The sequence below is a fragment of the Corvus moneduloides genome, chromosome 1 (genome assembly GCF_009650955.1).
Source record: "Corvus moneduloides isolate bCorMon1 chromosome 1, bCorMon1.pri, whole genome shotgun sequence".
NCBI classification, from domain to species: domain Eukaryota; kingdom Metazoa; phylum Chordata; class Aves; order Passeriformes; family Corvidae; genus Corvus; species Corvus moneduloides.
Window position 1 is genome coordinate 116,288,887 of NC_045476.1, and position 144,179 is coordinate 116,433,065.

At 43.0% G+C, this 144,179-nt stretch overlaps 1 protein-coding gene and 1 long non-coding RNA gene across 5 annotated transcripts; one reads left to right on the plus strand and one right to left on the minus strand.

Moving 5' to 3' along the window:
* Nucleotides 1-380: 380 nt before the first annotated feature.
* Nucleotides 381-69,759, minus strand: KCTD1 (potassium channel tetramerization domain containing 1). 4 transcript variants are annotated; one of them, XM_032123936.1, is made up of 5 exons: nt 69,396-69,759; nt 34,957-35,135; nt 7,949-8,093; nt 5,338-5,643; nt 381-2,475 (listed from the first exon to the last, which is right to left on the minus strand). In XM_032123936.1, exons 1-5 carry the CDS (start codon nt 69,459-69,461, stop codon nt 2,317-2,319), a joined length of 855 nt encoding a protein of 284 aa, XP_031979827.1. In that variant the 5' UTR covers nt 69,462-69,759; the 3' UTR covers nt 381-2,316. The 4 variants fall into 4 exon arrangements, with proteins under 4 accessions (XP_031979827.1, XP_031979818.1, XP_031979809.1 ...); XM_032123927.1 differs by lacking the exon at nt 69,396-69,759 and adding an exon at nt 68,913-69,028; XM_032123918.1 differs by lacking the exon at nt 69,396-69,759 and adding an exon at nt 66,825-68,711.
* A 156-nt stretch (nt 69,760-69,915) lies between these two features.
* Nucleotides 69,916-73,322, plus strand: LOC116450992. The gene is made up of 2 exons (XR_004243039.1): nt 69,916-71,250; nt 72,874-73,322. It is a non-coding gene; the product is annotated as an uncharacterized LOC116450992 (long non-coding RNA).
* The last annotated feature ends 70,857 nt before the right edge of the window (nt 73,323-144,179 follow it).

Here is a 144,179-nt window from a genome sequence, read left to right on the forward strand (position 1 = left end):
AGGAGCTGCACCTCCACCCAGCTCCAGCCTGCACTGAAGCGTAAGCCCACATGCACAGATGGAGGCCAGCAGGGCAGGTCTGGATGTGGGAGTACCTTTGGGCAGAACAGAGCGTGTAGACACATCCCCGGGAACACTGCGGAGGCCCCAGAAAGTGCAGCTCCACCCGGATGCCCAGGGAGGATTTGTGCAGCAGTCTCTGAAGAATCCCATCACCTTGCACTGGCACCCACATACTCTCAAACCCATGGGGACTGGCATCTTTTTGGACATCACAACTTTCATCACTTCTGACGGTTTGAAGATCTGCTAAAAATATTTATTTCCCTGGGTTTTAGCTTTCCGACTTTCATGCAGACTAACAACCAAATTGTGGGCAGTAAGAGCAAGCATTTGTTTATTTTGTAAGAGGACTTCTTGCTGCTAATTGAAAACAAGCATTTTCAATGAGGCAGCTGTTTCAGTACTGTGAATAGACAGATCAGCATCACATTGAAGATCTAATAACCCGCTAATGAACCTCAATTTTTGGAGCCCCCTCCCTCACTCATTTTTATATTTCAGTAATTCCAAACCATTGATATGTGCTGCCAGTTATTTAATTATATCCTCTGACGTCTTTTAATACAATCCAGAAAAAATGTAACTTGCTTTGTTTAGTTATCAGACTATTAAAAACCTTGTTACATGTATCTAACAGTTTCTTTTTTTCTTTTCTTAAATAAATAGCAAAGTGAATGGAATGCCAGCACCATTGTGTTCATAGAAATTTCCATACTAGGATGATCACACAGTCATATTCTGTAACAGTGCATAAAAAGACACCTTGGAGGAAAGGTGGTGGTTGCTGGTGCATCAACCTGTGAGCGGTCCGTGCATCGGCAGCGGGATGTGGTGCCTCTGCAAAATCTCACAGGCCTGGAGCCGGTGCCTGCTGAGGTGGCCTCAGTGTGACTCTGCAAGAGAGCAGCTCGCAGGACATCTAACGCAGGGCGCGGATTTCCTGCCTGCCACCAAGGGCCACACAGCCGGCGGGTAACCCAAGGGGCTGGCCATGTCTCTCTCTAGGCAGAAGAACAATGGCTTGAAACGAGGGAAATGAGCAACATGAAAACCAAACAGGCTGACTAATGCTCAGCAAGGCAGGGGCTTGGAGAGTCAAAGCTGCCAACTCCTTAATCAAGAGGGAATTATGCAAGTTACAGTGAAGGTTACAGAACCAGCTGTCATTTTTTGATGGGTTTCCCTGGGCTGAGCTGGTGTTATTTTCACATCTGACCAACAGCTTCTCTTCCAGCTGGGACAAAGCTTAAAAGGGACAGTGCTGAAGGAATAGCAGCTATATGCACCACACCAGAAGATTCCTCAACAGCCTCTGCTGCCTTTAACTCACTCCACTCTGTGCAGGCAGAGTGCCCCAGTGCTCTCTTTGCCCCTCCATACACTGGAGTGCAGTGCAATCCCACCTCTCTGCTTCTGTTAGCTTAAACCAGACCCTTGTTATTTTAAACAGGAGTTTATTGTATTTAATACATTATAAAATTTGAAAAAATTGTAGGAAAGCAGCAGATTCAAACCAGAGCATCTCTACCAAATATTAATTATTCTGCCCCCTTTGAAAAACACAAAACAAAACAACAAAAAAACTCATTCAAAAGAAAAGTTAACCTTTCACATCTGTGAGGGCAGACAAAAAGTGTGCGACTTCTGTACAAACTACATTTAAAATTTCAGCTTTCCAATGCAATGGATGGTCGTCTCCTGAACACCTGCCCATCCACCTCTAAAAAAGACAGACATAAACCTCCATATGCAAATAAAATTGAGTCAAGGTGTGTACACATTAAAAAGTGGATGGCTGTTTGGCAGTGGAAAATGGGTGAAGAGTAGCCTATGAATCCCCCCCTGGCAATGGCTTGTACACCGTTAAGTGGGCCCGGGAAGGGCCTAGGACACTTAATGGCCATCACAGCGCCAACCTCATCTACCACATTTTGTCATTGCATTTCCTACCCTTTGACATATACATACATATATATATGTACAGACATACATATACATACATATTTTTTTATGTGTGTGTGTGTTTTCTTTATACCTTGAGGTTACTATTATTCTCACTACTATTCCAAGTGTTCCCATATGAATTCAGGTGTGGTCTCTATATTTGATATAAATGTGTCTTTTATTCAATTTTAGTTCCAGGACTTGTTTGGAGTCCAAACTGCACATGAAATGTCCCCTTTTTTCTTTCCTCTTTTTTTTTTCCTTTTTTTTTTTTTTTTTTTTTTTTTTGCATAAAGAAACATGTCCATTTTAGTCCAGAGGCTCTTGCTTTATTCGAATGACAGAGGGTGCACGAGATGTCCTTCTGAGTTCTCGTCTCAGTACGTATTCACTGAATTGGGAAGAGTCCACCCCACCTCCACATGAGCCAACAATCTCAAACCCTCTTTGCTGTAACCTCTCAAGTACCTGCAAAAAAGAGGAAACAAACATCAATGTATAAGTAAATAAACAGATGATTTGCTGTCCAATGATAATAGCTGCTGTTTTCAAATGGATTCAGCCAGGGGAAAAAAAAAGTGGTTACATAGATTAACTGTACTAGATTGATTTCTGCTGACTATGGCCACTGAGCAGTGAAAGAGAAAAAAATGAAGAAAAATTTATTTTATTTTTTTAGTACTGCCAACAAATCCAGTCTTTCTCTGGCCACAGAAGCATTTCTAGAAAAACACATTCTCTGCTTCATAGAATTTACAATACAAAAGGGCAAATACAGGATTGCACAACAGATGCTGAGGAAACACCTCAACTAAATGGTGACAATGTAGATAACACAGTCATAATTTCAGAAAACCTACCATGATATTTACTAGAGACTTAAAAACCAACTCTTTGTTACTTTTATCATCATCTTCATCTGTTCTGGGCTTCCTTTGCCTCACCTGTGAAGGAGACTCTTCCTGGGATTTACCAGGGTCAGCCTGACAGGCACCAGCCCCAAGGAAGGGGCTGATGCTCCTGGACCCCAGAGGATGTGGGACCCTGCATTCAGCATGACCAGACCTCACAAGGGTTGTGCTGGAATCAGGTCCCTACCAAAGCTTTCCCTGCTATTTCACCAGTTGTCAAATTGGCTTGCATGGGTGCTGGGACAACACTGGCAAGTAGCACAGCAGAAGGCTGCAAAGAACTAGGGTGGGAGGAGAAGTAAGCTGAGGTTTAAAAATGCTTCAAAGAAGATATGCCATGTCTCTACGTAAAATGCTTCAGGTTGGCAAATGTCTTTCCAAAGTTCCTGAGCATGGCTAATTGCACTTCAGACATATCAAAAAGGAAGGGGTAGGAAAAGAGACTTGGAAACAGCGATCAAAACACACGTGCAATTTTTGTTTACCCTGACCTTTAGCTTTTAACTATATGCCAAAATCCCCTGCCCCTGCCCAAATGTGTTGGTGCAACTTGCTGAAAAACAGAACAGGAGAACTTGGGTCCTGAGAAAAATGTGGTGGAGTCAGCTCTGGAAACGCTCAGCCCTGAACAAACCATTTGGTCTGTACGTCACTCTTCAGGTCTATGGGTAGTCCTTGTCCTGTCTCCCATTTTTGTTAGTACTGGGAGATGCTTATGTCTTCCTGTTATCAGTGTGGGATCATTACCACTCTTGAAGCCTGTACATATTTTGCCACTCTGACTCAGGTTTTTCACATCAGTAAACATGCTTTGTAATTCTTATTTATGCAACAAAAATGTAAGCATCAGAATAAGTGACAAAGTGCTGAAGGATGCAACTGCCTTGATAACTATCACATGATGTGGCTAAAGAGCCGTCCTTGAAGCTCCTTTTCAGTTGTAATCTGACATCTAAGGCTGTCCTAAATTTGCATTAATCTCTATGACAAAACAATTTTGATGTTTCAGCATGAGAGTCAAGGCTGGTAAGGGACAATTGTCCAAGCATAACATGGGTTAGATAGGTCTAGATATGTCTGTCTAGACCCTTGTGTTAAGTGCTAGCACAAGTGAAGTGCCTGGCCAGCCTTCAGTGCATGCCCCAGTGCTCAGCTTGCTTCATCTGGAGAAAAAGAGGCTCAGGGGTGACCTACAACTACCTGAAAGGAGGCTGAAGCAAGGTGGGTGATGGGCTCTTCTACCAGGAAACCAGCGACAGGACAAGAGGAAATGGCTTCAAGATGCACCAGGGGATATTCAGGTTGGACATCAGAAAGAATTTCTTCACTATGAGGGTGGTTAAGCATTGGAATGGACTACCCAGGGCAGTGGTGGAGTCAGCATCCCTGGAAATGTTCAAGAAATGACTGGATGTGCACTTAGTGCTGTGGTTTAGTTGATGTGGCGGTGTCTGATCAGAGGCTGAACTCGGTGATCTTGGAGATCTTTTCCGGCCTTAATGACTCTGTGATTCTCTGCCTGGACAGTGGGACCTGGCAGATGAAGAGATGCCAAGCTCAGCTTGCTGTTCTGTGTAAGAATTCACTCATGAGTCTGCAGCATGTAGGAGGTATGTTTAAACCAAACAGCATCAATTGTGCTATTGATGATTCCAGATGGCAAGTGCTGGCTATGCAGGATGTGCTAACTATGTGCAGGCAGGTGTCTGAGGTTGGTTGCTTTTAACCAACAAAGGATAAAACATATAACACTAACACTGAAGTTTATTATAATTATTCCAGGAACTACCTGCATTTGTCTCCTGGATTTTTTCTTATCCATTTCATAACAGCTACTGATTTTAGACATTGCTACATTGAATCATGGAATACTTTGGGTTGAAAGGGACCTTTAAAGATCATCTAGTTCAACCCTCCTGCAGTGGGCAGGGACATCTTTCACTAAATCAGGCTGCTCAGAGCCCTGTCCAGCCTGACCCTTGAATATTCCATGGATGGGGCATCCACCACCTCTCTGGGCAACCTGTTCCAGTGTTTCACCACCCTCACTGAAAAATTTTCCTCCTTTTATCTAGTACAAATCTGCCCTATTTTCGTTTAAAATCATTACTCCTTGTCCTATCGATCGCAACAGGCCTCTACTATGCCCCAAAAAGTTAGGAAAAAATATTGAAAGTGAAAGTGAAGGGTCTTCCCTGAGACCACAGAAAATTCTAACACTACTGTAGCTTGTTTGCAAAGAGATTTGGTGATACGTGAATTAAATGGAGAAAGACAACTTGACGCGCAGAAGTAAATCACTTGCTTAAAGCCTCCAGCTGATTCTGCTCACCAAAACGCTCCAGTGACATGGAAGAGGGGCACCCACTGGCACGTGGCCAGCAGCTCCCTTTCAAAAAATGCACATGTGACTTCCTACCTGAACTGAGTTGAGGTGACAGTATCCGTTCAGCGGAAATCGGATGACGTGTGTAGAGTCGTGGTTCCAGCCGGCGTTGACAGAGTTACACATCACATCACCGATCTCTGGGAACACTTCCTCTATCAATGACTTATCTCCACTCAGGGTAATCCTCTCGCCTAGATCTGGGGCAACTCGCACCACCAGGCACTCGCAGGACTTTGAGAAGCGGCCACTCTCCCGGTCCTGTTTCCACCGTTCCATCTCTCCTAGCATGGGCTGAAGCTGAAAATACTTTGCTTCTTCATATAACAAGCTGTAGTCCTGAAAGACACATACATTACTGTGCACAATTAAGAGAGGCATTGCTAATGTGGTGCTTAAGGTATATGGTTATTCAGGCCAACGCTGCTCTAGGTCTGGAACCCTTCAGACAGCGCTCCTAATTACTGTGTAGGAAGGTGTAATAAAATAACAGTACAAGCAAAAAATAACCATCAGCCACTTGAAACAGACTGAGTATAGCAGCAATTTTAAGAGTAGAGAAAGGCTATGCTTGCTCAATTCCCTGCTTGCTCGATTCTCTTCTGAAAAAAAACCCCCACTTTTCCCCATATTTTATCCCCACAGTGATGTCATATAATAATGATCTCATTGAACAGATGGAACAGAATTCAATCAGGATTCAGAAAATTCATCACTAGGATCCATTGCATCTTACAGCAATACTAGCAGGCATTGTAACAGGTATAAGAATGTAAATGAGGGAGCCTGCAATGGTTGTTAGTGTAAAATGATTCAGATATTTGCATAATGTTTGCACATATTAGTGCATTTTAAAAATTAAGTATTTTTTAATACTTCCCTATTTTGCCACTAGTATTGTTTACTACATCATCTCAAATGCCAGAGCACAGGGAATGCATTTCTAGGCATAGCCACTGCAGAAGTAATTTAGAACTGATGATGTGGAGTCTGCCTACTGCCATTTTTTAAATTTCAAAAAACATTAAAAAAAAATCTTGTTTTTCTAGGTATAAGAGCATAAAACCATTTGGAAAGTATTTATACAGAGAAAAGAGATACATGAGAATTAGGGAAGAGAGAGAAACAGAATGACAACAAGAGAAGCCTGCTAACAGTCAGTATGGTCCTGAATTTGAACTAGAAACCAAATACTTGATGAGGACACCTAAATCATGGTAAAAATACTGTTTACATTTCTTGTGTAACAAAAAAGTAATGTAATCTATGTATTTCTAAGAAACAAGAAAAACTGTGCATTTTAATCACTGTTTTTTTGTACACCTTTAAGCATAACTGGGGAGGACACCCCTTTGAACATCACAGTTGGGTGAACTTGCCAGGAGTTACATTTTTAATTTCAGCACAGCTACAGTATATTTATGTGTTTAAAAGGCTCTACATATGTAATTTCTTAATATTGCATGAAAGGTGGCTTTTCCTTTTCCTGTATTTCTGATTACCTGCAGGACAAGTGCTGAGAGCAGCACAAAGCCATGCTACGGCTTCAAAAGCAGGAAATGATGCTTATCTGCTAGCTCCAAACTCCCACATTATTCAGGGAGATCTACCCTTGTCACGTATGGAGCAGCAAGGATGTGTCTACCGCAGATGATTCAAAGGTTGCTGAAATAAAGCTCTCGAACAAAACCTCACAGCTATTATGCCCCAAGTGCCTGAAAAACTGTCTCAGCTACGAGAGGCAAAGGACTGCATACCAGTGTGAACTGCTCCATGCCTGCTCAAATGCTCCATGCCTGCCTCATCACCCATCACCTCTCCTGTTCAATCCCAGTTGCTCATCTCCTGCAGTGAACCAGGTGCACTGACGCGTGATCATTAAGCACAGATAAGGATCTGTTCTGATTGCAGACACCACATATACACCCTCATACCTACTAGTGGATAAACACCACATGGATTCTGAAGCTCTGCCTCTGTAGGCTTTGTCTGACAGTGAACTACCACTAATTCAATTTGTTACTAAAAACTAAACTAAAAAAAAAAAAAATAGCAGGCTCTTTATTAAAGTTTGAATAATAAACATAGAACTGTTCATTCCTGACTTCTCCAAAACTCCAAAATTAAACTTGCAGCATGCATTCAAGAGTCTGAGGGAGAAAAGATTCTATGACTTAATGCCCAAATATTACTATGTGTGCAGTTTATTTTGTCAATATTGTGATTCACACACCATTTTCTGAATTTCAGTGTGGGAGTGGAAACAGGAGCTGCTGCAATCACTAGGGAAGCATAAAAACGGATGAGAGGACAAGTAATCAGCAAAGTTCATGAGCAGTGAGTTGCAGATTGTAACATCACTTCTGTTTCCATCAGTATCCTACACTATTTAATTTCCCTAGGTCAAACCTGGCAAGGTTGCTTCATTACTGCTATAGCCAGGAGGAGAAAGTTTAATATTGATGCCACTCTAGGAAAGGAAGACACCACTTTAGCAACCCCGTTCTTACTTTTGTCATGTACCTGAAATCAAACACCATACCCTGCAAGTCCCCATTCCCTGTCCAGGCCTCTGTTTTGACTACACATCAGATTTTTGCTTTATCAAGATACATGCAAAATTCCAAGTGCCTTGAAATCTCACCTTGAAATCATCAGGAATGAGGAGTTTTGATGTCCTTAAGAAATTCAAGATATATCTGAACATCTGCCCATCTCTGTCGATGAAATAATGCTGCTTGAGACTGTCGAGGACAATGGGCTCCGTGCCATCGAAAAGCCGGCCAATTCTGGAAAGGAAACAAGAGACAAGGAGCAGAGTCAGACCAAGCTCACCTCAAGAGCTGCTCAAATGGCCCAATGCTACAAAACCCTCCTGTGCAAACTTCACTGAAGCAGCTCTGTGGCTTTGTTCCATAAGAAAAGGGATGGTTTCAAACCACTGTGTAAGCCATATATTTTCCGGCATGGCTTCATTTACTTCCAAACAGCACAGCTGGGCAGGTAGAAGGGAAGAAGCCAGGGCAGCAGCCTCTCCCACCCACCTCACTGCCCTAATCTGTATCTCATAAGATGACAAATTCTCAATTATTTTGGACACATCTTTTGATAGTCCCCTTCAGCACACCCCATCCCTTCTAGATGCTCCTACACCCTGAACTGACTCATTCTGCTTTCCAGAGCAATGCATAGGGAACTTGATTTAGTTTGGATACTAAATCTGGGTACCTGACGAATAGTTTGGTTTGGTTCTTTGCTTGGTTTTCACTTGTTTTTTAAACCCAGGTCACTTTTTGGATACCATTTACTGCAACCAACACTAGGGCAGGCACAGCTGAGGTGAGGGCAGCACATTGAGGTAATATAAAGAGGGGGGTATAGAGTTGATAACATTGCAATGTGAGGTAATGCTTTAATGTAAAAGTTAAGTGCTTGTGGCAGGTATCAATCAGAACACTCAAATACTATAGAAAAATGTCTCAAGTTTTAGACACCACTCACTGACCACCAGAACCATGCAGCCACCTAGAGAGCCTCCCTCTGCTTGCCAACAGGTCTTGCAACATAAACCACTGGGAGCACATACATTTCTGGATGTGGGTCCCACAAACCAGCTTCAGTTAGAGCAATAGGAAGGGCTGAAAACTCCAAACAAAACTCTCAGAGTAACATGAAATAAATGTTTTGTTTCTGCACTGGGGCATTTGCAAAACACTCCTGAATCACAGGTGGTTTCCCAATAAAATGAGCAGGAGTGACTGGTAGGTCTGATTCTGTGTGCCTGTCCATATGTCTGTACATGCAATGTGGAAGTACTTTTTGACAACAAACAGTCATGGCACACTATTTTTGCTTTGTTTTAAAAGAAGTGAATGAACAATGAACACCCACCACCAGCAATAAAAAAAAGCCACCAAATACTCAGAGGTGATCAGCCCTCCTGGCTGCATGAAGCACCCCAGGCTGAGAGATGCCCCATCTATTGGCCAGCAGAAAGGGAAGTCCAGAAGGGGTTCAAGAAGCAAAAGACAGAGGTGGCTCCCAGAGGGGGAGGCAGCAGGGCTTGCAGCAGGCTCTCAGGGAACTGCACAGGGGCAGGGTTCCAGGTGACCATACACTGTGTTGCATCAACAGCCAAATATCCTCCCTTTGAAAATGGCACAGGCAACCCAAATTGAGTTTGGAATGATGTCTGTGCCTGGAGCAGGTGTATATATGTATATATATAAGTTGTGAACAGAATACAAATCTCATCTATAGTTTCTCACCAGCTGGGAGGAGAGCAGGAAAGAAACAAAACTCCATTAACCCCAGCTGGCCATTTACAGTTCTGTAGTAAATGCCTGAATTAATTCAAGTTGCATGAAGTCTGTAGCATATAAGGAATTAAATGTATTTTGCATCATGATCAGGTACAGAACTTTTTTTTTTCCAAGCCATCCCTTGAACTATTCAAGCTTTCTTCCTTGTCTCGGTTTTGGAGACAAAACTTCAGGAGGAAACACTCCAGAATAAGTGCCTCCTCCAAAGGGAAAAGGGCCTCCCCTTTTCCTCCACCAATAAGACAAGTGGGTCACAGCAGGTGAAAGTGGAAAAAAACCAAACAGTTTATTAACACCAAACAAAACAGGGTAGGACAGGATTAAAAAAACCCTCAAAATACAACAAATGCCTGGAGAAAGAACAGACACGCGGGCTCAAACCAGCTGGGGCCACCCCGCAGGCTCCCCGGACCGGCGAGCAGGGAAGGGAGGCAGTGAGGCAAGAGGAAGGAAAGGGAAAAAAGAACAAGAAAACAACCCAACAGAACCTTTTCCCAGCTATCCGGAGCACAAAGGAAACCCAGAAAAGCAGCACAGCGCTCCCTCCCGAGCCCTCCCGAGCCCAGAGCCCCTGGGCTGAGCCGTCCCACCGCCCCCTCGGGTCCGTGGCTCCGGCCCCGCCCCCGGGTCCATCCCAAAGGCGCAGCGTCCTTGGGCATCGAGCGGCCGGTTAAGGAATAAAGCGGCTTCATAACATCACCCCAGGACATTCCTCAAGGACTTGTTACTGCCTGCCCCGCTGCTCAAAATTTAAGCTGCCACAGCCCATATAATACAGGCTCCTGTTCACTTGGTGGATGAGCCACATTTTATGTCTAATATGGAAGTATTCAGCATTTAGAATTAATTTTCCCTTATACTCAAGCATGTCATCTTCAAATTTATCATGGAATTCACACACAAAACATGTATTTGGCCAAGTCAGTCATTACTGAAATGTATAATTGTAATTGGTTTCTGCAGCATTTTCCTAGTTCTAAATTACTTATATAATTACATATTTTAAACCTCTAGGCTTTTTGTCTCCATTTTATTAATTGTTTAGAGAAGAGCAAGATAGTATCAGAGGATGGAGCCTTCTGACAAAACCATAATGCTGAGGAGAGTGCTCAGCCACTGGGAGTGCTACCTGGGATCTGAAAGGCTTTGGGAATGGGCTGGAAGTGTTAACAGACGGCACTGCCTTCGTGCTCTGCTGCCCTGCAGCAGCAGCAGCAGCAGCAACAGCAGCAAAATCCCAGGAACTGCAAAGTCCCAATTCCCTCCTGACTGCCCCCAAGGATCACTTTGCAATACACAACTGCTCTTTCACATATTAAAACAACATTGGAAGGGTAGAACCCTGGCAGAGAGACTTCTGTAAACAAAATTAAAACTTTTTTCCTTTTCAGATGGAAAAAATTTTGATTCCAGCTTCCTTCATATGGCCTTCAGGGAAAAACTTAAGATTCTATGAAATCCAACTCTGGTGACACGGTCCTGCTCCTAATCTGCATTTGCTACACCCATCAGGAGAGGAGACTGGGCTATGCCAGGATCTGAGGAACAAGCAGCATCCTCACCTTTGCACTTTTGGGTTCCCGGGGGCACAGTGGGAAGCTCTCTCTCATGCCTCACTTGTCACCTCCTCTGTACAATACAACTTGATAACCATCCTCCCTGCCACCCATAGCTCTGCTGGCATTCCCACTTGGTCCTACACTGGGATTATGATGCTTAAGAGACACCAGTTTGGTGGCATAAGAAGGGACTGGTAAGTCAATATAATTCACTTCCCAAGAAAACCTGAAAGATGTTTATCCCTGTCTCCTTCTTGACAATGTTGGCTGATGATTGGCAAAGATACCTTTTTTTTTAAAATGACAAATACATAAGAGCTGAATGGAGTTTCGAAACAGGAAAGCGCTTTGAAGGAGGCTTGTAAAATAAGATGATAATTATATGCAGAATTAGCCAAATACCAAGGGTAAAGGATAAGAAACTGTAGTCCATTTACAAGAAAATGTGCTTCTGAAATATTTAATTAAAACTAACAGGCTGGAATTTTCCATATATCAGGAAAATTAATGTCCCATGGGTTGAAAGTGCGACCTCCAATGGGTAATAATTAATGTCTGTGGCTTTAAGTATCATATTCCACTGTCAGAAATTGAATGCTTTGAGGGCTGAAAATATAACCAGCGGAAAACCCTGCTTCCATCAGAGAACTTGGTTTTACTTTAAGGACACAAACCAGGTATAGCTACAAGTTCTTGTTTACTGGAGAGCAAACAAGAGGGAATGGAAAAGATCATTGTTTTAAATCCACAAAATACTATAGGGATGGATCTTTCTTCCCACAGATCAGCATTCCCATAACAGTATTTCTAGACCAAAAAGCTAGCACAGGAAGATGACACTGTTTGCAGGATTTCTCAAATTCTTCAGAAAAAAGTCCTGCTTGTGAAGTATAAAAATATACTCAATCTGCAGCAAAACTGTATATATAGTCTGTTTATAACCTTGCTCTTACATTGTATAAATATTTATATATATTGTTATTATACACATAAAGAGAAAGGACTTCACTTTAGTATATTCTGCCTCAGCTGAGAATGTGGGAAAGCAGCAATAATTAGGAACAAGATGGCCAATACTAATTAAACAAGTCAACTGTTGCAAAACTCTCTTAATGCCAAGAAAAATGACGGAGTTCTGCAGATTATTTTAATGGCTTCACTGGATAGAGCTAAAATTCTTCCCTTCTGTAACCAAAAGGATACAGGGAACATGGAAAAGCTTTGAAAGCCTTGATGTTTGGAAACATGGAGAATATTACATCACTTTCAAACTAAGGTAGAAATAAACCTTTTACTTGTCTGAGAAAATGCAGGTTTCTAGCAATTGAATATATTCAGTATGTTATTCCTCATATTAACGTCTTTATCAGAGGACACTACAAACTCAAAACTAACTGAAAATCTTTTGCAATAAACTACTTTCAACAGTTCTGAGCTCTCAGATTTCCCTTTTCCCCATGTTTTTCACAAAATAACAAAAAGAGCAGAAAACTGGTGTGAAGTCCTTTTCTTAACCCATCAGAGGGGACTGTGCAGCAGGAGGAGCATCAGTGATGCCCTGGAACCTGCAATCCCACACCGATGGCAAGGCAAGTAACTGCCTGGATTTCACTGACGGCGGATATTCAGCAGCTGGCGAAGAGCAAAATACTCATGAAAATATATCTCTCTCCCTCCAGTTATAAAACACATGGCAAAGGAAAGGTATTTTATTTGAAATCTTACTCATCTGGTTGGATCCACTGTTTCAAAGTGATTAGGGGCTTGGTCCTTAAAAGTAAAGTGCGAGTTTTATTATCACATCATTATATTTATGTGGCTAATGGGAATGCTTATTTAACACTCTGGAGTGTGTGGAGATTGAGCTGGAACAGGCTTTTACTTTTTTTTTTTCTCTGCAACTTTTAGTCCGAGCTGTCCTTATTAATTTCTTTTCATTTTCTTTCACTGAGTGCTCAAAGGCAATTTGCATAAGAGCCCATTATAAATTAGATCTGTTTAATGGTATGCTCATCTCATGGCTATTTAATTTTACTTCCTCGTATGTCTAAATTATATAGTTTTGCACTGTCCCCTAGCAGCTAGCACAGTTGAAGAGGTGTCCATACCAGCGAGAAATGTTATCCCACCCAAGTGGAGAATGATGAGGTTTCTATTCTTTTTTTCCAGAGGATCATTTTGACAATATCAACCTGCTTTTCTTTTTTGAATAACTTACATCATTTGAATCCATAGAGACTGAATACATAGCAACCTTTATAACTCTGCATAACAAAAGTTGGCTTATAAACATAACAGAATACATTTGCAATTTTCAGGAACATATATTACGAAAACCGCATTTTAACCAAATACCCAGTTGTAATCTCTTGCTCTCAGTGCTATTATAATTTGTTCTTATCTTTTTCTTCTTACATTTAATTTAAGGTTTCATGTCAGTGAGTCTCAGGAATTCCTTAGCACATACAGTTCCTACATTATGAGAAGGTGCATGAATACAATGATTTTAAAGCAAAGGTAACAGGGGAAAAATGCATTAAAACCTAAAATCTCATTAAACCTTCTATAGAAAAAGTATTTATATAAGAGCCAAAATGACAGAGAAGAAGAATGTACAGGAGGAGGTATTGAAACACCAGTTCTTACAAGGTTTAAAAAAAAAAAGTTACATGGCATTTTAAAGAACAGATAAATGCCAAATACTGAGTAAAAGGATGTCAAACCTTTGTGGAAATATTTGCTAAAGATTAAGGAACTGAATCATTTACATGGAGAAGATTTCAAACATCTTAAGATTGTTACTTCAGCATGACAGTGAAAGAAAAGGTAGGGGCAAGCTCAGAGGGCTCATAAAGCATTTAGAAGGAAGTGAGATGGATAAAAAGTGGTGAATAATCTTAAAGGCAGAGCAAAGCATGTGAGGAGCAGATGGGAAGGATCTGAAATGATGAGTGACATGGTACCATCAGGGAATGCATCAGAGACAAAAAAAAAAAAAAAAAGAAAGAAAGAAGAGAGAGAAGAGAGAGAAACATGGGATTTGCTACAACCTGCCTGATCAGAGGCAGCATCAGGAGCAGAGATGAAAGCAAATCAGGCATATTACAAAATGAACTAATAGTCATTGGCTCTAATCCAGGGGGACAAACTGACACATTAACTGGAAAAGTATAAATTGCACAACATCGTGTAGTCATGTTGCAGGAATGCTACTGACATGAGAGCAAACTACGTCTTTCTACGCCACAGATGAGCGTGAAGAATGCGAGACGTGTATCGAAATGACAGCGGAACAAACGTGGATACATGGGTCACAGGGTGCATGAAAAAATGGATGGCCAAGGCTGCACAAGTCAGTAGAAGCACCCCTACCTCTGTTTGCCTGAAAAGGAAGCTTTTCCAAAATAAAATAAAACCTGTGTTTCCCCTGCCCAACAGTTGACCTAGCTACCTAGGAGATGCACACCAGAACTAATGATTACACCATGAAATTGAGCTAAGACACCAACTCCCCTGGTGTACAGAACGTACTGGTTGACAGTCAGTCACCCTGGTGGGTGCAGGGTGCCTGGATGTTCGACAGAAGCCAGTCCAAAAATGTAGTCTCTGTCCCAGCCTTCTCCTGGGATGTTCAAACCCTCATTCCCAAACTCAGGACCATCATCTACCCAGACACAACTGGCACTTGTAGAAATGCTGACATTTTAGAGTAGAAAGGAATAAATAGCTGGGATGGGATGTTGAGAGCTGCTGACTCATGACCAGAGAACTGTATATGCAGGTAGATGGAAACGATCTCCCACATTGCACGATGGCAACAAGGGTGAGGCCAGGAGTGCACTACCCCAGACCGTGGATGGGCCAGGGAGTTTCTGTTTACCATATTCCTTCTGTCTCTGCTCTGGTATACCAGAGAGATGCAGACTGATAAGAAGAACAGGCTGAAACCCTAATCTGCATTTTTTCACACGAGGCTGGGCAGGTAAGTGTTTTAAAAGCAATTGCAATACCATGTCAGCCAAACCTCCTGAATCTCTAGGTTGCATTACAGGCTTCAGATGTGGCTGAGAGGGGTCTATCCTCTGCTCACCAGCTGGTGTCCCACTCCAAACCAGGATCTTTATCCCCACAAATCCCATCACTTTTCAGAAAGTGACGTTCCTCCATCTGACAGACACTGAAGAGCTGGACTCAATGATCCTTGTGGATCTCTTCCATCTCAGAGTATTCTGTGACTGAATACATCCTTGACCCTCAGTTTTGCTTGTCTTCAGATACCAAACACACCCTCAAGCCCTTTTGCTACCACACAGATATGTTTCCAGAAACCTTAAGCCTTGCAATCCCCAAATAGGTTGTTCCTTCAGCCAACCTACTGTCTACAGACCAGTGCCACAGCCCCTCTCTTTCTCTAGCACTTTGAGACACCTCTGGGACCAGCCAGCACCCTGACTGACCCACCTGCCAAATCATGGAGACTCAGAGCAGGGCAGGAGGGTGCATATACCTGCCATCATCCCTCTCATCACAGGGGGCAATTTGCTCTAGGTATTTGTGAGGACATCAGGCAATAAGGAACTACACATGGCCTTCCCTGCACACCTTGGTGGTCCATAGCCACACCTTGACCACCAGTATTTTAGTCCTTAAAATGCCGTCTCTGCTCTTCTTTCTTTTCAGGCTTGTGCATGCACTGGATATACTGAAGAACAGTCTACAAGCCTTTAAGCCCCACATCTCCTACAGTGTTTGGTATCTTGCAAGTAAAAAAACTTTAAAAACTTTCTAGTTTTCCAGAGCATATCAAAACCACTTTTCCTAAAATCACTTAAACCAATGAAATGTTAAATCAATTATTCATGCAAATACTTTTGCCATCTCTGTTTTTTGTAACCAAGTTTTCTTGGCAATGATAACATTTCACAGAAAAATTAACAAATACTCTCTTTGCTTGCCAAGATAATTTTACTAAGCTTGAATCCGATTCCATTGAGGTATGTTATTTGTTTTATCTTGAGGGAAGCTGCCTATTAAGTTAGTAGCAACCGTGTCCTTTTGCTTGTGATATGGTTATTACCGAGCTATCAGGAGTACCTTTAAGTTATTAGGGTGCAATGGCAAATTAAGTACTTTGCGTCATAATTAGCTAATGACTTTTGAATTATATTTTAATCATGTTTAAGATGGTCAGGTTGGCTGTGAGTACAGATAATGGAGGATAGGAGCAGAAGAGGAGTGTTTATCATTCAATACCAAAAGCCAGAAAGTAGGTAAACCGGTGGATGCACAACATCCCAAAGGCCATGATAATCTATATATTCAGAACACGGAACTCCTTCACAGGCAGCAATGTGAAAAAGTGGAACTTGTGTCTTAGGATCACATTTGAGTAAAAAGCAAAAATATATTCGTTTCAACTCAGTCTCCTTTGAGCCTGTCAACTTTTTTTTTTTTTTTTAAATAAAAAGATTGTTAACAATACCCATCTTCAAATCCCTGTTGATAAACCTCTTCATGTGGATTCCACAAAGAGAGGACACTGTTAAAGCAGCTTGGTAAAAGCTACCAGAACCATTTCCCTTTCAAAACTCATGATGTTCAAAAAAACCCCAAACAACCAAAAAAAAACCTTCTCAGAATGGGGAAAATCCTTTGATGTATTCCTTTGTATATCAAGTTTGCCCCTCAGCTTTCACGAATTTCATTCAAACCTCTATTAGCTCTCACTACTTCTTCTGTATCCTTGAGAAGACTCAGCATCAAAATTCCACATACGAATCACTGGAAATTAGGAAACACTCTGAGACTCTCCATGAAATGCCTTCAAAAAGTAGCAGCAAAACAAGTTCTGGATCCAAACCCAACAGAGACCCCACTTCAGCCGTTTGTGCTTTGTAGAAGCCCTAAGGTGTTGCTAATTCTGCCCCTTTCCAGGATGTTACATTGAGAACCAGGCATCACACTTCATATGCCTGGAACCTCTTTCCCTATGAATGACAAACATGGCAATGAAACCGTAATGAATTAAGCTTTCCATTATCTTCACAACTTTCACTACTCAGCCAGAAATCACTTCTATGTTGTTTTGTTAACTGCTGCCTTCTCTAAGAGAAGGGACAACACGTTTCCATAGACAGGACAAGAACACACTTGCCTTTCCCTTCACAAGAGTTGCACAAGTTCCTCCTGCATTGCAGCCCATAAAGCAGGAGACAGCACAATTAACCTCTGTGTGCTCTATGGGGGATCCACAGGGACTGCTTCCTGAGAGAAAGAGGCCACCACTACATTAAAGCCTAAGTAAAAGCTTTCCATTAATGAATAAAATTCAGAGGGACAAAGTGCTTCTAAAACTTTTAGATGTTAACTATGTCTGTGCCTGTGTCCCCAGAAAACACCACCCCTCAGAGCCCAGAATGAAGTATTCCCAAACATCCTTGCTCTTCTGCTTTCAATAAATACCCATGAAAATCACATACAAACTTTGTAACATCCTTCTTAAGTGCAGTTCATGCAGAGGACAACAATTTGCTGCTGTTAGCTTGTGCAGCAGAAGCCTGTAAAACAGATTACCAGGTCTCAACCCTGCTGCTGAATTTGGGCTTGGACTGTCAGAAGGCAAATTTGATAGGGAAGGTGGAAAAGATGTTCCCTCTGCTTTTTAAAATCCCTACAAAAATAGACAAAGGAGAAAAAAATACACATACAAAGAATACTATTAAGGTAGTCAAAACTAGCTTAACGAATTAAGATATGTGAGATATTAGAGATGCTCCTGCAACTCACATTTGCAAACCTCCCTCTGTGTGGAAGATTTTAGACTATGTCTTTAATGATCTAATGAAGCAAGAAGGTATCAGACTAAGGAACGTTGTAAAGAAAGCATGCAAGAATGAATCTTCAGAACAGGGCTCGAAGAATACGCACAAAATGCAGCCCAAGGGTCGCATGCTGAACTGAGGAGGAGCAGGAGATGCTGATGACATGTTTAGTAAATAAGCAACACATCTCTATGCATAGAGGCAGGCAAATGTATTGGAGATGGTATTATTACACACATACCATGAAACTACAAAGAAAGGTCACCCAAATAATGTTCTTTTCCTATGAAGCTTACTTTAATTGTAATGAGAGAAGCTGGAATGCCAGCTATCCAATAGCACACTTATACTTCTCTCAAATATTTGTGTTTTCCTTTACTACTTAGCACACCTGCTCAGAGATTCCTCTACCTAGACTGAAAGCAGTACTTTCAAGCTAACATCCTAGATTTCGAATTCTTCTAGAAGGGCAATCCATGTAGCATGGAGCATACAAAACAGAGGCAAGGAAGAGATGCGTGTTACGAGCACAGAATTTAGTATGAGAAACACAGGACCGTACGCTGCTCTTTTTTTGATTAACTCTAACTCACATAAAATACAATTACATTGCTGTGATTCCTGGTGTGGATACCCACAAGTGCCTATATAAAGAAACGTGTTTATACCCGTATAACTCATTCCCAGATATTTACATGTTTAATCACTTCCATGCTAGAGGTTGAAACGATTTATGCACTTCAGTAACTAGAAAAATCACACCATTAACCAAATCAGTTCATACAAAACCTGTGCGCTAATCAGTTAAGAGGACAGGAAAGTCCACCTAAAACATCGTAGACAGTGGCTCTGAGCAATAAATAATGCTCATTGCACAGGTTAGAAATGCCAAAGCCACACCTGAACATTTTGCTGGTGGTGGGGTGATAAAAAAACACACAGATAACATTATTTCCATTGACAGACTTTACATATACAAAACAGTGGCTTTATTGTTTATTAAATTAGATGCTGCCATGGTGTAATCATCCCTGCAGCCAAACCAAGCCTAACAGCAGGTCAAATGCAATCCTGTGGAGGAGGTAGCGAGAGGAGAAGGGAAGAGAACTGAGACTCAGCATAGAAGTAATACAGCCCCATAAACTAGTGGTGCAAGCAATAATTAATCCATGGATGTGAAAACAGACACCATAACTGTAGAGAGCAAAACCTACAAAAACACCACATGACAAAAGTAAATGTTACAACATGGTTCCTTTAATAAACAACATCCAGGATGTGATTCAGCTGCCTGTTACCACTTCAGATACTCTAGGGCATCCCAAAATGCTGGGTGATGGCACAAGGACACTACTGCAGGCTTGTGCCCTGCTGGAGCAGCCACAGAGTCTGGGCAGGAACTGCATGCAGGCATTAGCTTCCCATGTCAAGGTGAGTGTAAACCACTCACAAAAATGACCAGAAACTAACTGTACCAAAATTCATATATTAAACAAAATCCAACACAATTTTTCCTGGGCACTAATTTCACTAAAAAAAAAAAAAATCAGGGTCTATTAAATAAAAAAATCTGCAGATTTATATGATATTAAATCCAAAGCAATAGTTTGTAGTGCTCTTAAATTGTGTAGGAATTGGTACCATTTTTAATTTAAGAGCTCTTTTACCCTGTAACTCATGTTACTCTCACACAGAGGAGCTGACTGGTCTTAGCTTCTTCCTGAGCTACAGCTCAGGAAATCAGAAGCGTGACATCCAAAGTCATATTACACTGCAAAGTGTGTTAGGAGCCCTGCTTCCTAAGTGCAGGCAGTCAGCCTCAAGTATTCTAGCAGGATGTTGAAGTGGGCTGACTGCAGGATCAAGCTACAGCCCATGGGCAGAGAGAGACTGCCACGAAGGGCAGCCCACCCACACGGGGCTGGGTCTTGTTCCACGCACACCTTGTGCACCACTGCAGCAGCGATCAGGCACCGAAAGATTGTGACAGCTCTGCCACTCAGCAACTCATAAATCCTGAATGCAGGCAGACAGGTGGGAAATGATCTGTGGAGAAACACTCAGACAAGCATAACTCCATCAGTCTGGAGGATTTACAACAGTGAGGATGTATGTCTTACATCCATTGTGATCTTTCCTGGTGGAAACCAGCACAAGCCAACAGTCACAATCTTCCTGTGGTGATTTCAGGCCCTTAATAAACAAGAAGATGCCTACCAAGCTGAGCACTGCTTTTAAACTAGTAGAAATGTGCTGATGATGAAGCAAACTATGGCTTGAGTTTGTAGGTTTTCATTATTTCGTTCACTTAACTGTGAAGCTTCTCTCTAAAAAGAGCAAAATATAACTACACTTGGATAAATAGAAGGGAAAAAAGCACATTTCCTAAGGGTCTCTCCATACCGCATCTGCCCTTTTCCTCAGATGCTGGTAACACCACACAACCCTCATATCAATAAATTAAATTGCAGCTTGCACTAATACTGAAAAAAAACCTGATCAAGAACCAACACAGGTACATGTGCCAAAAGACAAGGATTCCCTTAACAACAAGAGAAAAAAAAAAAAAAAAAAGCTAAGAATTTACAGAGAAAAATACTGAATTTCAAACCTACAGTTTTTTAGAACAATGCAAGTTCCGATACAGACATTTTTGGGGACAGAACACTGTTTCAAAAAGTTCTCCTCCTCTCTGTTGAAAATAAAACACATTACAACCACCTTGCATTATTCCCTTCACTTGTGTACTTAGTTAATACCAATGCTTTTTGCACTATGTGAATGTAATGAAATTTTAATTTAGCAGAAATGTAGGTGTTTTGGTAGATTTCTGATTTTTTTCTTGCATCACCCCAAGGCATAGATATAAATTGTTTTCTGCTATCTTTACAGGAGATCTATGGAACCACACTATTGAAAGGTGCAGAAGACTGAAAATAGTTTAGGGTAATCAGGAGCTGCACTGTTTCATCAAAGCCCCATCTCTCCAGGAGCCACCAGTGTTTCAACAAAGAGTTTGGGGCTATAGTTTGATTTTGATTATTTTCCATTGCCTTCCTAAAATCCTCCTCTTTTAGTGGCAAGCAGAAGCAAATTAACACCATGAAAGGAAGAAGTCTGGAGAAAGATAATGTGTTAAAACAATCAACTTTGACTAGGAAGTGAGACCACCAAATTATATATTGCTAACCACCCTACACACAAAAGTCTGTATTTATTTGTTTTAACCTCACAGTCCCGTGACAGAAACCTATGGTGCAGTTCTTGGCCCTTCACTTTTGCACATCTTTTCTTCCCTCAATGTATACCACAAGACAACTACCCACAAGTAATGACAGGAGCCAAAATGGACCTGGGCTGCCCAGCTGTCCAGCAGAAGGCAGAACCTGCTGCTGAGCACCAGCTTCATGATGGGTTTTAACAGGAGGGAGAAGCCACCTGAGGTCAGACTGGGCTGTGTTATATTACCACTGATACTGCAGCAGCGCAGTCAACAAAAGCAGCGAGACAACAGGTCTCGTTTGCTTGTAGTTGCCCCTCAGATGAGATGTTTGCCCCAAGCCCTACTGCTCAGCAGTGTGCCTATACCATCTCTGAATCCTGCAGCCCACCCAGAGCTCCAGCCACAGTGGGTACAGGCACATAAGCCATCTTTGCTGCCTCTAATTGCACCAACCACCATCCCTGTGCTTTGATGTTAGAAGACCTCCGGCAGAGATCTGCCCCAGGGATTTACACTGCAGTAAAGAACGAGTCTGCCATATTCACACTGGTAACACAAAGGCAGCAACAGGTTTGCAGGGATCCTGGAGAAGTGTTTACCAAGAATTGAGCCTCACAACAGATGACAAAAGGAAGGGGTATTTCTCCACTCTGCTTCAAGGGTTGGTTGATCTTTGAGAAAAATCCTCTGCTAAACAAATACTGAGGGGCACAGAAACAGCCAGCATATGGCTGTGGACAGCAGCTCAGGCTACTTTGCAGGATCAAAGTCAGACAAAGCATGTTTGCTCCTCAGTCTGTGAACACAGGCAAAATTAAATTCCGCATCTAATTTTGGGAGAAAAATCACTGACTTATTATTTATTATAACTAGCGCTCAGCAAGACAAAGAAGGAGTTTCACCTCAACTCTGAAGCAGGGAAAGCTGACAGGAACACATTCTTGCTGGCAAGCATGTGGAGCCGCTTCTGACCAGGGGCATCAGCACCCCCCACATTACCTGCCCTACCATCCCCAATGTTTTGTTACTACGGCAGAATAGTATTAGGACAGCAGTGCGGAAAATAAACTCTCTCTTATGATGGATGTGCATTTAGTCAGCAACATGCTACAACAAACTTGACCTTTATCAGGACTAGATTTCACTGACTGCATTTTTTCGGACCTCACCCCATTTATTTTGTTCTGTCTACAGCCACTGCAATTTACAACCGATAAAGCTTTCATCACTGCTCACCTTTCCCAGTGGAAGCTCACTGCACAGAAGAATATTCTGGCATGAAAGGTCAAGGGACAGAGCCCTTTCTGTGGTCCTTCATAGCAACAGAAAGGGCTCCTGGAAGAAATACTCACTGAAGAGCCGCAGATGAGCTGTCCCCATGTGAAACAGCCTGGCATAGCCCAGCAGAGTTTCTGCAGGTTCAGGTTTGCAGAGCAACATGACTAATTTTTCTTCTCTGAATAAGAACTGCACTACAGGTTTATGTTTTTCACACGGCACCAAACTTGTTATGCATTCTTCATCACTCCCAGGACCACTCATGTTTATCACGTTTCCAGGATTTCATTAATAAACAGAAGGAAGAAGGGCTTATGCCTCTGATTGAACTACTTTGCATTTTAATAGGAAATAATAAACTGACCTGCATGGAAGCTAAACACAATTGAAAGTTGCACCCATACCAGATGTTTCTATTTTCAAACCAGTGCTTTATGCCTTGTAATGATAGCAGACAGCAGCATCTTTTTCATCCTTCATTTTGTTGAGCCTACCCAAGAGAGAAGCATGAAACATACCTGATTAGGGCTTTTATTTCTACTTCCCAAGAGGGGAATTAAATGCTCACCTAGAATCAGACCTCTGTGGTCTGGAGAGCAGCATCCATTCGGTTTCGGAGAGCTACACCATTAATCCAAAGTGGAAGCAGGAAGGTGCAATTGTAGCTCTGCTGATGAGTTTATCGAGGTTAGCTACTAAGCAAGGGAAGGCCAGCATGAGAGGCATGGCCCAAGGCCCAGCTTTATGAGACAGCAATATTAGAAACTGGGAAAATGAGAATTCCTGATGAAAAGTGGAGCCTCTAAATATGCTTTAGCTACAGAAAAGGAGCAGTTTTTCTCCTTTCCCTTTCCCATAAGGTCTTCCAAAGGGGAAATAAGCAGGCAGATATCCTACCTGCCACTGTTTTGCCAGCTTTATCTCCCTAGAATAACATTTGCCACCACTTCCCTTCTCATGCATCTCCTTTGCACCACAAAGATGGACACTGGCCTTTTCTCTGTGGCAGCACGATGGAACCAGTGTGGTTCCCCTATGGCATTACTGCAGCAGAGCTGGAAGCTGCCATGAGCAGGAGTTTGGAGCACAGCCTTCATCAGGTTTTGAAAGGCCAGAGGGAAGATTATCACTCAGGGGAGCTTATACACAGGAGAAGCTAGTAAAGCAAAATTAAACCTTAATATTCTGCAAAGGATAAGGACATTGTTTTTGAAAATGTTAGCAAGGCATGACAGAAACATTTAAAAGTCAGCCACTGGCACATCAGGAGTCAATTGTGCTGGGCAGCAAAATATTCAGAAAAAATATAAGATGAACATAAATAGAGTTTTAAAACATAAAACTATGTTTTAAAATTACACATTCTAACTGCTTTTCACATGCTTGATGGCAACTTCAGTCCTGTGCAGCTATAACCACAGCACTTGGAGAAAAAGCAAAACATCTCATTGTTTCCCACAAACATGAGCAGTTTCATGTGACAAGCTCCAAGTATAAAATGAAAAAAATATTCCTAAAACTCCCACATTATGCTGCTAGTAAACTAGAATTTCATAGCAAAAGTGAATAAACAATAGCTTTTGAGGCTGGAGAAATTACCATCATGGTGTTATCTAATCTCTCCCCAGAAGTCAAGAATTATGACTAAACCCTTCCAACATAGATATAGCCTGAAATTCTATGTCAGAAGTATGTCCAATTGCATTTGGCAATCCTTAGCCAAGAGAGAGGCTGACTATAATTGGATGAATATTTGAAGTGCTTCATTATTCATGTAGGAAGGCTAGGTAAAAAGTGTTTTGTAGTCCCAAGACACTGGAGGGTGTGTGTTATTGGGTAATAACCAATTAGGAATGTTGACAGCACTCTGCCTTTGGGATCACCCTGGCCAACGAAGCACCTGGGTGTATGTTGTTGTGCAAAGGCACACACCCACTGCCTACTGCTCAGTTTATTTAAGCAAGGCTTTCACCAAAGGAAATGGAGGACACCCTAAAGGATGTGTGCTTGACAGCTCAGTTACATTCCGAAATAGTGCCTCTCTGTTGTTCTCACTGTCTTCCAAAAATACACCTTTTTCCAATAGTATTTCTCAATTACTGGTGCTACTGGTTATTGAAAACAAATTCAAGCTCTTCCATTTTACTGCTTATAATCTACCAAAAGAGCAACATGCTTACTATTTCCAGTAAGAAAGATCAGCTCCTAACCCCATAATCTGGTAAAAAACTCCACAGTCACATTGTAAATACTGCAAACTCAGAACAACAGAAATCAGTGATTTTCCTTTTGTGCTAGTCTAAGAAAAACATATGAATCATTAGTACAGGTATGCAAAAGATTTTAATAACTGCAGCATTTAAAAACTAACAATTCTGACTCTTGCTCATAAGAACAAGATATTCAGCACCAATTCAGCTCATGACAGAGCAGGTCAACCCTTTCACTACCTCCCACAACAAAGGTAGCATGTATTGATGGTACAAACACTGATTTTTATTTCCTACCTTATTTTCTTTATTATTGTAATGAAAAAACAAATCTGCAGATTTTTATTCTGATTGAAAGCAAAGCAATTATTGTACAAGATGCCCAACAGGACTTTCATAGCTATGAAAGAAACACTCAAAACTTTTCCTGAATGATTTGCTTGTTTGAAACATGCAAAACTCAATATGTTATACGGAGGAACATACCAGTTTTTCTGCAGCTCTCATTTTCTGGCTTGTATCATATTTAGCCTGTCCTGTGGCACTGTGGCACTGAGAGTGCTGCAGCATTTTCTCTGAGATCCCCTGAACACCCCCTCATCCTCTCCCTCATGTATCACCAAGACGATGATGTTTTGATGAAGCATCAAGCACGGGCCCTCGAGATAATGGATTCAATGGGATACACTTAAAGGATCATTTTTCTCTTTTGTATTGACTGCTTGCACTTCTCTAAGACAGGAAGGGCTTTCATTTCTTATGTAAGCTGCAAGACCCCGAGGGTTCTCTAAACTGTTTAAGAGGGATCAATTTTCAGGTGGGTAGGAGGCGCCCAGCAGACCATCACGGTTTGGAGCGCCTTCTTCTCTTCCCCTCGTATCACCGACACGTTCGGGCGAACCTAAAACCAGCTCCCAGCCGAGCCCCTCTCTGGCATGGCAGCACTTCCTACTGTGTGGATTTGTGGTTAGCACTCCAACAGAGCTATAATTTATAGTATGCATGCAGGGAACAAAATACAAAAAAAAGTTTCACAGAAGCAAAATAATCACTAGGGCTGACGGAGATAAACAGCAGTAGGGCTGCTAAGCAAAGCAGTGCTTGGCACTGCTGTAGTGGCAGGAAACCATTACCCCATGACACGGGTATAATGCACTGACATTGTTGCAATTACACCCAGGCAACCTAACAAAACAAATTCATAGTATAGCACAAAATATTTCCAATTCAACATTGCAACATTTATTTTTTAATTACAGCACAAATAACAACTTTTGGGGTGTGGAAGGACATAATCCATCATTTGCTCTGAAGTGACACACTTATGGCAAATGCTGTATACTATAACTTTCTATGCCACAATAAGCAACTACAAGCAATTTCTTAGGCAAGGAATGCAAAGGGTTTGGGTGTGGTCCTGGGAGATGCTGCTTATCCCTCCATCTCCCTCTGTGTCAGCAAGGAGCCGAAGGCAAGCCACATGTTGCTGCACTGGGACTTCAGTCACCCGTTTCACATGTGTCACACAGCTTGTGACAGCCTTTCACCTGCAACACGCCTCATATGGAAAGAGTTTTTACTGTTCCAATATGGCCTGTATGAGAACGTAAATACAATTTTTAATTAAATGGAATGGTATGTTAATAGGTCACTTAAAGAACAATTAAGTCTACCATTTGATTGACAGGCTTCTCACATTTCACCATGAAAACCCCGTTGTGGTCTAGGAGGTAGAATTTATCTTATAAATTGCTGCATTTAAAACTACTTTGCTCAACTATCTCATCTGATGAACAAAACTCTTGCATCTTCCTATTACTCTCCCCTTTTACCTCTTTTAATCCTTTGCAAACAGAAAGTTTTTGATTCACGGAAATTGAATTGCCAGTGTTGCTCTCTTCACCGAATGCCTGCTCTGCAAAATGCAGCAGTGTGAAGAAATAGGAAAGATAGGTCTTCAGTAATTAGCTTGGGTACCAGACGTGGCACAGCTGAGTTTGCTGGAAGCAGGAAAAACGAGTCCAGGCGGAGCGTTGTGCTATATTGCTTTGAGCACCTGAGCTACCCAAGTGTCTACACACACGGTGCTGCACAGTGGAAGGACTGGATAGGAAAGTGACTGTGAGCCCACTGCTTTCCTAAAGGCATGTCCCTGCAAAGCAATCCACAAGTAGCAGCTACAAGCTCAGCTTAAATGCTTTCAAACGGTCGCAGAAGCATGTTGGTTCTCTGAAGCAGGCAGAAAGTGCCTTGAAAGTGCCTCGAAAATTGTCCACATGAGGTGCAGAGACAACTGTGCTGGAAGAGTCCTACAGACACAAGCTGATGTACACGGGGCTAGAAACAATTTATTTGATTACTGACTCAAAGACTCAATGAAAGAGATCAATGCAAATGAGTCTCAGAGCATCCCTCAACTGATGGCACCAAGAGCAAAAGCAGCATCTGAGATATCAATAAAATACGCTGCTTACCTACTCAAAGAAAGCTCACTACTAACAAGAGCCAGAAAACCAAGCATGTGTGAGGGGAAAAGGACAAGCAAGCAAGCAATGTGCTTTGATCTGGTCAGGTAAAGATCACTTGTGACCTCTGTGAGCTCTGACTCCTTCCAACAGAGATAGAAAAGTGTGTACGAAAAAGAAATGAAGACGAAGCAATGAGGGACTTTAGTTGACAGAAGTAGGGCCAATGCTCAGAGCAGAACAGGGACAGAAAAAAAGATACTGAAAGGCAAGAGTCAAAGAGACAGCAACATCTTGCAAGTCGCAGACTAAGGTGAAAGAAAGATTGACAAAGAGAGAAATAAAGCTTGCCAGATGACACTTGTCTGGTTCTGATATTTGAATAAACTGCAGACTGGTTAAGTTAGAGGAAAAGTTCACATAACAGGAACTGGTGATATTCCCTTGGCCAACACAGCATTTGTGTCTCATTTGCATTAAAATGACTGCAGATAACCATTGAGTCCTAAGCAGTTTTCACCATTTCTATGCAACCTCTGCAAATACATCCCCAAATGGCAAGCATACTCATCTACATGAAACCCAGCCAGAAGGTTGATCATCACCAGAAAGAAGCAAGCCAGAAGTTGGAATCTATATCCTAAAGCTTCAAACACACCCAAGAGGTGGCCGGGTGTTGACGGCAAAACTGGAAGCCAAATGTTTGCTTCTGCAATTATGTATGTACTAGATGCCAATTTGCTTAGCAACGACATTGCAATTTATGAAAGACCAATGAAGTACAAACAGTTTATGTGGGAGCAGAATGAGAACCTTGTGCTCACGTACTCCTTGCAATCAGGAACCTCTGTAAGTACAGCAAAAGGCAAAACAAACCACTGAACCTCACCACTATGGTTCAAACCTGGGCCCTATCAGAAATGACCAATAAGCAGAATACTTCAGTGCCACCTCAGTTTCTAACGGGATTTTTCTTACTAGGTCAAGTGAGACCCACAGACTCAGCATATTGTTTTATCTTCCCAGGTGTTGGTCAGGCAGAGTGAGAAATACTGCTTGGGTGCCTTCAGTCTAGCTTATGAAACCACACTATTGGGTAGAAAAATGCAAACATTGTAAGGTTCTCATCCACAAATTTCCATTCACTGAGGATATCAAGCAGCCTTCGCAATCAAATGATTTCTCAGAGCACAGACCCTTAAACTGGTTATTGACAACCTCCTCTCTCCTGGACTTCCACGGTGATCCAACCCCTACAGACTCACATGAGCCAGCTGGCAAAGGAATCTATACACTGATGATACAGCTATGGATTTTCTTCTTTCCCCTCAAGAAAAGTGATTGTTACTTCTGAGGATTACTAGCCTCAGAAATAACGATCTGAAGCCTTTAGCTTTCTAACACTCCTGAATGTAGATACTTATTCCTCTGAACATATTTCCTTATACACTGCCATAGCCAGGCAGCCAGAGACAAGCATGGCAGGAACCCCTGTAGCATCAAGTCTTCTCATCTGTTTTCTCTGGGTCTGCATATGTGCAAAGAGCACTCCAACAATCCACTATCTCGATTGTACTGTCGTTTTACACATTTGAGTGCAAAAGCATTGAACAACTACAGGACACTGCTTTTTACCCTCCAAGTAAATAATACATAAGCCCACTTTTACTGACATTTAGAACAGGAAGACAGACATCAATTTTGTGGCCCCTTTCAGAGATGACTCACCACCAGTTACTGACCACATAACATGAGAACCTGCTAATCTGATGGTGCTATTTCTTTCACCAGTCACCAGCCACAAGCAACAGCAGCAACTTGCTGACCTTGCAAGTTAAATATATTACAGGGCTACAATTTGAAAAATATTTACTTCTACTGAGGCAACAGTGATGACTGACCTGTGGTGATCATTAATTGAGGCAAAATGAGGTCAATATATACCCTAAGTTCAATACACATACCTAGAGCTACAATTAATCTTGGTTCAGCCAGGACCAGAAAATACCCCCCTGAGCTCTTTATCGACAGATGTGTGTTGCAAGAGAGTTCTCTTTAAAATATCAGTCATGTAAACTCCCTGAATTTATTTAAATAAGCATGAAGTATATTATCATTCACAGTTCTGTTTCTATTTTCTTTCCTGGTTCGTATATGTGGTTACACCAACCAACACAACTGTACTGCCTGTGTTGAGTCCGGCCCTCATGAATCAACATTTCATTTTTTACTAGTACATGTTACTGATGATACCAATATCATCAACCTCTATCTCAGTTACTGGATCTATAAATATTTATGCTTAGAGATAGTAATCTTCTACACTTTCAGTCATCATCCCAAAGCACTCTACAAATTGCTTTTTTGTTAACCTTGGTAGGAAGCAACTGAAGTTCAAAGTTAAATCAGTTATCTTGGGTCACAGAACAGGTCAGTGAGAGTCTGTGTATTTCCCTAACCCAAGCCCTCCCTTTTCCTTGCCACAAGACCATGCAGCAATCAAATGATGAAATATAAAAGGTGAATAATGAGATGAGTAAGACAGGATAGATAACAAAGATTGAACTGACCATCTGCCAACTTCTTCTGCCTATTCCCTCCTGCCAGGAATGTTACAAAATATTAAAAAGCTGTGACCTGGACCATTCATGCTAATAGAGCAGACAAAGCTGATTACAGCAAGACTGAAAACTTTCACAGAAGCTTGTTCTTTAGAACTTAAAACACAATATTTGCTCTCAAAAAGTACAAGTCTTGCTACTGCAGTATCACATTGATTTATGAACTACTACCTCACCAGACTTTGATGTTGCTATTCTAGAAAGATACAGATAGAGATGTACCTCTTGGGAAGAAAAATCCAAATACAGAGGGTGGAAATAAAGATGCAGTATCATCCACTCTCTCAATATTTCCTTAAAAAACCCAAATCACCAAATGCTCATTCGTTAGAAAATTTTGTATTTCTTTAAGTTTAGCATAACTTAGAGCAGTTTGAGAGGTACTCTCCAAGGTGAGTGGAAAAGCTGTGACAGGGCTGCTTTCATGGAGGTATTACAGAGTGAGGCCTATGCAAAGTGCAGACCACCCTCACCTCAGCAGATCTCCTACCAAGACAGAAGTCTCCAGCATGGTGCTGCAATTTGCAGGAGTTTGAACTAAGGGCCATGTCAGTTTGTTTTGGACCTGTGGACTGATAACAGAAACTGCCAGAGCTCTGAAACAGGCAAGCAGTGCTGCCTGATTCATAGCACGTCCTTGGAAGTCTACCCACACAACTTGTGAAGGATAAGTCTTTCTTGTAAACCGTCAAAAAAGGCCAAGGACAGTCTGGGCATTCTCCTAAGTAATTCTGTGCTCTTGATGCAAAAGAAACCCTTACCAATCAAAAAAGAAAAGAAAAAGCCAGTGTCCTAACTGGATCCAAGTGTGCGAAATTTAATTTCCCTGAGGGCTGAGAGTGAAGATTGGGTAAGAAAACTGGGACACGAATGGATTGGTTCATATGAAAACCTGAAATAGCCCTGGGCAGAAATTTGGAAGGATTGCAAAATACTGTATAAGAAGAATCCATCTTCATATGCAGGGAGTAACTCAAGATGGGAGATGTAGCAACCCAACGAGATACTCCAAAAGGTTCTACAAAGTTACGTACAAGGTTTTAAGTGAATTTTTCCCATTCTGTGGTGGGAATATAGGATGTGGCAATCCAATGCCATGGTGCTATGCAAATATTTGTACAAGATGACTTGGACAGAACTAATTAAAAGTTCAGATGCTTTGAACATACGAGATAGACAACGCTGCTGATATTGCTGATATCAGAGATATCAGACAGCTGATGCTTGTATGATCAAAGTTACACATCTTCCCATTGAGCTCCCATAGTCAGTTGAGGTTGTCTTAGCCTGATACACAATAACTTTTGGTAGATGCCGTACAGACAGCATTAAGGCTGCGAGATGTAGGAATGCCGACTCCAAGCAAAGGGTTCGATCCTACTGCAAGATGATAATGCACTGGAAGGAGAGTCGGCTGCTTGGCTTAAAGTATCAGAGCTAACTGGCCAGTACTTTCTCTCCTCATAATCATAAATCCTAACACCTCAGCCTGTTCTCAGACTCTCTGGTGACCACAGGGAACAATGGCACAGCATGCATGTGCCTTAGCTCTTGGGAGAGAAAGGCTCCTTTAGCAGAACCTCATCTTGGATCCACCTTTCCTGATTTTTTTTTTCCCCTTGGCAGTGGAAAGAAAACAATTTATTAAAAAAACCTTTAGTTGCAAAAAACAAACAATTAAAAAAAAAATTTGTGTACATCCAAATCTTTAACAGATAGCTCTGTGTTGCCAGACACCAACCTGAAGATGTGGTAACTTCAAGTAAACCAAAGGTTGTACAGTCTGTACAGGGGTGAATGCACCAAGGTCTGCATTTGGTGGAGAGAGCTACACAGAAAGACACCTGCTCCCTCCTCAGACTTTAAAGGAAAATTACTATTTCAGCAGAGAGACCTTACCTTAGGTCTTGGTAGATATGCTGATTCAAACTGCCTCTTCCTGAAGCCTAAGTCTGGCAAATTGTATTATCGACCTTCATGAGACCATGTTTGAGGCATGATCTCACTGGTTTCTTGGGAGAACCTGAAGCCTGGTGATGAGCCAAAGTATTCGTAGGGGATTTGCCTTGTGAACACAATAGGTTCTCCCTAGTCTGGGTTATAACTGGGCTCTTTGAAATTATATGTTACTAGATTTTAAAATTAATTTTGAGGGCTTTTTAAAGCATTATTTTAGCTTCAGAATTTATAATTCTAGGATTACTCAATTCAAACCATCTATTAGATAAGCTGCTTGTTTGTCGGCTTGCTTCACTGAGTCAGCTTTTGCCCAAAACACAGATTGGTTCTGATTCCTTGGGTTCTTCAATCACAAGAGCATTTGAGAGAAGCCCACAATGGTCTTTCCAAAGCAAAGGGGAGGGATCCAGCAACAGCAGCAAGACACTTTTACAGTCACACCAGGATTTCTTTGGAGGAATGAATGGATATCTGTCAGTAGGCATTTTACATGTCAAGGCACAAACCAGGTTGGGGAACCTAACAGAAGAATTACGGAAAATGATCCCTTCAAGCTACAAGTCTTTGCCTGATATCATTTAAGGAACTCTTTCTTAAAGTACTCTTTCTAATTCATACTCTACTGTCCAGGAAGAAGAAAATAGAGAGGTACAAGATGAGATGCTATCGAGCCCAAAAAGAGAAGGAAGAGTACACTTGCTCCAAAGCAGAGAGTGCTCTATCAGAATAGGTCTCCCTCACACCAGCAAGTCAGAGTCACTCCAAAGCTGCTGGTTTGAATATCTCCTTTTCAATCTCACAAAGAAAGATGACTCTGGTACCTGGCCCACAGATGAAAGGTTCATTTTAGGCTTCTGGCCCTTAGACTACATGTAATACGAGTCAGAAACCTAATGACTTTCATGTCTCAACCTGTTACATGCTGGAGCCTGCAACCGATGCTTTGACTCATCCCTGGAGCAGTGCTCTTTCAGGCAAGATAATCAAGACCTTATTTTTCATAGACAATACTTCATATGACAGTAAGTCTCAGGAGGTTTCAACTGGACCAAAAATATCTATGAGACCTTCCTTAGTTTTGATATAATTCACACATGTGATATTGGCAGAAAAAGAAACATATAAGAAGTGTTGACAAAATCCTTGTGCTAAACTTGAGTAACAAAGTTAGAGTCTAGCTAGATATAAACTGACCAGGTCAGGCTCCAAGAAACAATTTGTATTAATGTCCAAATATTACTGGATAATTTTTACCTAGCATTCACTCTATATAAATATGTATAGATACATATATACATATACATGCATCCCAACCTTCCACTGGAAAAAAAACTGATGGCACAGTCTCAGATAAAACCCAAACAACTGTATCATGACTACTGGCATATTGCTTCATGCCATTGTCTTGACATTCAAACAAATTTAATAATTGCTCTTTTGAAGCCGCTAATGTTAAAAAAACCTCCCAAGCTCTGGAAGTGGCTCGGAATTCCAGGTTCTAACAGCTATGCTGGAAATATTCACTCATCAAGAGGTTCAAAAGACACTGTCAGAACTGAAACACAAACACATGTCAGAACGACTTGAAGCAGAATGACTATAACTCAGAGTTTGGGTTTTCTTTAAATTATGTTTGAAGAGCTTTTAAAATGTTTAATTTATTAAACTGGCTTTGATACTACAGGCATAGCTTTCACTTTCAAGTGCTACAATGGCTCAATTGAGCACAGAATACATTAAGTTTAAATTCCACTGCCACCATACACATTTTTGAATGACATTTTAGTGTTTCTTCACTTGAACTAATATACCCTCTCTGTGAATTTGACAAGAAAACAGAAGCAGCAGCCTCTCATTCTGCATACACAACAGTGTCAGACACCATCACTGTTCCAACTACCAAAAAACCCACTCAGTAATCACAACTACTAGGAGCTGAACAAAAGCAGCTCCTAAAAAATCCCCAAAACAACAGATTTGGTTTTCGAAGAACAGTTCAAGTTTTCCCAGACATTACTTCAATCTCTCCTGGCAGACCCAGGCTTTGGCATGGCTTCTTTTACTCCCCTCTGCCAGGCCTTCCTTGAGGAGGCTGTCACAAGAAAGGCCGTGTGCCTCGCTGTATGTACTGTTCTCTTCCTCCAGCCCTGACAGCTCCTTGTGCCAGGAGCACTACTTCAGTCCACACAATACTACGAGCTGAAGCTGCAGAGGCAGTAGTAGCAAGTGAAACCCCGGCTTTGAATGAAGTCACATCCCATGAAGTGTGCTTTGTGCCCTATGGAAAGGCAAGTCAGAGCTGTGGGATCAAGAAACTGAAAATCTGCCCCCTCAGACCGGAGAGAACACAATGGTAACACTGCTTTCCCTCTAGAGCAGGGTCGGGCGGCGAAGGGCAAGGTACAGATGAATACAGTGGACACAATGAACACCTGCTGTCCGATAACCAGCCCTTAGAGTTACAGCACCACGACACTGCCTGTCTGCCATCGCCACCAGGTAATACCCACACACACTGTTAAATGCACTCCTGTTTTCTTAGAGATGCACTCTTGTTTTATCTACTCTACATGCACCGTTTGCTCACACATGCAGCAGTTTTCTGACTGCTTAATACCAGTGAACTACCAGAGCCACAAATACTTCATTCAAAAGGTACATGAGAGTTAAGAGCCTAATTGTTTGAAAAGTCCTAAGGTTCTATAAAAAGTATCCAGTTAATACTGTCCTATAGTTTATTTCATTCAGCCTTGCCTTTGCCTCAAGTGACACATCGGAGATGGCATGTTGACAGTACAGGAGAGTGGTTGCTGTTCCAAAAGAAACAAAACAAATACCCCAACACCCCCACCTTTGGGCTTAAATGCAGTATCACTACAGTTTTTGAATGTAACAAACCACAGCATGGGTGCCCTGGCATAAACCCAGAATCCTAGGTAGTAGAAAGTAAGTGCTCTTTGCTATCAGCTCTGTTTTAGTACACACACATCAGATTTGCAGAAGTGCCATTTGTCAGGAACACACTGGAGCAGGGAAAGAAAAGTCTCTAACTGCCTACTAACAAAGAAAGCTAATTTAATTTTGAAACAAAAGGAACTAAATTCATCATTCTGAGACAGCCCCAGGACGTCCAAGCACGAAATGGAAGAAAAGGAGTTTGCCAAAGACATGCAGAAGAAGCTTTTTAAAGTTACCTGGAATCGGGGTATTTTGTAAGCGTGGCCAAGCTGCTGGTATACATGTGCCCACCCACATCAATGTGAACTGGTGCGTTGGATTTTGTGAGCTGTGCTGGAGTGGGGATGCCTTGATTGTTCAATGGAGATGCAGGGGATCTAGTGATCAGAGGTCTTGACATATTGGGCCGACTGTCCTGTGAAAAGATAGACCTGGGTTAATGATCTCCTTAAAAACGTCACAGAAACCCACAGTCTCGAATCAATAGGACTGCCTCATAGTCTCAGATTATGAGTTTTATGTTAGTAAAGCACAGACAAATATTCAGCAGTTTTTTAAATGAATCCAGCTCCAGGAGTCTTAAATGGCTACATTTTAAATAAGTGGGGCAAAATGCACTGATAAAACCCACAAGGCAGAAAACACATTCAATAAAACAAGTTTTTCCTGAATACTACTCGTAGCAGTCAATCCATACCAACAAAAAGGGTCATTCTCATTTTTAAGAGTTGATAAAGGCATTGACAGAAAGAGATGCAGACGAAAAGACCGAGAACAATATTTTCCTTAATTAAGAAGACCCCGGGTAGACGTTCTGCTCCTTCCCAAGCCCTCCGTCACTGCTGTACCACCAGAACAGAAATACAAACCCTCAACTCCTCCATCCTGCACACTCTTCTCTCGAATTCCCAATTCACATAGCACAGGAACAGAAGCAGAAACACCTGGACTAGTCAACTGCTCATGGACTGCAGACCACTGGACATCGACAGCCTTTGAGAAAGACATTTTCCATTTAAAAGTTATACGTATGGCAACAGCTGCCCCCGCGTGCCCCACATAGGCTGCAGGTCTGAGCGGCTTCCCGAGGCCGGCGAGCTCTGAGCGCGGAGCGGGAGGCGATGCTTTGCTGATGAAACCAACTTTTAGTCACAAAGGCAGCGCTGCACCGCCAGCACGGAGCAGCGGCCGCCTGCGCGCAGCGGGTGGGGCAGGGCAGGGCGGTGAGCTGGAGCCAGGAAGGCAGGCGGCAGGCAAAGTTGGGGATTAAAATAGAAATGCATTCGAGAGCGGTTTTGAGACAACCCCGCTTTCGACTGAAGGACAGCTCCACACGGGGTGGAATCTTATAGGGATGCCCTGAGAACTAAAAGCCCTTGCAAATGACTAAGTTTTACATTTAAAAGGTAAGCAAAGCAGCGAGAAGTCAGATACACTTCATCACAAAACTCCCTTTGTTCTTTCAACACTGTCTTTCAGCTGCACAAAGTAATGGATTCCTTGTAAACATCTCCTCCGAGCCAGGCAGCAAACCTCGCCAAAGCGGAGCGCGGCCGTGAGAGAGAGTTACGGGGCACTCGGACCAGCAGAGTCCGCCGCCGCCAAAAACATCATTTCTCCATTTTTCATGGCTGTTAAGAGACTCAAACCATAAAGGCAACATGAGCCAGGTAAATGTCTGGCTGAAATGATTTACAGGCCCATGTTGCACAATAAATTCGAGTAATATGTAACAAAAGGCATCTATAAACCACAAGGTACTTAACTAATTTTCTTCCATACACAAAAGCAAGCTTAGGTCTAATACTGATAAAAACGAAGGGAATGAAGAAAAACATCTAGTTTAGATGTTGGGGGGGGGGGGTGGGGAAAGGGTTGGGTTTCTTCTCTTTCTTTATAAGCAGAAGTTAATATAAATCTGCAGAAATACCAGGCTTAATCACTACAATTGCTGGAGGAGGTGCCTGCAGCGTAAAGAAGACAAGTCCAGACAAAATAAGGTACACACGCTATGCAAAACTAATGTCTGCTACAAATGCTATGTGGTACAACCACCACCCAAGATGCTACTGATCTGCAGAGCAGTATTTAGTAAAATAACGAAGAAAAAATTAAAAACAACAACTACAAAGGTGAAAGTAAGACGTCAAGGACTGATACAAACTGGGGGTGGGGGGAGCACGCCTTAGACGATTAGCAGGAGGAAAGCAGCAGGTCTGAGTAAAACATTTCAGTGCTTAAAAGTAGACAAATAACTTGGCTGAAATAGAGACAAAATCATCAATGAAAGTTGAGACTGAAATGAGAAACAAATTCTGTAACTTGTGTGAGACAGACACCACCATGTCCCTTCACAGGATCCTCTCTGGCAGAAAAAACACAGCTCTCTTGCAATTTAGCACAGTGCAGCACACCAAGTCTGTGATAGTTTTTCAATTGGACACATTCTCCTGTATACCCTGCCTGGGGCTGCTCGAGAGAAAATGAACAGATTTGCAGGGTTAATACTGTAGTTAGGCTGGAACCTCATTCAGCTTAGCTGTGATAGCACTGGCTGCACAAAACAGTAGAAGAATGTGTAGTATAAGCATCACTGCCAGGATGGGAAATAGGTTGGAGGACCGTGGGCATTTTAAAAGGCAAAAGAACCCACAAAACATAAGAAAAGGGAATCAGTTTCCAAACCCAAGTCCTAAGCAAGCTGCCATTTACACAGTTTACCTACTAAAACTCCCAAGAAATAAAAATGCTTTATAATAAAACCTTTTGTTCTCTTATTTCACCCTCCTCCTTTTCAACATTTCCTCTTCAAGTTACCTGTGTTTATTGTGTCTCATGAAACAAAGTCCTTCTTCTCAATGGCTGATATTAAGCACAATAATGCTAACCTTGCTCCAATCTTAGCCCACAAAGCACATTTCCCTGCATAAAAACAGTCCACTACCATTTTGGAGACACTTTGAAACTAGGCAATCATATTTCTACTGCATTTGCCTCAGAGAAATTAAGGCAGAAATGTGATTCAAAGAAGCAGGTACTTAAAAAAAACCCCATTTCTTTTTAATGTGGCACAACTCAATAGCACTGTCAGAGCACAGAAGACCACCATCCAATGGGTACAGCATTTAATAGCTCAGAGATATATCACTGCATTAGTTAAATCACTGTATTAGTTCAGCTATGGAAAGGATAACACAGGGCAAACAGTCTCTGAAGAAATACATGGCTTGCGTTGGATTATTGCAAATGCGGAAGTGAACAAGCTTTGGTAAAGAGTAGCTAAACCAAGGCACTGCTGGTAAGCTAAGCTTCTACCACCTAATGTGATTACAAATATAATTCCTTAGCAAGAATTACAGGTGGAGAGAAGGGAGTCAGAGAAACTGAACTCAACGGGCTCCAGCAAGCTATCTGGAACAGCTGACAACAAAAAGAATCAAAAAGCTCTTCAGAAGCTTTCTTGGTGTCAGGCAGGTGAGACGTGAACCCAGGAACGGGTTCAGAGCTCAGCCACGGCTGTTCCCACACAGGAGATCACAGAGGTTGCTGTCTGCCTCAGGAACTGCACCAGCTTTGTTCCTGAGAGGGGCACAAAGCATGGCTACCACCTGCACTGGCTGGACAGGCAGCGACCTTCCTGACCTGTCAACAGTCTGTCACTTCATAGCTTTCCTTCTCAAACATTTTATTATTTATCCTACAAAAAAATTAAGTAAGAACAGAAAATCCAGTTTTATAACAGTTCCCATGAACCAAAATACTTCAAATACCCTGTAAAGCATTTATCATTATTAATATTCAGATGATTCTCCCCCTCCAACAACTTTTCATAAAAATTAGCTCACATTTTCACTCAGAATGAATGTATTACTGAAACCATGTAATCAAAAATGCCAAAATCTGTGCACTAGGCAGGCTAAAGGCATTTAGGTTGTATAAAACTTTTCAGTTTTGGTTCATCACATAAAAGCACTGCTCTATTAGAGCAGTTTGGGGCTCCTCCACTTCCATGCTGATATTTGAAGGAGTCTTTCCACAAGAAGCAGTTCATAGGCATAGGTCTTTTGAGTATATCTGAACCTGCTTCACATTTTTTGCTTAGGCAAGCCCTCCTGTAGCCTCAACAAAAGCAAAAGCAGCCCTGCCTTAACTGCTCCTCCTGGGATTTACAAAAATCTGTATGATTTAGAAGTCTTCCTACCAAAGGGGGCCATGGATCATAGAGCAGAGCTTTCAAATCCCTTCTCCTCTCCCTGCCTTTTCTTCTATACCATCTTCTCCTGTTCAAAAGTATTGTTAAATAATAAGCCTTTACACCTGGGTTGGAAAAAACACAGTAGCTGCAGGGCTGAGATGTGCACTCGTGCAACTGGTCTACCAAACAACAGCAACACAGGAACCTTGTCAATGTTCTGGTAGCAAGTGGAAGGAATAAGAGATATCTGAAGAACATGAGTCATTACAATGTGCTAAGTGTACAAAAATCAAAGAGGCTTACTTGTCCCCTCAAAATATTAGCACTGGTGACCTAAGTGTTATTTACACTCTGTGGTCTTGAGTAAAGTCATCCCGGTTCCCTTCTTAAGACAGAAACCTTGACAAAACCCATGCCACTTCAAGACAACCCGAGCTCAGGCACAGAAGGACCGACATTCAAGTACAAACTATCTGCTTGACTCACTGGACTGTAAGGATCATTTTAGTTTGCAGGTTAAGACACTGCTGGCTGGAGTTATTATAGCCAACATCTTCTCTGTGAGCCAGCCCAGCTCAAGCAGGAATATATATCCTACTCAGTAGCATATATATTCCCTGTCAAAACCCCAGCAATTATTACTGCTGAGGAACTCAAATTTACACATTTCTAACTCCCTTGCATGTTTTGGAGGGGAGGTGAGGGCAAGCTTGTCTTAGCTATTCTAGACATTAGAAAGAATAATCATGCAGTAGTTTATTCTAAAGTATCAAATCAGTCTGTGTTCATTATCCTTTTTTCTCAACAGAGAGACGTGAGAGAGATGCTTCTCCTCACAAAAGCTTGGTGCCCAGGAACAACTGGAAACAGCAGTTAACACATCCACATCAGCCACCTCCAGCAGAAGAGTCACCTCTGAACCCATACATCCCTCTGTATGGGGAATGAATCCTAACAGCAAACAAACTTCAGAAGCTGGCATCAAACCCCTTTTCCTCCAGTACAGAGCAGAAATCACTCAAGTGACAGGGACATCTGTGTACCTGCACTCTGAAATAAACAGCAGGCTGATGCTCAGGGGTGCCTGTGGGATGGGGGAAAGCGCAGCTCAAGAACCTCATCCAAACCGGGAACATTAGGACTGCTCTCAGATTTGGCTCCTGCACAAGTGTCCCCATTTTGAAGATGCACTTTTTCAAAACAAACATTTCATTAAAGATTAAAAAAATAATCATGATCGTGTCTCACCACAATGCTTAAACAAGTACCCCCCCCACTTTTTTGAATTCAGCAAAAAAAGTTGCCACAACAAAGAGGCTGGAGAAAGCATTTATTCAACATAAACAATGTCAGTACAGTACAAACAGCACTTCTGGAAATTGTAGCAAGCAGGCAGAGATACAAAGCTACATGTCCAAGAAACCCATGAGCTTGTCCTGCTGGAAGGGGAAAATCCCACCCTGGGCACCTGTATGGGCTGGTGATGTCCTCACACCAAATTCTCTGGCTGTGGCTCTGGTACTCAGCACCCACAGATGACACAAATCTGTGCTGGCCCCTCAGAGCCCTGCAAGGTGGTCAAAGATGACCATGTGCACCACACAGAGCATGCAAACTGCATTTTGATCTCAAGGTGTGCATGCCATCATGGTGCTTCCTCTTCACCTTCATTCTGAAGAGCCCAGAAGCACAAAGAAATTGCTCAGATCTTTGTCAAAAAGTCTTTACATGTAAGCACATCCATTGTTTTCTTCTGCTTCTTCACCCTGACACCAATGGTCGGTAGCTCCCTGAGGACACGGTTGGGCTTTACTGCTGCCACTGGGTCTGCAAAACAAAGAAACAGCCCATTGTTTTCCCCAGCGAAAATATGCCAATTGCACTGTCATGTTTTGCCTTTCATCAGTATCATCCAACTGCCCTTTCTCTCACAGCTGCAAGGTTTAGGACTGCTGACTCTGAACATCAGGAATTATGTTTATAAGGCAAAACTCCAGAACAATTGTGTTTGAGTGTCACACGAGAAATGGGCCCAAAATACAATCAGCTGCAATTCAATGCCCCAGCAAGCTAAGACACCAGGTCTGCTGAGACTCAATAGTAGCATTAGATTTATTATTCTAAATCTCTCTAAAGCTTCATTTTAAATCCTGAATGCCTGTCAACATATGACAGAAGGTCAAATTATCCTATGCAAGACAGTCAAATACAATGGAGAGCTTGAGAAGCAGGAAGGTTTTCTGGATATGCTGAGGCAGTGAAGTACAGAAGATCCACTATGCCAAGCAGCTGCTCACTCCTCCCACCACAAGTGCCATGCTTGGGGCACTCAGTATTATTTTCAGAAACATACACAGCAATGCAATTTAGAGAGGTGGGTGTCACAAGGCCACTGAGAGAGGGAACAGAGATACCCAGAAGGGTCCATCATAGCCAGGGTGTAAGGTACAGCTCATCAGGAAACAAAACCCTTGGCCAAAACTCTTTCCTGAAGGTGCCAGGGACAATGTTAGGCTGTCCTCTCTGTATCCTAGAATAGTCCAAATGCAGATCAAGCCTACAAAGGTGACAAATGCACCTGTGGTTACAGCAGAGTGGCTACAGCAGTGGTGACTGGAGCGCTTACCTGATGGGACAATTTTAACTGGTACATTGTCCTTGTCCCAGAGTCACCAGCCCCGGGGTGGAGCGCTGATCTGGCCCCTCAAGATGGGGGTCCCTTGCTGCACATCCCAAATGCTGGCTGCTTACAGCCTTCTCCTCCTTGAGATGCTGGCACTGCTGAGCACATACACATGCTAAGTGCTGCGAGCGCTGGAGAGATGTGGTGACATTTCCTTGGCAAAATGAGCCTTGCTGGGATTTCAGAGCTGACCAGGACCTAGAATAAATGATACAGGTGCAGAGAACCAAATGCAAGGCAAAGGGCTGAAGGAAGCGAGGTATTTGTTTGTTCTGGGTGGAGAAAGCTGCCTACCTGGAGATGCAGGACAGTTAAAAACCACCCCTGGACAAGAGCTTGGAGGCACTTTGATAATTCCAGAGCCCAGGAGCCAAGTCTATAGCACACAACTAGCTCGAGCAGAACAGCTCTAATCACACTTTCATCAGAAACCTGTCACTGAGACCTTAAGAAAAATCTTTAAGTGAAGGAAAAGAATTCATGGATAATGACAGATGTTAAATGAGGGCCTGTGCTTACACCAGTACAGCAGTAAAGGTGAGTCCAAAAACCTGGAAAAGTTTACAGACAGGATGTATCTTCTCAAGTACTTATAAAATTCTCTGAAAACCTCCCTAAGCCTCGAAACTGCAGACAAAAGTTTTATACCTCCCTCAAAATATTTTACAAGTTTGCACTCTCTATGGAAGATTAACTCAGCCCCTTGCTTGTTTGGGTGAGTAGTGCTGAGGTCAGCCCAAAGGTTGTCATTTATTACATCCGTGCTCTTCTGCACTGCCTACCCTTTTCTTCCTTGGGTCAAGCATAACTCTTCTGCTGGAGGTGGCTGCTGTGCACACTTTCTGTGCTTGGGTCAAGCCAGTGGCAAACACAGCCAGCACAGAACTTGGCTGAAACCCGTAACACAAGCAGGATCTTTGGAATACATCCAACCCACTGTACTAAAAAATCAAACCAAACTTGGGGGTCCAGCCCAGATTCACTACCCCCAAACACAAACAGTTTGGCTTTCACTATGGAAGGAGAACTTCTACAGCCTTTAGAGGTGTCGATTCGATTCTCACTCACTGAAAGCGTCCATTTAATTTACAAGCAAAACCGGATTTGAAAGCTGCTCCCAATTAGCTCACAGCACACCACTGCCCACCTGACATTGTTAATCACAGGGTGCTCACCCCAGGCTACAGCAGGCAAAAACATCCCCTAACCATGCTGGAGGACACAGTGCTTAGATGCAGGAGGACATTGGACCAAAGGAAGCAGACCTGCCATGATGCTGCTAATGGTGTCCTATGATAGGGGCACACTGGACAGCTGGCATTTCAGGTCACTCGCTCCACCAAGGGCTTGTCTGTTCTGCACCAGTATCTACTCAAATTAGCAATGAAACCGAGTTAGGAGTGACCAAACAAAAGTGTGGCTCCCCAGCCTGAGCTGGACATGACCAGTTCAAGATATTTCATGAGGTATACAATGCAGTCCTTCAGTCACCTTCACTCAGACTTCTTAATTCCCATGTGCAAGAGGGGACCAGTATCCCGTCAGATACTGCAGAAACAAGCCAGTAAATACCAAGCAATCCCTTGGTCTGAGCAGGGAAAGAGTGCAGTCATTGTGGACACCCAAAAGAAAAAAAAAAAAGGAGGAAGCGCTATTAAAAGATGAGCAGTCCCTGGGAAAGGCTTCCAGGTCTGAAGAGCCTTTAGCAGCCTGGCAGCCCTGCCCACAACACTACAGCTTGATACAAAAGTCTTTGCTTCTGCTGCCCCGAGGACAGTTTCATTTACTTTCCTTTAAACCTGGAAAATAGGTTGCTTTTCTTCTTGCACCTCTATCAAACCTCAGGTAGCACAGACAACACAAATTTACTTGTACTTCATAGAAAAGCAAGCACACACACAGGGAGTTTCACCTTTTGCAAAGGGCAGAGATGACAGACTACTTCCCCACCATACAAGGCTTCTCATTCCAGTGAAAAGCATCGATCCAAGTATCTTGGACCACTTCATCCCTGCTGCAAGAGGTTTGGCCTGCCAGGTACTTTGCAGATAGCATACCTTAATACTCTGGGGCTCCATTCAGAGTCTACACCCCCTCCCTAAAAGAGGCAGCCACTCAGTCAGCTCTCCCCAGTCCCATGGAATAGCCCAGCACAGAGCAGTCAACAGCTCCCACTGCCTCTGTGAGGGATGGAGAATCTCCCAGCTCATCTCCTGCACCAGTGAAGGCAGAAACGTGACAGCCACCTTCACCACATGTACATGGGGTTTGGGCCAAGAACAGCTATGGGAAGGAACAGGGGAACTCTGAACACTGGAATCCATCTTTCAACTGTTCCCAAGTAGACTACTTGTAGGCTAAGATTTATTAATAATGTAATTTTTAGTCAGATTTTTTCAAGTGCTGTTGCCTTTTATCCACTTCTAGCAGGCAATCTACACATATTTTGTAAGAGTCTTCACATAAGGACAAAGGAAAAACAACAACAAACACTCCCTCCTGGGTTTAGCAGGAAAGGACTTCTCTTCCCCAGAACCATGCTGGTATATCTGAATGCCAACTCAAACAAATCCTTACAAATGGTGTCAAGATTTTAGTGGGAAAGAAACCAACTGGTTACATTCTTCTTGGACCAAATTTGCAATTTTTCCAATAATCTTCTGGTGAGAATTAACACTAAAAAACAAGCATTGTTAAAATCTGTTTTGTTTGCAAGGTAAGATCCTATCAGCAGTACATGAATAAAGATTAATGTCTTGAATTGCAGTTGTATCTGAAGATTTTAAAGACCCATAAAAATGTAGACTTCAGTGGGATAACTGGAAGATTGTCACGAACTGCCAGAATTTGAGAAATGGGTTTTTCTTCTTTAGATTTGACTCACAAACTGAACAAAAATAAGACTGTACTGTCTTATTTGAAGTCAGTTTACACTCCAGTTTGAATAGCACCTGCCCTTGGGTATGTTCCAGAAGAACATCTACCTTTCCACAAAGGGAGGCTAACACCCATTGTAAAACTTCCAGAGGCACATTAGATGTCTGTTCTCCCCCCAGCAATTTCACCCTTAGAAGTAGAAGGAACGCTGCCAGTTACAGCCTGTGCTGAGGAAACATGAGTTATAATTTTACCCTGGGAAAATTGCTGAACTGGGAGCTTCTGGTGTGGCATAGGTCTTGCCTTCGCAATCCAATGGTTCTTTTGATTCAGAGAGGCTTTGAAAGGGTGGTGATGAAAAACATAGCCTCTCCCTTTGAATCAGCCAGCCGCCTGCTTTCCTTTGCACTTTTAAATTTGGTTTATTAATTTACCTGGGAGCAGAAAGAAATAACACTGACCCATCTAGAGAAGATACGTCCAAAAACGTATCAACAGAACATTATCTACTCCAGACTGAACATGAAAACAAAAAGACACCCCCACCTGTGGACTGTCTGAAGAATTTTGTACCTAGAATCACCTTACCAGGCTTAAGAAAAATACAGGAAAGTCTTTATTAGTTCTCCTGGCCATATGAAGAGGAAAAAGGTAAGGGACAATATATAGAAGGATCTGATAAAACCACATCTTTGAAATGTTGTAAGACACAAGAGCTCAAAGCACTCTCCAGATGTTTCTTGAAGGAACCAATAATAGAATATTCTCAGCTGGAATCGCAATTTTGAAGACACTGAGTCCACTTGGTAATTATGGCAGTAGCCAATAAAACAGACAGCTTCATCTATAACCTGACTGCAGGAAAAAGGCATGAAAGTGCTTTGAAGGCACACATTTGTAATTATCTAATTTATGATAAAGATGTAAACAGAACCACAATTTTGAAAGTCACAGCTCAGTCTGGTAGAGAATTAGAAATAGGGTGTGAAATTGTAGTCTTAAATTATACATTCCTCACTCCAGTATCGATGAAACACCACGGGCAAAAAGAATTGACCTTTAGGACCCCTGTGTCACTCAGTTTTCTTTCTTTCCATCTCATCTATTCCCCTTCCAACAAGTCTCTGAAGCTGAGCTTAGCAAAGCAACATCCCAGTCTCACAAAAATGATAATCTATCAAAACCCCACTAGAGGGACAGAGACTGCCAGGAGGGAGAACACTGCAAGGAAAGGGTAAGAGTTGAACTTACTGAGATGACAGGCTTTTTGGAAGTCCTTGTCAAGACGGACTGCAATAGGGAGCATTTACCTGCCTCTTCCATGATCCCGTGCATTTCCAGGGCTAGCTGGGACTTTTTCCTCTCCTCTTGTAACTCCCATTAAAATTATCAGCCTACAGATTTCATAACAGGCAGGAGAATGAAAAAACCCAAACATTATCATGAGAGAAATCGTATTATGATTAACTATTTCAAAATGCCTGTGGGTTACTTAATACCTTGGGACAGGCAGCATAACACCACAGAGGTGTCACTGTATGGGGACAGGAAACAGCCCCCTGCTAAAAATACACACGAGGCAGCACTCAGCAGTGGGGCCTCTCCACTCCTCTCCATAGCTCTGGAAGTGGGCTATGCATGTGGCACATGGAACCTGCACTCCAACCCATCAGTGACCCAGATACTTCCCCACCCCTGCCCTACTCTAAAATCTGTCCATCTTTGGATTTTAAATCCCTTAGAGAAGCAGGTGTGGTTTTGGGTGGTTGGTAGGAAGGGGCTGAAGTTCTGAATTAAGCTAAATACTTAAATTTAGCTGTGGCTAAATTCAAAAGTCTCTTTCAATACAATAGTGCATGAAGGTTTTTTACTTCATTTTGCCTCTTTTCTGGTGTTTGGAGTTTTCTTAAATGCTGGAAATGTATCTAGGGATGAACGGAAAGTCATATACTCACCATTCCCTATGCAAGCTAAGCAGCAATTTTTTTTTGTTAGTGTGAAGGGCAGGATTCAAGGAAAGGAGAACACAGGAGTCTGCTCTGGCAGGCAAAAAGGGTGCTTGGCAAGGCAAAGACCATATGGCATACAAACAAAGCATATTTTACATTTGGTTCATTTGATTCCATTACATGTAAAAGATACTCTAAGATCCAGGGCTAAGAAATACAGTCTTGGTTATTGTTTTCAGACCTGTAGGGATTTCTCCAAGTAGTCCTCGCAGCTCATATGATAAAAACATCCATTTGGCAGCTAATTTTAGCATTTTTTTATGCACAGGGGTGATTAACCCTGAATCTATATAACCCTGTGCTATATGCTAACAGAAGCCATCCTCATGAAGCAGCAATCCACTATTTAGTTGTGGACAGCCTCTGCCATCTAGCTCAGCAAACTCTTTTAATTTTATATTAAAAGGCTTTTACTTGATCTAGCATCAAATCAGACCACACATATAACCTTAGAAGAGTGGATGAAATGTACATTATATACAATATGCACTTTGGATGGCATGGCCTGCTTCTAAGTCTGTGGTAATACTTCTCTGGTCATTACTAAAATACAAAACATCAGTGGTTGGGCAACAAAAGGGCCTGAAAATGTTTAAAGAAGCAGAAAAATCTATACCTACCAGAGATAAATGCCTGTCTCACTTTCTCTAGCTACTGGCTTTTATTGCCTCTAATGTACAACACATTTCAATAAAATTGAAAATAAAAATACATTGGCGTAAACCAATAGCTGATATATCCATCTCATGGCACAGAGAAGAATCACATCCTCAGATGATTCCAAGGGACAGCTCAAATTTAAAACAGCAAAGAGCAGCTTCATCAAGAAGATAAAAGATAAACATAATGAAGGTACATTATTTTCAAAATGCACAGAAGTTGAATGAGACAACCCTGGACATCAGCCACCAAGGGGTAACAAGCACTTAGCTATGAAATAAATATCTCTTCTGTCAGGCTGTTTTGTATTGGAGAAGCTGACCACGGCCAGAAGGCTCAGCTCACTTGAGCTGCTATTGAGGCAGTAAGCTGTAGATGAACTTACCCCCGTTCAGAATAATACTCGAAGAAATCTTTTGTTGGGTTTATAGGGAAGGAAGGGAAGAGTTCATTTAACCAAAGCTAGAGGAAACAAACTCACTGAATATCTTGAGTGGTAATAACCAGTAAGACCATGCTGCTCAGGGCCCTCTCTAGGCCCAAACTGAGTTTTGAACCTGTCTTCTGCAATAGAGTAAAAACAACTTTAAAGAAGGATAAACACCACAAGATTAGGGGAAAAAAGATTTTTAAAAAAATCATTAAAAGAATAGATTTGAGTATCAAAAGTATGAGAAAGTGTCAGGTATAGACAACCACCAACTATGATGAAATATTTTTTTAAAACCATATGCAAGAAACCCACCATATTCCAACAGAGACCCGAAAAATGGAAGAAACATTCGCAAGAGGATGAGTTGACAGGGACAATTGTATATGGTGACACATCCAGAGTGTTTAAAAGACCAATCTCAGATAAAGTATGGGAGATAACTGCAAGGGACTTTATCTGGAACCAGGTAAGTTTGAAGGAAACATCAGGAAGGCCTCCACAGCTTGTGTCTCACTTCATGCTTGCCTCCCACTCAGGAGCAGTGGAGGAAACCATCAGCTCCCTCCCTGGTGTGGAAAAGGAGGAAAGCAGAGGCTGAAGCACTAGCATTCCTGAAAAGGGCAAGGACAGGGGGCAACAGCAACACGAGCGCATGTCAGGAGCGGGAAGCCAAAGTATCCCCTTTTGAAACAACAAACCCTGCAAGGAAAAGGAAAGAGCAGATAGAAGGAGGAGGAGGCATTAAATTGCTAAGAGTGGGGAAAAAAGCCAAAACTGAAAGCAAAAGCAAACTCCCCCAAAATGCCAGACATTTCAGTTGATAGGTCTCTCGTCCAGAAAAAAAATTTGAGAAGCCTGGCTTCAAGAACAGAAGATTTGTAATGTCAGAAATAAAGGTGCATTTGAAACAAACAGCAAGGGTTTCAGGAGTCTTGTGGTGATCACCCAACAGAGTGTAAGAGAATTTAACTTCAGTAACAATCCCTAAGTTGGAGATTGTCTCAGCTATCTTCCATCCCATTACAAACACAGTCACCTAAACACTTGATTTCTGATGAACACCAACTTAGAGTTGAAGAAGCAAAAGGGAATAGCTTGGGGAGAGGTTTATCTGTGGGGAAAGGGAGTAGAGTAGAAGGATAAATGGATTTTGTTTTTCAGCAGAAAAACCGGACCTCATGATTTCTACCCACACTGCCTTGCACAACGAACAGAACTTCAATCCAGAAATCAACAGTGGGTGAGGGTATGTGTGTGCCTTATACCACATATTTTAACAAGCAGCATGGAATGAGGTGTGGCAAGTGGAATTCCTAACTCCAGCTCTAGCCAGGAAAGATGGCTGGATGCCAAGCACGCCGTGAAGGTCTTGTCATCTAAAATTCCAGTAAGGTCCTGAGGTGCCCAACACATTCTCTGAGGTGTGCCACAGATACAGAAAAAATTTATATTAGACTCACAGAGTTTGATAGCCACAGGAGTCTTGCCTGCCACATGCTTGCTTCAACAAAACCTCTTAACCCATCTCGCAGTGATGAGTCTTACAAAGCGCTCAGCATCAAGTAGCTTCACTGAGAGTGACACACTCCTGCCAGCAGCAGTCTCACTTGACCAGAAGCAAGGCTGGAAGTTTCTAGGATGCTGATGCTGTGGAATCCAGTAATAATGACGGAGGTTCACCTTGTGAGGGCACAGTGAAGTGCCAGGAGAATGAACCAGGAGGTTCATCTAGGACTAAGAAACACAGGAGAAATCTGAATGCATGGCTGAGCTTGAGCAGTAGCAATTACATTAAAAATGGTTTTAAACATAAAAAGGGAACAGAAGACAAGCAGATAAACTCTAATACTCATATGTAAATTAGAATCAATGATAATGATTGATTTCTATAAAGGGTCTAATGGTACAATGCCAACTAATTCCTCCCACCTGGAGCCTGGCACCAGTTAATGTATATTTCATTCAAAAACCCCCTGAGTATGGTTTTTTCCCCCTCCCCTTCTTCCGGCTCTTTTTCCATGCTGACGCTTGTTTGCATTACATCTATTTTGAGCTAAATTAAATAGGAGATGCAGAGTTTTGTTTCAGTAGTAGCAATAAATGGGGTTAGCCTGGCATTGATCTGTGTAAAGGGGCCAAAGCTAGGACTGCCAGAAGCAAAACATGGTCAGTGAACTCTACAGCACAAAGAGTGACCCTGCAGCTGAATTCCTAGCCCTGATTACAACAGAAAGAGACTTGCTTTCCTGAACAAAGAGTATTTCAGGCAGCAGATTAGCAAGAGAAAGTCTACTTGCAATGGCAGACGGAGGAAACTGACCAAAGTAAGAACCACAGCAGACTTTGGAGGATTTTAAAAAGCCTCTGAACAGTGCAAAACAAATGCCTGCCTTCCTCTGTGTTTCTTGTGTAGCATCAAGTCCAATGCTGAAGAAACAGTATTTTTCTTTTGCATCTCAGTTAAATAGCTTTAAGTTAGTAAAGTGTGCAGCAGAGAAGATAGCCATGTTAAGGATTGCATGCCTAAAAAGTTCCCTTGAAGACTAAGAACATTTATCTTGCAGCCCTACAGAAAGGGCAATCACATTTACTCTAAGAGGAAAGGCCCTTTTTATAAATCATGCTTCAAATTCAGCCAGCAAATTTGTACAGGAGAATTTCACAATCCTTAGGAAACACGGATCAAATTTGCTCGCTCTCTGGGTGTTTGCGCCATTGTGCAATGCAAAACAGGGAGAGCACAGCAGTAAATCTGGCCTCATGACTACCACGTTTAATCACAGTGGATCTACGATGGAGAACAAAGTGCCTCCTATTCCCACTGCACTGAGATCCCACTGGATCTCAAGCAAAGCAGGGTCGGTTCAGGCCAGCTTGTGGCTAGAGGGTGGCAGAGCACTGGAATCAGCTGTTCCGAGGTTGAAGCAAGCTCACGTCTCACTTCCAGTGAGGCCACTTCACACAGGAGAAGCACACGAGGTGTTGGGTCCTCAGCCACCCCTATCAGTACCTTCAGCCACTGCTCCCAATGCTTTGGAAGGTCCACTGGCTCTTCACAGGTCCTGCATGCAGTGAGAAGCACAGCCCTGCCAAAGCAATCCAAGCCTGCTGAGCAGCAATGCTTCTCATCCTCATTTTTTAACTCAGGCCATTTGGGTGACATGGTGCTGTGTGCCCAGACCTCACCCTTGCTGCAAATCCTGAGCCAGGGCCGACGCCCAGCAGTGCAGCCCCACTCCTCATGCTGGCTTCACCAGGAGCAGTGGGGACCTCAGGCCCCAGGGCAGCGAGAAAAACAGAGGAGTACTCATTATCACTGCTTTGACTTTTAACCCATTTCTTTTCCATATGTTACATGAGCAGTTCCTTAAAAACAAGGATCACAAAATACTGAGCCATGTCAAATCCTTATGTATGAGCTATCAGAGGTCTTCAACCCATTTTCCCTGCACAAAGTCCTGTATGCAATTTTTGCTTGCTTCTTTACCAAGCAGAAAGAGGCAACATGGAGACCCACAGAGGAAAGGGAGGAAGATTTAAAGAGCCTGTTGGCATACTGAGAGCCTGCAAAAAATTAAGTCAGAAATCTGCAAGACAGCACCTTGGGTTTATAATGCTACTCGTTTGGCTTGCCGCTTTTATTAGGGGTTGATTACATCCTTCTCTTGAGTTTTGCGGTGGCTGCAATGTCGGAGTATGGGACGTGGTTGTCATGACTGGGAACATGATGACTGATTTACGAGAACTTACAAACGCACAGAACCAGAAGATTTTTACTACTCGCTTACATTCTGAATGTTCCTTTCACCTTTCATTGAATAGATCTTGAGAAAGTGAAGATTTATTTCTAGTTCAAAATTCAGTTTCCCTTTTGCAGAAGGGTGCCTAAGCATAATATACCTTTGCTATGGAAATCACCCCACAATATCCCTCTGAACAGCTTGAGGTCAATATACCTACATGGGTAACAGCATCTTAAAACTAAGTTGTCATTTTAACTGTTTAATGGGCATTGAGCCATCTCAAATAGATCAGTTCATTATTAAAAGCGGCAATTATTGTAAATTATACTCTTCATAAGAGCAGCTACCTAAGCTTTAAATATGTTGTGATACCTCCCTGACCATTCAATTTAAACGAGGATAGCTGAGGGCACAGACATCATCATGCAGCAAATAGCTGTACAATTTCGGACTACTCTTTTTTAACCACTCCTCTCCCCAGGGCTACCACCCCCATAGCAGAGCTGGCAAAATAGACTACATGCCCCTGCTTCCTCTGTTCCAGTCCACAGACTAAACATGGCAATTCAATTTGCTGCTGACAATGACAGCACCCAAAAAATACTAATCTCTTGACCAAGGTTTGTTGTAGCTGCTAAAGTGCAGGCATACAGTTCCTTTTGCTGACTCCACAAGGGAGCAAAAGCCTTCCACAAAGGAGGAGGGCAGCCGAGGGCAGTAGCATCAAGCTAAGATTTGCCAGGGCTTGTCTGTCAGAGGACAAAGTTTTTCATTTTAACCACTTTTGGCACATTCCACATTCGGTATTTTCAGGAGCTTTCTAGGATGTTTATGAAACAACTGCAAGGAAGGCAACCAAATTGATGGCGGCACAAGGAATGCCTTCCCACATTCTTCTCCCATGCTCTTACCATTGAAATAAATGAAGATGTAGTTTATACTTCTGTAATTACAGTTTGTTAAAAGGAGAACAGGTTAAGTTATGGTAAGGAGCCCATGAGCCTGTCCTCTGCTTTGAATACCACAGAGATGTAGATTTTACCGAATAAAAAAATCAGTCAAAACATTACTCAGAGAGAATCCACACTCTGATGCCATCCAGCATAAAACGACCTACTTCTGAACTAGTCACGCTAATCAAACCAATCAATTGGAAATTGTTCTTATGAGAGCTATTTTAACATAGGTGAACACTGTCATGTTTCAGTCATTTAGTATTTACTGAAAGGATACTACTACACATTTGCTTTATGACATTTCTGTACCATGCATCATCAGCTGTTTGCTTTTAATCCTGCATTTCCCCCATTAAATACTTACAGTATTTATACAGCCTCGTAAAACTCCAGTACAAAGGAATAAGCCACCAGAACTTTTCCCCATACATTACTTACCAACTTAACTATGTAACGCAACGTGAAAGGTTTATGCACACCAGCTGGATCTCATTACAGCTAAGTTTCTGTCTTTTTAAAGTGTACTTTATCTGGAATATTGAAGTCCCTTAGAATTTCACTTAAAAATACTGAGCTGACACACACAACTTTCTACTGCAGGATGTTAACTCAGTAAATAGGTTCATAAATCAAACTTGAGGACACTAATTTCTGGAGTTTAAAATGCATCAGCTTCAATTCAAATATCTGAAGCCAACTGAACACCTCAGCCTAATTCAGTCTTCCCTTCCTAACCATCACAATAACTAGAGATGCTACTCCTTGTACAGTAAGAAAATCAGCCAGAAAAGTAAGAAAGGAAGAGTTTCAAGTTAGCATTGGTATCACCTCCCTACTGACTGGTGCTAGGGCTCTGAGGTACACCAGCTTTATATAGCAAGATACATCTGAAAAACAGGAATCTGAGCTGTGATGAATTCAGAAGGAAGACCAAAGAGTTTACTAAATACCCAGATGAACCGAAGAAAGTTGTCAAACACTTTGTTATTACCAGTTGATAGATTCCTGTTCAATCATGAGGCAAGAATTGCGGTTTAATAAAAGCATAGAACAAAACCAAGCATAAAAAAAAATCATGTGCAGTGATTTTATTTTTGTTGTATATTTGACTGTAATTACTGTCTTAAGTACTTTAATTGCCTGGCATCTCCTCAAGTGCCTTGCCCGTGGGGAGGGGAGGCAGGGCAGTTTACAGTTTGTTATTAATGAATGAAGTACAAACAAGTTTACCTTGTCTTTAATCAACATTCCCATCAAAACAGTTTGAGAGGAAGATGTAAAGGGGTCCATTCATCCCACAGACCCAATGTGGCTCTGTTAATATCTGCTTTTCAACGATTAATGTGCTTCTCACACATCACTTACACCTCAGAGGGGGAAGTGGCAAACGTCTTTATAACACCCACATGAGAAGCAACAGCTATCTCTCCATTTCTGTTCTCTTCTACAGACATCTGCTCTTGGCCACTGATGTGGGGATGGGGTATGGGGACAGACCCCATATGACCTTCCTTGCATGCATTCTAGGTGAGAAAATGGGGTATGCAAGCAAATCTGTAGGGTCACTTACAATAGCTCTGGAATGACACACATCCAGCCCTTCTCTGGAAATAATTTTTGCCTGGAGTGGAAATGGAGTGGAGGGAAACAAGAATAAATGATGAGAAGCAGCTCATACAGGATAAAATAAAATTGTCTGCTTCATTAAGAAATTATTAGAGACAAGAAGCCATAAGTAAAAGTCAGTGAGTTATATGAAGAAGATAGTGAAGCCAGGAGGATGGAGAAGCCAACTGCTATTTTTCACAATTAGTGAAAGACACAGAGTGTAGAAATTTGGCCATTAGTCTTGTTTTTCCACTTAAATTGGTACAGGAGTCTGCTGCTTTAAGGTAACATCACATCCACAGCCCAGCAGACCATCCAGGCAGCAAGTGCACCACTGGCAGAGCGAGCTTTCTCTTGTGGCCGTCACCCTGTCCTGCTGGTCAGGATCTCACCTCTGGGGCAAGAGCAGCTCTTCACCACCCAGGCTGCCAACAGCAGAGACAACCAGCATGAGTTCTGGTAGCCTCCAATGCAAGGATACTTGCCCACTAAGATCCAGACTGAGACTGCTAATTTCTGATGAGCCACCAAAAAATGCACTTTAAGGACAGCTAACAAGCTTTCCGTTTTTACAGTTGGGGGCCTTTCTCCCCACCCCCTTTTTTTGACTCTTTCACTAGTGCAGCCAGAGTAACATCTCTGCCATGTATCCTGTATCCTGTTTATAGTCTTCCATTAGCTGGTACAGCATCTCCAACATTGTCATCTCCTATGTCTTGAAACATAGGAGATGCCAACTTTTGTGGCACTGTCCCACTGGCATGCAGGCAGCACACTTGTTACCCAGAGAGGCTCTGTGTTGTGGTGGCCACTTTTCTGCACAGTTAAACACAATTTTCAAGTCACAACAAAGCCAGCATATTTGACAGTTTCACACTCCTACTGCTTATACAACAGTGCTCAAAGCATCCTCCTATCGTTGTTAAAAAAGCAGATACTGCTGATCAGATGAACACTTCCCCTTGAATAAGTTTCTTATAAAATGCATAACCATGTATCTTGATATAGCTGCATATATAAAACATGAAAGCAGACCCTGTAAATATTGATTTGAGCCTCCTACTCAAGAAGATGCACAGGCAGAAACTTGATAGAAGAGATCATAAAAGTTTAAAATATCTTTATGAAAAAAGTCAACTACAGTATGATAGCAGCTTAACTTCTTCTCAAGAACGGGTTGCTGAAAGCTAGCACCCAGCCATCTACCTACCAACAAAAAATTCCTGACTTCTCAGAGCTATGACACGATGTGTTTCCTTAAGGAAAGGGAAAGAAAAAAAAAAGTGTTTTGATCAAGCACACCACCGAGGCATTTAAGGTTGTCATGTAACATGAACTGACTACACAAGAGAAATTCAGGCATTAACATACACAGAATAGACTAGCATGCACAAGTCATTTTGGATGCAGACAGCTACTCATGCAAATAATTCAACAATCCTAGTATTCCAGTAGGAAACTGTGAGTCAGGTAAACATGGGAAAAACAAGACACTCCAACTGTGCCCCCTCGACCCTGTACACATTCTGTGTGCCCTCCCACTACACAGTGGGGCTGCTCTCTGTGTTTGGCATGCAGGTGGGATGAAGCTGTCTTTGAAAGCAGGAACCCACTAGGGTTCTTCTCAGCAATTTTATGAAGTAACTTAAGGATTAAGAGAGTATACAAATAGTTTCTACAGCACTTTGATCAAAACCATGTTTTCCCAACTTCCTCAGTGAGTTTTAATAAGATGTGAATGAGAAATTGATCTGGACACTTTAGTTTACAAGGAGTATTTCAAGTAGCTTGAGGAAACTACTTTATTGTCCATTAGGCGTAAAACCAAATACGATGCTTACAGGCCATTTTACCACGGTGCTGACAGCAGATTTCTTTCAGAACACATACCCAAGAACCAATGCTTACTCCAACACAAAACTCTACAGGAAACCACTGTTTTAAATTTCATATTTTTTAAGGTTAAGGAAAAAAAACCCTTTAGATTTTAGTTCCCCTAAGAGGCAATAATACAATGCACTTAGTTTAAGTCCCACTCACTTCTTTTTAAACACTCTAAAGTTGAAGCAAACCCAGACTTCCCTCCCTGCCCCTTAACTGTTCTTCTATATTTTCCTCTAGCTTTTCTACTTTAAAGAAAAAAAAAGCATAGTTCTTCTTTGCCCTCCCTCTGGGTCTGTCTTTTCCTTGATCAAATTCTGTTTCAGTGCACCTACTACATTTGTTATTTAGCATTAGGAAAGAAGGATTTTTTCCCCCTTAATTTCTTCCTCCAATTTTAGCCCCTCTCCAAACAGAGATGCTATTTTTTGCTCCTTGAATCCATTAAACTGATCCAGCAGAATCACTCTGGTATACAGAAGTTAATCTAGTTCCCAAACTGATACACTGTGACAAGATAGTTGGTAAGGTATTCTCACCCTGCTTTTCCTCTCCTTCTTACTTTCCATTTCAGTTTATTACTTCCATCTCTTTCTTCTCACAAAGTAATCATGCTCTGCCTTCAAAATCCTGCTAGCTCAGTTATTTAACCCTCTCTGGCCTCCAGATAGGCTGGAAAGCTCATATCTGCTCCTTTCCCCTCCTAAAAATCTAGTCCCTTCAGATAAAGTAAGTAACAGCTATTTCAGACCACTATCATTAATGTTAAAGACAAAAGTTTTCAGGTTGGGTCTTTTTTTGGAGCCTTTTGATTTTATAAAGATTGGGGCTGGGGGGAAGACATTTTGTTTTCTTTATAGCATCATTTCCCTTTTTGGGAGGAGAGCCTGAGAAGGGCTGCAGGACCCTGAGCCGTGGGCTGGCAGCAGTGTCCACCATCCCAGGGCTGCATGGTCACTGCTCCAGTGGCAGCGCTCCTGTGGCTGGAGCCTGAACCAACTCCCTGCAGGAGGGACAGGGTGACAGAGGGCACTGCCACCCCCTGTGCCAGGCAAGGGGCAGCTGCTGTGAGGGTCAGGGTAGCTGGGTAGCTGTTGCAGCTCTGTTACTGGTAATCTCAGAACAATGCCAGAACACCGCGGCACCAGAGCATTTCACAGCAACGAACGCTGGTAAGATCATAACCCTGTAGCAAAAGAAGTGTCCAGTCAAATCAGTCCAGCACTTTACAGAAATAAAAAAGCCTTTATAAGCTAGAATAGCCAGCTGAGTTACCAAGCAGAAGGAGGAGTGTGTTTTGCTGTTTTAGCAAAAATTTGGACATGGGCCTTGTGAAATCTAAATTTCTAAAAATTCTCATCTATTATATTTTTTCCTTGAAAGATACAGATTTGACCTGATCCCTTTGTATCTCTCAACAACTAAAACAACATACACAAGCTTCTGAAAGTTTTATATGACAGTCACAGTTACTACCACATCATTATCCTGTGCTGCAAATCTAGCCTACTGTTACATTCATGATCCTGAATATATCCACTGGCAGTTTGGAAGTGAATATACTGTACTGAGAAAAACTGCCTGGTTAAAATTCTACTTCAGCACAAGAATGAGAAATCTTTTCTTAATAAATTACCACAGTAAACTTTGAAGCGTTGAATTATCCTGCTCTGTGCCATGGGGATAATTTTACCAGTTACATAGTAGTGTAGTGCTACTCCCATACATCAATACAATGCATTAGCAACTCAGCTAATACTATATTTAGTACTGAGTCACTGCATATTCTACATGCAATGACCATTTTGACACATTTATACTTCCTAGTTACAATAAACCTAATTTTCGTTTTGTTTTTTGGGGTTTTTTTTTGGTTTGTTTTTTTTCAATTCCTTACTTTTGATACTTTTCAGGGCCTAAAACTGAAGGGAACAACTTGTATCTAGAGTACTTTCAGTGGAAACATTTGTATTCAAGTGCATCTCAAAAGTAACACACTAAAAGTCTCCCGAAAAAGGTAACTTACAAAGACTTCTAAGAGAGAAAACCAGTAATAAGGTTGCTTTGGAAGTGTGTCAAATACCCCTCAAAAGAAGGCAAAACTACAGAGTTCTGAAAGGACATTAAAGTTGTTTCTACTGTACACAAATCAAACTGTAACTGTGTTACACATACTGCTTTGGATTGGCAGCAGCTTCAGAAAGCCGATTTTGCAGCAGTTTGAGGCTGACACCAAAACCACGTTAGTCCCACTCCGTCTATTTCATTTTCAAACGGTACTTGGGGGCAAAAAAACAGATTCAAAGGCTGAGGGATTTCACACTGCCATCCCTGCAAAGGAATATAACTTTTTCAAGTGTTTGTGCTGGGAAAAAAAAAAATCATATTCTTACCAGCATCAGTAAGTTCTAGAGCACTTAAGTTTTCTTCACATGGTTTCATGGACCACATAGCTTTGCCTTATCTGTTCTTCCTCAAAGAACAATTACTTCTCCACTCCCAAGTTTATCAGTCACTGATCAGTGTGTGTTTGCAGAGAAAGTGGTTTTTTTTTTTTTCAGGGAAACTCTATTTTTGAAGAGATAACCAGCAAGATACATACTTCAGCATTACTAAATTAAGAGAAAAGAGAAAATGAACTGAAAAGCTAAACAGTTCTTTCTGAACTGCTGACTAGCCAAACCCCACAAGCTTAGAGCATCTTATTATTTCCCCCATCCCTTAAAAAGTATTTTAAAAACTTAAACAAAATGTGAACCTGGTCTTGCAATAGTCTGGGGAGAGCTTCCAGAAACTACGGTATGATGACAAGAAAGACACGACATTTTCTAAACCCAAGATGGAAACTAGCACTGACCAACTTGATAAAAGCCTGCAAAAAGCATTACCACAAACAGCCAGTTTTGGTGGTGTCACTGTCATATCTAAGATAAGGAGGAATAGCAAGCAAGCTTTTTTTGTGACTAGCCACTGCTGCTAGTTATAAAATCATTAGAAACATGGGGAAACCCTCAAAAAGGCAATCAACTGAAGCAGGCTCCCTCTTCATCTGAATTTCAAACACAGTTTGTACTACAGCCATAGGATTCTGTTACGACATCTGTGCTCCCATTTACACTTTCCAACTTGTCAACCCAACTCTCAGCTAGGTCCTCCCAATTTGGCATCAAAACTAGATGGGTTAATTACAGCACTTCAGATGACTCGAATTCTTCTGAATGGGGCGATTTCAACGCAAGGGAAGGAATTTATCAGGCATGTCACAGGTAAAGCAGCCAGCCCTTGTAAGAAGGAAGGAAGGAAGCTATTTAAGTTCACTTCATCTTCCTTGCTTCTCCTCTTCCCTGCATTTCAGGCACAAGGTCAAAAAGAGTCTCAAGCCACCCCAAGTAGAAATGAAGCGAGGAGGACAAGGCGAGCAGGTTTCCCCTTCTCTCTCCTGCTAAACCCACACACCCGTGCTCCCACCCCCCACCCCGGCCAGACACACCACACGCTTCCGCTGCTGCTTCTCCAGGGGAGCTTTCAGCCACAGGATGCTCGGTAATTAACCACTGGTGCTATCGAGCTCAAGAGTTTCAATGCTGTTCCTTTGTGGGCACTGCAGACACCTCACCCATGAAACAAGAGCTCTCACCAGTAAGGTGAGGACAAGCTTCCCCTCCAGTGACCCTGGATCAGAGTAAGAGCTCAGTATGACTACACTGGATTTCAATAACTCAAAGCCAAGGCATCAGGCACTGCCCTTACTGCAGCCCAACCTCCTTCTGCCGCTTTTGAAGCCCACTAGAACCACACAGAGAAAAATCAACAGCGGCGAAAGAAGCAGCTAAATTTATCACACATATATGGTGAGTAAAAGCTCAGGATTCAGCTGAAGGGTGTTGAGAAATCACTCTTGAAATTTTTCCAGCAATCTTTAACTTTGAATAAACATAAGCAGACACATACACGCAAAAAAAAGCTTAAAATAAAGGTGTTTTAGGGAAGTAATTCATTTATGCATTACATTTCTGACAGACTGACACAGAATTAGTAACAGAGTACACAGGTGTCAATTCGCCAGGGAGCCTGAGAGCTGTGGCTCCTTCATTAGAGCTACCAAGCACAGGAGTCTCAACTACACAGGCTTCTCTCCCTCTCACTCCTGATATCAAAACCCAAACTAAAACAAATGACAGCATCATCAGACCTGGTCCCTGCGGACTTTGAGGAGGAGAGTGGGAAATGAAGCACTGTGGTAGAGATAAGTTCAGCTCAGAAAGCACCCCAGCTCCTCCACAAGACTTTTTGGGTAAGGAAAAAGAAAGGAAAGCCAAAATTCAGCTTCACACCTTTCCTCCTGTAAAGGGATTTCTGCTCTCTTCCCTTTACACAGACAAGTGCTCCAGCCTCTGTTACCTGAACAGCACCTACCAAACAACCTCCCTCCCACCACAAGCTACCCCCACTACCAAAAAAGCTCCACTCAGTCCTCATCTCCTGCCCCCACCTTGGGGAAGGATTGGTTTCCTACAGCTGGTACCACTGTTTGAAGAGAAGCGACTACCTCTTTCCAGAAGTCACACAATAATGCATTATTCAGACTACACGACCTATTTTAAGTACCAAGAACACTGCAAACCACATCAGAACACTTAGACTAGGACTTGAAGCAAGTCAGAAGTCCCGAGCAGCTAGCTCAGAACTGTGCTACATGGAGCAGATGTGCCCTAAACATACACTGAAAAATAAAAATTCCATACATTGGTAAAATGAATACGGCTTTAAAATTTCACTCAATTTCCATTTCATTAAAATGATCAGCCCTAGCTACAGAAGTGTACAGGTGCATAAAGTAGGTAAGCTTAACAATTAGCTAAGAATTTATTGGAAATGTTTATAATACACTTGTGCACTACAATTTTGATCACTTTCGAAACTAAAAGTTGCATTAAGAACACAACAAAGGTACTTGTTCTCATTGGGGATTAAGTCCTTAGCAAGTTTGAAGGTTTTCAGATCAACTAAAACTGGCTCAGTGCAAAGCATGTAAATTTCTAAAAGCCCAGAAAAGCCATCTTTCCTTGTTGATAATACCCAAAAAACAACCAGAAGAGAATTCAATTTTACATCTTCCAATGTTACTTTTAGATCAAGGTATTATGAGAAGTTCCAATCCCTTCCTTATTCTCCTCTCAAATGCCTGGGAGAGACTTAGAAAGCATTCCCTGGAAACATGATTATATATTTTTACTGTCTCAACACTAACAAATCTCTTCTACATCAGATAAAATGCAGTTACCAACACTTGTCCCTTGAATCCAAATTGTGATAAAAAAATTATCTTGCACATACATATTTGGCTACATGCCCTTAATTTCCTTCTGAAAAGAAGGGTGCATTTGTTGCTTCAGAAACAGAAAAGCAAAATAATACAAAAAGGACACAGGGAAAAAGATGAACAGAAGGGCTTTGAAAGTGACTGAAAATCTACAACATCTCTAATTAGGTTCCAGCTTGGAACACAATAGTGGGGGTACCATGGCCTGTTATCAAGTTTATAGCCAAGGGCACAAGACAATACAACCCTACATTCAATTTAATTACAGCCTATGGCTTTTGCAGTAGTGGTGTGTTTCAAAGGGTTTAAGCACTCATTTATTTCTACACCATACATGAAATAAGGCAGCTCCCTGTCATACAGACTCACCAATTAGACTGAGCAGTTTCTGATCTCTTGCTCTCTAGAAGCAGAGCAGTGGGCAATGGGAAATCTTTTACAGGATAATCACAGAATACTTTTTATTTAAAAAAAAAAAAAGAAAGAAAAAAGATCAGCTCTCTGCTGCCTTTAAGCTTGTGCGTTTTATCTTTGATGTGCATAGAGTACCAACATAGTCATTTCAGATTCCATAGGATGCAAAAGAGTGCCAAAATACAGCAGCACTTCAGTGATGTTGTTTTTTTTCCTGATTGTATTAAAAAGGTTATCTTCATTTGAGCTACAAGGAACTAGTCACCTCTTGCATTCTTGCTATTGCTGAAGGCTGATATAACTAAATAAAACAAGTTTAATTTCTAAAAAGGAAAGATATTTTGAAAAATTAAGTGATAGTAGAAGTCACCAGCTGAAATAGTTACCCAAGTTGATACCCCCAACATACCATGCCAAGGCAACCATGAGGACCTACAAAGACAGTATTGGACCTTTAGCTCCACGGCCACCATTCTAAAGGCGCATATCAAAACACCGCTCTTGGATCTTCTCTGAGATACTCTCCCAAGTCACCTTACATCAACTCTCTCCCTAACAGCCAATCCAAAATGAACCAACCTCAGTCTAGGAAAGAAAAAACAGTTCCCTTCATTCCTTTCAGTTCAGGTACTGCCCCTAAAGCCGTATATGAGGTCACTAAGCCTAATCTCTATTCTGCTTGCCCTGTGCTCATCTTGGGAAATGCTCACATGCCTACCAAGCCTCATGTTCATTATAAGGAACATAGCCCGGGATATCCTACTTTCTTAAAATGAAAAACCCTACCTCTCTTCAACAATCTTTAGAAGCACTCACTTACAAACAACACTGACCTCCACCCAAGACAACAACAGCCAGAATTCATGCATTTCACCGTGGGGATTGATAAGAAAGCTTTGGGGACCATACCTGACACCACTACTACCTTATCCTCCTGCCCTCCAAGGATTTCAGAGCAATTTTGATGACTATCAGGTGTAATAGCCCCTTCTACAGTTCTAGTTTCCACCTGTAATTTAGTAGAAAATGAAAGAGCCTCCTCATTAAAAAAACCCATAAGTAACAAAGTAACAAACAGTAGTCTCTAAGGTAGATACAGTTTCTTTAAGCACATTTTAAAGTTTCTTTAACCTTCACCTTCTAAGATTTTAACCTCAGTGCTTCTCTTAAAAAAGACACCTAGCAAATCCTGGATTTTCCTGCAACCTGGGATAATCCAGTAATCAAAGAGATGGGCACTAACTACACAGTAGGGTAGCCAGCACTAACCTCTGAAATCTGATCAACACTAGCACTGTCACAAGAACTAACAAGGTATTTAGCAGTCATCAGTCTTAATAGCTACTGTACTTCAAGCCCTTAAGATAGGGATATTGCTTCATCTATTACCCTGGCAGAAATAAAGCCTAGCATCCTTACACCGCGATCCTAAGCATCCTCCCCTGAAGCTACCTGATGAGCTCCCCTGCCCTGCACACCAGGAAAGCACCTAGCAACGATTCTGGTCAGAGTACTAGAGATACTTGTACAAAACACAAGTCTTTTTTGTCGCCATTTAACGAAAGTGCAGGATGTTCCCAGATCAAAGATCAAGCAGACAGATTCTTATCCACCTCCTCGAAAACCCAAGACTAAAAAGGGCTAGACTTATTAGCTACGTTTGATTTGCCCTGGGTTGTGCCTTACTGCCTACTCATATTCCTCATGTGCTATTGTTCTGCCTTCTTTTGCAAAACCTGCAGTAAGAACTAGATTTCTGGTTCGGGTCAAAGTCAGCCCTTCAAAGAGAGTGTAAGGCAATGAAAAGACATGTGCCAGATCAAAAGACAGCAAAAAGGGCAACTCTGAATTTAAAGCACAAGAAAAAAAAAAAAAAAAAAAGCATTTCAGGATTCCCCCAAACAGCTAAGATAAATGCACACGGCTCAGGTTTTAATGACTAAGCTTTTGGTAGTTATCTTAATAGCTGATAAATTCTTCACAAACAGCCCAGAGAAACCAAATCAAGCTACACAACAAACATAACCAAAGCATTTACAAGTGACAGGCAACTCTCCTCCCCCATGGCAGAGGCCAAACTATTTTCCTACACCTATTTTTGGGTATTACTGCTGTAGTAAGTTCAGCATGTACCAGATCCATAAAGCCCAAAAGCTACCACCACATTGTAGCATCAAAAGTTTAAGCTTTAGCTATTGTTCATCTTTCAGCAATATGGGAGATGAACAACAGCCAAATTACATCTCTCTGTCATCAACTTGAACTGAAGCACTGCTGTCAGTGGCAGGAAAATTGCTACACTTCAGAGCAAATAAGGACTGAAAGGAAAGTTGTGCCATGATGGCAGTGGTGTATGCTTAAAATACACTATAAATGCTGCTCTTAAGGCTAAAACCTAAAGCAACAGTTGGATCAAGATGAACATTTAATGTACTTTTTCTGAGCTCTGGAAGAGGCTCCTACAAACCCAGTGTTGAAAAGACATTTTGAGGCTAAAACAAAAAACAGGAGCTACAACATAAAAGCATAAAATTACCATTCTTGCTCAGATAGTGCAAATTGAAGACACCCCATTTAGTGCTTTCATTTAATCTTTTCCACATTTTGTTTAGTGCTATTAAAAAAAAAAAAAAAAAGGCACACAGTATAAAGATGCTAAGAAACCCACATATTATGCCACCATTTTTTCACCAGAGCATTGCACAAATCCATGAGCTCACCAGAATCTTTCCTCTGGAAGACTAACTACGAAGACAACCAACAAACCACAAACTTATGACCTTGGTGTTTTCAAGGAATCAGTAATATTTGTCAACAGTGGAATTTAGTGTCATGGTACTTGATGAGATATATTCAGTAAAAAGGCCTAGAAACTCTTTGCTTATAATTAGGCAATAACGATTGAGGGCCAGGACATTTCCTGGGGATTAATGACCGGCTGGGAGAGTCAATGGCTTGAGGCAATGCCTTGGGCCATTAATTCCAGCCAGTCATTAATTTCCCCAGGAAATGCCCTGGACCTCGATTAGTGTAAGTATCATAAAAGGTAGCTAGAGAGAAAAAGTTCAGCATTAACATTCTGCCAAGGAAATCCATTCCACAGCCAGTATTTTTTCACTTTGTCACACCCCAGAAGTGCAAAAGTTAAAATTGACACAAGAAAAATTGGTGATGAAAAAAAAAGAGAGAGACATTTCTCTTTCTCAAAGATTTAAATGAATGAGGTTTGTAGCAAAGGCAAAATTCAGGTACAAAAGTGACTGGGCACCTTGTTTAACTCATGAAACTGTGCATAGAGGTGAACATTTCCATATAATTACTGAAAAAAACCCACACTGCCTAGTTCTAGTACCCTTGCTGATTGCTCATTTTCTTTCTTAATACACTTAGGAAAACAGCAGATGCCTGTTGTACTCTCTCTTCGCTGTTTCTCCCTTTCTCCCCATAGCCGGCTGTTAACGAGAATTACAGCTCCGAACGCTTCCCGGAGGAAGCACAGCTTTGCAACAAACACTACAGCAGCTGGATTTCTCCTCGCCTAAGCTTTATGCAAGTGTGAAGAGATTTGTGGGCCAGCTTAGAGATCGAGTTCTCTAGTCTGACAACTGAAAGTACCAAGACACCTCGTTTAACAGGTTAAAGACACGCACACACTGTGACCACTGACTGCTCTGCCCAGTTCCCTCTTCCCCTTGCCAGACGAACGTTCGGTGCTCCTCCTAAAAAGCTAAAGTTTCGAAATTACTTTCACGGTCATTAAAAGCAAGGGAAAGAGGAATCTAGGGTTAAATACAGCGAGGAGCATTTGCTTTTACCTGAAATAATGAGCTAGAACAAAAACATTATCTGCACATAATCAAGCCTCTAAGCCATTCAGAGACACCAGATACACACAGCAGGAGATCAAGCTACAGTACTCCACTGAAGTGGTCCAAAAAAAGCCTCCCTAAAAGAAAGGAGAGGTCGCAGGTATCTTAAAGAACATAGACGCTTATGCAGGCATTCACTGGGAGCCCTGCCCTCCCCCTCCCCACCCCAATTAGCCTTCAGGCTGGTTGATTAGTTGGCAAACTCTTTGAAAGGGTCAGTCTGTCCAGAACTGGTATTTCCACTCGGGAAACAGCTCAGGCATGTCATATACCTGTGCTTGCCCAGCGCCGCGCGCTCTGGCTGACGACTGCGATCCCTGTTATTACTTGACACAAGAATGTCAGAGGGGTTTTGTAATCATGTAGGGCGGCCAGCAGTAAAGTTCTTGCCTGAAACACGGTATTTTATGGGGCACAACGTAACTGCATACACTTTACAGATTTAGTTAGAATGACTTCCAAACTTCAAGCCAATTGCAGAGGTGCAGTGAGTCTTTAATTGAAGTAATTTAGCTCCAGCGCTCAAACACCCGAGAGGAAAGTACTTTTGGAGGGGATGGGGAGCAGGCACCAGCACGTGCTGGCACACAGCAGAGGGGGCTCCGCAAGGCACACATTAAGGCACAGCTCAACAGCGTTTTTGACAACACTGGTTTTTACCTTAATGAAACACATCTAACGAATTTGGGCTCATTCCACAGCTAAGCTGCACCTAAACCCGTTTAATTGTGCTCTTACTGTATATTTCGCCACTATGGTAACTAATTCAAGTAAAGCCAATTTGCCTTTAAAAAAAAAAAAAAAAAAAAAAGGATCACTGCCAGGAAACAAAGCTATTTTAAATAAACAAATACAAGATGAATGCAATTGCCATATTAACCCTCTTGTTAACTTCTGAAGTTTAAAATTACACCCTCATTACTAGTGTGTAATTGAGTATTCTCCCGGCTGTTTCCTGCATTTGAGGTTATTCAAATAGTTCATTAGCACATCAAGAACACCACACACACTAATGATACCTGATGCCCCTATCTACTATTCTGGCCCGACTTTCATAAGTCACATCTCCCACAAAAAGACAAATAAAAAGAGGGGGGAAAAGAAATAAAAAGGAGGAAAAGGGGAGCCCATAGGGCTGAGCTGTCGGTGCTGCTGCTGAGGGAGAGCACGGCAGCACCCAGGCACCATTCAAGTCCGACACCCAAGCACATAGTGAGTGGCCACCGGACCTGTGGCGGGGCGTGAGGAGATTGGAGGGGCAAGTAAGTTGGATAACTTGCATCCGGGCTCTTTGGGTGCCTGAAGAGTGAGCGTGACCCCAAGAGCCACCCCAAAGCTGGCAGTGTGCCTCAGTGCCCAGCCTTGGGGGAAGAAAGGAGGGGGGGCAGTGCAGACTATGTGGGGCAGGGTGAGGGGTTGCCACTTTTTTTTTCCTTTTTCTTTTGCCGGTTACCTGTGTGGGGGAAACAATAGCAGGTGAAACTACTGTGGGTGAGGTGGTGCTTCTGTGCCCGTTTGCTTCGGGGAGGAGGTGAGGCAAGGGGTCATGTTTCACTGAGACCACCACCACGGCGGGCGCAGCGGCATCCAGGGGCTCAGCGGGGCGGCGGCAGAGTCTTTTGGGGGAGGCAGAGGGCCCACATGCATCACCGCCGGCCGCAGCCCCTGCCGGGAACACTGCCTCGTAGAGCGCCCGCTTGGCCGGGGCCACCGCGGCCGCTTCCGCTTTCACTGGCACAGCGTCACCATCTTTGGGCAGCACATAGGGGTTGGCAGCGGGTGGCCGCGGCCGAGGTCCACCATTGAGGGCGGCAGGGGTGTAGCAGCCCCCGCCAGCGGGGTGGTGGAGGAGGTGGTGGTGGTGGGGAGGGGGGTGGTGGTGGTGGTGGGGTGGCTGCAGTCCTCCCAGCTTGGTGCCAATGCCAGCGATACTGTTGAGGGTGGCAATGGAGACGGCACCAATGCAGTGGTTGGTGTAGGTCTTGGAGAGCTTGGCCGCCTTGGAGAGCATCTGCATGCGGGTACCCAGGAGGTTCTTCCCAATGGCCTTGTTCTCATACCAGGTGATGTCACCCTCACTGCAGTGGTCCCGCGGGCGCTGGAAGAAGGCCTTGCAGAGGGGGTTGCGCTTGGAGAGGTACTTGACAAAGCTGGCGTAGGGGCAGAACTCTGTGCCAGTCTCATACATGCGGGGCAGGTTCTCCTCATCGCTGCTCTCCGCCCGCTTCTTGCTCCAGGAGGAAGAGCGCGACTTGTGGTAGGGCCCCAGCGCCTTGAAGTAGACGAACTTGCGTCCGTCCTCATCCACAGCCAGCCCAAATGAGTCCTCCTCCAGCTCCCGCTGGTTCTCCCGGCCCCGGGTGCAGAAGTACATGCAGGTCTCAAACCAGACCTTGTTGAGGAGCCCGAAGGGGCTCTGAGTGCTGAACACGCTGCACGTGTAGAGCTTGCGGAGGTCGGCGCGGGTGATGGCCTGCTTCTGCACCACCGGCCCGGCACCCTGCTCCTCCAGCTTGCGGATGACAGCGGCCAGGGTGAGGTTGGCGGCGCGGAGCTCAGGGTCCTTGGTGAGGTCGAGGGTGCGGCAGTAGGGCGGCTCGTTGAGGTAGCGGTTGAGGGAGCTGCGGATGCTGATGAGGGAGGACTTAGAGTAGAGCTGCCCGCTCTTAGAGCGCGCCTCGGCGTAGAACGAGCGCAGGACCCGGCAGAGCGCCCCCTTGTCCATCGTCTCGAAGTCGGGGCTCTGCGCCTTCTCGCTCAGGTACTCGCGGAAGATGCGCACGGCGTAGCGGGTGGCCAGCCGCGTGTTCTCGCTCAGCCGCGCCCGCTCCGGCCGCTGCAGCAGCAGGGCCGCCTCCAGCTCCGCGTCCTCCGCCGCCCCCCCGGGGCCGCCGCCGCCGCCGCCCCCCGGGGCAGCCGCCGCGGCGCCCCCCGGGGCAGCCCCGACGCCGCTGCTGCCGCCGCCCGGCGTACGGCCCGGGGCGGGCGGCAGCGGCTCCGTCTCCTCCTCGCCGTCCCACTCCAGACCCATCTCCTCTTCCTCCTCCTCCTCCTCGTCCAGCAGCAGCCCCCCATCGGCTCCGTCCTCCTCCTCCTCGTCCCCCGTTATCTGCACCTCCTGGATCTCATCCTCCTCCTCGCCCTCCTCCTCCTCGCCGGCGCTGCAGTAGCGGTGCGGGCGGGGGGCGACGCCGCGGCCGGACGGCCGGTCCCCCGCATTGTTCCCGCCGCCTCCGCCGCGCCCGCCGCCCCCTCCGCCGCCGCCGCTCCACTCTCCGCCGCCGCCGCCGCTGCCAGGCATTCTCGCCATATTGCCGTCTCCCTGCCAGTCCTCGGGCAGGGCGCATGCGCTATATTGGACCGCAGCGCTGGAGCGCTTTTGTGTTTTAATGACCTTCAGCTACCGGGAGGCAAAGCCGGGCTCTTAAAGGGGCCGCGCTCCCAGTGGAGGCGGCGGGGAAGGGGCGGGAGAGGTTGGGATGGATGGGGAGGAGGCTGAGTCGCGCTCAGGGGGTACCGCGGGGAAGGGAGCGGTACTTACGGCGCCCGCCGCTCGCCTCGGGTCCGTCCCGTCGAGCAACGCTGATGGGCGCCGGGCGCGGCGGGGAACGGCCGGGCAGGTGCGCCCCGGCCCGGAGGTTCCCCCGCCACCCCCGGCGCCCGTCCCACCTCCCCATCCCCGAAAAAGAAAGCACTCCGCGTGTGGAGCGGCTCTTTCGGTAGGGACGGACCGCCACCGAGCTGCTACGACGCCTCGCACCTCCTCATTCCACAGTAACTTAAACATAGACCAAAAAGAAAAAAAAAAAAAACAAACCGCAAAGGGAAGAAAAGAAAAAAAAAAAAACCAACCAAAAACCCCCCAAACAAAACCCAAACACACGCACACACAAAAGACTCAGGCTGTGCTTGTCCGCAGCACGGCTCAGACCTCGATAGGATGCTGCCGGGGAGCGGGCGGAGGACCCGGCCCCGTTCCCCGCCTGCCGTACTGCCGCGACATCGCCTGCCGCCGACCTCGCACCTTTAATCGGGCGCCCGGATTTCGGTCGAGGGGCTCGGGAGGAGACGGACGCTCGGGGCATTGCATCCGTGCGGCTTGGAGTCCGCCCGGGAACAGCCGGTAGCCGCGGCGCTCGCTTGGCTTGCGGGAGCCCCGGCGAGGCTGGCTGCCGAGAGGGAGCAATAAGGACTCGGGGGCTGACGGGCGCTCCGAGCCGCCCTCTTGCTCCTGGGGCTGAAGACCTCAGGGCAGCCGGAGGGCCCTCGGCCCCCCCGTGCCGCCGCTGCCTCCCATCGTGCTCGCGTTCTTCCTCCGCTACCCTCTCCAGCGACGGAGCAAAACCCGAGGGGACTCCCGCAGCCGCGCCGGGGCGCGGGGCCGCCGGACCCAATAGGGCCACTTTGCGGGGGTTTCCGCAGAGGGGAGCCCCGGAGCAGCGCAGCGCGGGCGGGGGGCGCGGACCCCCGGCTCAGCCTGCCCGCGCCGGCCCGCGCCCCCCGCCCCGTGCGCTCCCGCGGGGCGCTCCATCCCCCGCCCGGCTCTGCCCCAGGAAGGCGGCTGGCTGCACACTGCCTTCCTTACCCTTCCTTCCCGGGAAGGGTCCTTGGCCGGGCTGGGCTCGGGCAGGAAGGAGGGCATAAGCCTACGGCCGCGCACCGCGGGGAGAGGGAGCCTGTCCCACTCGGGACGGGAGGGGACGAGGTGGCTCCCCGCTAGTAGCACCCACACTCTCCAAACCAAACCACCCCACAGGACTCCCCGTGCTATTTAGCTGGGCGATTTCTTTTATTTGGTACGACGAAATAAATATTCATTACGACTGCTGGCTACACCTGAAATTATAGCCCTAATTGCAGAGCTGTTGGCCTGAGTTACCACATTTGCTGCTTACTCATCCGTAAGCAATTGCTCAGCGCCGGGTCCCAGCCGTGGTGGTTCCCTTTGGGGGGCTCGGTGCCCTCCAGTGCTGGGCGGCGCCGAGCCCCGTGGCCGCTCTCCTGGGGCAGAGACAGATGGCCACGGACGGGGCGTCCCGGACAGCCCCTGCTCTCGCCGTCCGGGAAAATGTGGGATGCTAAAGAAAGGATGTGCAAATTGTTGAGCAAATTAGGCCAGTTCGAAATAAATAAGCACTGCGGGAAGAGAGCCTGCCACTCCCGGAAAATAAGTGAAGAGAAACCCGGTACTGTTATATTGATGTAAACCTGGAGTAATTACGCGGAGGTCAAAGTTGTTGCACACGCTACAAGAAGTTATGCTCACTCTGTAGTTTGAGAGCGGATTATGTTCCCTCTTACGTCGATGGCACATATATAAAATTCTGCTTTTTTTTTTTTTCCTATGCACGTAAGAGGATATAAATAAGGTTTGGTCGTGGTTTTTTTCCGTTGTCATACTTTATATATAACCTAATCCTGAAACAAAGTCTCAAAGACCTTCCCATGAGATTGACCAGATGCTGAAACAGATAGCTAAAAGAAACAATACCTTGTTGTGGTTAAAATCTAAATGCCCCAGCCAAGCTCCTTTTAGGAGCTGTTACAACCCACCCTAGAAGATAGAGAACTGCAGGGTTTGCAGCATAAACTTTTTTTACAGAGATTATTTTTCTTTATTCCCATAAATGCTAAAAATTACGTGATTGGCATTGACCTTTGATTCTGTCTTAAGACCGTGGAAGCCACTCTTTTTTTAAGACCTTTTCAGAGACATATGAATGTGAAAGGTAATTGAATATTTTTTTAACTTTAAAAAAGATGAACACCAGGTTGACAGCTTCTCTACTTGGATGTTCATTTAATCACCATTTTCTGATCACAGGAGGTGAACTATGTTGACAGACTTGCAGATGAATATGCAGCCCGGTATATGAATAGTAAGTATAAAGGACATAAAGAACTTGTAGTGAGGTTGGAGGGGAAAAATGTATACGGAGCATCCATATTACACACATCAACTGGAAACAACTCAGCAGCCAGGGGGAATTCAGAGAGTAGCAAGTGAGGTGTTCAGAGCACTGCAGGTGCCCATAACTAGGAAGACACATGCATAAGTAATATACCTGTATAACCTATATGCATACAGGTAAGTTAATCATATATATATATGTTAACTTACCTATCTATGTTCCTAAAAATAGCATTTAGCCTAGTCAGTTGTATTCCAGAAGTTTAAATCCTATTGTTCAAGCTCTCCTGTTAGATAAGGTAATCGAACTGCATTCCAAAACTGACAGAGTTGCACAAGGCTGTCTAATGTGAGTTGGCATATAACATTAAACTTACATCCACTCCACCCTCCACGTCACTAATCAGAGGTTTATCCTGCTGAGAGCTCTGCACAGGCATAGGCAGCATTCTGCATTCTCCCCTAGGACTCAAGGTTTGAGGCTGATTCTCAAATAGGTTCTGTCTGCACTTGGAGAATACATTTTATTACTGCTGTCAGTAAACAAGATGTAATACCCACAGAACACTAATAATGGACTGGCCTCACTAAGGATTATCTTTATGAATACTTGGAGATCAGTTCATCTGCCACAGAATTAGCATGCCAGTTTAAAAACCAAAACAACCTTCTCCATGAGTCGGTTTACAATAGAGGTAGTGCTTGTTACCACGTTAGCAAATAGTTTCAGGTCTTTCTTCACTTCTTTTTTAAGCTACTCTTGCCCCTGGCCTTGCCCTTGGCAAGTAGAGAGCTTGCTAGAGCTGTGCTCTTTGACAATCAGCTATTGTGCTAAAGTTTTCCACAGCCCAGTTCTCCTTCAGACTAACACAATCTATTTCTCCGTAGCCCTGTAAGTGGTTATTTCACTTACGGCCACCCAAACCTTTGTGCTTTGGTGAGTCTTGGTAGGTGTTTGATCATGAGGCTTCACTAGGGACTAAACTGGAATACCCCCAAAAGCCAAGAAGCAAAGAAAATCTATGGGTTCGTTTGCTTCTTAGGATCCTGTCTAGGCATCTAGAAAAGATTTTTTAAAAAACAGTCCTTAAAACAAGTTTGTGGGGTAACCCTAATGCTGGCCACCTGGCATTTTTTAAAAGAAAATAACTTCTTCTCCATGTACAATTTTACTGTAGTTTAAATGCAATAAACATTTCCTTTAAATGTCTTAATATGTTTTCTAAACACAAGATGTTTTTACTGTAGAGGCAGGCTATGTGGAAATTGGTATGAGAAATCCATATTGACACTACAGAACTAGAAGGCAAATAACACTTGGGACTCTTGGAAAATTCACTTAGGGAAAAAGCTTGTCCTAGAAATCCTTCTCCCACCCAGAAACATGCAGTTTTGAGAAAAGGTTTTTTAGCATTTCAGAACTGTCACTTCAAATGCTAATTCAATCTTTATTTCACTCTTTTATTTTTGTATATGATATTTCTTGGTTTTCCATTACTTCTTCATACTATGGACAGCTAATGCTAACATATAGTGTGCTATAAGTGATTTTAACTCCTCTTTATTTTAATTTTTTATATTTTTTTTTTAGCATCTCCCATCTGCGTGGCAATGAAACGGCTTCATATAACTCAACAAAGGAGACATTGATTTAGTAAAGTGAGGATGTATCCATCAGCACTGAGTTGCAGCTGTTCTTAATGGATTTGAAAATACAAGAGCTATTTCACCTCTTAGATTGCCATATTATGAAATGTTAGTAGTAGTTGCACATATCAAAGCACCAGCTACCACCTAAACATTGTTGTGAAACGTGAAAGCAGCATCAAGCCAGCCCCCTTGCGAAGCTCCCCGGTGCCAATCGAAAGCCTATTTCCCCAGTACTCTCCAATTTTTCCCCCACAGGTATTTGCCGTTACTTACTTCACTGCTTTTTTTTCTTTTTTTCCCCTTTCTTTTACAAAAGCAATATTTTTGCCCCTGAGACCACGATCTGTTTCCCAACTGCTTTGTTTTCAAAATAAACCAGAGAAAACCTGAGTCATCATCTTTGTAAGAAAGCACACATTCAGTACTTGGCAAATTAAAAGGCAAGACTTTGCAAATCACCATTATTTTCAGCATCAAGCAGCTGGAGCATCTTTGCTTCCAAAAATATTGAAGAGCTATGTTGTCAGACAGTTTGGAGAGAGGCAGGTAATAAATTGCATTGTGCTGCATAAAGGTTTTAAGGGTCTTTTAAAATGTGCTGAGGATAAGTTGCCAGGAGATACATGAATGCTTTTATTTAGCTGTATTTTAGTTTGTGTTTGTCTTTGCTTCTCTGGTGTTGAGGGCACTTGAAACAAATTGGCTGATCTGTGTGGCACAGTGGTAGCTGGTTAAAGTTGCTCTAGTGGTTGTCTGATCATTTCTATGAACTGCTGACACCAAGCAACCTGATGTGTTAGTGGCATAGTGTTTACTCTCCATGGAGGGAAAGAGCTCTTTCTGTCTGTCTGGACTCTCTGGACTCTCCACTGAGTCCATAAATTCTACATGAAGGTGACGGAAATTTAGAAGGACCAAGCCAGTAACTCAAAAAAGGGAGCTCCAAATAGAGAGATCCCTGTGAAACCACAAAGCTTACGGGTGTTGTAGGTGTAAGTACAAGTTTTCTCTTCATACAGTGTTTTAAGTACTATGTAATAGAGCATAACTTTATGCTGTATTGGATATGGAGTTCTTGAAATCCTATTTTTTGATCATAATCTTCCAAAAAATGTTTATTTTGAACTAGAAGTTCAGGCTGGAAGTCACACTGGGCTGGGTGAGGTCTAGAAATGCAGGGAGGGACAACTGGTTATAGGATAACAAGGTCTGGCTAAGAAAACTCCTTAAGCATTCCTTTAGGAAAAAGGACAAAAAAACCAAACCTGAATCCAAACAAGAATGTAATATCATGAAACTCTGAAGAAGTGCACTTTCCAACTTGTTCCTGCACCATATGAACTTTATCTTGCTTGCTTTTACCATCCCCACCACATGACCCAAAGTTTCTGTGTTGCCATGAGGTGTGCTGAGCACTGATTCCTGCACAGGGCCAGAGGTAGAGCTTTACACCTCACACAACCTATTCATACCAGGCTTTTTTCAGAGTGTGGGGTCCTCAAGGGACAGGACAACAGCTGGCCTACAGCCCAGCATGGAAAAGGGAATCCTCTTTTGACCATCGACTAGTGGCTTTAAAGCCTCTTTATACCATGAATTCACTGTCAATATACTTTTGTTTTGATTTAGTGACTGAAATAAACTGATTATTCCCCTTTTCCACCAGTATTATGTCTGTGTCATCATGAATTTGGAAATTCCCTTTCAGGTATTTATGTAGCAAAAACCCCAGTACCAATGGTCTGTCTTCTTGGATTTTCTTTCCCCAATTGAGTTATCTCAGCTGGGTTGACACAAACCCAATTTAAGCAACTTTAGAATGGTGTGAGCTCAAAGGAAGCCCACAGAGTGTGTAAACGTACTGTTAAACATTGTCAGAGCCCCGCTCAGGCTGTCACCCAGACCCACCTTTCCACTGCTGTTGAATTTTAAGTTACACCAACTCGTAAAGCAGCATTCGAGTAGAAGGGAATAAATTCATAGGTCATAAGAAAGAAGAGTACAGGGATAAAAAAAGTATAGCAACGTTTACTGCCAGACCCTGCCACATCCTTTATCAGCATGATTTAATTCATACCAAGAAAAAAAAATGGTAGAACATGGGGCAGAATAATAAAAAATAAGGAAAGTCCTTTATGCAAAACTGCTTGCATGAACTAAATGTTGCTGCTGTATCTGTCTTCAGGTGAAAACTGGGGCAAAAGCCTCAGGATATTGTCAGGACTTTCATTTGAGGTTTAAAGCCAGAGGCCATAAAGGACCTTTCAGGTCTCTTTGCAGTTTGCACCTGCATTTTGCTGCATCTTAAGTTATAGAGGATAAAGCCTGGAAAGGTAGAAAAACTGAAATGATTCAGAGAAAATATAAAGGAAATACGAAGTTTAGTGAAAAAGGGTGGGTGTATTGGATGTACCTCTTCTTTTTCAGCATCAGGTAACAAAACAGATCAAAAATACCTTCTAGCAGCTGGTAAGCATCAGTATTTTGTAAGAGTTTGGCATTAAAAAAACCCCAATAAGCCACTTTTGCAACTGTTGAGAATGTTTAAGCGCAAAGCTTTTTTGTCCATCCCTGGGTTGTACTGTGCTTTGAATAGCCTTGCCTTTTTCTACCCATGAAAGGTTAAGTTGGGCTTGAATCAAAGTTTTTTTATTTGAAGATCAAGGCTAAAATTCAGTTTCTTTTCACAGAACAAAAGGTATCATCAAATAACTAAAAATAATTTAAAAAATCCTAGAGCAAAGACTTTGCACATTCATGGACTGAATTATACAACTGCAAGCAGGTAGTTATTTGCTAGTAGAAATGAGCATTGTTAAAATAAGCAAGAGAAAAATTACAAGCTCTTCTTTTGCCTTGGACAAAACAAGGTCACATTTGCAATTTGCAGTGCTTGATCTCTCCATTAGCAATCTTGGCAAAGGTTTATCAAGTTATTTGGAATAATTTCCTTCAAGTTATGAGTGTGTCACTTGGTCTGTTATGGACCTGTCCCTACAGTTGTCTCTGCTGTTTACCTGTGAATTGTCACACTTGTTCTTGCTGATCGGTGTTAAAAGAAAAAAAAAAAAATAAAATAAAGCAGTGTTTAAAATCAAAGCTTCAGTGTGGAAGGATATAAAGTGTGAAATCCAGACTCATTGCTTTCATTCTGGCTTTAGTGATCATAGAAACCTTCTGTAGGGCAGGACTAATCTGCCAGAAAATTATTATTGAGCCCTGGTAACTCAGATATACGTGCAGACTTGAAAACAAAGTTGCTCTTTGTGCCAGCTCCAGGTCCTACAAGAACCTCACATGGTAACCTCCACCTGGCTCTGAAGTAGCCTGCATTCCGCCGCAAAGAGGAGGAAGTTTGTTAATTCCCAAGCAGCTGTGAACAATTTAATCTCTTTCCAAACAGCCCAGCATCCTATTCCAATTGCGAATTTCTTGGGGGATGCATAGTTTGAAGAGCTGGTGAGAGATAACAGGCTCTTTCTTTCAAGGCCATGCCTATGGATTTGGCCTTGACAGTAGCATTTTGATAACAGGGTTGCCAAATCTCGGAGCCTCGTGATACTCGGTCGGTATGGAGTTTCCTCCTCCAAATGCTAGAACTGAGAGGTTTAAAATTAGTCTTTGGAAGACAACTTTGAAACCTTGAATTACTGCTCTGTAAATACTTGGAAATCAGGTGGCGAGCCACAGTTTTGTAATTTTAGAAAGAAGAAATGCCTGTAATTTTAATAGATGATTAAGAATTTATGCTGACTACTGGTGGTTGGAACTCCTGGGATTTCCCAGATAAAATTGCCTCTGAGAACTGAGCTGATAACTTGAATTGATTTTCTAGAGAAGTCTCTAAATTACTGACTTCTTTGCTTCACATTATTTATCAAAAAATCATCATCCAAATCCTACACAAACCATTTTTGTTACCTCTTTGGAAATATGTTTAGGAGAGTCAAAGAACCACAAAGAACTACTTCAAGAAATTCATATGCAGATTTCTTTGAGTTCTCAGAACCAAGAACTTTTTTGCTCTGATTATCAGAAGGTCTCTGCACTCAAAAATTGTTGTACAGGTATTTAAGCCAGCTGTACTTTTAAACAGGCTTGCACCTGATATGGTTTCCATGGAAGCTGCTTGGTGCTTAGCCATTTGCAAACATGGCTGCTTATGTAGCTAATTAAATTAGAGTTAGTGGACACAGTGTTCTTCTAACAGCTGACCTTCGGTCTGTCTGGCACACCAGTAGACGAGTGAAGGGAAATACATTCTTTCTGTGCTTTACATTTTCTGTACCACAATTAGCTTAAGACTAGCTAGATGTGACTTTCTGGATACTTTACCAAAATCTCCTGCTATTTTACTGTATTTTCAGTAGTTATCCTTGGATTGTTCTGCACAGCTCCAGACAGAGTATTTAATCATTTTAGTTCTTCTATTTTCACTGGAGTTCCCAAATTTTTAAGCTTTTCTTTTGTCCAGCAAGACATATTGGGCTAAAATGTTTCATAATACTCTCCAGGAACTAGTTTTATTCCATCAAAAAGTAGTGGTGTTTAAGTACTTAGGAATCTCAGCCATAAGCAGAGTGTAGAGGCAGAATTATAGGAGCTTTGTTTGTAAAGCTAAAGGGATCAAAGTATCTGGAACAATTGGTAAGGTTTTTTTTGGTGCAGGCACTGTATTTCAAAGGAAGATGTAGATTCATTTTGTTAACCCATTGCTTCAAATGAGTTTGTCAGATCCCAAACAGGGAAGGACAGGATTTTGGCTACTGAATTCCAGTTTGGCCACTAGTGCCTGGGCTAATTGGATGGGTAGAGAGAACCCCCGCACAGATGAATAAACTAGAAAAATCCTGATGTCCTACTGAGGTCAGCTGCACTAATTGCCATCCACGGACAGGAAATCTGTTTGATCCTGCCTGCCTTGTTTCCTGGCTTTTTTCACATCCAAAATCACACGGGGAAATGATTCTGATGCTATATCATGCCAGAAGCACGTGGTGGGATGCTCATGGGCTAGCCTGTCCACCCAGGACTTTCATAATCATTCTCACTTACTGGGGTTCCTGAAATTTTGTTGTATGGAGGATACAAACCCAGAGGCCTTTTGGCTGCTCAACAGAACAAGTCTGACCCTTGCAGGGGTACCTGTCTGCCTGGCTCTTAAGCTCTATGAAGTCCAAGAAGCCTGGTACTATTCTAGGAAGTCATGTGGAGAGTTCCAGCTCTCTGCAGTAGTATCAGAAACACACAGAAGCTACAAACCACTCCCCCGTTGGGAAATTTTGCAAGGTCTTAACTTCTTTATACTTTCCAGCCACAAACTGTGTACTTTCATGAAGCTTCTCCCTAGTGCCATGGACAAATGCCTCTACCTCCCTTCTCTGTGCTGCTCAGAAGCCCACCTGAGGTACAGGCTGCTGAATCCTGGTTTTGTTCATGCTCTCTGAAGGACTGCCCCATCTCTTAAGCTTTCTCTAGAGCTGGGTGACTGTTGTTAAAACAACAAATACATGCAAGTCCAATAATTTTTCAGTATTTTTGGATAAATTAGTGGAGTAACACCAGAAAGCTTGTAGTGTTCTCACTTTTTATCTGCTGGTCAACAGGACAATTTTGAAATTAAGAAATAAGAAAAGTTTTCACCCTTTGAAAGCTTCAGAAAAGCAAAGCAACATTTTTCAGCATAACTTGAACATAAGCACTGTTGTATTTGTATTAGGCAAGTCTCCTCCACACAGTACATCAGTAATAATACACTTTTTAAATGAAAGGTGGTAAATATTGGCCCTACAGTAGTAGTTTCTCAAAGTCCTATGCATAAATGATTATTTTAATAGGCAGTAGGCAAGCTATCACTTGTCTGCATGAAAGGTTTACCCTTCATTTTAACCTCAGAGAGGGAACCATTCCTCTCAATTTCTTCTGCTTTGCAGAAAGGACATGAAACAAACAGAAAAATGTTGTGAATGTTCTACAATTTCAGGTAAATTTTCAACTGCAATAAAAAAAAATAAACCAAAGCAAAAAACAACTTCAGCTGAAAATCGACTAATGTAAGTAAGGAAACAAATCAAAAACAGTTAACTCCTGGCTTTGATGACACAGTTGTTTTACACTGTGTAAGGAGTGTATCTCTCAAGTGTGTATAAAATGTTGCCAAATCACAGAATGGCACACAGAAATGGGCAGGGATTTTATGGTATTGACATAACCAGTTTGAAGGCACTTGGCTGGGTAATGAAGACCAAACATTTATCATGTGGAAATTACCTATTACTATAAAGCACCTGTAACCTAATCCTGCAAAGTCCTTCAAGAAAGCAAGAAAAGCAAGAAAACAGAAACCCCTGAATCTAAGAGCGCTGGTTGCACCTGTTCTTTTGCATCCAGCCATGAAGAACATGCTTTTGTTCTGGCCTGACACTGCCTGGGTTGACTCTGTTGAGTCTGCCAACAGAATAAGGCTTAGCAAATAGACTGGGAAAAGAGAATTCAGTCTCAGCTGTTTGCAGTCATCTGGAAGCTTCTGGTGATCCATGCCACTCTGTGCTCGCTGCAAAATGTATACACCTTGGGGGAAAACATTAGTAATCTGGGCACAAGAGCTAAAAACTTTCCGGTAGAATAATCTGAATCACGTATTTGGCTTAATTTCCTCATGGAAGAAATAGAAAGCCCCCTTGCTCTGTGAAATCAACCATCATTCAACTTACTATTATATTTTTAAAGGACATTCTCAGTAAACTGCAAGGATGCCAAGACTGCTGCTATGCCCTAATGATATATGTGAGACCTTAATGTTGATACAGAGCTCAGGGTCATGAAGATTTTCTAGGAGACAGCAGAAGCTCTAGAAAATCTACCATCACATTAGGAAAATTAGCAATGTTGAGGGGAACTCTTCTTGGACTCATGACAACCAGTTTGACTCATGATAACTTGCAAAGTCGTAACAGAGAGAAGTAAAATTTCACCATGGGCATTCCTCTTGTGTAAAGACCACCCACCTGCCAAAAAAACCCCCAACCAAAACCCACAGAAATCCAGACCAAATGGATGGCTCTTTCCTCTGTTAGCATCATTTCTTGCTCCTTCTGAACCACTGCCACTGCTGTATCAGAGAAGATTTGACACCAGGGTATCAGGGCTGGGCTGGGTTAACCAAGCCACATAAGATGGAACAACAGTGAATAACAGGAAAAGGGGGGGAGGAGGGGACTGGAGTTGGTCTACAAAAGAACATGAAATAGTTCTGAAATTACTCCCACTCAGGTTGTACTTTCCTCTAACAATCCCTGTGCACCCTCTAAGTTTGTTGGCAATTAGCCAAACTTTTAGAGCCCTAAAGCCATCCTGTTGTAAAACTATCTACAGTTCTCCTAAATTTTGCCAAGAGAAGCATTTAACAGAGGAAGATGTGGTCTGGTTGCCTGCAGTTCTTCCCATCAGCAGACCCAGTGGATAGAAAGAGTCACTGTGGGAGCATTCCTGTAGCCCCGATCCATTTATGTTCCTTTGGCACACGCAGGCATATTCACGAGCTCTACCTCCAAAACAGGTGAATTATTCTCAGCAGCACAACTAAATTTGAACTCTCTTGTCCTCGGACAGTGGTGGGCAGGGTTCAGGGCAAGAGCACATTTGACACAGAAAAGATAGAGGACAGATGTAACAGAAACATAAAAGGATGCTGTCGAACCAGATTTCCTTCATCCCATGGCTGACAAAGAGGTAGGATTTGCCTCTTTTCCCTCCCAGCAGCAATTCTGCCTTGGTGAAGGCAGCAGCAGGAGCAAGGCTCATTTTCCAGGGCTCTGGCACAGATGATGTAGACTTGGGACTTGTTCCTCAAGGCAATCTGCTGCCCTCAGCAGCTTCTGTGTTGCTAGAGCCTCAGGTCAGCTCTGTCCAAAACCTCCAGCAACCTTCTCTCAAGACAAAGTCCTGCAGTTACAGGCAAAGCCTAAGTAAATTTGCTGTGCCTGCATAGGCAAGAGAGGATTTCCCCTGGGACACCTGGTAAGGACTCCAAACAGCAGTGTCAAGCAGCACATATCTTGCAGTTACCTTCAGCAGACAGGATCATTTCACCCCAAACATGGCTGAAAGTGAACAAAAAGTTGGGTTTTAAGGCACACCAAGGGTTGTCTCATTTGCCATTTTCACAACTCTCAAAGGGGTACAAAATATAGTAGTTTTCCTTTGTTCACTCCAGTTGAAAGAAACCAGAAATTTAATTTTGATTCCACTGTCAACAGTCCAGTCTTGACCTGGTGAATCTGGCTGACAATTGTCCTGAGGCTGGAACTTTTCTTTCTGATCTTATTCTTCTAAGACAAACTCCCCAGCTTTCCCCCTCTTCCATGTGCATCACACCCAGGTAAATGAAATGCTGCATATCTGTCCCAGCTTGGACAGTGCTTCCCCTCCTCATCCATCCTCCAGTCTCTCCAAATCACGTCATACTTTGTCCCATGCCCTCTCCTTCACCACCTGTTCTTCCTTTGGGAATGAGCAGAATTACATACCCATCTGCCTTAACTGTTTCCTAGGTTTCTACTAGGAGAGATTTGGGAAGATGAAAGACAGGGAAAAGTGGTGCAGAAAATACACTGAACTGATATGTGAAGCTACACTGAACATGCCTTCTACAATCTCCTCATTCTGCTTTATCTCTTCTCCTTTGCAATCCTGTGGAAACCAGGAGGAAACCAGGAGGAAAGAAAAAAACCACTGCATGGCTGTCAGGTTCAAAGCAGGAGAAAAGAAAAATCCTTTCCTCTTTGAGCTGTGATTATATCTCAGGATAGATGACTTCCCACACTTCTCTGGGAGGATCCCTGGCTGTCCTTTTGTTCCTACGGGGCCACACAAACAGCTGAACAAACAGCAGTAATATCTGTGGGAAAGACAGGATGATCCTTCCCCTCTTCCTCCAAGTTTCTCCATTTTTCTATCACCCTGCCTGCCTCTTCAGGAGGTTCCAGCTCCTCACCTTGGCCAACAATTGGCCTCACCTGGTGCCCAACAATTGTGATGCTCTGCTCAAGGTGGCACCAAGTCCTGCAGTCCTGCCAGGATTGTTGTCCCTAGCCATGTGTGGGGGGAATCTCTGTGCTTTCAGCCACGTGTCCTTGCTGGTGTTTGGGTAAAACAGTGCCCAGCTCTTGCCAATCTCTAGTATTCATGACCACATGATGTTCCAAAACAAAGCATGAAGAAAGGGAAGAAGCCTGGACTATTTTTCAAACAATGTATTTGGGAGTAGTCACTTAACTTCTTGGTTTGAGTTTTCAGACTGCAATAATTTTCAAGACCTGTTCTACCTTTCCCTTCTGTTACTCCCTTATCCATTTATCCTCCACCCCAAACATAAAGGCGAAGTATCCTCCACCCCAAACATAAAGGATAAGGATGATTGTTTTTCCCTTTGAAATCCAGGAATCTCTTTAATCCTGGATGTGAGACAATGGGAAACATACTAGGAGGTGATAGGAGAGGTTTGGCAACACACGAGAGAATACAATAAACCAGTTATGTCCTTTCCAATCATTAAACTCCACATCCTAGAGTTACCGGTCTTTATGGCAGCCTGGTAAAATAGAAAAAGACACAGAAAAGCACAGGAGAAAGGTCCTATGTTTCCAAACTGATGCATGGACAAGGTGCCAAATGACTGCATTTCATTCATTTGCCACAAACTGGGTTAGCTTTGAGCTTGAAGGAGAGAGAATAGCAGGTTTTTAAGTACTGCTTCTGGGTCTGGCATCAACATTTCTGTTGCCATAATGAGTCAGACATCAGAGGCAATACACATGAAAGGATGCAGGCCAATGCCTAGGCAGACAGAAGTGGGAAAGCAGAACTGAAAAATAAGTGCACGTGTCAGGGATGAAGGACTCCATCCTTGCAAAATTTTGAAATTATAACCTCAATTTCCTTTATTTCATCAAACAAATTCACTTCAAAATACAACCACTACCACCACCACCACCACCAAAGCCCCTCTAGAATTCTGGGCAAGGTTAATTTGCCAGAGGCAGAGTTTGTTCTGTTAATTGTCATTTGCCATGTACCAATGCCACAGTGCCCAAATGCTCTCACACATTTCCCATCAGGCAAGTACACACATGATTAAGAACATTTGAGCAGTCATCCTTAGAACATTAATCCTTAAATGAAGGGAAATCAGTCTTCTGAGCCACAGAAACCATGGCCTCAGATACTCCTTCCCTTTGCCTTTAGCCAGGGCTCCTGAAGGGCTGTTGGATGATTAGGGGTAGATAACTCCCTCTGGGGACAGATTACGGGGTGGAAAGTGCATTGATGGAACACATTTCAAACTCTGATTTGCGCCCTTACTTGGGAACTCAGAGCAGTCCAGAGACACGTATTTGGCTCTTTTCAGCTGTCAAGTAGCTCCCTCAATTGCTCTCTTGTGCCTCACATTTCCATTGTCTTTTCTTCCTCCTTTTTATTTTCAGACCATCCCTTCTTCTGCGCCCCCTCTTTCAACTTGCATCATCATGACCTAGAGAATTGATATGCATTACTTGGTGCTCTTCTTTACTATTCCTTGTTCTCTCCAACACTTTATCAAACATAATTGTCACAAAGAAAATATTTATTACAAGAAGTGTCAGTGATCTGCTAATGAACTAGTACAAAGTAGTCAACTACAGAACTCTAAAAGTTCTCCCATGTCCCCTCCTGCCCTCTGTTACTAGGCTTCCTTTACAGTATCACGACTTGTCTGTTGACAATTTTACTAATGTGACTGATTAATGGGGAAGGTCTCATTTTATTTTGACCAACAGTTGTTCTGATAGAGTCCCATCACTGTTAGCACAGTTGCACTGATGTGAAGATACAAGTGGGCATCACTTTTTTGATCTCGGTTAGATCACGGAAACTGCCTTCCATCTTGAGAATCAGAGCTGCAAGATTTTGGCTTGCAAAATTGTGTGACATAAAAAAACCTCTACTAAAGCACGCAGAATTCAATAACCATGTATATAACCCTCTGGTACCTCCGTTGTCACAGTGTGAGATGGTGTTGATGAGATACAAGCCAAAATGGTGAGGTCACTGCTCCAATAGGAACATAGTAATGAGGCCCAATGTCCACAAAGAACTTGCACTCACATGTTATTGTTCTGGAGTCAGCTAATGATTAACATGGATTAACTCCTTGTGCCTTATGGAAATAATATCAGAGTTTCTCAAAAATTCAGGGATACACAGATACACGGTGGGGATTTTGGAATAGATTGTATTCTTTAAGATTACACAGTGTAGGAAAGCAATGATCTTACAGAATATTAAAAACACGTTGAATTCCTGACTCTCCTGCCAAGAACCAGCCATCATTTTACATGTAGTGCCTTGGTATTTCAGGCCATGCCTGCCTTGTGTGATCCCACGCATGTGCTGAAAATAAAGAGAACGTGATAAGGCAGCAGAAACATGATTAAGCTTTGATCTGAAAAGGGATCCTGACTCCCTTATGCTACTGAGAGTTTGTGGGCACCAAAGAGAATATGGCAAGTTTGCTCAGCCAGCTAGTGGTGTGACACTAATGCAAGTTACCCAACACCAGGATCTTCCATACAGCAACAGCTACAATAAAACTGTTTCCTCACTAATTAGCTTAAAGCCAGCATGGCTGTGTTGCTTCTCCTGCTGCCACATTTTCTTTTGCACTTAATGATCTCATCACATGCTCCTTTTTCTACAGGGCCTCTGCCTCATTCAGGGCCCAGGATGGATGCAACTCATTGAATAGGCATCTGTAGTCCGACAGTTTGTCTCAGATTTGCCTGGAGCTGAAGATACATCCTTTGATTATATCCCTGGCTCTGCTGCAAAGTTTCTGTGTTAGGGTACTGGACTAGTCACTTAAACCAGAAAAAGTAGGCACCAAAACCCTCTTTTGTTTTTGCTGTGGGTGTCTGACTGTAATGACTTCAGGTCTCATTTGTGAAAGAGCTAAGTGCTCATTACATGCAACTGGGGCAGAATGCTGCAGAATGCTAAATACTCTGAAAAAGATAGACATTCAGAGGTTCAAAATTAAAATTAGTGAGACAGTGTCACCCATGATCTTCCTGGACTCCCTTTCCTGTATCCACGTATGTTATGTCCAGCATAGGGACAGTGTGATAGTAACGAGTACTTATCTGGGAAATGGTAGTTTTGAGGTTTCAAATCCCCATTAGGACAAAAGGAAAACCGTTCTCAGGTCTGAAGGGTGATCTTCTCTCTCATACAGGTTCCAGGTGTTTAGGTTCTCCTACGTAGTTGTTCAAATCAGCAGACTTTTGGTATTTCTAGGACATTTGTCCACTCAGTTTAACCAAGAAGGCTTTGCCCTTCATGATTTAATCAAAACTGAAAAATTCCAGCAAAAAGCTTCCATTTTGACAGACCTTTTCTTGTCAGACAACTGTTTTGTATATTTCCTGTCTGAACTGCTGAGACTGTGGCAGGACTCGGGGATGAGTGTGCCAGTCCCATTGTACAAGTTTCTGTTTGCAAGGGTTGTTGCTCTGGGAGAAGTCAAACTAGGCTTGCAAAGGCACGTCTGAAGTTCAGATGAACTCTTCTAAATCAGAAGAGAGATCACTTGTCCTTCAAGGCTGATGTCCAAGGGCAGCAAGGAGCAGCCCAAGCAGCCCTATTTACTAGGCACTACAAAAGCAGGTGTAATCAAAGCTGTTCCAAGGAGAGGAGACACTCATCTCATCCCTCTTGGACTCCAGCCAGGTATTTCTATATCCTTTTCCAGCAAACCTTCCCACTTTTAGAAGACAACAAAATTTAGGCAAGACTATTAAAAAAGATGGGAAGATTTCAGGAGGCTGTGGCAGCAACTGCAGCCTTTGCTGCCTGGGTTATGTGCACATCACTTTTAACAGGGATCAGTGCAACCTGGCATTTAAATAATATTACCGTGGGAGTGGTTCTTTTCTGCAGCATGCTACAGTTTCTTGTGCAGTGTCAAATTTGGCATCATTTTGACATCTGGTCTGTGGCACTCATCTATCTGGTGTAACTGAGTAGGTGTTGGGTGGGGTTGGCAGGAGGGACTTGTTTAAGGATTTGTTTTCATCCTGTAGAGGAACGGCAGAGCCAGTTCAGTAATTATTAAATACTCATCTTCAGGAAAAAAAAAAGTGTGTGCTAATATTCTAAAGAAAGAAATGGTGAATAAGGCAGCTGGCACTTCTCACTGCTGAAATGTGGGGACATTGTTCCCATTTCTGCTTAGTTCCATTTGTTTTAGGATGCCTTCCTCATTGGGCTGGCACTCTGATTTCTATTTCTGACTCAGCCAATTGCCTCCTGGCTGAATTTGGATAGGTCACTCCATCTTTTGTGCAGCAGTTTCCCTCTCTGCAAAATGCATCCAAAGTAAAACACCTCTCTTTTTATAAACTTTGAAATCTGATGATAAAAAATGCAACAAGAGATGGCCATTATCATTACTACCATTATATTAATTTGTGGTTATTCTATTCAAATAATCATCATTTTAAATTAACCTTTGCTGTCATCTGCTCATAGCATAAGAGAGGATCTGAGCACAGTGGAAACAAGTCCACAAATGCTATGGCTGACTCTCTGTGTCTTTTGGAACTTGTTTCTCTCATTTCACTCAGAACAGAGCAGAAAAGCACTTCTCCCTGTTTAACTGCCTGCTCATAACATTCCCACCTTTCACAAATGCATGGTGCACCAAGCAACCATTTCCCTCCCTGTGAGTGACCAGGGAATGTTCCACCTGCTCTGTCTTAACTTCTGGACAGACCTTGGTACTCATTTCTTTGCCTTAGGACAGTGATTCCTGCTGTTCTGTTTGCTGGTCTACTGGGATGTAGTTGTGCTTTCTATCTACCAATCAGTTTTAACCTGCCCTGTGATCAGTTTATGGATTGAAGAAGTTATTGATAGCACTTCATAACGCCTTCAGCAGAACATCTATTTGCAAATGTACTAGATAACCAAGGAAACAGGGGAACTCCCAATGCATAGCTGAATATAGTCATTTTTGTCCAGGTGTGTCTAATCCTGTGAGGTTCTGACCACCTCCATGAAACCCTGGCACAGGCAAGTATGTTTGGAGAAGATTGCAAATTGCTATTTTGTGACTGGCAGACATGAATGCCAAATTCATTAATATCCAAAAAATATTTAAAGATGTGAACTGAGCTATAGAGATTACACAGCCTGCCCTTGTGAACGGAAAACTGTGTGATATGGCTTTTCTCTTTCCTCCTTCCCCTTCTAGTGTACGCACAGCAAGAGGTGTTAGCCTAGGAGTCTCTGTAAAGGAGTTTGTGGGAAGCTCACTGGCTACTGAGTGTTTTGTATTTTCTGGTGGCCTCCACCAAGCCTGGCATCTTGGCACTCTCAGAGCTTAGCAAATTCGCAACTAAGATTATCAGTCCTGTTACAAAAAACAAAAGTCAAATCCTGGGCTTTCAAATGCAGTTCCTTCTAAAATACTCTGTTAGAGAAGATCAGAAGCATCCACTGGGGACACTGATTAAGAAGAACAAAATGCAACCTCCTGGGGTTTCTTTTGTTTGGTTTTTTTGTTTTGTTTTGTTTTTGTTTTTGTTTTAGATAAGTAACAAAAAAACTCAGTGTTGGTAATATCACTCTGAAGATATTTACCATTTTTACCTGTATTGTTACTCTTTACTGCCAGGGAAAGGTGGAGGAATTGAATGGATTTTATTTGTAGATCAGGTTAGGCAGAGAGGTTTCATACGATTATTTCTTAGCTTGCAGACTAGAGCATGTACTCTGCGTTGGAACAAAACTCATCTTCTGTTTGTCTGCTGTGATTTGTGCCATAATAAACTTTAAATTTCTTCTCTAAGTTATTTCCCTTTCTGTAATTTCTTCTCGTGACTCCTGGACCCTGAAGTGCCACTAGCTGCAAAATTACAGATAGGAGTATTTTGAACTCCAGTCACTCACAAGGAATTCATAATCCTGACATCCCACAAATGCTGTATTTGGTGTGAGATGAAAGGAACTTATTCACTGCTTTAATCATGACCTATTCATTTCTATAAACTAGGATTTCTTTTTTAAAGCATCTCTCCATTTCTTTCTTGCCCACTCCAGGATTGACAAAATTTCAAATAACTCATAACTAACTGAACACTTTGAACCTTTGGATTACAAAATGTAGTAATTTTTATTAAAAAAATATGAAGGGTCCAGTCACAGCTTCGTTGTAACTAATGCACTAAGTCCCATTTTTGTACAGCCTTCTCTTTGGTCTCTCTCCCAGGGACCAACCCCGGGTGAACCTCACTGTGCCAGCCCATGCTGAGCTGAATGATATTTGCTGTCAGTTATAGAATCTTCAAATCATAGAATAGTTTGGGTTGGAAGGGACCATTAAAGCTCCCTAGCTCATCCTGCACCAGGCAGTTTCCATTTAGTATCAAAATATAACTCCTCTTATCAGCTTTAGACTTTCTGACTTTATGTTTCCTTTTGCATTTCTGATCTTTGTGAGGTCATTGCCCTGGCTGGTTCAGTATGCAAAGGCAGGGAAATAAACATGGAAATAGGCAGGAGTGATGCTGCAGCCAGTTCTAGGCAAGAATGCAGAAAAGCAGAGTCTTCCAGGAATAACAGTGGTTTCTTTGTTACAAACTAACACTGCTACACAAAAATTTGCCTAATACTGTGGAAGAGTAAAATGAAAGTTTCAGTTTACTTTCTCAACTGTATTCATGATATAATTTACTTTTATGATGCGTTCTGTCTCCTCTCTTAACAAACCAGCTCTTTTGGGGCATTTTGGGTCCGTTCTGCGTTTAACTCTTGTTCAACAGGGTGACCAGACCAGTTCACTCGGGTTAACTGGCAGTACCCCAGCAGAGGGTGAGGACCCCGGCTGTGTTAGGGGAGCCCCCTCTCACTGCTCTCCAGTTCTGGTCTGCCTGGGGCCTCTGCAGCTCTGCCTTCAGGCGAGCAAGCACCACAGTCTGCCCCTTCCACTGCTGCTCTGCTCTTACATGACAAAGAAAATCAGAGTGTTTAAGAGGTTTTTCATAACCTGAGAGTGTTTTCAGAGAACACAAAATATTTCCCCTTGTATTTGGCACTTTCTGCGCTGGCAAAGCAATAAAATTAATGTAATCTTCCTCTTCATGTCAGTTTATCTGGGTGCCCAAGTTTTTCAGATTCATCTCGCCCTGGGTGACCAAGGGACCAATTTTCCCAACATTGTTATGTTTATATGTCCCAACTTATTGTTCTGATAATTCATCAAAGGATTCTACTGCCTTCCTTGCTGATCTTTCACTCCTTGTTCCTGCAACACTTGCTTTCTTTTGTAAAACACATCCTGGGCAGTATTTTGCATCTCACTTCATGATTACTAGATTTTCTTAACAACATCTTCTGAAATAAATTACCAAAGACTTTCTGAAATTTCCTTAAAAATTTATATTAATTGGTTCTGCACAATCCATGGCTTCATTGAGATTGTCAAGATTTTTTTAGGAAGTTATAAAAGGCATGTTTCACTATTACTGGATCAGTCATGCTTAGCATTAAGCAGATTTTGTAATTTGCTAACTTATATTTCAACATTTCTTTCTTTTTCATTTGGCTGAGATGATCTTGATTTTAAAGTAAAATTCATGGAATGTTCCATTGCTTTGGTATAACAGAATAGCCTATTTTTAAGGGAAACTTGCATGATTTTGTTAACAGCTATCAGTCTTGATTGATGCCATCTGCTCTGGGAGGTTTGTTACTTTAGCATGTCAATCTTGCAGTTTCTCTTTTGATACCTCAGTGTTTGACAGGCACCCATCTACAGTAATTAAATAGAATATGTAGAGAGTGACTGTATTTTCAATTGGTAAAGACTCAGGGGAGGATACAATGTAGTCCCTATAATTGTATCTTGTCATTTTTAACTGCCCCCTTGATCCAGCAAATTCTCTATTTCTCTTTCAGATATTTAAATTTCTCGTTTGTTTGTAGAAATGTGTCTCTTTACATTTGAAATATCCTCTCAGCCCTCCTGTTTCCCATCTTCCATTTTTCCTTGCCAGTTTATGTTCCTGTCTTTTGGGTTAGCCAGGGCTAGATTTCCTTTTCCTGAAGGTTACCTGTTTGGCTCATCATACCATGTTTGTTTTTTCTTGCCTTCCTGCTTCCTTTTTGGTTTCGGGGTATGCATACCTTCTGTGATGCAATTATGGTATGCTTAAGTAGTTCCATGTTGAGGGTAAAGATTGTAATGCCTTTGCTTCTGACTCGTTCTCTGCACTTTTTTCCAACCCTCTCCTTCCTCCAAATGCAAGAAATTAAAAGGATTATATTTTAATTGCAGTGCAGTTTAAGTGTTATATTGTTATTAGGCTTCTATCTGCACCCTGGGAGGCTTTATATGATGTTTTGTATTTCTTGTGTTTCAGCAGGGGGGTGGGTATTTGTGTATTAGCTTCTTTCTTTAGGACTGGCCCAGACCCAAGTTTCTGCACTTCTAGGAACTGAATGAAGTGCAATTGTGACACAAACAAGCAGCAAATGCAATTTCAAATAAAGGTCCTGCCAAGGAGCTTTGAAGGGAAATGATAAATTCAGATTGGTCAGACCATTTGATGCTGGAGCAGGCTTCAGTAAGTTCAAGGGCACTAGCAGGGTTTTGGGAAAAAGCTGGGTGTGTTAACAGGCTGGTGCTCTCTAGAAAGGGAAGACTTGCTTTGTTTTTTTTTACACCATGATGCTGTTTAACCATGTTTGCTAAAGAAGAAACTGGGAAAAAGAGTAAGAAAAATCCTGGTTTAAGACCAAGAGACACACATGCTTTGTTTTAGCATCTCTCTGCCGTGGTAGGACAAACTGCTTTAATCAGTTTCAAAAACTAAGCACAGTTCTGGAACCCAGAGGAGAAATAGAGATATTTAAAAGAAAATGCCCAGAGCATTGAGAAGGGGAGGAAAGAGAGGATCAGGAAGGAAAGAAGTGACATCTTGCCTTCTGCTCACACACTGACAGGAGGAATATGATCTGTACAGGAAGTAAAATTTAGGGAAGGGTCAGGCAAAGCCCCAAATATGAACAAATGGTTTGCATATAGAGCCTGGCTACGAGTGATGCCAGCTCACTGGACTGCAAAGATACAACCAGATCCACACAGGTCCAGCTCAGAGTGGGGGACCTGGGAGGGTTTCAAATGTGGATGCCTGCTCCAGTCCCACTCCAGTTCCCTTCCCTGCGAGTCAGCATGGCAGCCAGGTGGGAGCTGTGCACCCTGCAAGCCACATCCCCAGTTTGGGCATCTCAGGAGCACAGCAGGGCGTAAGTGCCACGGCACACGGGGGAGGCCACTTCCCAAGGAGTGTCATCGACTTCAGCACGGTGGGGTGGGGCCTCTTTGGCTGTGGCTAACTGAAGTCGATGGGAAAAGTCTCCTTCCTGATGCAAGCGCAGGACTGACACCTTCACAGAGAAGAAGCAGCCATCTCCAGCTTTGTATTAAGTTCTCTGTGGTCATGGCAGTAAGACAACACTACATTCACTTGAATTCAGCTTGAATTCATAAAAGAAAATAATAGCACCACCATACTTTTTTAGGAGAAAATGAAAGAAGAATTTTTTTTTTTTTAACTGACCCTTGGCAGCCTGTTTAAAAGAGCTTGAAACTATCTGAACTACAAAAGGGAAAAAAAAAAGAAAGAAAAACATGCCCACAAGGGCTGAAAAATCACTTCAGTAATAGATGGCTTTTAACTTTACATCAGAAAACGTTTGGCAGGCATAATTTTAAAGTGTTAGGAAAATGTGTGTGATGACTGCTTGGGTGAAAGAGCAAATGTAGTCCACAGTGAGATTTATCAAGTGTTCACATAAGCAATCAGAATCTGGCAGGGCCAGCTGCCCGTGGAGAGGGGCAAAGAGGATCACAGCTCTAAACTTTGAAAATTTAATGAAGCCCACTGATTTCTCGCAGGAAATTTTTTTTGAGCACGTTCATGTGTCATGGGAATGCTGGTGAGCAGAAGGCTATGACAAAATGCCAGCTAGAAGGCATAAAGGAAACAAAGCACTCCAGACCTCACCAAAACCCAAATCACCCTTTTTCTTTTCTAAAGCTGCAAAGATTCTTGATGTCCCAACACCCCTGAGCATCCTGTGTTATCCTTAATCACACAAACAAGCCTACTGACCTGACTGGGGTTATCAGGAGAGTCTTCCAGGATTGGCCCCTTTTCAGAGAGACCAGAAGAGCACCAAATTTCCTGGGGCTTTCACAGGAATATGTAGAGAGGCTTGAGCTCCAGTGGAAGGAGCAGACAGTGCCGTCTGGGGGATTCATGAAAGCAGGAGCTGGCTATCTGCTTACAAAGGGAAAGAAGGACATCAAGGCAAAAAAAAAAAAAAAAAAAAAAAAAAAAAGGAGCTACAGGGCTAGGGGGATAACAAGCAGACAAAAAAAAAAGCAGTTTAAAGAAGAATGTAGTGTTCCTTAGTTTTATGCTACAAATATCTAAGTAGCTTGCTTTTGCTATTCTGTTGGAGTAGCATACTATCAAAGTGTATTTTTCCAGAATCTTTTGTGGCACAAGAAGCTTTAAAAAGGAAGGTTTTATAGTTCAGACACCTCAGAGATCTCTTCTGCCACTGCTTGACACATGATCTTTTTGCACCAAGTGATGACACTTGGGAAGGTGTGTGCTTGGGAGATTCCTTGGAGTGTGGGGCTGTGACAGCCATGTCCACCCAGCCAGAGTGCTCCTGCTTCCTGTGTGCCAGAAATGAGGCACCAAATGACACACCCAGGCAGTAAGGTGCCCCAGACCTGACGTGGGCTTTTGGAGAGTGATAGAGGTGCCAGAAATATGTAACAGCCAGACCTTGCTGAAAACGTCAGAGGAGGGAACCAGATGGGAGAGTCTTATGCTCCTTGTAAGAGTCTTGACAGGTTGTGAATAATTAGTTTGTGTAGACTGGAGACAAGCCAGCAATATCTTAGTCTTGATCCCACATGTGGGAAGTAAGAGTGGGAGTAAGGGTACCTATTGTCTCCCAGGAATGGGCTGTGTCCTACATGTAAAAAGCCAGAATTTGATCCTGTTTTTCACTTTCATCAGGACTGCGCTGGCTTTCCAAGTCCCCAAGGATACATGAAAGTCATATGTCTGTTTGGCCCAAATTGTTAGTAAGTCATACTTTCCATATGAAGTTCACCATAAAATAACAAAAAGAAATTACTTAATTGAATATGTTTGGAACCTAATATCAGAGGAGTGTAACAAATAGAAAACAGTCAAGCACCATGCAATCAAAGAGTCAGGGAGAAGTTACAAATTTGAACACACATGCAGCTGCCTTGTGGAAAAACAATCAAAACTACTACATTTAATATGGCTATGCATTTAGAATAATTTCCATTCAGACATGGAGAAACACTTAACATTTTGCTTGAGATTTCCCTGTTATACTTTCTGGAACTAAAAGGGAAACAGTGAAACTCTGCAGCCAAGTAATTAGCCCAAAGTCATAGGGCAGGAGATCTGGAAGAAGAACTTGGGAGTCCTGGTGATATACTTAAACCACAAGACCATCCTTCAGTCTCTTTCACTCTGATGACTTTGGAACTAGCTTTAAAAGATCCAGTGAGAAGCAAGATGGGAGTGATAGATAGCTACACAAGACAGCCAAAGGCAACAAAAAAGATTAGAGACATGTGGGGGTATTTCTAAACAAAAAGATTAAAACCAGAACTATTTCATTTAGAAAGGAAAACAGTAAAAGATGATGGAATTGAGGTACATAAAATAAAGAATGGTGTGAAGGAGAAATCAGATGCCCTTCATAAAACAAGAGGGCTCCTAATGGAATTTAAAAAGGCATTAGCTTTTAAATGAATAAGGATATCACTCTACAGCTTATCTCTCAGCAACCTGTGGAACTCTCAGTTGCAGGACATTGATGCAAATATTTGAAGAGGACTAAAGAAAAAAGGAAAGACCATACGCAGCCAGTAATAAATACAGATTTTTGAGTTAAAGAAAATGCTTCTTCAAAGCAACAGTTTTCCCTGAAAGAACCACCTCTCCCTCTGAGAAAGAGCTAACTGTTTTATTCCTGACCAGAATTCTTCCCAAACAGGAACACTCCTGCCTACTGGTTTCTCAGGAAGTCTTTTCCTTGTAACAGCATTAAAACCTTAGAAATTCAGTTCTCTGCTAATAGCAAAAATCATGTCCTCATTTTGCCTCCAAGAATCCCAAGCTATTTTTGTACCACAGAGGCCACTGTAAGGAAAAGTTGGAGGATATGGAAGGTTGCACTTTCTCATTTTGCCCCTCAGCTCACATCTGCAGCCACCTTGAACTCCACTTTGTTCTTTCCTGTCGCCAGAGCCAAGCTGCAGATCCATGTAAGATTCCACCTGGACCTTAACAGTGACCATCTCTTGAATGTCTAGAATAAACCCACTGGCCTTTTGTTTATCCACACAGAATGGAGCCCTAAGTGCCCAGCTCGCCCTTTTGACTCTCTTCGAATTCCTCCGTTGGACTTTCACCAGTCGTCGAGGCTCTCTCTAAGTTCCTTGCATCCGTGAGCCCCCTTCGATAGTCAGGGTGTAAATTGTCCTCTGCCGATTTAGCCAGCCCTTTTCTCATTTTCTCCTGTAATGCTCTTCATGCCGCCACATCACCTGCAGCCGCCAGCTGGGACAGCTGCCCTGACATCACTCTAGGCCCTCTCGCACACAGATGTCAAGCCTGTCAAACCCCTTTCCTGCCATCCCACTTAGAGCAGAGCAGGCTGCTACAGACAAATGATGTCAAACCTGCCTGTTACTAGCAAGCCAGGAATGTCTGTTTACCTTGTGTGAGTGGTCCTTAGCGCATGGATTATCTCTCTTCAGTGTTTGGAAAAGATTTGGTGTAATGGATACGTAATGGGCTATGATAACGATCTGTGAATTATTCAGCACTGGTCCCCTGTGCTGAACGGATGGCCCATCAGTCTCTCTCAGGGCAACTTAACTAAACCTCTAGGTGAGTCTTTCCTTGTTTAGAAAGCATTACATCCTGGGGAGACCCGCATCGGTATTTTAGCTAGAGACCCCCATTTGCTTCCAGAGCCTAGATCCGGGCGCGCTCTTCCCTCCTTCCCTTGACAGCTCCGTGATCGTGCTGACGGACCTGTACTCCTTTTGTAAGCTGCGATACGCATCTCTTCCGTCTAATGCCGCCGCCAAGTTCAGTTCACAGGGGGAAATAAAGCTGTTTTAAGGCAAAGTGCTCTTAGGAAGTAAACTTTCAGCTACTTTGGCAGCCCCTGGATTCTTTGGTTTCCAACAGTTATTTGGAGTTATAGTCAATGTCTACCACTCCTCTCCTCTCTTGGCAACGTGTAAGATTCCACCTGGATCTCCCTACTCTCCTGGCAACACTGATAGCAGGAGCTATTATTAATTACTTGTTGAATACCTGCAGTGCTCTGCCCCACCAGGATTTATAAACTGGACATACAAGCAAATTAGCGTGCTGAAAGTTGACGGGGTGACTGGATGATTGAGAGGATGTTTTTAAGTTGTTTGTAAGAGAGTGAGGAAAAGAGGAGAGGGCTTTTTTTCTCAAGTTTCTTTTACTAAATCTCCTCTTTCCTTCTTATAGAATGTGTTGAAAATAAAGTGAATGCCACTAAATAAATCATAGGAAAACTGTAAGCATTAAAGGTCTAACTTGGAAAAAATGAGGAACTATAGAAAGAGAAATAGTTTTGCAGCTGGAATGAAAATAAACTAAGGATCCTATATGAAGAGCAAATCAGAAATTCCTCTCACTGACAAAACTTACACAAAATTTTCACAGATCAAAAGAACAGATATTGATTTTTTCTGTGAAAAATTCAGGGTTTTTAAAAATTTTTTCTGTCGGTCTTTTTCACATTTTTATCTAAAGAATATACAAAATAAACAGTGGTTTTCAGGTATGGGAAATTGCTTTTGGACCAACTTTCTTATATATATGTGTCTGTGTGTGTGTGTATTTTCTTAAAAAACCCTAATCTTTTGTCCACTGAGAGAAATGTTGATGAAAAAACTTAGTCAATATTAGCCTATTGGTCACAACTAAGGTCACTGAGGCACATTTTTGGAAATGTTCTCCAAGTAGCCCAGGTTTTACAGGTATGTACAAAACAGGGTATTACCGAATTTAAGATCTCATTCTCAGTGCTGCATCTTCAATGCATCCAAAAGTGTTCTGGGAAACTATTGCCTAAGCAGGCCAAATTTATATCCATATTTATTGTCATTTAGCTTGAATAGCTACTTCTCTTCTCTTCTCTCTGGGATTCATTACCTATGTGACTTCACAGTGGATTTTCATATCACTTTGCAGACTACACATTGCTAACAAGGACATTCTAGGGTCTTCTAATCTCCTTTCAAATGACAGACTCTCCATTCCCCAATCATTCTTCTAGCCGTGGTTCCAGCTTAAGCTCCCTTTCCTCAAAGATGAATGCTTGGAAATGCATGCTGTGCTTTAGATTAAGTTTCACCCGTGACTTACACAGAAATATTAACATTTCTTCATGTCTGCTGGAGATACTTTGGCTGAGACAACCTCCCATCATTTCTGCCTGATTGATCTGACCATCAAATCATGATGTGGCTTCAGAGTTCATTTGTAAGAACTAAAAGTTGACAGGTGAGGTCTCACCCAGTCTAGTACCACAGTAGGAGGCAGTTTTGTTCCCACACCAGCAGCCTGTTAGATAGAGGCACCCACAATCACAGAGCCAGAAGTGGGGTGCACATGCCTGAGCCTCTGTAGTACCAGTTACAGCCCGGCATGTCGGCTGTCCTGCAAATCATCCTGAATTACGCCAGGAAAGATAAGGGGGAAAACCTACAGATGCCTATACTGAACCTGAGGTTTGAGGCAGAACTGAGTCATTAGTGCTGGCTGAGGGGGAACAGCCACAGCTGTAAAGGTCTTGTTTAAGAATGAGAAGCAGAAAGAGCCACTAACCCGTGTGAGACAGAATTCCTTTTCCTATCATCTTCGAGCAACCCTGCTGTTCAGAGGCGTTTTTTTAGTTTTAGGCTTTTAAAAAGCCTATTCCTTATTCATGAGTGCACTAAGCAAGGAAGACCAGTTGAGTAAAAGCCACTAAACAATTTGCCAGGATGAGCTGTCCTTTGCCCCAGCAAGCACTCCTAAGCTTTGTATCCCTCACCCGCAGACTTCGGCTGCCTACAAACCACCTGCAAAGCCGCGTCTGCGCAAACCTGCCAGCCACATCAAACCGTGACTTCCATCGCCAGCGCGGGCAGGCAGCCAGAGGAGGAGCTACCAGGAAAAGGTCAGCAGGTGAGCCATTCACTTCACAAACATGGGATTACTACGGAACTTTCTACGGCATCAGCTTTGGCTCATTTGGGTATGGGATGTTGCTCATTTGATTTCTGGATTAAAAGCATGATTAAAATACACATTAGAGAAGCCAAGATTATTAAAGCTACAACATACATCATCAATATGGAATGTGCTAATGGCTTTCACGTCAAGATTTTTTTTGAAGGTGTTATCAGCTAGGAAGATAGTAGCTACTCCCTTCTCCTGCCTATAGACATTCTCTAAACATTTACACTCAACCTAATTTACCAAAGAAGTAGTGAAAGAAGAGATCTCTGCCTGCACAAGTAATAAAGGTGGGCAAAATAAAAATGAAGATGTACATTTTGTTTTTGTCTCCTTCTAAAGTCAAGCTTCTTTCTTAAAAAAAAAAGTATTCTGTGGAAAGTGGGACAAGAGAAATCTGTATTTTAACACAGAAAAACAAATTAATGCTTTGTGAAACAACACAGAAGTCAATGGCACTACCCCAGAGATGAATTTTAGCCAGGCTGTAAAAAGAAAACATAAATGCAACACAGACCAACAGAAAAGATTCCATTTAGAGTAAGAATTATGTTTCTGTCAGAAAAAAAACCAACAACTAACTAAATTTATTTCCTGGAAGGAGATCCAACTTGGCTCCGCCGCAACAGCGTAAAAGGATCCAAAATAAGTAACAGCAGGCATCTCCGCTAAAATTTGCTTCTGATCAACATTATTTTTCCTCTGGTACAAGAGAAGAATTGAACACGTACTGCAAGTGAGGCACAGTAGTTTACTGCACAGAACATGAGAAAGGAGGCTAAAGCTCTGGCATTCAAAACTCTGCTCAGCCAGGGAGCCAGTAGAAGGTCTTCAACAAACCACATGCACTCTGTGGAGCTAATTCCCACCTAAATGCTTTCTATTTCAGATATATAAGCTCAGACTGGAGGGGGCAGAGAGTGGAATAGTCTTAATTACACCCATGCTCTACGCCTGCTTCCCCACACATGAAGATGTGAGGTCAGACCCTCACTGCAGGGATGTCAGCAATGCTGAGGGACTGTCAGCTCCCTGAAGTGCCAGCATCTTACTAAATCCATCTGATGACATGAAAGCAGGAACTTTATATTATGCTTTTGTGGTGGCAGTTTGTATATACCAGCACACATTAATAAATGAAGAATAAAGCACCACAACCACAATCTGTACATCTGTGTCTGTTTTATGGTATCCTGAAAATATTTCTGAAGTAGTTGGAATACAGAAAACAGAAATTATCATTCCGTCCCAGCTGGGCTCATGTGAAATGCTATCTGACTCTGACTGGCAGATTTGGTATTTAGTTAATTGTGAGAGACCCCACTTTGAATATTGTACCAACATTTGTTATGATCCGTGAGTATTTCCCTTCACATCGCATTTTCTCCATACATAAACTTACCATAATCCAATAAAGAGCCTGTGTGAGCAGGTCTTCTACTTGCAGCCTTTCCACTATGCAGGGGAAAGCCTGGCATTTTTGCATATGATGTTCATGCAATTTTTCATTTCTGCCTGAGTGAGATCTGCAATGAATGGAAGTTTTCCTCATGCAAAATCATTTGTTCTCAGGCTGTTCCAACATAAAACTGAAGGTTTCATTCAGAGACATCTAGTAAGAAATGCTTCTCAGAATCTGGTAAAAGAAACCTGCACTAGACATCAGGAAATTGTTCATTAAAAAAACCACAATCCAAAACCCAACTAGGGAACTATGCTGAGGTGACAAATGAAATTGTAATGGGGAAAAAAATTAAGAATAATCAAAAGTCAACAGAGTCCTAAAGTTTCACAGTAATTTGTCTTTCAAAAAGTGGATGTACACTAAATACTCCCCCTAAAATCTTGCATCTAATTCACTCATGGTCAAAATGGAATTTACATTAAGTCAGTGTTCCTAAGGGACACAGCAACACATAAGGTCCAAACCTGACTTAAATCCAGAAGAATTCCACTGAAATCAATCGTTACAGCAGTGCAAATCAGCAAGAGATCTAAATCTGTCCTAGCTGATTCCAGATCTATCTTTTATTTGCTATATGGCTTCAGGCAAGTCAGTGACCTTCTTTTTATTTCTCAGTTTCTCCATCCGTAAAATGGTGATAATATTGTTGCAATGAAGATTGGGGGGGGGGGACCAATTAATTCTCTAACACGGTCTGGATACAGAAATTTCTGGGGATCAATCATTTTTAGTCACCTCCATCATCTTTATTGACTCTTTATAATCTTAATACTTGGCTGCTTGCTTGCTTGCATGTTTCTCTTTTAAAAACCACAAGCCATAGCCTGGTATCCTTATTCAAGTTTTACGCTGTTTACTTCCGTGGCAGGATTCACATGAGAAAACCGAGTACAAAATTCGGAATCGGCCAAACGGTGAGGCTATTTCAAACAAAACTCACGAATCACTGCATGAAATTAACACCGTTTACACCCGTTTTGTCAAGAGCGCAGTTTATTAGCTGATGCCCAAACAACCAGGGCACAAACAAAAAAGTCGCCAATCTTTCTTCACTCTTATTTGAACAAGGCACGCTGCTCCGGCATTTGAAGGGACAGTCGGTTTTGTTCAAACAGTTAAAGCGGGGGGAAAAAAAATAATGAAGAACAACCCAACCTGAAAACACCCTAACGTCTGACAGCTCTGAGAGGGACCTCTAGCGTGTGCTAGAACATTTTGTGTTGTGCTTCGGGCGCAATTAATACACCAAAATCACCGCAGTCATTTTGAATAGGCAAAGGGAAGTTTCGCCAAGTGCCTCCGACCCGCGGGCCCTGCATCGTTCCGCGGGCCGAGCATCCTTCCGCGGGCGCTGCCGAACCCAACCCGCAACTATTAAACTGACACTTTTTCTTTTCTTTTCTTTTTCGCCGCTGGACTCGGCGTGCGCAAGAAGCCAACTTCCCCAGGTCACCCCGGAGTTTCCCCACTCCCCCACCCGCAACGCCCGGCCCCCTTGCACGGCCCCCGGCTCCCGGCCGCCCCCGGCGCTCGGGGCCAGCTGAAGCTGGAAAGTTGCGTTCCAGGCGCAGCCTTTCCTCCGGGCTCGTGACCGGGAACAGCAATTACTGGAGCCACCGGCCGCACCGCGCCCCCCCGCGCACCGGGCGCTGCCTGCGGGCACCGGGCGGTGCTGCCCCTTCCCTTCGCTCCCCGCCGGCCGGGGAGGAGCCGCGCTCCTCGGCAGCCCCCGCCGCTCAGCTCAGGAGAGGGAAGCGTTTCGCCCATCTTTAATTCTCCCGAACAGTCCGAGCACGCTCGGTGCCCGCGGGGCACGCTCACATAAACTTGTACCGCGCTGATTGGAAACAGGCGGCGGGCGGCTTGCTTTCTTCTTCCTTTTTTTCTTCTCCTTTTTTTTTTTTTTTTTTTAGGCTTTTTTTCAGCCGGCGGACGCGGCTCCCTCTTCCAGGCTGGCGTCGGACACAGGGGACGGGGCAACGCGGCCGGTCCCGGGGGGCACCCGCGGTGCTGGCGCGGAGGGAGCGCGGCCGCCGCTGCCCGCGGGCGGTGCGGGGGGAGAACCGCGGGGCCGCCCTTCCCTTCCCTTCCTTTCCTTTCCCTTCCCTTCGCCGCCCCGGCAACAAAGGGCGCCGCGGGGGGCTCCGGAGGGGCTTCGGGCACGGGGGGAAGGTGCCTCCCGCTCTCGCACAGACACGCACAGACACACACACACAATGGCGGCCCCCTCCTGCAGCCCGGCGGAGAACAATGCCAGCCGCGCACCCCCAGCGCGGAAACGCGCTTAGATTAAACACATCCCCCCGCCCCGCACACGCCGCCGCCCGGGTGCTCCCGCGCAGCGGCGGGGAAAGGAGGTGCCCCCCGCCCGCCGCGCGGCCCCTTCCCTCCTTCCCTCCTTCCCCGCTCCCTCCTCGCCGCTCCCCGCCCGCCTCCCCGCGGCGCTGCGCGGGTTGCGCGGGGGAGCGCGGCGGGCGAGGCGGCCGCGCCGCGTCCCCGCGCGGGGTGCGAGCGCCCGGCACATGCGTGGAAGCGAGCGGCGCCCGAGTCCCTCCGCACCCTCCGCTGCAAACAACAACAATCCCGAGCAGCCCTTACCTGGAACATCGGAGCCGCCAAAGTGTCCCTCTCTCTTTTTTTTTTTTTTCTCCCCCCTTCCTTTTTTTTTTTTTTTTCTCTTCCCCCCTTCTTTCTCCCCTTTCCCCCCCCCAACTCACACTTCCGATATTTCTCTCTCCCGGCAGCGGTCTGCTCTCCTCGCTACACCAGAGAGAAATGCAATAGCTTGGCTAAGGTAGACAGAGCAAAATACAGAGAATAGTTGCTCCAGGGCTTTGAAACCCCTCAAGGCAAGGATCAGGATACAATTAGCTCATGTCTCTACCTCCAGTCTGAATCAATCTCCGAAATAAAAGTTAAATTAAATTAACTGATCACACGGGCATAAAATTGATCTCGTTCGAAACGTGCATATAGAAAGATATATATATATATATATCGCGTGTATTTTTTTTCGGATTTTTTTGGTGGAAAAAACAGTCTCATTCCAGCCTACAACTTGCTTTTTACTCTCCTCTTGCACAGAAAAGCTGATTTTAATCGTTGTGATTAGTTTTGATGTAACGTTTCCGCGGGCGATTTCTGCAAATGGATGGAGTGTTTCTTTGCCAGAAGAGGGAAAAGCAGCAGATGATGATAATTATAAGGATTGTTGGTTGTTTCTTTCTTTCTTTCTGTTTCTCTCTTCCTTTTTATTTGTGTTTAGATCTGTCTCTTCACTTTCCCGAGTTGACCTGACATTGCCGTTGCACTAAGGTCGCACAACTTGTTGATTAGGATCACCTCCCGTTTTGATCGAGGGATATGGGATAATTTGGCAGTGGAGCAACACATTTTCTGTTCCCTTGGCTATATAACTTCCCAAATGACGTGTATAAAAATAAGCACATGGAGTCTGCTTTGCCCCAATCAAGTCTGAATCAATGCCTGGGGGTGATACACAAACTCATTTCAAATGTTCAACCATGCAGAATTGCAAAAAGATTGAAGGAGTTGCACTTCATTTTTTAAATTTTTATATATATGTCTATCTATATTTATTTTTTTTTAAGCAGCGAAATTAAAAGAAAACAAATCCGTGTAAGCAAATCCAGGAATTTACCACTTAGGTTCGTGTGACGTCTCTCCGAATGCTACTAACTTTCCTTCTCCGATTAACCAATTACAATGGAGCCTTGCCTTCTTAATTTTCTTTACCCTGCCGTTTGCAGCTGCGTTCTCCTGAAGATAACAAAACCGGGAATAGACAAATAATTTACAAATCTTATTCTTGATCAGTTTTTCCTTATTCTACCTTTCTTCACCTCCCACTCCACCATATATTGCTTTGTTCAAAGGTACTGTGCATAGAAGCTGTATTAATTTGTTGTTGTTCTGTTAGAGGGGACTATTTTGTCATAAACCAACGGGTCACCTCCCATTAGTGTCACATCCTCGCTGTATACTTTCGTGAAACGGTATGTTTCTAAGCACTTCACAGTCCATTAATTCAGGGACTTTACTGACACTTCTTAGGAGAAAGACCAGGCTTCGAGGCCAAAACTGCCCAGTAAAGCCCCACACTTGTCCAGAGAGTATCTGCAATTAGCTTTTTTATGGTTTTTAGTATTTTAAGGAAAGTAATGCAAAATATTACAATCACCTTTTCTCCTAAGGCAGCTGCTGCAGCCTAAGGAATGACTAATTCTCTTGCTTAAAAACACATCCAACCCAATGCACTCTTTTTGGTTTTCCTCTTTTCTTTAAGTGATAAGCCTAATAACATGGTTGGACTTCACAGGTAGGAATCTCGCACCATTTGTGAATGCTTTGTCAGTCTGTTGAGAACAAATAGGTTAACTAACCAGGAATGGCTGACAGAAATTAAAAGGAAAAACTAGAGTAATCACGCACTTGTATGCCCCAAGAAACATGGCTTCATCTTCAAATTCTATGTTTAATATTCTTCCAAAAACTAGTATCACACGAGGAAAAGCTCCCCTCAGCCATATGTGCCTTCCCCAACTGGGTTTGTATGAAACAGGATCATTGCAACCCTTACTAATGTTATGCAGCTTGAGCACAATCATTTTAAAGTACTTAAAGCTGGTTCAACAATTTAAAGGTTCTCATGGTTTGTCAGTTCAAACACAGTAAAGAAAATTTTGAGTTTTCCATCCAGATGAGATAAACACCTTACATTAAGTTCAGTACACCCATGTCTTGACCTAACTTTATTTCTGTATTACAATGTGTGAACACAAAAAAATTTTATGGCCTGTGTATGTGACTTTTAAATGCTTCACTGCTCTTCTCTTTCTAATAAATAAATAAAGCCCTGCCAGCAGCCTGGCACTCATTAGCGACCTGCATAATACACAGAAAAATAATCAGTAAAGGAATAAATTTTAATTTCAAACTAGCAAATGGCTATTATGGTGAAAGGTGAAGACAAATAGCAATATAGCATCTTTTAAAAATATGAAAAATATCCTTGTACTGTTATTTTACCTGCAGCAAAGAGTTTATCAAATGATGTCAGCACTAGATAAGAAAAGGTATATTTCCTTATGAAGTAAAAAACCATATTATTTTTTACCTTAAGGAGGCTTATTTGGTAAAACTTTCTTCTCCAAGACAGAAAATCATGGGCTGAAGTGGGATAGGGTAAATGCCCACAGGGGCAGCTGCAAGCCCTTTGGGTAGATATTGCTGCCTCAGTTTGTCCACTACCATATCAAGAGGGGACTGCAGCCTGGTTCTTCCCTCTACATGTGGATTCAAAATATAAAGGCACATGAATAAAATGGAGATTTACTCAAAGAAGTCTTAATATTAACTGCTCCACTAAAGTACTATCTGCATCTCTTTTCACATGCAAATTAAACATTTCCATAGTAAGTCCCCAGAAGAGGAGAGAGACCCTGGCTCTGGTTATTGTTTCTTCTCACAGTTTGCAATATCCTCAGCCTTCACTGTCTAATCTCAGGCCTGAGTTTACTACTGATGTGGCCAAACTCTGATCTAGGGATGTATATTTGACATTGGTAATGCTCCCGAGATATAAATATAACCCATACAGGCTGCCACATATATCTAAATAAGATAGCAGTGTTTACCTTTATTAACTGCTGGGAGGTAATTTGCATACAAAGGAGAACACATTAAACCAAATTCTGTTCCATTTTACTCGGAGTTATCTTTTTTTAAACAGGTTTATGTAAACTACAACATGTTTGTGCATTATGAATATTTTACTGATGCTGAATAGCAACCTTAATGAGCTCAAACTGAGCTCAATATTTGACTTCTGAATTTTTCCTCACATCATCACCTGTTCATAATTAGCCTCTGGAAAACGATAGTAGTTTTTCCATATCATTGTCAATGTTAACAGTTTGGAAAATTGCAGCTTTTGAACAGGCAGGTTTTCCTATGGCTGCAGATCATATGTGTCCACTTGCTAAAGGGCATTATTTCTCATTTAGCTGTAATCCTGTCTGGAAACAAGTACATTGGCTCCTCTCAGGAAGGCACTCTTGTCAGCTTGACCTTCTTTTAAAAGTTCTCTCATGCAGTTCATGGGCTTCATGTGTGCTGCAGCCTTGTTTCAAAAATACTGAGAAGAGCATCTTAGTGTGGAAATATAAAGCTAGCAACAGTTGCCTGCACTAGATATTTTGTCAGTGGCTCTTTTTTTCTTTGAGAAAAATAGAAAGGATTTTACATTGCATTTGAATGGGGGAGATTTATAAACAGAGTTTTCCCAGATTTGTTTTCCCCAAGGAGTGTTAAAAATAACGTATCTTTTTCTTTATTACCAATAACATTTTGTTGCAGTATTTGAAGAAATAGATTTTGTTATTTAGCCGTGAAGTGGACTGAACAGTGTGAACCCTACCAAACAGTAAAGTAGCCTAAGCAACATCATCCCTTCTACATGTGTGAGAATAACATGGCATTAGATCTTCTATAGGAAGGAAACTCAACCTGAGCAGCAACAAGTGCTTCTACCATATTTCTGCATAGTCCTTGTGTACTGCATGCACCTACGTCCTTTTGCTGCTAGTTAAAAAAAAGGAAGTTGAACAAAACTACTTCTGCATCCCACTACAATTCCTGGTTGTGTGGTTGTCCCTGTGTTAGGCAATGCAAATGCATACAGAAACAGAAGGAGTGGTGGATTTCCTTGTGGATCCCTTAGCTCTGGCCTCATGTCATGACCAGATATGACAGTTCGGCCTGCCAGTCACTGTAAGAGGAGGTGATGTCTCTCTCTGCATCACAGCACCACAACCTCTTGTACTGCAAGCTCTTTCAGTTGTCTACTTCAGAGAGTAACACTAGACTTGTTGAGTAGCGGTTTTAAGGTGAAACTGCATCACCAGAGTGGGACATGAAGCTCATTTTTGTAATTTTATCATTGGTATGAAAACTCCTAGAGTGAACACCCTTCTCCAGAAACATAAATTTTTACAGAAGGAGTGTACAAAACTCTCCTGGGAGCTTCTTGCTCCCTTATGAAGCCATGGATAATCTTACAGCCTGTATGGGTAATCAAGGGATCACAGAATAGTTTCAAAGAAAGCCTCTCTTCAGGTTTTGGGGGCTGTTCTGTGGGTGTCTTTTGGAAGCCTTCAGCACTCCTAAATCCCTCTGCCAGCAATGGAGGCTAGAGATGCTGAAACCCTTAGCAAATCACGACACTTGTGGATAGGTTAAGAAGGTTAGAATATTGCCTTTGAGCATGTAGGATTGAAAATGTGAACCCTGGTGTCATTGCCTCCTATGTGCATATGCATTTATAATTAACTTTGGGAAATTCTCTGCATTTCTCTGATGTTCTCTGCATTTCTTTTCCCTCCTCAGTTATTCTTTCCCCTGAGAAGCAGCTCCTCTGCTTGCGTGGTGATTGCAGAGGCTTTCTGGGGGACACAAGAGGATAGTACCACGCTGGCTTTGTTTCCTGCCTTCAGACATAAGAACAGAAAACCTGTCTCTGCTGCAAAATAGGTGAGAAAGGACCCATTCTATACAACTTGTGAGGGCAGAGGCAAGTCAGAGATCATCTCTGCTCCTGCTGTCTTTTGCTCTGACTGGATTTCCCCAATGCACATTAGAAACCTCATTGCAAGCCAGATGTTTTTTTCAGATTAGTCAGTACCCTTTGCAGAAGGATTAATGCAGTCTTATGGTTACCATAAGCTTTTCTGGGCTGGACCATGTGAAATACCAGCAGGGTTGAATATGGAAGGAACTTCAGTTGGTCTCACTGTTCAGAGAGAGCGTGCAGAATTCAGGGCATAACCAATAATGTATCTCATGAGATTGTACAAATTGCTCTAAGATCGTTCCAATTTAACAGCTCAACTCATTCTAATTAAAGACTACACTGAGGAGAAGTGGGTGAAATGTGCTTTTGTGGGTATGTGTGTGTATGTTGGCGGAGGAGGGAAATTGATAAGGAGAAAAAGAAGCATTTCATTAACTTGTTTTGTTGTTTCATATTTCAGCAGCCTATAACAGAAAACGTGGTTCCTACAGGTAGCATAATCTGCCTCATTCTCAGTTCCTCTAGTCCAGACACCCTCAGTTTTACTTTGTGGTCCTATTGCCTGAGCCAGAACTGCTCATGAGAAGCATGGAAGTACCTTCAGGGCACCATAGAAATTTATGTTAGTGTATCTCTTTGTGCATCCTTTGGGTGTCAGAATCTCTCTGTATTCCTACCTATAAAAATGATTCCCTGAGCACACGTATCTATATATAGAGACAATGAGCAGAGGTATTTGGTGCTGTTAAATAATAAAACACACCAACAACCTTCCTTATGGATTTTTAACATTAAAACTACCATTCTTAGAAGTGTTACTCAACCGTACCTTGAGATTTCAGAAAGAAAATTGACATTGATGTTACAGCATTCTCTTTCAACAGAGATGTATTTCTAAACACACTCCTCCAGAAAATGTGTGATTCAGCATAATATGGAAATACATTGAGCTCTTTATTGGAAGTACGAATTTCTACCCAAGAAACCATCCTATTGAACTGAGGAAATATTTCAGAGGGATACACAATACAGCTGCAAGAGAAACTCAGGCCATGAAATCTGGATTTGTGTCTATGTTTTGAATAGCCCAAAGTCTGGGAGTGTGTATTGTGATCTGGGATTTTCAAGGAGCTGATCTGGATAACAAAGGGGCAGATCGCAGAATTTGAACAGGACTGTTGCTTCATCCACCCTTCAGAAGCAGTGTGTTCCAAGTATTTAGACTTACAAATACTGCTTGTAAGGAGTGACCCGCAGATCTTGGAACCAGACTAATTTTCTAGACTCATTGTAGAGTAAGTGTATCTTGTCAAAAGGATATTTGAAGGAGACACTCACTACCCTTCTGCTAGATAAGCAGCATCTGAAACAAACCCTTTTCAAAGCAGAAGCATGTTATTTTTCATATTACACTTATGTGTGACAGAAATTACGTTATGCCTTCAACATTACACATGAGATTTGAAAAACTGATGTTGCTAGCACCTCCTGTTCCTTCTTTGCAGAAACAGGAATCTGTGGAAACCAGTGGTGCTTTTCTGTTGAGAATAATTTGGAGAAATCCACTTTTAAATCAATAATGTTTTTCTCTGAGCCACTTCCTGAAAAGCAACAGTTTTTCACCTCATACTGATTTTATACCACTGTAATTTTCCGGGTTTGCAGGGAATGACAGGACCTGGGCTACTCTGGCCATACTTGATGGATGAGTTTATGCAAAAGAGGAAAGTTGCATAAATGTTCAGGTACTGTGTGCTTCCTTCTTGGTTCTGTATATAGTGCTTATATTCCAGTTGCCGTTATAAGGGTAATTTTCATGTTTTAGTTATGTCTCAGTACCTATTTTTATATAAGAAAAATGTATATAGTAGGTAGTGATAGACAACAGTAGTTTTTTGGGTCATGATAGCAGTCAAATATGAACCTTGTGACCTCATCACAATCCATATTTGTTAATTTCTTGTTCAAAACCAGTGGCTTACCAGAAGCTCGTCGATATTTTAATCCATGCCCTGCTGGTCCTATCACAGCTGCTAGAGGGACATGAGGAGACCTACAATTTAAAGAGGATTTTAGTTGACTGCCTGTGAAAATAAACACAGTCATATCTCCTAAGGCAGAGGCTGAAAATGTCTGCCAGGGAAAAACGTCCATCTGGCAAAACTCTCCCTCTCATGCCACAGTCACTGAAAATTGCTGTGCTAGTTCATGCAAAGGCAATACTGCCATACATACCTCCAGGCAACCATTCTCCATCCCGACCAGCAGAAGACAGATGTTGAGAGAAGTCCCTCCTGCTAGACTGCTCTGGGGTTTTTTGTAGTATTTCTTCCAGTCTTCAGCCTTCCAGTGAGCAGCAGAACCATGGAGAGTACACAGGAAAGGGGAGCTCCTAGAACAGAAAGGACATGATGATCACCAAATACAAATCCAGAGTCAATTCAAGGAAGGTGGCACTAAAGAGGCATCTCAAAAGTAAGAACACATCAGCAGGCAAGCATTGCTGCCAAGGTGACATCTATGCTAGGAACACTCTGTCCCCTGACAGATATAACAGCAAACAGTGCTGGCAAAGAGTCAGTGGCTTGATGTCGTTGGCAAAGTTGCTGGTGCAAGGAAAGGAGTAGGGCTTGCGCCAAGGCAGCTGATTGCCTTCTCCTCTCTCTGCAATTGCACTACCTGTGCACGCTGATAGCTACTCCAAAGTGAAAAACGACTGCTGCAGATGCACCCACACTGCCAAAGGTGGCTTATCCCTCTGTGTTCTGAACTTCTCTGCTGCAGGAGGAAATGCTGCTAATGCAGCAGCAGCCACCTTCACTCTTATGACATCAGCCAACAGAGCAAAGCAGTTCCCAAAATGATCAGGAAGGATCACAAATGCTGAGAAAATATTCCTTTGCCTTTGCCTGGTGATTCGCTGCCACATCAATAGCTTGGCTGTGATACTGTCTCTTTTGATTTCTCTCTTAGCTTTTGTTTTCAATTTGCCTTTTAAACTCAGTGATCAGCTAAACCACCCACACTGATGCCTAGGACTGATCCTCAGATATTTCTCTATGCTATCATACAGGTGGATATGAAAACATACTGGTTGTGACTGTGCAGCAAATTCAAGCCAAGCTTAAATCAAAGTAAATCTATGAGGTCACAGAGAAAACCCTGCCAATGTTTATTCCCTTATAGTCATCCAAGATAACTTTCATTTGATCATCCATCGTCCCCAAATTCAGGATACACCAACGCTTTTCAATTCCTCTCAGGCTTCTCACAGTCCTCTTCAATGGCATGGGCCAATGAGTGTCAGCAAGTGTCACTCACTCACTGTTTATTTTCCTCTGCCAGCTCACCACTGCAAACACTCCTTGAGAGAGGTTTCAGTGTCCCCTTTGGAGCACTTCATTGTCCTTCTTTCTCAACAGCAGCCACACCCAAAACCTGAAGGACCTGGGCAGGTCCTGGGATCCTTTAATAGCTGTGGGAAGGGAGTTGGTGTGTACCGCCTTTTTCAGGAACAAGCTGAACTATACTAGGTGGAGTCTGTGTCAAAAATAGGTGCATTTTTCTTCTGGCTTTTATTTTTTGTAGCACGCCTCAGAATTTATTGGTCATGACTTCCCAAGAAGCTAAGTATCCCTGCTTGCCTGGGAGAATCCAGTGAATACTCTTTCAGCTGCTTTGCAAACATTGACTAACTAATCCATGCAATACCCCTCGAGATAGGAAAACGAGGCAGAGAGATTATATGACTTGCCCAAAGCCACAGAAGGAATAAGTGTCAGGCGTATTATGAACAGGGCATATAGATAAAAGGAAATACAATGAGCACTCAGGAGTTCCTGTCTCCCAGTCTGCTTTTTACAACAGAGAACAACACTACTTTTCTACTGTATAGCTTTTACAGGATTCTTTTTTTTAGTAAAGGATATTGTCAAAAGCTTGAAGGAAATCCAAATAAGTCATCTTAACTGTACTATATTGGTGCAGATAACTTCTGTTTGTGAAAGGAACTTACATGCTTGCCAGAATTCAGTGAGAAATGATGTTGTAAGATCACAAAGGCACAATCTATTTCTCAAGTAAAGTTAATACAGCAACTTTCCTCTATGGTCTTAGCTGCAGGATTTCTTTTTATGTACGTGTTTTCAGTCTTCTGAACTAACTTAGTTGCAAAACTTTGCTAAGTGAAAGATTTAAGTTGCAAACATCCTCGTAATGAATGCTTGGCTTTTTATCATAGCACTTCAGGGAATGAGGAATTTACAAATAGATGTGCACCACACATCTCCCTTCTGGATTTTTTGGACAGTTACTTGTTACTTCAGGGCTTTGTATATCCCAAGAAAAAATTACATTCATGGCAGCTGTACTCCTTGTCAAACTGAAGTCAATAGCATAGTTCCTATAGATTAAATACCCCAGGTTTTTATATTTCTTATTTCTATCTTGAACTCTAAATGAAATTTACTGCGGGGGTCATAACACAGATCCAAAGTGTAAGCTTGTGGAAACAAGCATACTGCAATTTCATATTACTTTTAATACTGGGAACTCATATGTTGGGTTACCTTTTTTTTTCAGGTTTTAAAAATTACTTGGCTTATGAGAACTCCTTTAGAGGAGTAGTAGTAGTACTGAATGCTCTTCTGTGTATATCAGTTTGTGTGTATAAACACATACATATCCATCTGTGAGTAGCAGAGTCAAAGCTATGCACAAACTCCCTCCATTTCCTAATTTTAAAAATATGAGCCATACAGTCGGTGCTTTATTCAGAATGGGTTTCTCCGACTGAGTTCCGTAAAATATTTTTAAAGAAAGTTGGGACAATCAGAAAGACTGCTGGGCAGACTGTGGAGAGAATTGCAGGAAGATATGTAAACACCACAGTCTTGAATTGCTGAGTTGGCTCACAGACTGCCTGGAGGCTCTCTCGAGGTCCAGGTGCCCATTACCCTGCTCAGCCACTGGGCGCTCCTGGGCGACTGCAGGTGGCAGCCAGCCCGGCACCCGATGGCATCGACAGTGATGGGAGGTGACCCGTTTCCTGACTACTGTGTGGAGATGGTCTCATCTTTTCAAAGGGTGTTTTTTAAACTTGACTTGCTGGATTCTGCAGGGTACTGAAGTTTGATTACTTTTTGCGTGGAAATGTCAATCGGATCCTCCTTAGAGAGACTCCTCACAATACCTGAATATTGTGCTCGGGGTTGGGCCCCTCACTACAAGACATTGAGGTGCTGCAGTGTGTCCAGAGAAGGGCAACAAAGCTGGTGGAGGGTTTAGAGCATCAGTCTGATGAGGAGCAGCTGAGGGAACTGGGGTGTCTGGAGAAAAGGACATTCAAGGCAGACCTTATCTCAAGTTATACCAGGGGAGGTTTAGATTGGATATCAGGAAAAATTTCTTCACCAAAAGGGTTGCCAAGCATTGGAACAGGTTTTCCAGGGAAGCAGTTGAGTCACCATCCCTGGAGTTATTTAACAGTCGTGTAGACGAGGTACTTAGGGTTTAATTATTTGTTGGGCTCAATGATCTTGAAGGTCTTTTCCAATCAGAATGATTCTATTTGATGATTCTATAATAGCAACAAGTTCATTCACTAATTTTAATAGTTTTATTTTGCCCGTCAGCCTGCTTATTCTCTTGCACTCTTTGCACAAGTGCAATGATACTTAGCACACGTTTAAATGCTCAGATTAACTGTGGCCTAAACCCTCCATATCACACTGATTATTACACTGATTAACGTGCCAACTAAAATTTGCTGTTTGGAAAAATGAGTTATTTTTGACATTATTCTTAGGATGGACATTCATTTGAGCATATTTACTACTGTAAGACTTGACAGAAATGCATGTTTTGTTCCCCCAGCACAAAGTGAAAATAAAAGCAGCAAAAGGGAAAACCCTTGCTTGTGGGGATGCTGGTGCTTCCAGAATGTCTGGGTCATGATATTTCAGAAGAATGCTGCTCCCAACCAGTCATACAAAATAAGCTGGCAGTAGGTAAAATAGTTGCTGTCCTTGTTGTGCTGAATTCTGCAGGTAATTCTGCACCAGATTGCCTTTGCCTGTATGGAAAGCATTCCTTCTAATGTCACTTGCTACATCATTTGAGCATAATGTTTGTAACACACCTGGAGTCATACCTCTCTTGTCTATGATGTTTAAATAAATACAGTCCCTACATGTTTGGGGTTTTTTTTTTTTGTTGTTGTTGTTGGTTTGGTTTTTTTGTGAGTTTGTTTTGGTTTTTTCAGTTTCTTAATGCCTAGTTATACCCTGTGCATTCACAGGGTAAATGCCTAAACCCTACAGCTGTATTTAGTTTTGGTTTGCTGGGCTTCATTTCAGATTTGAGAGGACTCCAAAAGGTAGGTGATGTTGTGCCACCCCAGGCATATTTTGGCAGGTGCTGGCACAATTTCCAGGACTCCTGGGGACTGCAGTTCCCCTGCAGACATGGGTGGGCCTTTCCATTGTTTCTGCCTCACTGGGTTGAGAGCTTAGCTGGCTCACCTTGCTTCCTAATCATGCATTTCTTTGCTTTTCTGCTGTGCTTCCTATCTGGAGAGTGCTGTTCTTTCACTCTTTAACTGAGTATCCTGAGTGGCAGTCATTGCCTCCTTGGGTTTACTGTCTTAACTCCTGCTTGCAAATGACATTAACTGAAAATATCTGAAAGGTGGACAAACAGATTTGAACTGTGTGGATACAGAGTAAGACAGGTAGGTGTAAGAAGGAAAATTTCACTCTTCTTGCATGAATTTGATCAATTGCCATTTGATTTGTTATTCTGACACTGAAGCCTTTAAGGGAGAAAAGAGGTCTCATCTGATTACACCCAGCTGACTCCAGCAGTGATTTGTTTACTAAGTTGACAATACCTTTAATTTTGGATAACACCTCGCTTGTAAATGAGATTAATAGGCCCAGTATGAATGTGTAAATGCTGCTTCATCCCTCACTGTCACAACTGCAGTGATGACATCTTCCAGGGATCAACAAAATCATCGTGGACTTACTGCAAGATTCACATGTCAGGGAGCTAATGCAGGAAAGGGACAGCAGCGCTGGTTGAACTCAAGGCAAATATGTGTCCACAGACACTTTGCTTTCATAGAAATGTATAAATAGTGGTAAGATGATTTTATATTTTAGGATGTAAAAAAAAAAAGTAAGATCCAGCTACCTGGTAAGTGCTTCAGGGTAATGGCAAATGCAGGATGCAGCCCTGCAGGATAGAACAGCCTCGTGCCTGGCTTGTGTCAATGACAGCGCAAGGTTATCACCATCATCAGCTGTCACTAAGCACCATCAAGCCAAAAAAAGAAGGGATTCTTCTCCCGGTCTAAGAAAACAGCTCAGTGTGTCTCTGTTGGATGCCTGACATTTTTGATTGCCTGCTTGCCCCACTCTTGCTGATATTAAGATACAAATATTAGTTCTTAATTGAGACTGACTATGTGAAAAGACAAGGAGAAAATGACTGTCTCATAGTTATCTCACTGACCAGGGACTGTAGCACCAGAAGTGCAGGTTTGTGGCTCGCTTCAGAACAGAGGGGCAAAAGAAACCAGATTGGAAGTAAAATCTTGTAAAGACAATAAAAAATGCAGTTAATGTAAGCACTGGTTGGAGCTGAGCTGCAGTCTTTGTTCCAAAGTGAAGTAGCTCACAAGAAATTAAATCAAAAGTGTTATGAAATGATGGTTTCCTTACGCTGCTCCTGCTCTTCTGGGCCAAAACCTCAGAAGGCATCAGCACCCTCTGCAAATGAATCATTCATAATGGAACCTGCTTTTACTTTTATTTTTGGCATCCTAAGAAGTAAAATCAATTTAACATTATTTACACAAGCACACTATAAATGAAATGGTCTGATTTATTTAATCTGAAGATCTGGCCCATTATTATTTGTGTTAAAAAAATCTTCATGGAAAGAATCCTCACAATTCTTGTCATTTCCCCAAATGAGCTTAAGTGATGTGTGTAAAAGGAACTACAGAAGAAAGGACAAATGAGTATCTTGATAATTAGTCTTGTCCCCTTCTCTCCAGCCAGGCTATCCTTAACATCACTTATTTAGAAGCAGCCTGCTCTAATTGTCCAGTGGAATTTACTGTACAGAAACTGTATAGTTTTATAGTGGAATCTACAGTGTGATCATAAACCAGCCTTGCTGTGTCCTAAATTTTACAACACATAGATTGCTTGAAGGAATAACCCCTTTTGTTTGGCACATTGGAGCCCAGATTGCCATGACTATGGCTCATGTTTTGTTCATGTGTATACATATGTATATATTTTCACTTTCCGCTTCTTTTCATTTCTCTTGGAGCTCTGAGGCTTGTGTATTCACTAGTTTTACATTTCTACAGCAGGGGAGCTGAGGAGTTTGCTTTTTTTTTTCCCCCGTTTGTTCCCTGAACTCTTCTTGCAGTTTAACAAGTCAAATACAAAACACAGGGGGAATAAACATCCACATGATGGTACCATGCGTGATATGGCATCATTGATTGGATATACTGCATTGGAACATCACACAAAAGAGCCTGTAACGAAAAAAAATCAGTTGCCTGAAGCTTTGAGCTTTCAAATTAGGCTAAAGAGGTTCCCCTGATAACCAGCAGTGTTGGAGCTTTCAGTATTATTTAGCTGCCCTGGCATCAGTAACAGTTTTCAGATAGAAGAACCCAGAGACCTAATGCACCGGTAAGGTAACCCACCTGCCCTCTCAATAGTGTGGGATCAAAAAGCCTATCTAAAAATCTCCAGTTTACCAAGCATAACTGGGAGCGAATGCAACTCTCCCTTCTTCAACACTATCTCCGTCTGTGCAGCCTATTTTGCATCAAAAGATCCATTTGAAAGTAGAGATCCCTTAGAGCTAAATATTCTAAACTGACAGAAGAATTTCTAGTGGCACACCAGCCTAGAGCCATATTTTTATGAGGACATCACTTTCTATTTCTAAGCTTCAGTATGCACTCATGCTTCCTCATTGCCAGGAGCCATGCCACATCAAGTTGCCTCCTCCCAGCTTTTATGTTGGTTTTTTTTTTTTTTTAATGGAGTCCGGTTTTCTGCCTAACTTATGGCTATCTCCTTGACAAATTTTCAGACACCTGTGTCACTAGGACAGAGGTGTCCTGGTGCGGCACAAGCCAGAAAGGACATTGTAGGTGTCATTAAAAAAATATATGGGACAACCATTTGTAAATCTGATTAGTCTTGAAGGTTGAGAGAGATTTAAAAACATGCCAAACCCCAGACACAATATGCAGTATTTAGTCCTTAAGTATAAGATATGAACTCGCAATAGACAAGAGCTTTAAGTTCATGGGGCTGACCCTGAGTTGCTTGGCACCTCACAGTGTTGCAGTGAAGGGAGGCTGCGCTGAGCCCTTGGCACCAGCAATGCTCTGCAGAGCTGCCCTTGGGTTACAGTCACCTTGGGGCAAGGCTCTGGACTCTTTGTATGTCTTATTCAGCACTGAGCAGGCTGCTTGCACGTAAATAAACTGCCATCGCTTCAGTGTCTGGCTAGAGCCTGGCAAGTCACACTGCTGGGTTTTAAGAAACAATAATGGATCTTCCTCAATTTCATGTCATGGGAAAACACTGCTTTTACAGTAATGAAGCTAATTTTTTTTCCCCAATGAAAAGGCATCAGGGTTTAGCTGCTCCCTCACAGTGTCAGGGAGTTTAGCATTCACTAAAATATTCTCAAGGACTAGCACAGCATTTCAGTCTTAAAAATTCCACATCCATCAAAGAAGGTAGGAATTTTTATGTTAAAAGAAGAAAGACGTGCTGTTATAAGTCAGCAACTTAAAATGCCTTTATCTATACAGCCTGCAAGACATCTGCAGTACATTCAGCAATTAAATATGCCCCCAGCTGAACAATAATGTTGCTGCTTGGTCTGCATATAAATTAAGAGTGAGTTGAGGGTGTGTGTTCAAGATGGGCTCTGTTGTTGTCAATATCCTGTGCCATAAGCTGCCCTTGAAACCACCCTGGAGTCTGCAAAGGGCACTTGTAAAGGTCCCAGCCACACATCTCTTCCCCTCTCACCCCAATAAAAGAGAGTGCAGATCCTTTACAGAGGGATAAGTAGGAATCATTCATTACCTTAGCTCAGATTTTCTCTCAGCTTGCCAGAATATCCCTGTTTTGGAGGGTCTGAGGAAGAAGAAAAAAAAAAAGACCTGGAGTAATTTATCCAGGTCCCTTCTTCATGTGAGTACCCAGCCAGGCTGGGATTGTTTGGTGAAGCTCCCCTCCCACTACAGTATGAGAGTTGGCTTTTAGGCTGCTGAACTCTCTGCAGGCTTCCTTGCTTGGCAATTTTGACTGGAGGGCCAACAGTCTGTGATCACTCCCCGCAGCAAACATCCTGTCCAGCTGTAGTTTGGAGTTCCCAGGTGTGTGTGTATGTGTGTGTGTGTGTGTGTGTGTGTGTGCATGCTGGAGGGGCTAGAAAAAACCAGCTGGGGAGGCCCTGCTTTTCTTGCACTGCATCATTTCTGGGTGACTAGAGGATGTTGGCACACCTGGCTACCTATCAAGACTTTACTACAATAATATCTTTTTCTCTAGTGCCTTCTGTGTAAGGATCCCAAAGTATTTTAAAGATGTCAAGGTGTTTCTTGAAGCTGCTGTATTGTTCTAGTGAGGCAGACACCCTGGGGAAGGAGCTATGGGTGCCCACTCACAACAGCTGCAGTTGTTCAAGGGACAGCAGCCCTTGCTCTGGTCGCTGGCCCATCTCCTCTGCCAGAAGTCACCCCTTGCAGGAGCAGAGGTAGTGAGACAGATGCCTGTCCCTGCCTCCGTGGGTCCTCTGGGTGCTGGAGCAATGGTGCACATCCATCCTGGTCCCCCAGGAAAGCACAGGGAGATGGATCAGGGAGGGCACTGGCACATGATGCTTTCTATGACCCTGCTTAAAGGAGGGACAGGGAGCTTGGGTGGAGAGCTGGGGACACACACATCTGCAGCAGCAGGAATGGGTTTGCCAGAGCTCATAATTCAGGACCCCAAGGCATTAACTTTTGCTATGACTTACACCATCCTTATGACTGTAGCACCTTTCTGTTTACATTGAATTGTCTTGAGATTGAAAGAAAAGATAAAATTTTAAAAAAGTCATTTAGCTTTTGCCCGTTGGGCCTTATCATCCCGCAGAGCAACAAAAGCCACATCTATATCTGAAAAAGAGGAGCACTGGCTTGCTCATTGCTCCTGGTAGCAGCTTTGTGTGGATAACCTGGAGAGCACAAGAAAACACACAGCTATGTGGCACAGCACCTTGCATGTTAACTGGGCCCAGGCAGATGGGGTTTTACAGTGAAAAATCCAGTTGGAGGTCTTTCTTCTGGGCAGAACTTTCCATGTCACTTCTCAGCAGGAGAGAGCTGCTTATTCTGTAGCTTGATTTTAATTTTAACACCATCTTTCTTTATAAGCACTACAGAATATCTGTTTTCTTTCAGCAATTTTGTAACAACAAGCAGGTTGCTCCTTTTCCTTGACAGATTTTTTTTCTTCTTATTTTTCGCTCCTGTTTTGGGTTATTTGAAAAGAAACCCTGAATTTTGTCTGATACAAACATCACTTGACTTGTTAGAGGTGATATAATGGGGTAAAGAGACTTAAAGTGTGCAGGGAAACCAGCATGTCTTGATAACCATATAATCTTCTGGGAGAAAGGTACAGAAATATCCAGAAGCAGTAAATATGATAAGGTATGCATAGGGCAACTGCAGACCATTAGCTAGGGACCCATAATGGAACATTGCCAACTTTAAAGGCATTTTTGTTTCTACAGTTTTTATGACAGTTTTATGGCAATTCTGCAACTACTGTACTTCACTGCTTCACAGTGATTCCTTTTTATCTCTTGAGATTATTCCAAGATGTTGGGATGTAATATATGGAGAGAAGAGCAAGCATCGCATAGCAAGCTACACATAAAAGAGTCATATAATCAATTGTTCTGATGTCATAAAAGTCACAGTCCACTGATTTGATGTCACTGTGATGGATTGGGAGTTTTGCTGCTTCATTTATGGTGTTTAAAAAAAAAGTGGGAAGGGGTGGTTATGTCAAAACACATGCCATTTTAAAGTGGCATTAACAGAGCTAAATGGGATGCAGTGATATTTATTTATTTGACCACAGAAGTGTGAGCCAAGATCAGTGTTAACAGCATAAATGTGACTACTTCTGTGTGCTTTCAGAAACCAGTGGGCAAGAGCCAGGAGCAGTGAATATTTACTCCAGCTGAGGATCTCCTCCAATGTTTTAATTAATAACAAGGGAAGTAAGGGCTCAACAATGACTTTGCCCCGGGTCAGGGGCACATGGCTGTGATATCCAAGGAACAGCCTGGGAGGCTGCGGCATCCGAGGAGCAGCCTGGGAGGCTGTGGCTGGTGGTATTGCAGTCTGCTGCTGCTTCCCACATGTTTTGGCAAAGGAAATACCCCCAACCTGTCCTTCCCTTGCTTACAGTAACCAGCAGGTGGGGAGAGGAAGAGGAGTGGGGGCCGGAACAAAGATCTGTGAGTATTGCCATGGACAGAACTGAATGGACATGGCAGTGAGACAGAGGTGATTCTGCTCCCTTCACCATGCCCCACAGCTAGGGAAAGCTGCTTGAAGGGGAATGTGGCATGGCCCTTACTTTCCAGGTAATGATGCAAGATGGGTCATGTGGGGCCATAGGATTCAAGGCATCCATAGGTCACATAATCTTAAGATTTAGGACTGGAAAACTGTCCTGTTTCAGTGCTTGCACTCCTGAGGCAATAGGTAGTTCAGAGGGGCATGGACTGGTACCATTTTTGTGGTCACTGTGTGGTGAGGAAAGGGAGTATATTACTTTTATGATGGAGGAGCTTGAGGCTGGCATTTCCCATCCTGGCAGTCAGCCACAGCCCTCTACTAAAACTTATCAGGTGGCTGTTTCTGCTCAAACTTTTATGGGGATGGTCTTGAAAGTGTCACTGACCGGCTTCAGAGTCTGTCTGGGCTGGGGATATGGACAGGTCATGAGTCCCGGAAACTGCCCTGGACTCTCAGGACTTAGTTTAATTTTGACTCCTGTTAAGAAGCTTTTATTTGCAGCTAAGAGGACTGCAAAAATGAAGTTACTCTTCATCAAAAACCACAGCTGTGAAATCACCGTATACATGGGTGTTATGCATAAGAGCATTACTGCCTCAGTTTGTGACGGGCACGTGAGCTTTTGCACCTGGCCAGGTGTACGGCTGGAAAAAAATAAGTCAATCTTGTGCAACATTCTTGCTCATCTTGGCTGCAGTTAAAAGATGATTTTGTGGCATTGCCAGACAGAGATGCTGTCACCCTTCTGCCAGTGCTGTTCTTAGCTCCTGTCTCCCTCCCCTCACCTCCCCTTTCTCCAGTCTCCTCTCTGCTCTCACTCCTTTGCCCACAAAGTCCCCTCAGCCTAAGTGAGGCTGCATTTCAAGCAGGGTCTCCAGGGCATATCAGCCCAGCACTGCGGAGGACGTGTGGGCTCACAGGCAGATAACGCTGAGTTTCCCTCTGCAGTGGAACGATGCCCGCTTAGTGCCCAGTGATGGCCAGAATGGGAGCACAAGAGCTCGCTTGCAGACAGGGATCCTCTGACTTCACTTGGAAACCTATTGTGGGTTCTTTGGACAAAAGTGAAGCACTTTATCTTTGTGTTCTTGTGCTTCTGAGGCTTGGGAGCAGGACTTTCACTGCCACCAGAAACCCCTAACAAAACCACTGCCCTGTGCTGCTCTGCACCTTTCCCCGTATCCAGCTTATTTTCTCCTCTTCAAACACAAAGTTGAAAAAGAAGCTAAGGGATCCATTCCAGATATCTGTACTAGTGCGTATTTTTTTCACCATCATTTTTGAAGTATCATACAGTCCCCTTCCTTCATGTTGAAAGCAGAGTAAGAGAACTCCAATTTCATGCCCTCAGGCCTGAATATAAGAATAAAAACAACACAACATTTGCATCTGTTTAGCAATCTCTGTTCTAGAAGTCTCCATGCAGGAAAACAAATGGAGGGAAAAGCCCCATCATTTCAGGTGACATGGAGCTGTTCAGAGAGTACTGTGGAAAGGAAAGGCACAGAAGAATATTATTGTCATAAATGACCTAAGAATTCATGGCCTTATGATTGCAAACACAAAGTCTAAAAAGGTTACATTCTCTTGCTTCTCTGCCTACCCTCGATATCAATGAACATCAGCTAAAGGTGGCTGAAGAACCAATTTCATGCATCTACTGTAGAAGGAAATGAACTGAGCCAAGGGCAAAAATAAAATTATACAAATGTTATTATAGACTAGCCTGCTTCTGTCCTAGTTTAATTCAAATTTCAGTGCTGCAGGCTTTGCTGCTGGCAGTAGCCTTCCTGAATAAATCAACATTTGCTTACATCTAAATTATTAGAGAAACATGTGACTTTGTTTATTGTATAAATTATACGCAAGGTTAAAGCATTAACTGTTCAACGGGCTTTGTGCAGCCACACAATCACTGCCATCCCTCCCAAACCTTTCTCCCCCAAAACTGTTTTAAGGATGAGCCATCCAGGGTGGGCTTGGTGGGGGCTGCCTGGCAGGAGAGCAGCTAAAGGCATCATCATAAGGCCTTTCCTTTCATTGTGCTGCCCTGGGGGAAATCACTCGCTGCCATGCAGAGCATGCAGGGGATGTAAAGCACCCTTGTGCTGACTGGGTAGCTCTTCAGACCTACTTTGCAGCAGTGTTTATGGGTGCAGGAGGTGATGGGGAGAGATGGCTTCAGTACCTAGGCATGTTTACAGGCAGAAGGAAGGAATCTGCTGCTGCCAGGACTGTTGTGATGGGTGGTGGGGTCCCCTCTGCCACAGCCTGGCTCCACAGCCGGTTCCTGGCTGGAACCACAGCAGCCCAGCATCTGGGACCACAGCAGCTCTGGGGCTCCAAAGAGCTTGTGTGTCACAATCCCCAGACTCTCTGTGGGTTTTCCAAGCTTCACGGTGACTGCTGCTGAAGTTCAGCTGGGAAGGTGCTCATTAAGGAAATTAAGCAGCTCTGCTGCCTTCACCATGCATGTCCCAGCCCTGAAGGAGTCAGGGGCTGCTGGGGCAGCCAGAGCCCCATCCCCCGGCTGCCAGCTCTGTGTCTGTGTAGTGACAACTGGTATGGCCCCTCCCAGCTGTACTCGCTTTCCATAGCTGCTTTCCTTGCTGCTCCTCAGATGGTAGAAGAAGCTCTTCACTTCTCTTGGGAATACAGTCCTGTTGCACAGGAAAGATCTGCTGTAATAGTCCTGAGCACTGCAGCAGTGTAACTCTAAACAGCAGTATCTGGGATTATTACTAAAAAGTATTGAAGGATCCCTTTTTAAAAGAAAGCAAGCAAAAAACCCAAAGGAGCCGTTTCCCCCCAAAGGCAGTAATGTCTCACAGGCCAATTGGTATGGTGCTTTTTGTCACAAGTATATCACCACACAGCAGCTGCGTAAATCTTTTCCACAAATGTATCAGATGCCACTAGCTCCGGGTCTAGGATATGGAACCCAAATATATGTCTCCTGGGTTCCTGCCCTGAAATACTGTCAGGAGGTTTCTGTGGCCAGACTGAACTGAATATTTTGTTCACATTTCATTTACACTTACAAATTAATATATACTTTCAATGTTGTTAAAGGGCCATTGAACAGAGCTGTAGTTTTATATTCAGGAACAGGATGTAATTTCCCTATCAATAAAATTGTTGTTTGTTTTTCTCTGCACTTGATTATTATGGAAATTTCACAGTTTCTCAGCTACAGTGATGTCTAGTGAAATGAGCAGACCATTTATGTGGAATTTTTTTCAAGTGTCCTTACTCTTTTCTATTTATGCTAATGCTATTTCATGCTAATAGCAGACTATATTTTGCTTTGATACTATTAAAACCTGGCTGGCTTGAGTAAAAGAAACATTTTTACAATGTTTTCTGGAAATGATCTAACACAGTAAAATCATCTCCATTACAAGTGTGGTTTTAGAGGAGACTCTGTTTCCCTGCCTTTCAATCCAAAAAGTGAGAAATCCTTTAGACATAAATTAATTTCACTGACTCCTTTTCCTATTTTTGTTCTTTGTAAATGATAACTTACTGTGTAATTTAGCTATGCTGCATGGAGTTCTTCTTCCAAGAGGGATTCGGGAAGCACATATTGTTTATCTCAGCCTGTGAACATGAAGTTTACAAATCCCATTACCAAATAATGGCACTGGAATTTCTATTTCAATTTTTATGCATCCTTTTACAAAAATGTGACCTCCTTCTCCATCCTGAATAGCTGAGATCTTCCTTCTCCATTAGACAGGGCTCTGCATCATTATAACCTGTCCTGGCTTCCCTCCTGAGTGTAGCCACAAAAATTGGTGGGATCTTTAACCATGAGAAGTTCACTTTCAGCCTGAAACGGAAGCTAAAGAGAACTGCAGCTCCTTTGCCTGAAATTTGTATCAGATCTATGGGAGGGGACTCACTGAGTGAGAAGATACAGGGCAGAAAATGTAATCAATATTTAGACATTTCTAATGACAGAGTTACTCTCTCTTCCGTGGTGGCTCAGTTCGCGCCTGCCTTTGGAGCCTCCTACCCCAGTGGCACTGAAAAAATGCTGAGCAAAATGAGTTCAGGTTCTCTACGTGCACCCCACCAGGAAAAGGTTCCCATAGATCCCATGGCAGTTTTGGGGGAGATGTCAAAATACAAGCTAACTCTTCCTTGGCCTTATGCTGCTGCCTCTGAGCTCATACACCAGGGATAAAAGTCTGGCGCAGCGACATCTTCCCTTGGTTGGAAAATTTGCCTCATCTGACTGACAAGCCTGTGTGCCGAGGTCAGCTGGGAGGCCTGGCTGAACAGAAGGCTGTAATGAAGACATTTTCTCTCTCCTGGCTGACCTCCTACAGCCGACAGATTTGAATAGCCTCTTCTCCAGCTGACAGAATGAAATACAGGCTAGCAGAGATCAAAAGCACTTACCATTTATCTACCTAGTTATTCATAAAGTCCCCCATCACCATGGTATCTGAAAGCCTCCAGTGAACTGGGGAGATCTCCCTGGGGCAAGAGCCACCAGTGCTTCCTCACAGCAATCAAAATTGCTTCCTGAGGGTTGTTTTTTTTTTTCCCTTCTTTCTCCTGCTCCTAATTTTTATCCATTACTGCAGATCATCATGGGGATTAAAGGGAAGATTAAATCAACTGGGCAAAGGCTTTTACTGAATATGCATACACTCTCATCCAGCTCCAGTAGTCTAGCTTCTGATCAAAAGATTTATTGTAACAGTAAAAACATGGCTGAGGAGAGAAATTAAAAGTTCCCAGCCAAAAAGTCCTGTCTGAACAGAAATTAACAGAGAAAAGACTACCATTCTAAGACCAAGAGTAAGTGTGCTCTAGACACTGAAAAGACAGGTAAATGTGTGGCCGAAATATTTTCACAAAAAGGTGCATAATTTTCTGGCGGGAGTCTTCTCCTTGCAATTTGCACAGTGCTTTGACTGTTGGTTGTGCAGAGCAAATAGCTCAATGCTGTTATAAAGGGAAAAAAAGGACAATTATGAAAACAAAAAGAGCATTTCTTTGAAAACATTCCTATAATTTTTACACTAATCTGATGATTTCTTAAAATCTAATTCATGATTACTGAACCTTTACCTCTGACATTACTAAAATTCCATGGCACAGATTTTTCCAAACAAAGCCTCTAGCTTTACACAAATACAAATATATCTTTGATATCTGATACCAAAAGCCAAACTACAAGCAGGTTTGACTCTTGATTTTCATCTGTAGCCTGTTCTTCTTTCTAGAGTCTTCCAATCTAAGCTAAGAACTAACCCCAGGACTGCAAAATGGTTGTCAGGTAAGACAAACTGATAAACAGTCTACTCTGCCTTGACATTGGTGTTGCCCATTTCTTTTAAGACCAAAAGCAAGTTTTTTAATTGATCTTTGCTCTGCTTCCTACTTGTCAGCCTCTTCTTACATCACATTTCCACTTCCCATTGCCGCTATAAGACCAAATCCTTCATTTTTTGAGAGGTGCTGGGATGCTTCAGTGACAAATATCCTGCAGTTTCTATTAACACAATGAAAAAATTTAGTCATGGGATGCCAGCGTTTTCTTCTTCTGATTCATATTAAACAATCAGTGATTTATTAAGAGCTTGTTAATTAGTAATGTGGCAAACTTGATGATTAAAAAGAAACCCAAAGCAACAGAGAGGAGAACCTCTACTGGATTATCTTATGGAAAATGCAATCAGGCTGTAAAAGCAAGCTAAAAATAAAACTAATACCTTCTTCATTGACCTCAGGCAGTTGCAATTGGATAAAACACTCCTCAGTTTGTTCCCAGCAGTTTTGTGCAGTGTTGCTCTATGATAGGACTAGCAAGTGTATTCTGCTTGGAGGAAGATTCATCTTGGCTGAGTGTGTGGGAATTTTGAGTTCAAGTGAAGCCTTAGAAGAATCATATTTCAGGTGCCTACAAGTTTATAAACACAGATGCAGAGAGAAGTGCTTGCTGCCAGAGAAGTACCTACTTATCCCTTTATTTAAACATCCTAATGGCATGAGCTATGGTACAGGCCATTAATGTGACAGGGCAGAAAAACTGGGTTCAAAATAAATCTGTCCTTTATTGCCCAGGTGACAGGCATCCCTTTGTTTTGTAATCTGGCTCTGTTGGAAACTGCAGTAGTGGAGGTCCATTTTGGTGAACCTGCTTGGGTTTTTGTAACAGAATTTGCTTCATCATTACAAATATATTAAACTATTTAAAGCTTACACCAGACCAGCTTTGCCAGAACAACTTCAGTAAATACATAATAGTGTAAAACTATACTACAGTATATACTACATTATACTCTATATTATACTAATCTACTATACTACCACCCTGTAGTATAAAACTATACACATCTGTCAAGGAAATAAATCTATTGTCTGGTGAAGTATCCTTTGCTGGTTTATATGATAATCTTTAGTCTCACAGTTATTAGTTTACAAAATTCAGTGTTTCATAGTAGGGCTTCCACTAGCTATTGCTAATCAAACAAATTCTGCCATATGTGTAGAAGTTATTGGAATGCATTCTGGGCAATAAGCTCTTCTGCCCACTTGGGATATATACATTGGGCACTGGGCAGCGCAAAAGGTATTAGGCTCCAGTGTCCTGTATGCATAAACAGTCTTGATTTTTTGGTTTGGAGCATACTGTTCTATCACATGAGAAACCTGGGCTGTGGTGTTAACCTCACCTAGCTCAGAGTTTAGGAGCATCGCAGAGGTGATACTTTCAGCCTTGGAGGGATAATGTATCATACTTGAGCACCTTGTTCACAGCAGTGCTGCAGTCCTGAAATAGGCTATCATCACTTCTCGAAGCTGATGGCTTTCTGCTGCAAGGTAGCAATGTCACCTAATACAGTGAGGCGAGGGGATGAGGGTGTGGAAGGACAGAATTTAATGAGGAACAGTACTTTGCTGCAGTGCTTTAAATGCCTCAGGCTTGGTGTCCCAGCAAGCTCTGGATAAGTGAGGATAGGCACAAATAGCTTGGACTTTCACATTAAGAAAAATAAAAAAATGTTCATCTAGCTTACAGTTATGCAGGGACCATTCAGGGAGCTTTACTTTTTCAGGGAGTGTCTGCAGTGATGGTTTCAATGCTATGCAATTACACACAACCAGCCCTAAAGCAGGTTTTGACTTCAGCTGGCGCACAAACCTAAACCCTGCCCTGCCCTGCCCAGGACAGATGAGGCCAAGCGACAGTGCCATGAGATATGTGCCATGAAGTTTCCAGTTCTCTGCTCTCCTCTGTCCAAGGAAATTCAACCTCCTCTCTTATTCCCAGCTGCAGGGAGCCCAAAGGATAATGGTTTTTGGATTGTCTCTCCCCACTTACTGAGCCTTTCATACAAGGTCCGTTCCAGCTGTGGAAAGGACCAGCTCCTTTTCTGACAACTGTTAGAAAAGGAGTCCCATGACCCACTTGGGACAGGATTTCAGGCAGTGAACCCTAAACATAGGTTAACTGTATCTTTCAAGAGATTAAATACCTCAGCCCCTGAAAGAGGCAAAACTGAAGATACACCCATTTGCCCACAGTTTCATGTTGTCTTGGTTTGAAAGACAGATGTCTGCCAAGGAAGGCAGGAGCCTCTCTTGAAATGGAACAAAAAAAGTTGCAACCGCCTTCCCTCCGAATTATTATAATTTTGAAAATTAAGGGGCTTTTAGGCAAAGATGTGGGAAATAGGAATAACAGTTCTTTACTATTATATATCTGTATGTGTATAACCAGCCAAACAAACAGCAATAACTCTGGCAGTAACAGCGAACAATCACAAACCCAGTGCCAGCCTTCTCGGCTGTCGGGCCCTTTCCCCTCGGGTGCAGTTCCGCTCGCAGCCGGCAGGGGCGCTGGCGGCTCCCGGTGAGCAGGGCAGGTGCGATGGTTCCCCCGCGGCTGCAGGGGGCGCTCCGGAGCGAGCTCGGGGAGCACGCGGCACCGGTGCCCTGGGATCCCGGGAAGGGATGGAACAAAGGCTTCACAAACCCCTGGGCAGCTGATCCCAGTGTCCGGCCGGACCCTCGGGAACAGCAGGCTGGAACGGCAGGGACGAGCACAAATCCCGGGTGGCAGATGAGATGTATGGAACTCCGGAGCTGCAGCGGGAACCCCGGAAGGCCTCATCAGGCCGGGAGTGCGGGGCTACAGAGCAGCGAAGGCTCCAAGCAACGGCAGGGGCAGGGTGGCTGCAGCCTGGCACCCAGCGGGACAGGGAAAGGCGGGCTTGGGATCCTGGGGTTTCTCCAGCAGAAGGAAGGCAGCCAAAAAAGCAGAAGTCTCCAGTGCTGACGAATTCTTTCCAGCCTCTCTCTCTGTTGAAACGCCGGGAACTAACAGCCCACAAGTCCAGGTGAAAGAGAGTAACCAGATGGACCCCTCCCTCTGGCCAGGTCTTTTGTGTTTCTTAAGCACCCAGTAATTTGTCCCCCTGGCAACATGTATGGGGAAAATTCTTTAACAGAAAAAGAAAACAGAAGGGGAACTCCTAAAACCCCAACACAGGTCATGTTGCATCTGTGTTTTGGCCTCTGTTATGTGATGCCTTATCTTTTGTCAAGCACTGTGCAGTGTCTTTTGACAGAATCTTTTGTAGAGACCGGACACTCAAAAGTTAGCCAGTAGCAAATGGCATGACCCTGCCCAAAGAAATTCCAGATAATTTTTGTGCCTTTAAGATGCGGACTTTGAAGCAGTCCATAAGTCAGTGTTAAGAAATTGGTTCAGCATTGACAGAGAAGTGTGGTACCTGATGTGCCAGTACTGCAAGCTCAGGCATGATGCTGCAGTAACACAAACACAGCTTTCAGACAAGTGACTTCCACTTGCCATGTCTGGCCCACTGATGACTGTGTCATTTCAGTGGGGGTTTCAGGTGATCGGTCTTAGCTGGCAAAATGACAAAATCTGAATCCCAAACATTATGACTATGAGAGCAAATGGTTGCATGGCTTTTATGACTGCGTTAAGGGCTTGGCAACCCTTTCCCAGAGCCGTAAAACTAAACCAGTGGAAGGGAATGCCAAGTCTAGATATCTCCATTCTTGTTGTAGCTACAGAGTTTCTGAGATGCCCACAGGAGGGACATCTCAGGGATGAAATCATGTATCAGAAGCACAGTTGGTATGTGTGGTTAGGAAACAGAATACAGGTGCAAGAGTAGTCTTGTACCTGCTGCTGGTGCTGCAGAGTGAAGCTCTAGGTGCATCTTCTTCATGCATTGAACAGCCCTGGAGGAAGGTGTTCTTGTGTAGTTGCTGGAAGTTATTACTCCTGCCAGAAGACATGGTCCAGTGAGAGCTCCTGGGCAAGGCAGCTGGGTGAGGTTACACAGATGGGGAAGGCAATTTTTCTAACTGTCTGGCTTGAAGCAGATAAGGAAGGGCTTGTGTGCCCTTTTCTTGGCAGAGCTGAGATGACAATGCTTTCTGGTAGGGGCATGGTAACCCCCAGTTAGGAATGATAGTCTTTGACAGGCACAGCTGCTTGTAGAAGCCATGACCTAGTATGAAAACTTCAAGTGTCACTTGAAAATTAGCTAGACAATGGCAAACAATATTTCCAGATGGGGGAAATCTGGCACTAGAGGCATTAGAGGGCTTGGCACACAGTACTCTGGCAGCCACAGGGTTGCAGGACTCCTGGCTCACATCTTCCTCCTCCAGCCATTCCCCACTTCTGCCTTCCAGCCTCCGCCAGTGGCAGGGTCAGATGGAGGGGTGATCCAAGGGATGTCCTCCCCCGTGATGTCATCCAGTTTGGTGTGTCCAGCAGCACAGCTCCACAGCTCTGATATGAAAGAAACCACACACACAGCTTGCAGTTCTGGCTGCCTGCAAAAGCAAGTGCTGGCCTTCAGCCCTGGCAGCTGGAATACAGAAGTGCAAAGCAACAGGAACAAAAGCACTGCTTCCTTTCTCTCCTCTTTATCTATGCATTCAGTTAGTTAAGATGGTTCAGGATGCTGTCTGTTCTCTGGGCAGCCTGTCATCCTCAAGCTGCTGTAACCTTGATTAAATCCAAGTACTTTAATTAGAAGAGAGCTGTAGCTCTGCATGGCCGTCCCACACTCTGCAAACAGCGGTAGGGCAGTACAATTACACATAGTGACAGATGGAGAGCACTAACGTAGGTGTTAAACCCGTGTGCAGCTCACAGCCCAGCAGGGCTGGCTCAGCCCCATGGCTCTTCAAGGCGAATGAGCTGGAGACTTTGGAAGTTGACAGAATGCATGTGTCTTTCATAGTAGGACTTGAAAATCGAAGGCGCAGCACCTTTCATCTGAGTAGAGACCTGCTTAGGAAAGCTTAGCAGTAACTTTTCCATTCTTCCCAGAGATGAGTCCTGGTTTTGTCATACTTTGGGAAATTATGCAAAAGAGATTTTGGTAAGAGCCTGCTTCAGGTAGGTAAACAAAACAAAATGGAAGATAGTTTTAGCATTGAAATTTTCATCTGCTTGTATTAAAATCTCTTCTAAGAGCTGAAGTGTTGATCTTCAGCTCTCCTCTTTTATAGTATCTTCATTCTGAGTGTATCCTTTACCCTTAGCAAGTCTGAGATCCATGAGCTTGAAAAGGATAGAAAGAGGGAGGGAGAGAAAAAATAAGCTCAGAGATATTTTTTAATCTCTTGATCAGCGTCTTTTGAAGAGAGGCATACACAGGAATTTCCACTGCATTGGCCGCAGTTAATGAGGCTGCAAGGGACTTGTTCTCAGCAGGTGACAAGTCCCCTTTTGAGTGCTCAGCACACGACATTAGTAACATCACACAGTACTTCCAGCCTTAGCTACCTGCCCCTCTTTCAGAAGCTGGGCTCAGCAGCGCTCCAGGATGGCAGCTATGGCATGTAGTCCAGTGACTTTCTTCCCATCAATTAAAGGGCTAATGAAGTAAGTCTCACTGTAGCTGAACAAGCTGGGTTTTTCTCTGAGGATCTTTTGCATCTGCATGAGGAGAGTGGGGAGAAGGGCGAGAGCTTTCAGCCTCAGAATGGTACAAAGAGTTTTACTGGTGGAAGTACAGCTGTGGGAAACAGAGGGTTTATTTTTTAGCATGCCCATGTTTCACGCACAGCCAGGGAAGTGCTGATGAAGCAGTCACACTTGGGGGAAGGGGAGGAAGGAGCGTTGTTTATTCAGTAGGGAAATTATAGAGACATGGAGAAACATTGCTCATGCTCCTCAAAAGTGCACCACAGCTCAAAAGGCAACATCTGAGGTCATCTATTAATAGGATTTATGCTACTGAGCAAGCTGTCTGGAGAATACAATAGAAATTAGTTCCAAGGCACCTTTGCTTCCTGATACTTTTGCAATCCAAACAACAAACAAAAAAGTCAAGATTGCTATCTATATTTCTTTGAACACATAAACTTCCATCTGAAATTTGGACGAGGGTAAGCAAACGCCATCCAACTGCAATTTTTTCTCTTAGTCTGCTTAAATATCAGTACAAAGAATTCCTCCTTGACTTTAATAAAGGTAGAGGGAAAGGTGTAGAGGAAGGAGGAAGCAGCTTTCCAGTTACCTCAGCCAAACAGTTGGCTGCTGCACAGGGCTGTGAGGTATAGGCACAATAGGAAAAGCCATGATGATACGGTTCCTCTATCTCTGACTTATCTCAGGAATTGCCTATGTTGGCTGGAATGCTGCAGCTCCCACATGGGAGCTGGAGTCAGGACATTCCTCCTTGTTGAACCTGCCCTTTTCCCTCCTTACAGAAAAATGCTTCCATATAGACTTTTGCTACAGTTAAAGGTCTGCCAGGCACATCTCTGCTTAATATTTTGCCCCCGTCTGCTTAAGTGCAAAAATTCTGGATTTCTCCTCTATTGTCCCAGTGTATGCTGGAGGGGAAGGGGAGGCCACAGAGACAGACCTGCTGACTGAGCCCTGGGGATGTGTCTGCTCAGCCTCCAGCAGGCAGATGTGGGCTTGCTTTCACCAAAAGCTGCACACAAACGTTACCTTGCTGCCTGGCTTGTCTGCCTCCTGTTATGCGGCTTCCTGTGAAGAACACAAGGCTTGAACCCAAGGCTTCAACCCTTGATCAACCCAAGATTTGATACCCCCAGCAGATCAATCAATCTACTCTTGGTGGTACAGCTGTGTAAGGAGACCTCATCACTGACACTGCATGAGTGAGCAGAAGTTCTGACAGGGAATTTAGAGCTGATTTTTTCCACCTAGGTGAAAGGAATTGGTGTGTTAGCAGAAGGAACAACTTCTGGACCTGCTGTAAATGTGTTATTTTTGCCAAAGGACAGAAGATGTTCCTAGATCACAGGCAGCCTGAAGGCTACAATCCAGGAGAAGATGAAGGAGAAGCAGAACTTGAAATAAAAATTGCAGGTCATTTCACTCCAGAAAGGCTGTACTGCAGACATCACAAAAGAGAAGGGTGTAAACACAGAAATTCAGTGGGTTTTGAACAACAGGGGAAAGAAAACTAGAGGACATTTAAGATTTTCTTCAGGGCTCTGGAACTGCAATGTCATTGCTGGCAAAATTCGCAGACAACTCTAAGTGATAAGCAGAAGTGGGGGCAATCACATAGGCATTAAATACCTTGGAAGAATAGGACCATTTAAACAAAAGACATTTCCATGCTAAAAATACAAGCAGAGGGGCATGGGAGGTGGTCCATGGGGTATGGCAGAGGAAGGAGAGAGTGCTCAGAAAAGGAGTTGAAAATGAACACCCTGTGGTACTCTGTAGGTCTACAAAGGGAAGGAGAAGTCGTTTGTGAAAGCCTTGTTGAGACCAGTCCTGGGGTGCTACCTGCAGACCTTGTGCTCACATGGTAAAGGGAACGTGGGAAGAACAGGAAAGAGCAGTGAAGAGAGTCACAGTAATAGCTGTGTTTTGCTTATGAGATGGAAAATATTACTGGCTACTGAAGGTCTCTAAGTTAGAACTGATGGCTGGAAATTGAAACCACAGAAATTTGCACAGGAAGTGAAGTGCAGTTCTCAATGCAGAGGGTGAGTAAATGTGAAGTAAAGGGGCAGGGAATTGATGGGGGTTTTGTTTCTCAGTATCTTTAAATCAAGATAAATCAGGGAATAAATTAATTGAACAAATATATTTTTTTTCCTTAAATTTGATGAATCTTTGATCCTAGATGAGTCACCACAACTTGTGAGCATAAGGGAATGTGCTGGTTTGTGCTTACTTGGAAAGGCAGCGTATCTGGGGTTCAGGGTTTGTTTTGCCCCTGGTAGATTCACACAGACACTTTGATTTTGTAATGGGAAAAAGGATATAGGGTAGTTAAACGATATAGGATATAACATGATCAAAGCCCAAGCGTCACAAGAGTAGCAGTGATTAAAATATTCTGATCTGAGTGTAATGGCAATGGCAGATTTTTCATTCTAAAGGTAATGCTGCTAAAACTTTTAATGTTTGCACATTTCTCTTCAGTTCTACTAAATGCAGGGCACTGAAATCTTTCTGTTCGAGGAAAGGATCAATTTTAATTGAAGGGAAAAAAATCACTGCTTCACCAATTTCCTTATGCTCCTTTGAGATGGTGTGGTTTCTAGCACAGGTTTCCAGTGCCAATTCTGCCCAAGTCTGTTGTGATTTTTGAGGCTGAAGGAATAGCACTGCAAATGATCTTGAAGGTCAGATGAAGGCAGGAGAACTGCAAAACAGCGTGACTTTGCACCCAACTGCAAGCTGATTGGGAGGAAAATTGTTGCAACTGAACAGTCTAAGTCCTGCTAGCCTAAACCTCATGGGGACAAATGTCTTTCTTCATCTAAAGGGTTAGCATTTCTTACTGCAACTGTACAAAGAAAAGAAATTAACCCCCCTTGTGGGATGTGATGTTCTATTAGCCGATATTACCATCTTTGTTTACCCACTCCTATGCCACAAACCCTGAACATGTGCTACATGTCCTTAGGCACCCAGTGGTTAATTTACTTGTGCAGAGCAAGGCAACAAAATTATAATAATAAATTACGAAACACAGTACAACTGGAACAAAGATACTCTACAAAAATTCTTTCTGCTTTTTTTCCTTGGTATTTCTTCTCAGCTAGGGATATAATATAAAACTGTAGGTCAAAGTATGGTCTGTCACATTAATAAATCTTATGAGAAAAACTAAATAATTCATTAAAACAAATTAACAAGTTAATAAGAACAGAAGTGAGTTAAAATACAATAAAATATTATTAATACATCTCAGCCTGTATCTAGAGCCTGTTTAAAGTGAATCAATGATCAATTAATGGGAAGCTGAACTCCAGTTTTTGAATGATTATGTATAGGGCAGATCATGCAATATCATCTAATTTGCAAGGTGTTTAATCCCTTTAGTACTTCTGAAATGAAACTAAGTGTGATCTGGACTTCAGGGTCCTCAGCTATTGCAGTGATGGGAATTTTAGAAGTAAAAGAAACTGGTAGTCAGAAAATAGCATATATTTTTGTGGGAGTACACTCCACAGCCTCCAACTGCAATTTCCTGTCTTCATAATTTTTCAGTTTAAATAGAAATATTTGGGTTTGAATAAAAATATCAGAATTATGGACAAAATAATGACAATTTTAATTGTCACACATTTGTTTTGAGTGCATTCTTAGACCAATTATAACTGCAGCATTGATTCATGACATTTTCCTCTTTTTGTAATGGGATTTCTGTTGTTGCAAAAAAAAAAAAAAATTGAACAAAGGAGACTGTTACGGAAGAAAAAGCTAAAGGCACTTTTGAAGGCCATGAAAATGAGCTGCAGTGTAACCCTTCTGAGATTTTTGGGTGAGGACAGAATTTGAAGCCCTGCTGAATGATCCCATTTATGTGCTATCCAGGGAACAATGATTTCACTGGGACTTTCCGGACTTGGCATTGAAGAAGCAGGTCTCACCACTCTGAGATTTTTGCATCTTGAAGTAGATACTGTGGTGTTTGTGTGACTTCAGTTTATCATGTGTTTTACATCCTTGTTGCACAGGTAAATGATCCAAGAACTCAGAGAAATTCCTAATTTAAATAGACATCAAATCCCAGGTGTAAAACAAAGTTTTCACAGTGAGAAAACAGTCATATTTGTCTCTGAAAGAACTTACAGTCCATGCTTGAACCTCTCTTTTGAGATGTGTTGCTCTTCTCAGGGGCAAGGCTGGGCTTTTCTATCTCACTAGTGCTGTGCTCCCTGAGGACTTTGGTACGAGTTAGTACTTGGATTTTCTTTTTACTTTGGTGGATGTTGTGGACATAAAAACACTGTGGTAGCAGCAGGGGGAGTTGAGGTAGTTGAGTTTTCACTGCTGCAGAGGAGGCCACAACAGGAAGGAAAGCTGAGGCTATATCTTGGTTTCAAAGAGGGACATTTCCCCCTTCATTGTAATAAGCACTGACAGCTGCAAAGGCATACCCTGTCTTGCAATGCAATAATTTGTTTGCCTTTCCCTACCCACAAGCTGCTGGTCCTTTCTGGCTGCCTGATGTTAAATATTGGTAGCCCAGCCTGGAAGACAGCATGGCAGACAGCTCTGGACATAACCTCTAAGAAAAACGTGTAGATGAACTTGGTGAGTTGTGAGAAACAGGCGGTTCCTGAAAGCAGAGATGTAGGGGTAGGAAGTGTACAGACAGGGGCACACAAGCCATTTGGTACATGTCACCAACACCTTCTGCACTGGAAAGGTAATATCTCCAGCAGAGTTGACTATGAGGAAAACCAGGAGCAAGTATTGTTTCTAGAGTAATCTCCCAGCTTCCCTTCCCTGTGTCCACCCTGGTTTTATGAGGTACATAGGAAATCAGTGCCAGTAGCTTTGCCATAACAAAGCCCCACATGCTGCTCTGGGTGAAACCCATCTCTGTGGAGGCTGAAGTCAGAGGGATGTCATGTGTCTCCAGTGCCTTGTCCACTTGTCACTCAGGAAGGAACTAAGCTGCCTTCTGGATAGGTGCCCACAAAGGATGCGATAACTCTGCTCTGGATGTGCCCTGCTTCTCAGTGTTAACTGTACAGAGGCTCAGATGCCTGACTTTTGGATAGCTGAGGAAGTTACTGCCACTTGTCCCCAGAAGTCTGGAGACTTTTAATACTGCTTCCCACAAAAGTTTTTCACCAAGGACTTGCTGCCCACTGTGCATGTTGAGATGCAGTAAGTGCAATAGTACTTGACTTCCTGTCTAATACTAAAATATGATGGGACCAATTTGAAACTCTCTTTTTGGCACCTCAACAGCAAAACAACAGATTCAGCATGAGCCGGAAGACAGGAATACCCCATGCAAAGGGAGTCCTGGTCCCATTGTAAGGGTGCTTTATATTTTCCCTACTTACCTCAGTCCTATGGAAACTTCCAGGGTGCTCCAGACCCTTGGAAGGGTCTGCAGTTCAGCACCTTGGGACAGAAAGGGCAGAAGGCATCTTCAGAGGTGTGATTCTCACTGCTGTGGTGCTGATGATGGCCAGCTTCAGGGCAATTTTGGTTTTACCTCCTATATATTTTTTTTAAACCTTTATCTGGTCTAACCTTCTCTCTGGTGGTGCAGATGTTCATCAGCCTGCATTCCTTTGAAAATAATGGGCTGTTTGCAGGGCAGTGATTGTCCCCACTAAAAAAAAAAAAGGCAAACCCCTTTATCCTTGAAAATGAAAAAGCGTGCCTCCTACTCTGTCATCTCTTCTAACACATTGCACTGAGGGTTAAAGGCGTGTCTCCATCTCCTCCCCAAATGTCTTTATTAATAGCTTTCAAATATTGGCCTCCTTAGGCCATGGACAGATGCAGCTCTGGACATGCTAGAGGCTGCATAGCACTCAAGGAGATAAGACAGTTTAGTTTAACACAGCACGAATGATTCCAGCCTCAAGTCCCAATCAAAGAGATTTACAGCTGTTTTAAAAAGACAGTAATGTTGACTTGACTGGTGAAAGAATGCATGAAACCACTCTCAATAAAAGGTCTGGTTTTAGCAAGTAAATAAGTACTAGAAGCACAACACACACAACTTGATCATTATTTAATTAAAAATTAGCGTAATAGCCTAACTGTAACACACCAGCAATATTTGTACTTTTGGAATTAACAGTCAATACCCCACAAGACAGACACATCCTTTAGTTAAAACAATTATAAAACAGACAGTGAAACAGATCTCCTTTGTCACCATTTAGAAGCAATTTAATGCACTCTGTTCCTAATATTTTATGATGCAGAAATTCTATTCTCTAATTTCCTTTTCAAGCCTCTATCCCAATGGGGTTTTAATTTGATATTTTTGACTTTAACGTAACAGACCTTGCTCAGCACCTCCTCTGATCAAGCCCTGGTAGAGGCATTAAAAGATGAGAACAACCCAGCCATCCACCTCTACAGAGGGACAAAGGCGACCCCACACCATGTGAGGGGTGCCTCTGCACCGATGCTAATGAAGTGACCATCTGCAATCTGCATCAAATAATTATAAGTTGCCTCCCCTGACTGCACTCCATGTGCTGGCACAGCCTGGTGGGAGGTGCAGCTCGGGCTGCGGGCTGCTGGTGCCCGAGCACGGGGGCGGCGGGGCTCGGAGGAGCGGATCATGTTTATCCCTTCACCACGAGGCACACAACCTGCTGAGCAGACAGGTGCTGGCTGTGCTGATGTCCATGGGCGATGAAGCCTGGCTATCCTAGTAGCTGACATCTATATCTAGATCCATCTGGGTTTTTAAACTGATACAACATGAAGAATGTCACTCTCTGTTACTATATGTGTGTATCTTATGGATATCCTTTAAGCACAATGCCTTGACCATGTCTGCCCTGCTTTCTTCAGCTGATGGATTTTGCCATTGTAATGGGCTATTGTTTTCCACAGTTTTTTTAATTTATCCTTCAGTTCAAATGCTTCTGGACATGATTACAGTTAGACTCTTTCCCCAGTACTTTAACAACTCTATTGTTTCTACTTATGCTTTTAAAAACTTTAGACTTCATCTTAATAAAACTCAGCTATTGGAACCAAAGTAAATTCTGCCTTAACACATTAAAAAACTTTAGAAGGAGCCTACTGAGCTAAGCATGCCTAAACCCTACTGATGTCACAGGGAACCTATTGTAATAGGTTACATGTACTACAGCACTGCAGTAAGTTTAGTGCTTCCTTTTTCTGCCTTTTTCTGCCTTGTATCCAGCTGCCTCTCTGCTGGATAAATAAATAGATTTTGGTCCAAAGTTTAAATAAAGTGAGCACAAGCTTTTATAAAATATGTTCCCAAGATTTTCTGTGAAAGACAAGTAAAATTCCACTTAATTGAGTCTTCACTGTCTTGCTTGCAAGAGGAAACAATTAAACTCTATGTTCAAAGGACTTTCAAGAAAACATTGTGGGTGTCACCCAAGGCAAGATTGGCAGGATAACTTTTATCTAGTCTTTGGTCCATTTTAGGTAGGCAGCATCCTGTACCAAAGGCTTTTCTGTTCCAGACCAGAGCTGAAGTTAGAACAGGAAGACAAGAGGGTGTTCCAGATTTCATCCCAATTCTGGTTAGCTGCAGTCCTGCTCTGCTGATTGCCTGTCCTGGAGACCCAGCTGGGGCTCACTGGTGGGTGCACGGTGACTCCACTCTGCTCCCCATCTGCCTGTCCCCTCCTAGAAAAACCAAGGCGAGCATTTTCTCATAGTGCTGGTGGTGACAGCCTCCAAGCAGCATGGATTTGCATGGAGGTAGTGAGGTCTTGGTGTGTGATCACCACCTGACAGCAGAGGTTTATGTGGGATGGGGTAACGGGACAGCCCTCCTCTCTGTCAGCCCCTGGCAGGCACAGAAGTGCTGACAGCCATCCGGCTGTGCAGCTTCCCTTCCTGCCACCCTCAGGTCATGGTGCAGCTGAATCCAGGCCCAAGAATATTGCAGTTTTCTAGCAACATGTCTGCACACACGAGGGGGGATAACTCCAGGCAGGTGGGCCTGGGAGATGATATCAGGCCCTTGTCTCAAAGCAGCTTTGTGCTGTACATCCTCACATACAACCTGAGACATCAGGCTTGTGCTTGTCTTTTGTACCACTCCCTAATTCTTTGGAAGTCCCCCCTTGCCCACATATGGTATCTGGCTGACATACAGGGAATCACAAGAACAGAAATCACTATGGTATGTAGGAGTAGTGGCTAATCTGTTGGGATTATACAGACATTGTCACATGCCTTTAAAACTCAGTTTCATTTTCTCCCTTCAGGCTGTTTTCAACATCCTTGATGCCCTTGTAGATAAATGAAGCTGGCAGAGAGACCACCTCAATAAACAATGAATTTTTCATGTCTCTAGTAACACATCTGACCCTGTGCAGGCTTGTCCATGTGTTGTAGGTGCTCAGGTAAGGACTAAAACAGCAGTGAAGACCTTGTAGTGGTCCTTTGCAGTGGAAAAGGCCACTTGAAAATTGAAGGTAATTTAGGACTTGGGGCACACTCCTTCTGCCTCTAGGATTGCAGCTGTCTTCCTAGGACTCCCTCCCTCAGGAACTGCTTTTATGGCTTAGTTTAGCTGGTGCCAGAGCTGCCTTGCACCTGTGTCACAGCCCTGCCATTCCTGAGAACAAAGAGAGAAAGATCATCTTTCCTTCGAAAGAGATTTGAAACTAAAATGAGTGGTTTTAGCTGGCAGGAGGCAGATCTTACAGACCCACTCCCCTTGCACCTGTGCAGCTGCCTCTCACCTTCCTCTCTCCCATCATCAAGCAGATGGAGGCAAAGGGGTTGCAATCCAGACAGATGTGAGGAAAAGGCTTTGGGGAGGGTCCAGGACAGAGGTAACTTTAAATTGCCATTTGGACAGAAACTCAGCTATCCTTTGTGCTTTCCAGCCCCACCGAATGATTGGGTGCTGCTGGAACACCCCTTCTTCTCCACAGCTGTGAGGACTTAAAGATCACAGTTGCCTGTCTCACACACTGCCAAGGCCACAGAAGGAACTTACCATAAGACAAGTCACTACAGTGGGGCTTGAGTTAAGTGCAGAAAGGAGGAATTTGCGGCAGGAAGGTGTTACTTCCAGGGCTGGCGGAGGTGAAATCTGGTTAGCACATCCTGGTTAATGCATCCATACAAAAATTCCCACTGTGGCACACTATGGGAAAGGAAGGAGCTGCTCGTACAAGTATCGCTGGTCAAACAAAGATCACCCCAAGTTTGACCACCAATGACCACTGAAGCACCCCCAGACTCATTTCTGGGGTCTTCCACCAGAGGACCGCACATGAGACCTTATCATTCCCAACAACAACCTGAAAGGAGGGTCTAGCCAGCTGGGAGGTGGTCTCGTTTCCCAAGTAACAAGTAATATTTTTGATTTTTGGTTTTAAAGAGGTATGTATCATTATCATTAATAAAGAAACTATTCTTAAAGTACAACATCTGCTGCAAATATTTGCAAGTCCTAATTCCATCCCTTTGTATTAGTGGAAATATTTCCTATGATTTATGCCATGGATTAATCTCTTGTTATAATACTTGTCTGATCAAGAGCATCGTGTTTCAGGCATCACTGCAACACCTAATCATTATGTGGCCTTCCAGCAAATGGATTTATCATCCTAGAGCTGGGCTTGAGATCTTAAATGTTGTGTGGAGGGGTAACTGGTAATTTAAGGTACAAATCATCAGAAACAAACCTAGCAGCAGGTTTAACAGCCTATGGTAGGTGGAAGCAAAATGCAGAGAAATGGATTCTACAGATGGACAGTCTGGCAGCTGGTGGCTGCCCTTGCACACATCTTTTTTTTTTGCAGAATGGGTCTCCTATAATCTAGAATTTACTGGCACCTCACTAGGGAAGTGTTTGCTGTGTTAGACAGCTCTTAACACCTGCAGTGTCAAAATAAAACCATTATAGATGGAAAATATGCACTCTGCAGTGAAAAAAACCACTTATGTATAGCTCATTCACTAGTTATTTAGAGCACTTAGAGATGAAATAGCCCCACAGAGTTAGAGGAAGTGCATTCCTTTATAATGTACTGCAAAGGCTCTCAGAAGCTCTGTGGCAAAGACACCCAATAAAGAGGAAAAACTCAGGAGACTGAAAAAGGTTAGTAGTTCTTCTACAGGGCTTTGGTTCTTTCCACCAGCATAAGTCAGAAATATGCAAACAAAAGTTCAAAAATAATTTTGGTTATGGATTTTAAGGATATTGCTAATCTCCTTCATGTTAAAACATCCCATAATTGGCTGTACCAATTAGTCAAGGTGAGTGGCTCAGATTTCTTCTACTGACATTCACTAACAAACAATGAGCTGTCTGCTTTGTAGAGTATATTCATCTAGAAATAGCAAGCTCAGTAGCAGGACCATAAGGTCCAAAATGTAAATCCAATCCTAAAAATACTCCATCCATATCTTTAAACCAAAGGTTATGGAATGCCAATGTAAAAGAGCAAGAACATTTATTCACCCTCAGGTGTGCCACCAAGACAGCATCATCCCATATCTGCATAGTAGTAGAGGCTCATTCCAGCCTGAATGAGCTAGCTTAGTATCACTTTTACCACTATTTCTTAATCTTTAATTTGTCCAATGAGAAGGACACTAAAGGTGCCAATTGAGCCAAATGTGTGTTTTGGGCATGCAAATATCTGCCTTCATCAGGTGGCTGGTGGCTGTCAGTCATAACTGGTTCAGTGCAGTGAACTCCAGGTAAATGTTTTCATTTTCTTAACACACATCCTCTCTGCTACTAAAGTTTTACAAAAGCACAGAGAGACAGCCTTGGTGTTTCATGAGCTGTAATCACCACATACTGAGCAGGAATTTGTTAGCCAGGTCCAGGATGTTGGTACAACCCAGAGAGTGCCCACACGGAACACAAAGAGAGAGTCAGTGTCAGCTGTGATAACTGAGATTCAGACTGAGGCTAATCTACTCTGGCTAATAAATACCCACCTTCATATCAGCATCTTCCTGCCCTTGGAACACGTGAGCTCCGCAGAAACAGATGAGAAACTGGCCTCAATTTCTTTTCACACAGAGCTTTGAACAAAAGCAGTGCAGGTTTGTTCTGATGATATTTGTTAGGCAAAATTAGCAAGAAAAAATCACAGGTGTCATTTATCAAGCACAGGGGAGAAACTAGAAGGAACAGTAACAATAATCTTTCTTTCCTGCATCAGCATTTGCATTTTTTCTCTCCAGCAGGTTTTGACAAAAAACATGTTAATGTGATCTGGGAATGGTCATTGTTTTTTGCCAAACTGTGGCTAAAGATGAACCCAGCACCTTTCATTTTTTTCCTGTCTGGCCAACAGTAATTCTGATCAACCCATTCTGTGGTCAGGAAATAATTAAATCCAGGATGTGCTGTCAGGGATATACAAATTCTTTTTTTCCTTCTAGATATTAAGAAGGGATTAACTAGGATTGTTTCAAAAGATATTATTTCTATGTTTACAGAGAAAAGAGTGTGATGGGTTTTAACCTTTCAGGGTGTTTTCTCCCTTTTTGTTCCTTATCAGCACTCAGAAACAATTATGAGACTGTCCAAGGGGGAAAATCTGAAACAACCACACAAACACTTGATGATAGTAGTAAAAGGAACAAGAGATTAATAGGAGGGGCTCACCCCTGGTTTATGCCTTTACAGTTTCCTCTAATGAGGTACAGTGTTGGGTAACTGGTGTCATGTGTCATAGAACATCATATCCATATCAGGGTCCATCATGTCACACAAAGTAATAGGAGATGACAGATTCAATGGGAGACTGTCAGCCTAGAAAGATATATTTTTTTAAATTCTTATGTATAAAGATTTAAAATGTATAAAACCTGCTAGTGATAAGTTAAAAAAGACGAGGAGGAGAGAAAGAGGAGGGAACTGAGAATAGTCTTTACAAGACAGAAAGCAGACCAGGGCAAAATGTCATGTCTCAGACACATGACTCAGAAACTCAGGCAAGCTAGATCCATGTCACCTCAACCTGCAGAAGCAACAACATCTGAGCTGCTCAGAATTGGAACTCTAACTTTTGGGACAAATTAGAGTAGGTTCTAGTTAATTCCATTATTTTTTGTTTCAGTCTACACCCTGGGAATTTGGATTCAGGAGTGCATACAGGTTCCTAATTTCCTGCAAGTTCGTATCTCAGAGTCTGTCTCTGCACAAAAGGTTTGTGCTTCCCTGTGCCAGGCCAGACCTTGCCTCAGGAGAAGCTGTGGGGGACAAAAGATGCAGAGCCATCCTTTACACCTACCCAAGGGCCTGGGGCAGGCAAAGGGCTGGACCAATGCAGCTGTGGCATGTTCACACCTGGAACTTATTGTGGTTTCTGCAGATCCTGCATTAGCTGATTTGCAGCCCCTGTTGCACCAGCAGTGTGCACACAAGTGTTAGCTGCTGCTGACTAAGCTGTGGCCACACCACACTGCCATGCTTCCACACACTTCAACAGGGAAATCTGGTCAGGCACCCCACTGTGCTTTGTTCTGCTGCTCCAGGATGGTCTGCAGGGACACAACACAAGCTCGGGACTGAGCTATTTTATCTCCCAGCATCTCCCCAGTTTCATCCCACCGTACATCTACTTGTGAGACAGACAATGCCATCTTCGAGGTGGCAGCATGGCAGAGACACTGTTGGGTGTTGTGGTCCTCATGGTGATGAATACAGACAGGCGTGGCTTAGCTTAGCTTAATGTCCTGGGTTGCAGTGTATTCTATTACCATCCTCATGAGCTGTTGAAATCAGGTGGGGCAGTGTTTCCTTGCCTCCTCCCCCCAGACTGTCTTGCTGTTAATGGCCCATCATTGTCCTGCCGCCTGACTCAGAGATAACTCCCTCTGGACCATCTTCTGTAAATGAGCCTAATCAACACTTGGCCTCATGACTCATTACCCCATTGTGAGATGCTCCACCCAGAGGGAGGAACCAAGCATCCCATCGTGGATATAATCTGAGATGCTGAGCACCAGAGACAATCCTTCCACTGGATTTCCTGAGGACAGGAGCTACAGAGCCACCACTGGACCTGAGGAAGAGCAGACCCTTTTTCTACAGGGTCACCACTTCAGAGGACTGCAGCCACCATTCTACCAGACTGCTACCACCACCCTGCCTAACAGGGACTCAGGTTGTATCTTGACTCTGTCAGTTTGAACCAGTGTTTTCTTTTACTTTTTTTTCCTTTTCTTTAATTTCCCCATTAAATTGTAATTCTGACTTGGTGCCTCCCACTGGTTTTTTTTCAAACTAGTACACGTCCCCCAGGCTGCAATTTCATGGCTCAGGACACCTCTGGCAATGCCTGAAATCAAGCATACGTTCCTTTGTCACTTTTTTTCTGGGGATCCCCAACTTCAGAGCCAAGACAAGATCCTGCTCTCTTGCGGCAGGATGTTCTTGCTGACCTTCAGGGCCACAATGTTTGAGCAAATGCCACAAGCTATACTCCAAGTGCCAGACACACATGACCATCTTTGCCTGGAGACTTGACAAATCATCCCCAGTTTAGCTGTTTCTTCAGCCTTCCAGAGAGAATTGGTTTGCTGTCTGGGTAAAAACCTGTCACAGATTGTTTGGATAGAAGCAAGGACTACCACTTGTGCCTGGTTGACGGAAGGACAGATTAAGGAGTTAATAATAACTCTGATGGGTAGCAAGTAGCTGAAATCATTGCAATGGTTTTATTTGCTCTGCAGAGCTTTGGTAAGCCTAGGAGTGAGACTTTCTGTGTGTCCAAGAAGGGAGGGTGTAGGAGGTGCTGAGCGAACAGAAGGGAGGCTTCCACAAAATGCTACTGTATGCTCCGAGCATACAGGTGGGGATGTGTTCTGCTGCTGTGATACAATTGATGATGACCAAAAACTATGAACATTCCTTTGAGTTTGGCTCTAATCCTAAATCTGTTCTATGTGCTCTTTATATGTGAGTTTAGCAGTGCACATACTGCAGTTCATGTAGGGATTTTTGTTTACTTTGTCACAGATTTTATTGCACTGAAAGCTGGTGTTTTAATGAACTGCTTATAAGGTGGAACCGTAATTGTAAAGATGTTTTAGAAGGTGTTTTAACTCTAAACAAATGTTGTGAGCAGCAGTAAATATGAGAAACAAGTAATCAGGCAAAGTTGGAAACTCTATCATTTTAATGCTAAAGATTTC

Excerpts from the sequence above, each read along its gene's own strand:
- KCTD1 (XM_032123918.1), bottom strand. The coding sequence starts at position 68,681 with ATGGCGAGAATGCCTGGCAGCGGCGGCGGCGGCGGAGAGTGGAGCGGC. Across the intron at positions 8,094-34,956 it reads ACAAAATACCCCGATTCCAG|AATTGGCCGGCTTTTCGATG; the intron begins GTAACTTTAAAA and ends TTTCCTTTCCAG. Across the intron at positions 5,644-7,948 it reads TCATTCCTGATGATTTCAAG|GACTACAGCTTGTTATATGA; the intron begins GTGAGATTTCAA and ends TGTGTCTTTCAG.